The sequence below is a fragment of the Gymnoscopelus microlampas genome (genome assembly GCF_963454915.1).
Source record: "Gymnoscopelus microlampas genome assembly, chromosome: 11".
Lineage (NCBI taxonomy): Eukaryota > Metazoa > Chordata > Actinopteri > Myctophiformes > Myctophidae > Gymnoscopelus > Gymnoscopelus microlampas.
Genome location: NC_139948.1, coordinates 25,921,428 through 26,065,606, shown reverse-complemented (window position 1 = coordinate 26,065,606; position 144,179 = coordinate 25,921,428). Strand labels below are relative to the sequence as shown.

The following is a 144,179-nucleotide window of genomic DNA, read 5'->3' as shown; positions in this document are numbered from 1 at the left end:
CATGTTTAGCTCCGGCATCCGAGCGAGGTGATGTTAAGGACTGTAAATGCGGCCTTGATCAAAAATAATACATTTGTTTAGGTTTAAATTAGGCTTTGAACTCCCTATACCCCATGATGTCCCGTTAGGTTGGCTGGGTGGACAGTTTATCCTCCCAGCAACGGCCCCGAGTTTAATTACGCCGGGTTCAAAGGAAAAGATAGCGTATAGCCTAAGCTCAAATTAGTACATTCGAATGTCATGTCTATTGTTGTTTTATGTATGTTGTTGTCATGTTTATTGTCGCTTTATGTATGTCGTTGTCATGTTTATTGTCGTTATATGTATGCTGTCGTCTTGTACATGAAGTCCAGTATTGTGCTTAAGTACAGCCCTGAGGTAGTTACCTTAAATAGCCCTTACAGCTGCCTGCAGTTTCACCTCAGCCCTGCTAAAACTGCCGATCTACAAGCTCACTAGCTATTCCATTACTAGCAATCCGAGCTGGTGGATCTGATATTTTCAAGGGAAAATTGTGCATGTCAGGTCTGAGAAATTGTGAGCGGAGACAGGCTGCTTGTTTTACATTTCTAACTATGGGTTTTCACTCCACTCTGATACCAGCGTTTGTTTTTGGTACTTTGACCCAAGTACATGTCAGTGAATAGTGTAGTCTGCTCTGTGAGCACTTTTGTTTAGTGATTTTGTCCTACTTAGGAATGCAAGCAAGGAAGATAACCACCTCAGTGGTGGAAGGTCACAAAGTACTTTTACTCAAGTGTCTTACTTGAGTACATTTTGAGGTTCTCCATTTGTACTGCACTAGAGTAGTTCCAGTTGTCAATACTTTTACTTCTACTCGACTACATTTCAAAGGCCAATGTAGTATATCTACTTCAGCATTATTGCTGGAACCCTTGAATATTTAGGCTAGTTCGAAAGTGACTCATTGCAAATTTAGAATGCTGGACCTGTGCCTCCACATGGCAACGTTGATGCTCTTGATTGGGTGAAACAGATAACTAGGGAATGTAACCCTTAAGATTAGAAAATTGGAGTCAGTTATATAAAAAAAAAAAAAAAAGGCGAGGTGAGGAGAGAAATATGAAGTGCAAATAAATTACTTTCTTTAGAGCATATAGTGTGCACCAAGTAACATTTTATTTTCTTAGAAGTACCAGTCGAGAAACTATATGCAATGCACTAAGGTGCCGTTTAAATGTAAACATAATGTACAGAGTCTGTATTATTAACTAAAAAATGTCAGTGTATTATGCTTAACAGCACAAGAACAATCCGGAGTACCAGCCTCTACAGCAAGGACGTTCCACACAAAAAAAGGAAAAGAAAAGGGTACACTGTCTCTCTGTATTCTATGATCCTATAGTCTACTGAGACACTACCCTGTCTCTCTGTACTCTATGATCCTATAGTCTACTGAGACACTACCCTGTCTCTCTGTACTCTATGATCCTATAGTTTACTGAGACAATACACTGTCTCTCTGTATTCTATACTCCTATAGACACCATTCTGTACTTCTATGAGACACTACACTAGCTGCCTTTGCACGGCTCTCTAAATCGCAAACCACGCCGGGTTCATGGGAAGAGATAGCACCTAGCCTAAATGTGTCTTGTATGTTTCGTCTTGTATGTTTCGTCTTGTATGTTCCGACGTCCGACCGAGAAGGTTTAGACTGGTAGTGCAGTCTTGACAAAAACTAAACACTTAGACTGACAGTGCGGTCTTGACAAAAACGATACACTGTCTTGTATGTAGCGACGTCCGACCGAGAAGGTCTAGACTGACAGTGACAGTCTTGAAAAAAACGAACACTGCGACCGGTTTAGACTATTAGTGCAGTCTTGAAAAAAAAATATATACACTATGACCGAAAGGTCTAGACTGACAGTGCAGTCTTGACAAAAACTATACACTGTGCTTCAACGTCCGACCGAGAAGGTTTAGACTGGTAGTGCAGTCTTGACAAAAACTAAACACTTAGACTGACAGTGCGGTCTTGACAAAAACGATACACTGTGTCTTGACGTTGAAAGGCTGTCTCGGCAGCCTAGGGAAGACCCCTAAATGGTACCACAGTGTGTCATATATGTTGTCTTTATATGTATGTCATCCGAATGAATGAAGGCCTCTGTAAGTCCTGTTTGTTTTTTTGTTTTTTTAAGGAGTTGGTCTTTATATGTATGTTTTGACGTCAGAGACGTGTAGGCTGAAGGTGCGGAATTGGTCAAGAACAGATACCTTCTGTCATTGTTAAGTGTACATGTTTGTATCTACTGTAAGCAGGAAGTGTGCTGCTGTAGAACGCCTGACCAGTGTGACTGACCGTGTGACTGCTGCAGCTGAATGTGTGTCCCACTTCGGGGTAAGTGTTAGAGGTGAATGCATTAGGAATTGTGAGAGTATGAATGACAGGCGCACCCACTCTATTTATTAGGACCGTGGTTCAACTTATTTCATATATGCCCCTCGATCGCGTGCCGTTCCTGGGTCCATATATGTAATTGGGTTGGACACAAATCATATAGTTCTGCTTAAGTGAATTTCTAGAGCAAATTTTAAATGAGTGCTGAGACTCAAATATAAGAATAAGCGAATTTAAGGACATATATTAATGAATAACGTTGTCACTAAGTGAAAGATGCTACAGTTAAGAGGAGGCCCTTACCAGTTCTAAAAATGCAAGGCCAGAGGCCTGTTATTTTTTTGTTTTGTTTTTAAAGCTGAAACTATGAGAGCACTGAGATTAAGTGATTATATTTTTGCAGAAATTAAGTTTGTGGTCACTAAAATAGCCCTTAATATACTCATTTGAGGTCATAACATAAATAATCTAGCTTAGGTTGGTTTTAGTGGCGAGCAGCTCAAACTTTTCCATTTCGACACTGTGCAGTAAGTGGTCCTTTCTTATCAAGATGTTTTATACCATAAACAATAGTGATCATACCTACTGGGGACATTTAGGCTCTTACAAGATACCAAAAGATCTTAAATGGTTATCTAAATTAGCTACGTGAATTGAAAGGTAGCACTTGAGTTAGGCTGTGTTGTCGAGAAGTGCACGAGCACGTTGGGTGATGCTTGGCAGAACATTTATGACTACAGACAGTAGCTGCACGGTCCACGGCCTCTGAAGGGTGCACACTTCGGGGTGGTGTACTTGGTGGCTTCTGTCATGCTATTTTGATGTGACAAACCGAAAGCGAAACTATATGTTTGTTTGTAGTGGCTCAGAATATCTCCCTGTTATGTCAATGGTCAGTGCGTTTGGTGTACAGTATAAGAACATGCCGGGTTTTGGTTGCAGAGTGGATGTCAAGTGAGTTCATACAGTGGACATTTGCTTTGCAGTTTGTTGCCAGTTGCGGTGGACTGGCTGAAACCTACACTATCTTCAAAAGAGGTCATACTTAAGTGCATCGATTGTGGCGCAAAATGTATCCAATTACTTTGCTGATCATTGACCTAACTTTTATTCCTATTGCCATGATAACACTGATGAGGTTAGGGGGTAGGCTCTCCAATCCCTTGTCAGTAACAGGCGGCAGCGGGGTCGCGAGGCTCCCAGAGCACGTTAAAGACGTATCTATAGTGCTGGGGAGAAGTACTGAAGGGCCCCCGTGTTCTGTCAAGGATGAATCAACATCCTGCTGTGGAACCGTCTAGTCGATGTGCCGACTGCCGCTCTCTCCTAGGGTTGGCAGCACATGGTGCGTGGATGACAGTCCACACCTAACCGGAAGGGAGCTGCGTGACTCACCGGTTACAGGCAAGGCGGGTGAAAACGGTTAATATTCTGGTTCCCGTAGCCAAGCGGGGCCAGGACAAGACCGTCGGTTTCCTGCCTGGGGCGCCAACCACGCCAACGGGTAAGGGATCGCTATCGACTGGGTCACCCGCCGGTCGGATCGCAAAAAGCATTAAAACCATGGCGTGCTCCCCGACAGGACACGTGTGGTCGCTGCTTCCGGCTCAATGTACAGTCAGGCCATCACAAGCTCAAAGCGACCGCCGTAGTGCAACAGTCATGTAAGCGAGTGATGCTCCTGTGATCGGTGGGCTTTGAAAAGAAGACGCCGGGAAGCAGGAGGCTTGAACTCTCTATCCAGGGTGACCTGGGTGTAGACCTCAAGTGGAAAGGGGTCTAGCCTGTGACTGCGCCCTGGTGCAGGAGGCACAGGAGTGGGGAGGTCCGAAAGACTTAAGCGTGACCAAGGTGTGATTAAGGTTGGTTATGTTGTGGTTAACCTTCCATTTCTCTAAAGCAGGTCGACTGCTTGCAGGAGAGACTTATACACTTCTGCTGTCAATAACCTTCCATTTCTCTGAAACAGGTCATTGGTTGCAGAAGAGAATTGTACAATTTTGTACAGCCCGAGAATGAGGTCAATTGACCTGTGCAAAAGGCACAGGAAAGGTGTTTTGTTGTGTTTCCGATTCCATTTTGTCAAGGTAAAGGAGGGTGGCATCCTGGCCTCTGCACATTCCTATGCTGTGTGCCCTGCCGGGTGGCAGGTCAAGGAGGGTTATAGTATGTTTACATTTTTTATATATAAATATTTATGTTATGTATCGCCATGCATAGATATCTATATAGATATATGGTTTACATTTTTACATTTTTTTATATATAAATATTTATGTTATGTATCGCCATGCATAGATATCTATATAGATATATGGTTTACATTTTTTATATATATATACTTATGTGATGTCTCGCCATGCATGGGTATGTATATAAATATATGGCCCTCTCCCCAATCAACAACTACACACACTCTCACAATCACACCACATAAACATTATATTGCCACCTGGGCCCCCATGCTGAACTTGACGAAGAACACCCCTGCACGATAGCTACGCCCCGACTTTTGACCTCAAGGAGGGTACGGATCTGACTGGCGCTTGGAGTTTGAGCCCCTGTGTATAATACGGGGGGGCTAGTCTTGGACTCTGTCGGAACCTCCTCCTCCGGGCTCGGAAAAGTGACTACCTCAACCGGAGGAATTGGAGAAGAAGAAACCAAAATGCACAAATAATAAAAAAATAAATAAGCACTCCCACTGAGGGAACCTAAGTTTAGCTATACACTTGTTGGTATCAAATGATGTACTGTAATTGTCCCCAATAAGAGCTCATGTCCAGATGGTAGGTTTGGGACTGCCCCAGCCTAGTTCAGAGTTTCCCCTTCAAAGAAAAGGGTTTTCCTCGGCTCACATGACTCAAAAAGAAAAAAAAAATGGGACCAGATTTTTTAAACATGCAATATGTTATGCTATAAAGTAATCGCTATAAAATACTGTTCACATTTAGGTGTTGTGGGTACTAAATTCGTACCCAAGGAGGGGTTGATGGTCCATTGTGGAACCTTGGGCCGTCAACCTTTACTTTATAGAGTGTGGAGCACAGAAGCTGTACTCCAATTAGAAGGCCGAACGTGCCATCCACTGTTTTTGATATACTGAATGCTAAAGATAAGAACCTTAGAATTCTCCAGGCGCTCAACCGAGCGCCTGTTTGCATGCAGACCTAGATGTGGAGCGAATTGCCTTCGTGATATATCAGGTCGTATTGTTTTAATATCATTAATTTGCTGTTCTTTTATTCACATAGTATAAAGGGAGTCTCCCTTGTTTGTCAATAAAGATGCCTTGCGCATGTGACCGGTAATTTCTGTGTATGTCGTCTATAAACTGGACTTTAGGGTTTTATTGAACCAAGAGTGACAGGTCAGCCACGGCACATCACTACATAGATCATAATGAACATTCTTAACTATTCTTTAAAGCACACACTTCATTGCCCTGATTATTGTGCTCTGTGGACAATCTTTGGTCTGGCAATACATAACATTTATTGGATGTTGACATCTAGAGAGAGCAAGCGTTGTGTTGGACGTGATTCCTGTCACCTGCGGGAGCAAAAAGGGAACCCTGGATGTTAAACAGCTTGCCAGGGGTAAGTGGGCATTGAATACTTTTTCTTCTTTAACAAATGGCCATAAAGTTCAAACAAAAAAGTGCTCTCAGTGATTACGGTTATTCTTAACAAATTTACTAATGTGCTCATGTCTGCACCAACATCTGCATTCGATACATCTGAACTTCTGAAGTTGCGTTGGGAACCATTTGGCCCATATGTTACATCTAAGATGTAGGCTAATCCATTGTTTGTTTATCTATAGATTTTAAATTGTTCCTTCATATTAGGATTGAAAGTTCAGCAGCTATCTTCTCTTTCATTTGTGTTCCTGTATCTTTGCGCTATACCCTGTTTAGGTGAGGTGTGTATCGAGTGTGAGGGGTGCTGGTTTTCACCAACTGCCTTTGAGAACTTTGGAGGAAAAGGAAACAATAAGAAATGGAAACAATCTATCTATTATGACGACCAACCCTTGGAGTTGTTGTTTAAAGTAAGAACTCAACTGTATAGCACAGCACAAAATATTATGCTATATATACACTGATACAATGTAGTGTACACTATTCATCAGTATTGCTTTTAATGTTTATTATAAAAGCTGCACTGGAGTTTTCACACTATGTTGGTGGCCCCAAGTGGCAGCAAGAGGTAACTATTTTGATTCTCCCTCTATAAAAAAAAACATCACGTGGATGCAACAGGGACGTACATTATAATCAGTGTTGTAGCCTGGGGTCGACGGGTGTAGGGGCAAGACAGGGCCACTCAATCCGCTTCTCCGGAACTACTCTGCCGGGGCTGGGGGAGAGGAGAGGCTCTGGCACGTGGAGGGACTAGGCTCTGTGGATGGCCTCCTGGCCGGGCTCCTCCTTCGTCTCACCAGGTCCAGGACCTGAGCGTTGACCTCCACTGGTCTTACCCAATTAAAAGTATAGCATTTTAATCAGGGGGATGAGGAGATTGTTATTTCGTTTTTAGTTTTTTACTGGAAATTAAATATTTCCTCGTGAGAGAATGAAGAATGCTACTAAATGTCTTTTAGTAGGTTTAATTGATACAACAGATGACAATAATATAATGATTGCACACACAAATGAGAGAGAGAGTGATGAATGGAAAGTGGTGAAAATCGCCTCAAATGGTTCGGGAGTCTGACACTGATCTCAAAGTTAGAAATAACTAGATACAAAGTTCCAGGAGGATGCAAAGTCACTCTCATGGGTACAAATGCGATATAGACGACCCTGATGCAGTATTTTGGCTGAACAGTCTCCTTCCTCAGTAAACATCATCCATGTGCCCCCCTTATCCGCCTTAGCCGAGCCTATGTTTACATTCTCTACAAGGACACTCCAACCAGACATGATCATAACACTGTGCACTAATAATGAACTGATTGAGCTTACAGTCATACAGAACAAGTTATGAAATAGGAATAGAAAGAATCATTAATCAATCAATAATCAACAATCAACAGGAATAAAAGGTAATTTCTGTTACATTTATGTGATTTAGAGAATTATGCAACATTTATGTTTGTTTTAAAATCTTGCATAGTGCAGCTTTACTACTACTACAATAGCCTGCCTAGCATATCTGCTGCTAATGATTGTCACCACCAATGAAGTGTATAGTAGGCTACTCACTTCATTAAATGTGGCTCAACTTTGATTGACTGTACATATTGTTGATACACATAACTGTTCGTTATCTGCACATACTGTATATTCCTAATGTATGCACATATTACTGGTCATACACTATAATGTACATATCTGTTGATATACATGACAGTTGATTCTCTGAACACATTTAGCTCTATGCAGATATTACTGGTGATACAGTGGCAGGGCACACCCGACACTTACGTATACTGTATATAGTATTTACAGTTCAGTTACACATAGATAAATGTACATACTATACCACACAATGTGCTATTGTTATTGTATATATTTTGTTTATTTTAAATGTTACTATTGTTACTTTATTGCTATGTATTTGCTATTTGTTGGCACAATGTTGAGGAACTGAACAGTCTCCATTCTCTGTCTTTACCCTCTAACTGTCACCATCACAGCAGGGTCGTTTGACGACTCCTGGGTTTAAGAAGAGAAACACAGAGGATAAAAAGGTGATCTTATATGGGCAATAACTTAAACAGGTTTTTGAACATTCCATAGCCCTCCGCTGAGGCACAGAGCGAGTAGAGAGAAATGGTACAATCTTATAATGAGCATTAGTGAAGAGTGGACCTATTATATGAAGGTAGGTTGAAAATGTGTAATGTCTGATCTTTCTCTCTTACTCGAGTCAGATGAATAATTGCAGGAAGATGAAGAATGGAGGCCACACGATACCTGTGCAGCAGAGGAATGAAAAAGAACATGATGAGGTAGACGAAGGAGTGGAGGATGAAGACTCGGAGGGTGAAAGACGAACAGAAAGCAAGGGAAATGATTCTGAAATGAAAGAAGGTGAAGATGATGAATACTTATCAACTAATTATAGAATAAACACAGAGGCTAAACTGATTAGGGAATGACTGTTTTTTTTCTTCTTCCAGGAGAGAAGAGGTCCTGGTTCATCCTTAAAGGGTATGAAGATATTGGCGAACAATTTTTAAGCAGGACCTGCTTAAAAATCCCTCTCAAGAGATTGTCTGCGGTAAGATGCCAATGATAGGTAGCTGTTTCCATCTTCCCTTTGTGCCTGGCTTTGCCTAGTGCACCTCTGCAATATCTCACAAAACTCACAAAGTAAAGAAGTAATTATTTTAAAAAGTTGTTACCTCACTGTCCAATCTTTAGCTAAGTTACTATGTGTGAAGAAAAAAACACACAAATCACAATGTGGTGTTCAGTAGTGAAGACGCTTCCATGTAGCCTCGTCATACGACATACATTTCATCATCAGCTCGTCCGCAGGGACATTCGTGTGCATCCTAAATATGATGAGCGTGCTTTTATGCACAGAAGACAAGTACACTTAAAGGTACAATTTGTTCCCACTTGGTCTGTGTCTCATAGGAGGGCTGTTCACAGTTCAGAAATCCGCCTACCAGTGACATCATCGTTAGGCAGTTTTTTTCCCCCCAAACTAGATTTGTATTAACGCGAAAACAATGGCTTCCATTATAGCATGCTACCTTTCCAGGAATGGAAAGCCTGCCATTTCTATTAGCTTGGATTCTCCATCGATGATGTCACTGGTCATCAGACCTCCTCTGAGACACAGACGGAGTAGACAAAATTGATACCATATTATCATGTGCATTAGTGAGGACCAATTATATGAATATAGGTTGAAAATGGGGGAAGTCATCCGCTAATGCACATGCACTATAAAAGAAAAACAGATGCTCTGTTTGAGGAGAGGTTTAAAGGAGGTCTGTCACTAGCTCAGCTGTATTATATTATGTGACAATAAAGGACTTGAAATGTAAGTGATGTTCATGGGCAGGTTTGTTAAATGGAATACAATAAAGAGTAGAATTAAAAACCTGAATATAAAAATACATTCTCAAAGCTTTGCTAAGAGAATAACAGGAATGAAATAATTGATGCAAGATTAGAACTAAAACAGACTGTAGACCACTTCTCACAATGGCCTTTTTGTTCAATGTTTTTTGTTGATGATAATGATACCTATGAAATCACGATTGGCTGCATTATAATTACAGCACGTATAAATGAAATGAATTTATTTTTTGTCTTAGACCAAAAGAAGTATCCTTTCATCCAACAGTAAAGAAGATTTGGAATCAGGTTGGTACATAATTGTTGCATCTCATAATGTCAACAGTATCTTGTTATAGAGCAATGTAATGAATGAATGAATAAGCAATCAGCTTGAATTGACAGCTTTACCACCATGCACCAACAGCGTTGTATGGGGGTTATGTTTCTGCCCCTGTCTGTCTGTCTGTCTGTCTGTCTGTCTGTCTGTCTGTGTCTTTTAGCAAAATAACTTTAGAACAGATGACCAGTTTTCATAAAGGTTGGTGGGAATGATCAGTAGGCTGCTCCGAAGAGATGATAAGAAGAAATATTAAAACTATTACATTCACCTTTTTCATTCAATCAATCACAATCAGCCACAAAGTACCAATCATTAGATAACTTTGTTGTTCTGAAGTAATAATCTAGCCCTGTTTGTGAACAGAGAATTGGTGTATGCCACTAGAAGACTGCGCTGCTGCTGATGATGATGATGATGATGAGACGCAGCATAGTGAAGAGCCTAGAGAGGACAGCACTGGGACAGAAACACAGGACATGACGACAACAGAGATGCCCTTACTAACCAGATCAGATTTACCCCTCAATTCCTGTCAATGTGCTGAAGAAGTTAACGCAGAAGAGAGTTCTGCCAATGAAACCTGTAGAAGAGCCTTGCCCAAAAGCCGTCAAATGACTAAGGCCTCACACTGCATAGACAGGCAGGCTGCAACAACCTGCAACCTGTCTGAAATCCCTCCCTTCCCAATCTTCTCAATTAGTAACGAGCAGGATGATGCTGTTGTGTCACATAGAACCATGACCACAGGTATGTGTTGTATTTATGTGAATATTAAAAAGGGTAGAATTTTGTTACTAACTTTGCAAATAAATGTATTTGTGTTTCTTGAGTGAGATATAGGTTGTGTTGGATTCCAGTATTTCAGAGCTTGATTCTTATGTTAAATCAAGCATTTGAGTGAACTGACTTTAATATAACATTTTAATACCATTGCACTGTTTGTCACCCACAGAGTATCAAGAGGTTATTATTAAGAGACAGGAAAAAGATGGACCAATAAAAACACAGCTCTGTGAGGAACAGGTGGGAGAAGTGAATATTAAAGAGGAGCAGATAAAGACAGAAAATGACGGACAAAGTATCTCTCATGGTGATGGGCGTCTTCACACATCAGGTTCTGAAAACAACACTCAACCTGTCACTACTGGAAATACCAATGATGAAACAACAGTTCAGCAGCAATCCATCCAATCAGAGCCAGCCACAAGTACTCTACTGTCACAGAATCACCACCTGCCTTCCTCAGTCCCAAACGCTCATGACCAGAACATCAAAAGAAAGACTTATGGCTTCAAAAGAAAGAGGCCATCAAGTCTCACCTGGAAACAAGGCTGCTGTGGCCAAGACAAGGCTCTGGAGAAGAGACGTGAGAGGAGGGAGATGGTTATGTTGACCACTCTGCGAAACATCTGTGACTCACAGCACAGAATGTGCCAAGCACTGGAGCGACTCTGCTCCAAACAAGATACAGTCATAGAGCTGCTGAAGAAACTCACAGACCAGGACTGCAACCACACTGCATGAGTCAGTGTGTGTGTGTGTGTGTGTGTGTGTGTGTGCGCCCTTTAGGTAGAGACTGTATCTGTGTGACAGACAGACAGGGGGGGGGGGGGGGGGGGTAGATCGGGTTGCAGTGTGTGTGTGTGTGTGTGTGTGTGTGTGTGTGTGTGTGTGTGTGTGTGTGTGTGTGTGTGCGACTGTGCGGGTGGGTGGGTGTGGGGTATAGGGATATACAGGAAAGAGAATAGCATTTTCTTAATGTTACTTTGCATAGTGGGATAAGTATCCCGTCCTGAAAATGTATTTTCTGTTAATTTAAGAGCTAGAGAGATTGGGTCGGGGAGACCCCTCTTACTGAACAAACCATATCAGTGATTACTATCAGAATATAGAGCTTTAACTTTTTAACAAAAGCCATCACTTACACCACCTATAAAACTGCCAATAAGCCTATTGGCTTCTTGCATTGTAACCAATTCTTCTAAATTATATGTTTCAATGGAAACAAGTCCCTGGGCCATTGGAAAAGCTTAAAAGTGGGTGGTGCAGTGATAGTGAATGTGAATCAATTCTGAATCAGGTTATTTGCAGGGGAGATGAAGGCTGTTCTGTACAGGGTCCCCACGGTCATGAAATTCCTGGAAATATTTTGAAATAAAAAAAAAAAAAATCCAGTACTGGAAAAGGTTTGAAATTGATCAAACATCATCAAAGGTCCTGGAATTTATCAAGGGTCCTGGAAAAATATTTGGCTATGCATTGTTTTTGGCTATTGATTTTGTTAAAACAAAACATTTTCATAAACATGAATAATATTACACGAAATATGTAACATAAGTAGTTTTTCGCCGAACGGGCTGTGTGACGGCAGCCTAATGTATGTCTCAAACTTTATTTTTGCTACACTGCCTATCTTTGGGCATTCTACATAGGAGTAAGAGACACATTATTGCGCCGAATGATTGTTATATAGGCCTGGAAATTGGGCTAAACATTCTGGAAAAGTTTTGGAAAAGTTTTGGAAATTCGTTGCTAAAAATGTGTGGGGACCCTGTCTGTATTGGTTCTTCTTGATGCAAGTGCAGCATTCGATACAACTGACCATAACATCCTCATAAATTGCCTTGAGAGCTGGGTTGGCCTCAGAATGTGTTTGGCTACGAATTTACGAAATACATTACCGGAAGGACTTTAGGGGGTTTATCATTCTAATCTACGAGATGTATAATTTTGTTTTCGAGGGGGTCCTTAGCATAAATGTGCAGAATCATAAAATACACAAGACAATAGACAATACAACACAAATACATCCGTCCAGACAGAAGAAATATTTCCCAAAACTAGCCACTCCCACGGTAATAAGTATTCATTACATTTAGAAAAATTGTGCATTTGCTTTTTTTCTTTTTATATTTGCATGTGCAGAAGAAATAATATATATAATATAATAACATAAATGGACTGAGCTCAGGTCCAGACCTCAGCGTTGCAAGAGAACTGTATAATCTCAGAAATATGTATTTTTAAATCTAATAACGCAAAATGCTGTTTTTTTATTTTTTAAATAAATGTTGATTATTCTAAATTGCCTATGCACCATTTCATAGTTATACTGATAATGTGTCGTTTCTCTCTTCCATAGGCTGTCTGCAGAGCATTACCCTAAACTGGCAGAGTATTATGCCCTGGTGAAGGACAGACCCAGCGTCAAAGCTAGCTGGCCTCCTCACTGGCTGGAGAACCCCCAGGGACAAGACACCCTTAAAGACCTCTGACATTCATCCACTGAAACTCACACACTTAAGGGCCGTAGCCTGATTTATAGCTTGTTGCTTGCTGAAAATGGCCAATCTTCAAGCTCACAACGCATAGTGTTGTGACGTGTTGTGTGCTTGTACGTAGATCTATTTTCTTCATTTAACTCCATTAACTCTATTGCATTCCACTGTTGTAGCTTACCAAGGTATACATTTCTCTTCATTTCTCTTTGTGATTTCTGTCAGATGTCATTGGTTTTCCACTGCTGCAAAAAAATAAAATAAACAATACATAAGTAAGAAATACCGCTTTTTCAATGGAATTAAGATACTATACTATAATCAGAGCCACACTTTGTGTTGCTGTTATCTTTTACAGCCATAAGGTGGCGATGCACACATGTACTGTAGGCACCAAGCAAGTTTCACACTCACAGGCTTGAATTTTAACACATAGCTTGAGTACATTATCATTATTATCATGTCAAGGACCATCGGAAAATACAAGATTTGTTGTTAAATGTTTCACAAATATTCCACCATTTTTCAAGAATTTATTTGAAAGTAAAAAATAGGGTAGAAGTTTTTTAAACAGATTTTATACTATATTAACTCATTTTGCTGGGGCCCCCCTGGAACCTCTTCAATGACCCTTGGGGGTCCACAGATCCCATTTTGAGAACCACTGCATTATGATACCAGCAGCTTGGGGGGAGGAAAGAAACACTGCAAACAATATGTTATTTGTAGAGTAAAGTAAATGTCAAAGCGCTACAGAGGTTATGAGGTGAATAAAAACAAAAGTAGGTAATTTAAAAGTAGGTTAAGTGATTTGTGTGTGCATTCAAATTAGTGTTAACTAGCTCTATTTATTCTTATAGTAATCATTGTGATTGTTCAGTAACAGGGAGCTCCCTCCAGAATTTTCAGGTCGGAATACAAATTTTATACAACCAGTAGAGAATTCATACAAGATACAGAAATTGGAAGTGATGACAAATGTGCAGACATTTTTTAAACTGGAACACACAGATTTAAGCTGATATATAGAGCGTGCCAACGACTCGTCACCACGGGGGGGCGTGGCATAGTAGCTGCAGACATACTTGAGGGGGGCAATGTTAAGTCAACCTGGTTTTTACCCCTCAAAGATGTCCGCCCCTACCAAAAGACACTTGTTGACGCCCCCTTCAGGATTTTTGGCACGCTCTATAGACAGGTTTCCTGTTAGTAAACATGAGAGGAATATGACCGCGCAGAGGAGGGGGAAGCCTATGGGTGCGTTTGGAAATTACGCACCGGAGCACACTCGCCTATTAGTTTGTATTGGCCAGTGCGCTCACTGCCGCTCAGGGCTGTATTTTCGAACGCGCCTTTCACCCGGGCATGCGCAGATTGCGCATTCTGCTCTGTGATGACGTCGCGCGGAAATCCGTCTATACTAGGTACTCTCACCTGATTGGCAGATATTGGCAACCCACCTGAAAATGTATTTTCTGATAGATGAGAGATCGGGAGCTCCCTCCCTCCTATTGAAAACAATAACTCAATAGTACATTAGCAATTATTACTAACAAAATATTGAGCTTAACCTTTTTAACAAAAAAAAACATTTTGTTATATAATGATATAATAGTGATATAATAAAATATCACTAACTTAACTTAAATCGTGAGATTTGCGTATAACAAATCATAAGGCCTTGTAGAGGTATTATTTCAACACTAGGGCCAGGGCACGGTGATGTTGAACGTGAGCTCACACATCACATTTCAGGCCATCAGGTACTTGTGCACTCTTTTTTCCTAGCCCGCAAGCCCTGGCCAGACCCTTGTAGCGATACTAGAGGTGCGGGTCGCTACGCGACCCTTCCGTCTAGTCGCTGGCGCGAGGCTTTCGTGTAGTAGGCTGTAGACGTTTTCGACACGCAAACCAAAAGCGAGAGCAACAGCAGTGTTTGTTTCAAGACGCAAACCGAAAACGAAAGCAAACTGAGAGACGGACACATTTCACCCGTTCATCTATCTATCACAGGCTCTTGCAGGAGCAGAATGTGCGGCACAGATTGATGAAGCAGCCCGTCAGGCCAGCGAGACGGCGTTGGCTGCGTTCAAGCCTCCCAAAGAGTCAGACAGACAGTAGTTGGATGGGGGGCGGGGTTGCCGGGGTTGCCATGTCCAGGAGTTGTAAGCGTGAAGTGGCGTGTAATTGGTTAGGGAACGTCCACGCATGCGCAGTGCACAGCGCGGACAGTGGTCTCGTACAAACATTCTCGCGCATGACTGTAGATTCCAATTGTAAGGTAGATATGTAAGTGCACGGTGTTTGGGGAGCCTCGCCCCGAAGGGGCGAGGCACTTACATATATCGCACCGTGCACTGTCACCTGAATAATCATTTGCTCTGAACCAACACACTGAGTACAGCTGAGCTGAAGCAAGTTGGCTGGTTTCAGGTGAACTTCAGCAGAAATCAGGATGGAGGCTTACTGGGTTCTAGTGGGTCTGCTCTGTTTGAGTGGACTCTCCCTCAGTCAAGGTAATAACTGTTTGTTTCTCTATTCATGCCAAATGTACACCTTAAAAGCGGAGTGCCAATACTTACGTGTGTGTGTGTGTGTGTGTGTGTGTGTGTGTGTGTGTGCGCGCGCGCAAGCAAATAAAATATTAGTTACAGTACCTTAAATTGTAACATAATAATCCGAACTAAATGTTCTATTTGGTTTAAGTATCAGGAACATTGATGGAAGATTTACACCTGGTGTGTTGATCATTTAGAATCTCTGAGTAATGAATGAATGAGTGATTCCAAAAACAAACTGGGATTAAAGACATCAGGATGAGACTGTGTTTTGCAAGGTCCCTTTGTTTATAACCATAATAATGAACCTCAAGACGTTTATGCATTGAAGAAGAAGAAGAAGCATTCGGCCACGGACGCCCATGTGATACAATTGTGTTTATCTCTGGTACCCCAACCTAAACTGTAAAATCCTCAGTGTTAATTTAACTCTAACAGTGTAAAAATGAACCCAAACGTTTAGAAACAGTGTATACAGCACCTCTGTCCCCTCTGCCCTGATGAACAAAACAAATGATGTGCTATACATTATTTAAATTTGTCATTTTAATAGCTTGTTTCCATTTCTTTTTTCGGGGACTCACTCACAATTACAGTAGATGGTAAGTAAACCTTTATTGTATTGTTTCTTTTACCTGGCTAAAGAGCAATAATTCCCTGCTAAGGCTGCTCATTTAGTCTAACCTAGCCAATTGACCCATATTTAGGTTCAGACTCAATAAGGTTACGAACATTTACTGTATGTAAAACCCCAGTCTAAGTCCTAAAACAGAACACAGATATTTAGTCTTCAGTGACACATCTTTTACCTTTACTTACATGGTGAACATGTGCTGCATATACAGCCTATGCTATTTCCCCATTCATTCAGTTGTACAAATTCACACATGTGAGCTACAAAGCATTGTAGATTGGCTATTTTCAGCAAGAGATTTGTTGTAGAAGAACTGTAGAATCTAGTATAGAGTCCTGTTGAAGTGGTTAAGCCTGATTTACACTTCATCGTATGACAGCACATGAATTAAGCATTACTCTATTGGTTTTGCCACCCATATCTATTGACAGTTGTGTTTCTCTCAGTGTGTGGCCAGTCACCTCTGAACACCAGGATAGTTGGAGGTGAAGACGCTCCAGCTGGGAGCTGGCCCTGGCAGGCCTATATACGTATAAGTATACCACCACACACTTTTCAATGTGGAGGATCTCTTATTAACAAGGAATGGGTGCTGTCAGCTGCTCACTGCTTCAACAGGTGGGGTATTATTACCAGCAAGAGATCCGCTACTCTCACAAGACTAGTTCATTAATACTTGCAAAAAGAAAAGTGAATATTGTGCTCATTTTGTCTTTTTTCTTTACTCCTAGTAATCATGCACATGACACATCTGGTGTCACTGTTTATCTGGGTCTGCAGAGTCTAGAACAAGCCAACCCCAAGGTCTCTCTGTCGGTTAGCCACGTCATCCGCCACAACAACTACAACAGTGTAACTAGTGATAATGACATCGCTCTTCTGAAACTTTCATCACCGGTGACGTTTACCGACTATATCCGACCAGTCTGCCTGGCAGCATCGGGGAGCACCTTCTACAGTGGCATCGACAGCTGGATCACTGGCTGGGGCACCATTGGAACTGATGGTGAGTATAGTGAATCAAAACGAAGCCCATTTTGTTTGTAGCATTTCATACCGGGTGAATTAATTTGTCCCTGGTCGTCGTCAATAATTAAATGAAGAAATAAACACACATTGATTAAGATAGATTTCTATGTTTACCTCATTGCCTGATGATCTGGTTTGGTTTACAGGTAGTGAGTAGGTCAGAGTAGTACATTTAAAGCCATTTATCTTATAAATGGTGCAGTACAGAAAGAGAGGATGGGAGATATGTTCATATCAGGTAGTCATCACCGTTATGCAGCAGGTCAGTTGACTGATTAAAGAAAACAAAACATTTGATATGGTCATTTGCTCATGAAACTAACTTTGTGTCTCCCTAGTTGCCCTCTCTTCCCCCCAAAACCTACAGGAAGTGGAGGTTCCAGTGGTGGGGAACAGACAGTGTAACTGCAACTATGGAGTGGGCAGAATCACTGACAATATGATCTGTGCTGGAGGGAAGGACTCATGTCAGGTGATCATTTGAATGGTTGTGTTCATTGTTTCTTCCTGGAAATATCTCATTGTTTTAATGCAGTATGTGTTTCCCTACAGGGAGATTCAGGAGGCCCAATGGTGAGCAAAGAAGGTGCCCGCTGGATTCAGTCTGGAGTAGTGAGCTTCGGTGTGGGTTGCGCCCGGCCTAATAAACCTGGAGTCTACACCAGAGTGTCTCAGTACCAGTCTTGGATCAACAGTCAGATAACCAGCGACCAGCCAGGATTCATCACCTTCACCTCCTCTGGGACTAACAGTGACTTGAAAGTCACCTGTGCTGGCCTGCCACCAACTACAGGTTAGGGTTTCATCTTTCAATATATCTTGTTTTCAATTATAAAAATATTAAATTTCACTCATTATATTTCCTATAATGAAGACAATGGATAATTATGTTATCTAGCTGTAATAGACTAAAATTAGAGCACACTTCCAAAAAAGAATACTACAAAAAATACTTGTTTTAGTTTTTTAACTTTAAAATGTTTTGATATTATTAAAAATAGTGACACTTTACCCAGGGGGCAAAGGGGGGTATGCTGCATTTGCTCTGCTATAAAAGGTTGGCCACCAGAAATAATATCTATGACCCCGTAGGATCACAACCTATATGGACAACCCGGTCAATTTTTTGCTGGAAATCCAATATGGCCGCCTCAATATTGGCCCCTATCAGTACCCAGAGGCAAAGGGGGGTATGCTGCATTTGCCCTGCCATAAAAGGTTGGCCACCAGAAATAATATCTATGACCCAGTAGGATCACAACCTATATGGACAACCCGGTCAACTTGCTGCTGGAAATCCAATATGGCCGCCTCAATATTGGCCCCTATCCGAAAATAGCTTTGGCAATAACTTTTGAACCAGATGGGCTAGAAATATAAACTTGGTGCCTATTTCATGGTTTCAGAGCATGGGAAACTCAATGGAATACTTATCTTTATGATTGGGTGTGTCTGGACCTTTAATTTGCATAATTCCAAGATGGACGCCACGCGAAAATGATTTTTACTATGACTTTTACAGTGACAGTTATGGCAAAAAGTCTGCTTTTTAAGCAATATGAACACATTTGGTCAGTTTGAGCTTTCATTTCTATTTTGTCAATATGGCTGCAGTCATAAATAATGTATGGTATTACATTTCCCCCCAGATTTATTGATTTATAGATCTATAGTTGTGGGGATGATTGCAGAGAAAAATCGGAGAAAAAGCGCACAATGTATCTTATGTATCATTTTAATTAACTAAATGCAATATAAACATACACATGCACACTCCAAGACTTGCCAAAAACTTCAACTTTAGGGCTATACAAATTAACATAGTGGTATGCATTCTAGTACCATAATATAAAATATAGACTACTTAGTGACAAATAGAGTAAAGGCAGAGTTGAGGTGGCCTACAAAAGGTTCATTTTGACCTCTATGGTGCTGTCTTGCCTGCTTCTAAAGCTAATGATACTATGGTACAATGCTATTCACTGTCACTGTTGTCATGTGTTGCACTGATCCTGCTGCATCGTGTCTCCAGTACCTGGCAACGGCATCCTAAGTAGCATGGAATTGCCTTCTTTGCACAGGAACAGAGGCATGATATTGCCTTGTTCATTGACAAAGGCAAGGCTGGCTCGGTAGATGCAAGGGGGACTGCATTGCTAGCACTGAGAGACCATCCATACTCTGTGAAAGAAGGAATATCCGGCTTGGCGATATGTGCACATTTATCTATTATGGTTGCTAGAACAGCTCTTTTCAGGTGCAGGTCAAAGGCATTCTCTGTCGGGGGCAGCAGCTTTAAGAGGGTTGATCTATTATTGAGGAACTTGTACACTCTAAGCTTACTCAGGTCAAAATCCTCCGGGTGGTCCGCTTTGGATGTATATACAGCAATTGTGAGGTCTCGTGCCTGATTGATGACGTCATATGAGAGGGAATCAGAAGAGTTTTCACCAAACTCCTCAAGTGCAGGGAGATCCAGACGCATGCTGGCCCTGAACCATGCCTTCTTCCCAGTGAAGAAGGGATAGCTGGTGGTATCTCTGCCACTTAAACTATGGATAAAGGGCAGGGCACGACACTGTGCAAGCCCCAGTGCTGATACAATTTGATGGATAGGAAGGTATGAATTTTGCTCTGTTCTCACCCACAGCTCTGGAAGGCATCTGAGATGGGTTGCTGCATAGTAAAGGCACATGATGATGATGTCTGTGTCATTGGCATGGATGACAACTCTGTCAACTTTGTCATTCTGGACACTGTACAGGGTGTGGAGTATTATTCTTGTATCAGCTTTCTGTTGTGTGGATTCTAGTGCAGGGACATCTTCAATAGACCCCTCCTTGATCACCACACTCCTTGTCTCTTCTTTAAACCACCCACCCAGGTAAAGATGTGTTGGACCAAGGGCCGACTTAAGTTTCTCATTTTCACACCATTCGTCACAGAGGAAACTCAAACTGGAGCTGTGTAACGCATACTGACTTCATATTCTTTGGTAGGTTTTGGTCGAGCATATCTGTGTTCTTGCTCAGCTGTCTTAAGACTAGATCCACTGTACCGGTCACAACAGAAGTGAATGATCTCTGTGCCAGCAGGCACATCATTCAACAGCAGACGTTGGTATCGTTCAGCGATTATTCCAAATGCTTCACCTTTCAGGAACGACCAATGGCGTATGGGATACATGGCATCAATAACTACTGCTGTTTTTCTGTCTTCTGTAGGCAGGTCAGGGATGCATGCAACTTTGGTCTCCTCTTTCAGGACCTTCACAAGGCTTGCCTTGGTACCTGTTTTCATCCTGCCATCTTCCTGGAAGAGGGAAGGGGGGAAGCCACTGCACTCGTGGTTGCCTATAAAGTCAACAAGGTTGAGTTCTCCACCACTGGCTATGATTTGGGTCATGCGCAGGAGGGCAGTAATTTCATTGCTCTTGCCAGGTGCTGAGGTTTTCCCCTGAGATTTTGTGTTTTGAGTGTGGGAAGTGTTAAGCTTCATTATGCTTGTCTTCTTCTGTTTACTGGACAATGACTCACACAGTGCCTTCAGACCCAGTTCTTTCACACTCATCAAGTGGTCCTTGACTGTGGAATCAGCACACTGTCCTGTAGATATGTTGATAATGGATGATGTGCTCACTGTAAATGGGTTAGTCTCCACTGCTGCCATGACCTTGACTACCATCTCTGCATCCCGGATTACACGACTCTGACCAGACTCATGGTGTGGGTTGGAGGAGTGGAGGTGGAGCATAGACTTGAGCTCTGCAGAGACAGCTGCAGTGAGTGGTTTTGTGTAGACCCATTTTGTCCTGGCAGCAGGGCTGAGTGTAATGCCATCCAGACTGCTTGCTTCCTTGGCATCGGCATTATAGGTCTGCTCCAGTAGCATGTCAAGAGAAACACTGTTGTGGCTGCCATCTGCTCGTCTGCCAACAAATACACCTGCCATCAGTGCTTCATGTACCTCTGAAGCTGTTTCTGGTAGTTTCTTCATCTCAGCCAAATACAGAGGTAAAGATTGCTGCCCGTATTTGTAGTGGCCTGCTGCAGTGAGGTAGGGTAGCATTCTTGCTGATTCACAGAGATGTCCTGTCCAGTCACCTTCCCGATCGTAGTAGATAAACCTTTGGAGAAGATCTGACATCTCCAGGAAGGTTGCCCAGAGGACTGCAGTTGGTTGCCCATTCAATGATTCCTGAAAAAGCAGCAGCTGCTCTCTTAGGACTGCCATCTCTGTTGCCATAAGAGTCAGCTGTCACTGTTAAAGCCATAGTAAAACAAATTTTCGCGTGGCGTCCATCTTGGTAATATGCAAATTAAAGGTCCGGACGCACCCAATCATAAAGATAAGTATTCCATTGAGTTTCTCATGCTCTGAAACCATGAAATAGACACCAAGTTTTTATTTCTAGCCAATCTGGTTCAAAAGTTATTGCCAAAGCTATTTTCTGAAAGGGGCCAATATTGAGGCGGCCATATTGGATATCCAGCAGCAGCAAGTTGACCGGGTTGTCCATATAGGTTGTGATCCTACTGGGTCATAGATATTATTTCTGGTGGCCAACCTTTTAGGGCAGGGAAAATGCAGCATACCCCCATTTGCCCCTGGGTACTGATAGGGGCCAATATTGAGGCGGCCATATTGGATTTCCAGCAAAAAATTGACCGGGTTGTCCATATAGGTTGTGATCCTACGGGGTCATAGATATTATTTCTGGTGGCCAACCTTTTATAGCAGGGCAAATGCAGCATTCAAAAAAAAAGGGGGTTTTGCCCCCTGGGTACACACTTCTCTGCCGGGTCATTTCGGACCCTAACACCACAAGTGTCACTTTTTTTTATAGAGACCGTCAGAATTAATGAAAATTCTGATAAATAATTTTGTTCCGTTAAAATGGCTATTTCTGAGGATATCATGAAGCCTCGTTCCAATAAAGAAATGTAAAGGGTATTTTTTACCTATTTAAACTTGATAAGAAAAAAAAAAGTGTGTGTGTGTGTGTGTGTGTGTGTGTGTGTGTGTGTGTGTGTGTGTGTGTGTGTGTGTGTGTGTGTGTGTGTGTGTGTGTGTGTGTGTGTGTGTGTGTGTGTGTGTGTGTGTGTGTGTGTGTGTGTGTGTGTGTGTGTGTGTGCGTGTGTGTGCATGCGGGCGCACATGTTTCCCCATTTGTCCAGAATGTGAGCTACATGTAAACCTCCATGAGAACACTGACTTCCCAGGAGCAGATATAACACATGTGTATTCTCCTGATGTGGAACATTGCCAGATGATGTGCACTCAGCATCCAACCTGCCTCTTCTTCACTTTCATACGACCTGACTGGACCAGAGACCTACTACAGTATATAGTATTTTATTCTGTGTAGAATGACTGTTATTATTATTATTATTATTAGGTTCTGATTTAATAGACCAGCACCGCTTGCTGAAAGGTTTGTAAAAGGTGGTGTTAAAAGGTGGAATTATCCACTGCAGTCTGCCCCTGTCCTTGGCAGTGAAGGCAATAAACCAGATGGTGATTGGATGCAAACCACTAGTGATGAGTGGAGCAACGCTGCTATGGAGTTTTAAAGGGCTGTCCTGAATCATCTGCCACCCATATAAAAAATAGTTTAGTTTTGGGATATTCTGCTTACAGTTGGATCCAATCCTGTCCTTGGTGACACATATAGATGTTCTCAGCTTTCTTGTCATTCCTTGGCTGTCTCATCAGGTGTTTTAAAGCTTATTTCTTAATTTCTAAAGTTACTAAAATGAGTTTAATGAGAAAAACTTAAAATGAAACCAGAGGGTAATCAAAGCGTACATATTTACTGCAGGCCAGTTATACATAAAATTTACTGTAGATGTGCAAATCTACTGTAGAAGGTGTTGCACAATAGGTCATTAATGTTTGCGATGCAGTCTGTTCTATTTACTCAGCCTTGGAGACTTTGATATCTGATTTGCAATTGCCCCAATGTTTTCATGCTCTAGGCATTTCTTCTGCTACCTGAAGTACACTGCCACTGGACAGCCTAAAACACAGACGCCACTGCATGGTGTGACCTCTGGCTACTCTCTCAAACCTTGCAGTCCTAAACCTGGTATGTGGTCAGCTACCAGTTCGCCCCATCTTAACCACATATTATACAGTGGTGGAAAGTAACTAAGTACATTTGCACACTTTTTTTTTTTTTTTTTTTTTTTTTTACAGCTTTAGATAGTTAATTGGTGGATAAGCTATTAGAATTGATACCTGCTGTTTAGACTACCGTGTGTGTTCTGCAGGATCCAATTCTGTGTGTGTACTTTGTCAACAATTCTGTATCATATATTAGGTTGACACTGTACCTCATCATGCATGCTGAAGTCAATCCTTAAATGCCAATGTAAAATTTGTGAATATTGATAATTTTGGGGGAATTGAGCCACACTTCTCTGCCAGGTCATTTCAGACCCTAACACCACAAGTGTCACTTTTTGGACAGAGAAGTATTCTCTGTCCTTACATCTCCTCCTTGGAGTTATGCCAGGAATTCGGCTGTTAGCTCCGCCCACCTATAAAACATTTTGCCGAGTGCCCGCCCACAATTCAACGTCAGACATTCCACACACACAGAATGGCCATTTGAGTTGCAGACACTGAGAGAAGCAGAGCTCAGCAGAGCTCTGTGTAACAGCTACGGCCTAGTCCCACCCCTTTCCACACACACACACACACACACACACACACACACACACACACACACACACACACACACACACAGGCAGAGCAAGTGAGGCTGTTCTATTGGTGGCGTTGTATAACTAGTGTAGTGTTTAAGTAAATGAAATACATCCTACTTATAAACTACCAAAAGTAATGCACCTATAAGTGGCTACACCAGGCAAACTAAATGGGGGTGGGGGGTATGTGGATAGCCGCGGTATGAATGACATGACCGAGGTCGTCAAAACGCAACATGTACTTGCCAGTCAAAACGATCTCCAAACTACAAAGCATCCATCCCCAGTTAAATCATATCAAGATCTTAACCCGACACCCAAGTGCTGGGCTCAGCTATAGGACTTAGGAGTGTGTCGGTGTCGTGCGCAGTAAATAGCAGATCTACAAGCTCACAACTTGTCATGAATAGGAGGCGTTGTGAGCTTGTAGATCTGCTATTTACAGCACGCAACACCATTGTGCAATTAAGTATGTTGTGCTCAGTGTTGAACGCGTTACTGTAACGCCGTTATTTTTTTCAGTAACTAGCACTCTAACACATTCTTTTTTTAATTCAGCAACTCAGTTACCGTTATTACATGGTGCGTTACTCCGGTATTTTTTATATAGTATGTATATATACAGCGAGGCGAAAAGTGACTGTGAATTGTACTTAAGTACAGTACTCGAGTAAATGTACGCATCGTATCGTAGCGTATACCTTCCGAAAAAAACTAGAACACAACACTGACTTTACACCAGTCTGTGTTGCGGAGACGCGCTGTGCTCGGCTTTGGAAGCTCTCTCTCTCTCTCTCGCTCGCTCTTTCTTTCTCTCTCTCTTAATAGCGTGTGTGTGTTTCTGTCGTCAGGAAAGTTACACGAGTCGACTCACTCGCCCAGGTGGTGTTAATAATAGGCTACTAATCACCGTAATCGTAACAAAATTCAGAATCACAGCGCTGCCTGTTTCGGATTCCGCACGTTTAAGTAATGAATTAATTTGTTCGTCTATTTATTAACTGCGTCTGCTACTGCAGTCTGTAGCCTGTGGTACATGAAAACTCCTGTTACAGTCAAGGATCACCTTCAACCTGGTGTTTGCACTTTCTCCATTTACGGTCCGTACATCTATATAAACGTTCAGATTTCAAATATAAAGTGCTTATCCCATGGCCACGGATGTTACAATTATGCACGGGACTCTCAAAAGTACCCGTATATTCTGTATTGTTCAATGAAAAGCATTTTAATCCGATCAGTGGCCATTTTTTCATAATGTATCGGAGGGCAATACACCTACCAACCGAAAGGGTCACTCAGCTGAAAGCATGTGGAGAAAATGGCCACCGATCAGATTAAAATGGTTTTTATTGAACAATACGAATGATACAGGTACTTGAGAGTCCGTATACATGTAACATCCGTCACCATGGGATAAGTTTTATATTTGAAATATGAACGTTTATGTAGATGTACGGGCCATAAATGGAGAAAGTGTAAACACCAGGTTGAAGTTCATCCATGACGGTCGTGACAGTCGACCACGTTGTGTATCCATTACTCCCTCTTAACATTTCCCATGTTTTTAGTTTATTGAAATAATGTCATGCACATTTGTCCAGTGCATAGCCTACTGCAGGCCTTGTTGACTAGATTTAGAAGAGATTTTGAAGCTCTTGCTCCTGAAATTATCGATTATTTTTAAGGGAAAAGGCCATCATTTAACATGCAAGTCAATGGGTGAGAAGCAGAGATTGCCAGGCGCAAATGGTAACCACTAGATTGATGGTGGGTTACTCCAGTTGGGTACGAGACCCGGTCAGACCGGGTGTAGTACATTTGGATTAACCTCGGATCGTTTCAGAACGGGTCCAGTTTTCCTCGGTCCCGTTTCGGGCCGGGTCCAGTATTTTAGAATGTTTTGTCTGTTCCGTTCGGACCGCTCTCCCTCGCGATTGAGATCCCCCCCCCCCCACACACACACACACACACACACACACACACACACACACATACCACAATGGCGTTTCTGGGTGTACTGCTTGCGTTTAAAACAAATTCTGCTTCACAACTTTTCACTGTTAATGCAGCTATTTGTCTGCTGCCGACAGAAGGGCTATAGCTTACTTGATTCCTAAAATAGACTGCGGTCTCTCTGAAGAGCGGCCAGCGTGACCGCAGTTAAAATAGCAGACCTACAAGCTGACAACGCGTCGTGGATGCGACGCATTGTGAGCTTGTAGGTCTGCTATGTTTTTAAAACATAATAAATACATAAAAATAGCATACTGGATTAAATGTATAATGATACAATCCAGGACCCAGGTCCAGGGTCTTCAACGTTTTTCAGCTCAAGGACCCCTTAGCTGAGAGAGAGATCAAGCAGGGACCCCCAGTAGACTACATAGGCTTGTATAAAACTGTGTTGCAGACTTTCTTTCGTTTAGGCTGTTTCTGTAACCTCAAGAGGACACATATGGAACCAAATGGACCCCGACGTGAAATAGGGCGCTAAATTCGCCTATAATAACTTCAGAAAAGATCAGCATTCATTTTATGTTCTACTCCTATTGTTGGTGTCAATATAAAAAAATATGGTTTATAGGGGGGGGCATGCATTTTCCTCCAGTCACTCGGGGCGGGGGGTACAGACAAGTATTTGGAGGTCGGGGGGGAGGGGGCAAGGAAATAAAAAGAAATACATTACATCTGGAACCCCCCCACCCCCCCCCACCCCCCACCCCCCCCAACTGAATAACAAACAGTCCCTAACAGCATACATGCTGCGCGCGCACATGTTTCCCCATTCGTCCAGAATGTGAGCTACATGTAAACCTCCATGAGAACACTGACTTCCCAGGAGCAGATATAGCACATGTGTATTCTCCTGATGTGGAACATTGCCAGATGATGTGCACTCAGCATCCAACCTGCCTCTTCTTCACTTTCATACGACCTGACTGGACCAGAGACGACAGGTAGTTACAGGAATGTAAAAAGTAATGTCCTGCCTCCTATAGTATTTTATTCTGTGTAGAATGACTGTTATTATTATTATTGTTAGGTTCTGATTTAATAGACCAGCACCGCTTGCTGAAAGGTTTGTAAAAGGTGGTGTTAAAAGGTGGAATTATCCACTGCAGTCTGCCCCTGTCCTTGTGAAGGCAATAAACCAGATGGTGATTGGATGCAAACCACTAGTGATGAGTGGAGCAACGCTGCTATGGAGTTTTAAAGGGCTGTCCTGAATCATCTGCCACCCATATAAAAAATAGTTTAGTTTTGGGATATTCTGCTTACAGTTGGATCCAACCCTGTCCTTGGTGACACATATAGATGTTCTCAACTTTCTTGTCATTCCTTGGCTGTCTCATCAGGTGTTTTAAAGCTTATTTTTTAATTTCTAAAGTTACTAAAATGAGTTTAATGAGAAAAACTTAAAATGAAACCAGAGGGTAATCAAAGCGTACATATTTACTGCAGGCCAGTTATACATTCAATTTACTGTAGATGTGCAAATCTACTGTAGAAGGTATTGCACAATAGGTCATTAATGTTTGCGATGCAGTCTGTTCTATTTACTCAGCCTTGGAGACTTTGATATCTGATTTGCAATTGCCCCAATGTTTTCATGCTCTAGGCATTTCTTCTGCTACCTGAAGTACACTGCCACTGGACAGCCTAAAACACAGACGCCACTGCATGGTGTGACCTCTGGCTACTCTCTCAAACCTTGCAGTCCTAAACCTGGTATGTGGTCAGCTACCAGTTCGCCCCATCTTAACCACATATACTATACAGTGGTGGAAAGTAACTAAGTACATTTGCACACTTTTTTTTTTTACAGCTTTAGATAGTTAATTGGTGGATAAGCTATTAGAATTGATACCTGCTGTTTAGACTACCGTGTGTGTTCTGCAGGATCCAATTCTGTGTGTGTACTTTGTCAACAATTCTGTATCATATATTAGGTTGACACTGTACCTCATCATGCATGCTGAAGTCAATCCTTAAATGCCAATGTAAAATTAGTGAATATTGATAATTTTGGGGGAATTGAGCCACACTTCTCTGCCGGGTCATTTCGGACCCTAACACCACAAGTGTCACTTTTTTTTATGGAGACCATCAGAATTAATGAAAATTCTGATAAATAATTTTGTTCCGTTAAAATGGCTATTTCTGAGGATATCATGAAGCCTCGTTCCAATAAAGAAATGTAAAGGGTATTTTTTACCTATTTAAACTTGATAAGAAAAAAAATGTGTGTGCGTGCGTGCGTGCGTGCGTGCGTGCGTGCGTGCGTGCGTGCGTGCGTGTGTGTGTGTGTGTGTGTGTGTGTGTGTGTGTGTGTGTGTGTGTGTGCATGCGGGCGCACGCACATGTTTCCCCATTTGTCCAGAATGTGAGCTACATGTAAACCTCCATGAGAACACTGACTTCCCAGGAGCAGATATAGCACATGTGTATTCTCCTGATGTGGAACATTGCCAGATGATGTGCACTCAGCATCCAACCTGCCTCTTCTTCACTTTCATACGACCTGACTGGACCAGAGACGACAGGTAGTTACAGGAATGTAAAAAGTAATGTCCTGCCTCCTATAGTATTTTATTCTGTGTAGAATGACTGTTATTATTATTATTGTTAGGTTCTGATTTAATAGACCAGCACCGCTTGCTGAAAGGTTTGTAAAAGGTGGTGTTAAAAGGTGGAATTATCCACTGCAGTCTGCCCCTGTCCTTGGCAGTGAAGGCAATAAACCAGATGGTGATTGGATGCAAACCACTAGTGATGAGTGGAGCAACGCTGCTATGGAGTTTTAAAGGGCTGTCCTGAATCATCTGCCACCCATATAAAAAATAGTTTAGTTTTGGGATATTCTGCTTACAGTTGGATCCAACCCTGTCTTTGGTGACACATATAGATGTTCTCAACTTTCTTGTCATTCCTTGGCTGTCTCATCAGGTGTTTTAAAGCTTATTTTTTAATTTCTAAAGTTACTAAAATGAGTTTAATGAGAAAAACTTAAAATGAAACCAGAGGGTAATCAAAGCGTACATATTTACTGCAGGCCAGTTATACATTAAATTTACTGTAGATGTGCAAATCTACTATAGAAGGTATTGCACAATAGGTCATTAATGTTTGCGATGCAGTCTGTTCTATTTACTCAGCCTTGGAGACTTTGATATCTGATTTGCAATTGCCCCAATGTTTTCATGCTCTAGGCATTTCTTCTGCTACCTGAAGTACACTGCCACTGGACAGCCTAAAACACAGACGCCACTGCATGGTGTGACCTCTGGCTACTCTCTCAAACCTTGCAGTCCTAAACCTGGTATGTGGTCAGCTACCAGTTCACCCCATCTTAACCACATATACTATACAGTGGTGGAAAGTAACTAAGTACATTTGCACACTTTTTTTTTTTACAGCTTTAGATAGTTAATTGGTGGATAAGCTATTAGAATTGATACCTGCTGTTTAGACTACCGTGTATGTTCTGCAGGATCCAATTCTGTGTGTGTACTTTGTCAACAATTCTGTATCATATATTAGGTTGACACTGTACCTCATCATGCATGCAAGTCAATCCTTAAATGCCAATGTAAAATTAGTGAAACTCCCCTCTCTCTGGTTGAGTTACTGTCTGCCAGATGTCTGTCTGTTTCCGGCGTATGAGAATATCGACTTCTATGGGGCAGACTACCGCACCCTGTTCACAGCAGACTATGAGCAGTGCCAGAGATCCTGCACCCAAGACCCTGGCTGTGAGTTCTTCACATTTGTCAGTGGACTCTTCAGAAGAAAGGATATCAGGTAAATTATTATAGTGTAGGCACACATGCACTTTTCTTAAATCTTGTAGACCTAGGATACAACTCCATCATCCATTGAGAGGTCTCCATGGAATTATAATAATTAATAATGTGTTTGGTTCAATGGCTTTTAGCGAGGATCAAATGATTGCGATCTGTAAATCTATCCATCTATCCACAACTTTGGTCCCAACGAACCACTTACTAGATTCACATGGAATTTGCTGTGCACCTTCAATGAACCTGAACTGATTTATGTGACCCCATGTCCTTTCCTATAGCCCCCCTCCCCTTAGTTCAACATTCCCACTTGTCTTGCACACAAGATGTTAAAATTGAATAGCTGGTTATATGATACGGTAACTGTAAAAAACGGAATGGTCTGTATTAAAAAAACGTTCTTGCTGAAGATTGTGGAAATTCTGTTTGTAGATACAAGTGTCATCTAAAATTCAGCTGGACAGTACCCAAGCTTCCAATGGTAAACGCAAAAGATGGTGTGGTCTCAGGATTCTCCCACAAATTGCACCAAGCCAACCAGAATATGCGTATGTTGACACTCACATACACGACTACATACACAAACAGCTATTGCTTCACTATTGATCAAACAAGTATGTAATTGTTAAAACATTGAGTAGATTCATGTTAATGTAGATACACACTGTGTGTGTATGTATGTATGTGTGTCGGTCTGTTTGTGTGTGTTTGTGGGCATGTATGTACAGCAGCATGTCAGACCAAGATGTTTCCAAACACTGAGATTCCAGGACATGACCTCGACATGCTGCTTGCAGCCTCACCTGATCACTGTCTGAGCCTGTGTTCTAAGCATCCACTCTGCACCTACTTCACCTACTTCAATGGCAATGACAAAAGGTGAGTGTTATCCAAAGCAGAAGCCCTGTGTGTCCATATTTTTCTTTTTTCTTTTTTTCACGAATGAATGCCGCATGACGGCATCACCCAAAAGTAGTGAAAATAGCCAATATACAAGCTCACAACTGCTGACCTTGAGTTATTACTATTAGATTTTACACATAATATCATCAATGTTGGATGGAAGCCTTGTAGGTAACCGTTACCTTTCAGGAAATGGAAAAAATGTGTTCCAGTGGTTCCAATGTAGTTATTATTTAGTCACAAGCTCTTGTTAATACTTTTCATAGGTTGAATATGTATAAACCCCACAGAGATACTTAACCCCCTTCACCCTGGCGTCCCTATTCTGGGCATATTATCAGAGGCGAAATCTTTCAGAACGAACATCTTATAGACAGACATGACTTCAAGGATTAATGATCCTTTTAATCCAGACAGTTTTGCTCCATGGACCCTTCTGTAAGTAACATTTGTCCTCCTCATCTTCTTATATTTCAGCTTTCTCCTCTTCCACTTTTTTCTCCTTCATCCTAAAATTGCCTGACCCAACCTTATGCTGTGCAGCAGCTAAAAGTCCCACTTGTCAATATATGATTCCAGGTTCCGTTGCTACCTGAAGAACAATGCAAATCAAATGGTGACTAAAGCAAATGAAGCAGCCATCTCTGGAATACCAACTCACGTCTGTCAGCCTGATAACAGTATGTACTTGTCAAACTGCAAAAAGAAAACAACTGAATAATTCATTCCAATAGACTAGATGGAATTGGAATCTGCTGATAAGTATAAATACATGGTGTATCCGCAAAAATGAAAAAAAAAGGTGTGTTCATATTTCCGTCCGTCTGTCCATTCATATGTCCGTACATCTGTCCGTCTGTCGGTCGGTCTGTCCATACGTACGTCCCTATGTCCATCCCAACGTTGTTAGTGCGATATCTCAGAAACATCATGAATAGGGAATTTCATGACATTTGGCATAAACGTCCACTTGGACTCACAGATTAACTGATTAGAAGTAGGTGGTCAAAGGTCAAAGTTCTAGATCCCTGTGGCCTCACAAAACATGTTTATTAAATTCCCTCAAAGTCTTCGATCACTAATATGCAAGTCTGGGTAGACACACGCAGCATCGCAGTTCCGCCACTTCCTGGTGCCGGAAGTAAATACTCGATGCATTTTTCCCATTGACTTTTCCAAAAATATTCATATCAATCAATTTAAGCCTAGAATCAAGCTATCCAGGATAGCGGTGAATCATGACCTTTTTTCTGTGATTTTTTTAAATTTTATATTTAATGATATGATATACTATATTTAATAAATATCCTTTGTTTTGCCGTTTTCAATTTTTTTTTTTCACAGAATCAAACGTTTTATGGTCATGATTCACCGCTATCCTGGATAGCTTGATTCTAGGCTTAAATTAATTTATATAAATATTTTTGTAAAAGTCAATGGGAAAAATGCATTGAGTATTTACTTCCGGCACCAGGAAGTGGGCGGGAACTGCGACGCTCTATAGTATAGGGCATAGCAGTGGCGGCCATTTTGTGGTGCCACCAATCGAAACCCCATTCCTTTTTTTCCATAGAGATTTCCCCGAAAATATTTATATTCATTATTTTAAGCCTGGAACCAAGCCATCCAGGCTCCTGCGTCAAATTTGAAAATTCCTACGCGCAAAAAAGGGTAAATTATTATAGTATATAATATCATTCAATATTCAAATATTTCTTTGACACAGAATCAAATGGTTTCCAAGCCAGCTTGATGACAGTACATTAATGGAGCAGCTGTGCAGTGTGTGCTAGTGATGTCCAGTTGTACACTGTGGAGTCCTTAGTGTCTCTATGCCGTGACACATACATTTTCCTATTTCATGTTTAGTTGTTTTAACAACCCAAGCAACATAATGTTGTCACTGTCATGTTCCACTTCTAGGTTGGGTGAAGGCGGTGTATGAAGATGTAGATTTCCAGGGATCTGATATGCGTTATGTGTTACTGGACGATCCAGACACCTGCCAGAGAAACTGTACTGAAGATCACAACTGTCAGTTCTACACCTATGTCAATGAGGCCTTCTTTGACTCAAGCTATTGGTATGTTTCAAGGACAAACTCACGCACGCACGCACGCACGCACACACACACACACACACACACACACACACACACACACACACACACACACACACACACACACACACACACACACACACACACACACACACACACACACACACACACACACACACACACACACACATAGACACACATAGACACACATAGACACACATAGACAGACAGACATTCCAAATGGTGTGTGATAGACACACAACTAGTGTTGTGTAGTGGTGACTAACTATAGTGTTGGCGTGGCTTGGTTTGTGGCCTCAGGGCTCCATTCAGACCAGATGGAACCGGTCCTGACAACAATTACCACTGATCTCAGTGTCACTTAATCGTTCATCCCCTGCACCTGTATTATTAACAATAAACCCATTATTAACACAATAAACCTGTATTATAACAGCTTTTCAATGTGTCTCTGTCAGGTGGAAATGTACTGACACACTACACTGTCTCTCTACATTCTATGTATGTGTTTACCTTGTTTACTATAAGTCACTCTGGATAAAGAGTCTGATAAATGCCTACATTGTAAATTGTAACCACTTTCACATAAAACTAAATCAAAAGTAGCTGAAATAGCCAATCTACAAGAGCTTGTAGATTCGCTATTTTTGCTACTTTTGTGTGACACTGTAGTATGATGAAGTGTAGGACATATAAAATATGGAGATAAAAGGTTTCTGACTGACAGCAACGATTGTTTCCTTTTTAGAACAGATGTGTACAATACAAGCTTTTCATTGGACACTGAGGCTTCGTCTCATTTCAGTCCTCAGGTCATGTTCTGCTTCTGTTTCTATCATGCGAACGTTAAACGCTGTCATCGCTTTGTTGTGTGTGAGTTCTTTATCATATGCATTGTTTCAGTAGCGTCTGGCGGTGATTTTGGGTGGGGCGGCTAAAAGACATCCATTATACTATATGATACCCATAGTTCACCCTGCAGCAACAGCATCACATTCCAGATACCAAGTTACAGCAATGACACTACTGTAGGGTGTAGGCTATCTATACTTTGTTATAGGAAATGCTCCACAACAATACAAGTACCCACAACAAAACAGGGGTTCCAAAAAATGCAGGGCAAAGGTTTTTCATTGGCCTCTATAGGGAGTGTGCGTGCAAAGTTTCACACAGATCGGTGCAGTTATTGGTAAAAACGCGACACGGACATGTTATAGCACCACCATGAAGCTGATTTGAAAATGTTCAAGTGGCATTTCTTCCCCGACCTAGTGGGAATGTACGCGCAATATTTCACGGATATTGCATGCTGCGTTCATGATTTGTGGCATTTTGTTCAAAACGAACGAAGCCTGCAAACTTTGGAAGCCAATCTTAAGCAATCAGGATGGAATATGGGAAATTGGGATCCTTGTTGCTCACATGACTATAGAGATACTGTGTACCGATTTGTGTGATGTTTGGACAAAATCTGTTGGGGTGATATCCAAACATGTTTTGCACAAGTCGGCCTCCTGGTGGCGCTATAACAGACCAATCTGAAAAAAAGAGGTTCTGAATTGGCATCCAGGGAGTGGGCGTGCACAGTTTCGCAGTGACCGGGCCAACGGTGCCGGAGATTAGCTGCTGACAGACAGACGGACGGACACAGGGAAAAAAATACAAATTCAATAGACGAGAGCTGGACGGGGGGCTCTCTATGTGGGGGCCTATTTAGTTTTAATTTAATTAAGGTCAGCCCATTATTCTAGAGGGCCGCCCCTGGCCCTGGGGCCACTAAGCCCGCTCGTACCACTGCCTCTGTATGATGTCACAGTTATTAACTTTGCATTTGTTGTCACTAACAGGCTGAGACGCGACCTGTAGTGCTACAGCTTTGATCAGGCTGAAGTTGTCTGTTGAAGATCATAAACTTTTGCCTTCTGTCATGAACCAAGCCCCTGTTTCACTAACACTAAGATCACTCGTTCACAAACCATTTACCAATGGATAAATTGTACGTCTCCTCGGAACCAAAACTAGTGAAAGTATCTACAAGCTCAGAAACATATTGCTATCTGAAAAGTTGTGAGATTGTAGATCGGCTATTTTCAGAATGAAGTATGTCATACATTGAAAAAACATACTCTCAAATAAGCATTTCAGGTTATCTTTAACAATTGCACATGCAATTGTTAAGGATCCGCTGCATCGTTTTATCGGCATAGGTCCAAAGTTCATGTGTAAAAAGTTTTGTGCAGATTGCTCAGAAATCCCAGGAGGAGATAGATTTTAACAGCTTTTCATGTAATTCAAAATGGTGGGAGATCTAAAGGTCAGAGGTCAAAAGTCAGAGTGTGAAAGTTGTTCATCATGAGGAGACGCATATGTGTATTGAAGTTTTATGGCTGTATGTCAAACAGGTCATGAGTTGTACCTGTTCAAAGTTGGCATTTTCCACTGAGAGCTATAGCGCCACCTTTTGACGAAAGATTGTGAGATTTATTTCTTGATAGTTTTTCATGACCATCTATCATATGGCCGAGTTTCGTAAAAAGCGTATGCACGATTCAGCCAGAACTGCGAAAAGTGGCAGAAGAAGAAGAAATGGAATAATGCCAATAACAAAACGGGTCCATGCTGGAAGCCTGGCCCCGTAATAATAATGAAAGCCAAGAGATGCAATAAGGCTTCGAGAGCCTGATAGGCCTCGAAACCTTAAAAATCATTCTGCCTAGGGGCTGGGCAATATAGACAAAATCACAATATTGTTTAACAAATACCTTTATCGGTATTGTAACGCTAATATAACATTGTGAGTGATAACAAAAAGTGAATTATTTTGAAAAAAGCTCACAACCCATCACATTGTGACGTGTGTGTAGATCGGCATAAAATAGGGCTATAGTGATTTCAACAGACAACACTTAAGCCATACTGTATCACGATATTACGATATCCAAAGTACCAGACAATATTATCTATATCATGATATTGAAATAATATCAATATTCCCCATTCCTGTGTATGCCCTTCCTTGTGTATGCTAACATTACACACCCATATGCACATAGATATCAAATGGATCTAATATTATTGTCAGTTGTTTATGCATTATTTAAAACTGTGTTTGATGTTGTATTTCAGGCGTCGCTGCTACCTGAAGCGGGTCATTACCATGCCCGCTCCTCCCAAAATTACCAAACTGCGTAATGTTATGTCTGGATTCTCCCAGAAGAATTGTCAGACTTCTCCCTGAAGAAACATCAGGCCCAATTCCCACTTCTACCTGCCAGTGTATTTCTACACACATTAGATTTAATGCACACTTTGTGTAGGCACACAGCAAACTTCACATCTGTAATAATCACGGCAGGCATGAATCCTGTGATAATAAAACCTGTTTACATGTACCTCTAATAGCTAGCCTGAGCATACTGGACAAATGACCTTCTTCTACTTTCTTGTTAAATGATCACAGAGGATTTGACTGTCTATCTGACTATGTATCAAGGTACATTAGGTGTTAAAAGGTATCAGGGTGGTACAAGGGTTCATTTTCTTTTCTTTTTCAAACATTGATGCTCAAGTCACACTGAGGTTCCCTCATTTACAGAACAATGTAAAAACAACAACCATCGCGAAAAACACAGACATATGTAGGAATACATAAAAAACTAATACAAGCAGATACTAAAATATGTAAAAGTGAAATACTAAGTGCCTTCTTCAGGGTATACGCCAACAACCTGAAGAAGGCAATCTGTATCTGTCCAAAATGTTTGTCTTTTATCTCTCTGCAAATAAACTTTGGCACTTGGGCTATGTGTGTGCGTCCACTTTGTTGTTTTTAGTGATCTTGTGGCATGGTTTGGCACCAAAAGAGGGCTGGTGTGCTGTGTATTGAAGCTGCCGTGCTAACAAAAAATTGTTCAGATGGTAGAACATGATCTCCTCCTGTCCTCAAGTGACATTGTCTGCAAAACCAGACAAATCAGATAAACGTTATTTTTTACGGAGGAGCCATGCTGTAAGTTTAGCAGTCTTTATGAGTTGGTACACGCGGTAAACAAGTACAGAGACTGTAGGCTATTTAGAAACAGACTCAAACTCTTGCCCATTCAGGGTTAAAAAGGTCATTATGAACAGCCTGTTGCTACATGCTTGTAGTTGTAATCATCAAGAAATGTATTAGAAGTTTGATGTAATCAGTTTTAAGTAGGCTACCTAAATACATAAACTAAATAAAACTTAATGATGTACATCTGAATAGCGTGTACTGTATGACTACATTAATCTTTGATTAACCATTATCTGTTTGGTCAAATATCTAGTTTCAGTATACACTTTACTTTATCAGTTAAGCATAATTAGCAAGAATGCTAATTTCCATCTGTAGTCCCCCAGACATAAACAAGCAACACAATGTCAAAACATTACAAGAAACACAGTAGTGTACGAAAGGCACATTCTTTGATTAACTACGTTTGGTTTAGTTTATAATCAAGTAATGAGTTTAGAGTGTCATTATTATATTCCAGTTTAATTTCTGTAAACCAATATTGGCCAAGTAAAAGCAATCAATATCATAAATCAATCAGTTTTGAAGTAGAACAGTTCTTTGGAAAGCACATATTTTCCCAGTAAGTTTTGAGATATAACTGGGTGTTAGGAGCAGGCACGTGCAGAGAGGGGGGGCTTTTGGTGCTTGAGCTCCTGCCCTTTTGCCTCAAATTGCCCTTTTCCCAAAAGACCCATTTAATTTTTTTTTTTTTTTTTTAATGGCTTGCCAAACATCTGTGGCCCTTATCAAGACAAACATTTGACAAATAATTATAATTTCACAATCATAATTATTATCCATAATTACATTTTAAATGAGCTGGCTGCCATCAGTCAGTTTTAGTCTCACTTTTCACCTGATGCAGTGATGTCAAGTGCCCTCCCAGGGGTCATCAACATGTCCGTACATGGACAAACATGTCCGTGGCAAGACAAGTCTATGTCTGAGGCAATTTTAGATATATTCTATATATTTTCTTCATTATGTAGAACTATATAAAAAGGCCTAGCCCTAAATATATAACAATGGACTAGCCACTTCAAACAAATAAATAAAATATTATTTGGGGGGAAACCAGATCTACAAGCTCACAACACATCACAACATGTTGTGAGCTTGTAGATCAGTAATTTTCTTATCTTTTTAGCCTATAATGACATGCCCAAAATTGGGATGTCAGGGTTAAAGTGGTAGCTATACTTTCTAAAACCTGGAGACTGGGAAGTTATCCACTGTATACTAGTGGTGTAAAAAATAATCGAATAATCGATTAATCGCAATGCGGACATGGACAATTATGAATCGATTCACAAATGTCAATAATCGATTAATCGAATAATCGATTTTGAAAAAGAAAATATGTTTTTTTAATTTATTTTTTTAAATATATATATTTTTTTTAATCATGTTGCTAATTGCACAGAGAAGCAGGCAGATTTATATGTCGTTCAGTATATCTGACTGCTTGTATTGACTGATGAAAAAGTTTCCATGTTGTACAATAATATAGAAAACTGTGATGCATCGCGATGCATCGTCGAATCGAATCGGATCGGATCGAATTATTACAAGGTTAATTGTAATCGAATCGAATCGTTGCCTGGTGAATCGTAATCGAATTGAATCGTGAGGGCAGTGCCAATGCACAAGCCAATGCACAAACCGGGTCTTCATTCACTTATGCGAGTCTGGGTAGACACGTACAGTATTGGCAGAGGCCTATGAGATCATATATTTTATTAGACTCATTCATTTTCCTATTTCCTGTTTTGTTGTTTTAACGTCCCAAGCAACGTAATGTTGTCACTGTCATGTTCCACTCCTAGGTTGGGTGAAGGTGGTGTATGAAGGTGTAGATTTCCAGGGATCTGATATGCGTTATGTGTTACTGGACGATCCAGACACCTGCCAGAGAAACTGTACTGAAGATCACAACTGTCAGTTCTACACCTACGTCAATGAGGCCTTCTTTGACTCAAGCTATTGGTATGTTTTATGGACACACACACACACGCACGCACGCACGCACGCACGCACGCACGCACGCACGCACGCACGCACGCACGCACGCACACACACACACACACACACACACACACACACACACACACACACACACACACACGAACACTTTGTGCACCTGTCTAAAGGGGTGGTATGCTCAAGAATCCGTTCAAACCGTTCAACCACTGATTTAAGCAATTTAAGGCAATAAAAACAGGCTATTAAGGCAGTGGTTCTCAAACACTCACGTACACTATATCACGCTATTATGATATCCCAAATCCCCAGTTTCATATCATGATCAGTATTGCCCATCCTATGCCCAGTATGCTAACATTCCACACCCATATATCAAATGGATCTAAATTAATATTATTGTCAGTTGTTTATGCATAATTTAAAACTGTGTTTGATGTTGTATTTCAGGCGTCGCTGCTACCTGAAGCGGGTCATTACCATGCCTGCTCCTCCCAAAATTACCAAACTGCATAATGTTATGTCTGGATTCTCCCAGAAGAATTGTCAGACCTCCCCCTGAAGAAACATCAGGCCCAATTCTAAATCAATGCACACTCTGTGTAGGCACCAAGCAAGCTTCACATCTGTCACTAGAATAAGTGCTCCTCGGAGCACAGGTCTATGCCAGGTCACGAACGTTATTGTGGCCTCCTGGTGGCGCTATAATAGGCCAATGTGAAAAGGTGGCGTTTCTTCTTAGGCCTTTCATAGCAATCGGACACTGCATGCATGATTTGAGGCATATTTTGTTCCAAAAAAATGTTTTGCTAATTAGACCTGCTGGTAGCGCTATAACAGGCCAATGTGAAAAGGGTGCCATTTCTTCCTCGGCCTAGTGGGCGATATTTTGGTTTTAAACCCAATGCTGATAGGGAACCTGAGAATGTCAATGAGGTTATCTGTAAACTGTGTCTGGGTAAGGTGCAAGCATCTGGAAGCAACACCTCTAATCTACAGACTCACCTGCTATCGAAACACAAGAGTGAGGCTGCAAAATTGCAGTCTTATGATTCTCACACACACACACGCACACGCACACGCACACACACACACACACACACACACACACACACACACACACACACACACACACACACACACACACACACACACACACACACACACACACACACACACACACACACTGGTGGATAAGAGAAGGAAACTGGCAACAGTAAATAAGTCTGTTGGAGTTTTGCCTAAAGGAAATTGGAACCCACCGCCGTCTTGTTCCACCTGTGGAAATTAAGTTTAATATCTAGTTTGGGTATCTAGTCAACCTATAATGCTCTCATTGTAGGTTGATAAAGTCATGCTGTTGCAATACTTTCCTCAAATTTCCGCATTGTCATTTATTGTGCATAAATTATAGCTACTCTTTATTGATCCCTGTGTGTCATCACAGCCCGCAGTAAGTGTGAAAAATACGACAGGAACAGCTAAATAACTAAATAACAATAGAAGTACAAAAATGCAGTGGTGTAAAGTGACTAAGAACATTTACTCAAGTAGGCCTACTGTACTTAGTATTTCCAGTTTTCAGTACTTTTACTTCTACTCCACTACATCTCAGAGGCAAATATTGTACTTTTACTCCACTACAATTATTTGAAAACTTTAATTACTTGTTACTTACAGTAGATTTTGATTTTGATTACAAAACATACATTAACAACTTCAGCCCTATATACATTTTGGCCATTTGAAAATGGCCGGTCTAAAAGCTCACAATGCGTCACATCGTGACGCATTGTGATCTTGTAGATCAGCTATTTTCAAAAGATTTTTATACATTTGAAAACTTGCATAATGAGTACTTTTCACTTTTGGTACTTTAAGTACATTTTGATACCAATACTTTTGTAGTTTACTCAAGTCAATTTAGAATTCCAGAATTTTACTTATAACAGACTATTTTTTCTACATTGCAGTATTGATACTTTTACTTAAGCAAAACATTTGAATACTTTTTCCACCACTGCAAAAATGGAATAAAGACAAAAATAAGAATAAAACAGGTAGTTAGTTGAAGCAGAACATATGTTTATGTGTGTGTATATTTATTTTTATATATATATATATATATATATATATATATATATATATATATATATATATATATATATAGTTAGGGTTAGATAAAAGCTCTCTCTCTCTCTCTCTCTCTCTGTGTGTGTGTGTGTGTGTGTGTGTGTGTGTGTGTGTGTGTGTGTGTGTGTGTGTGTGTGTGTGTGTGTGTGTGTGTGTGTGTGTGTGTGTGTGTCTGTCTGTCTTCCTTTTAAGGACCCCAATTGAAACAAGCCTATAAGCTTTCTTGTGCAGTGTTTATCCTTTTAGTTGACCTTGTACCAGTGAATTGTACCTTTTCCTATGCAAACTGATAATAAAAACCTCATTCAATCAATCAAACTGCCTCACATAACAGGTGGTGATCAGTTAAGGCGTTTATTCTCAAAGAAAAACTGTACATTTTCCTATGCAAACTGCAATCAATCAAACAGTAGAACAAGTTGTAAACGGAGCTATGCAAATAGGGAAATAGTTAAAGAGAAATTCCCCTCTTAAATAAAGCCATTTATAATGAATCTCGCACAACTGATTGATTATATAATTGCAGTGCAGTGGTAAAGTAGGTAATTTCAATAGAATGTATCTAAGCAGCTCAAAGTGAGCATGCTGCCCCCCTCTCCCTCTCTCATTCTCTCACACAAACGGTGGGTGAAAGCTCTGGGCGAAAAGTATGGTGGTGGGCGAAAGTTATGGGCGAAAGGTCTGCGGGTGGGCGAACGTTCCGCTCAAAACACGGGCGAAAGGGATTTGGGGCGAAACTAGGTCTGGTTACCAAGCCTGAGAGCCTACTATAATAATATTTGTTTTATTCATTAGAGAGAATAGACTCAGAGCAATATCGAATTGATTACAATTTTTTTTCCCGGTATAATGGATTATGACCTCGTTGGGGAGGTAGCCTATGTTCCACAGATTCGGGCATGTAGCTCTGGTCCAGAGCGTTAGTGAGTTCAATGGTATTTTATATTGACCAGATCTGTAGACAGGGCGCAAGTGAGCTGTGTTCCGTGAGCAGAAATAATAAGACTTCGGGTTGACGATCTCTTCAGAATAAGAGTACCCTCTGGAGTAAAAAGAAACCATTGAAAACCATTTAAAAACGGTTCATTTGCACATTAAAACTATAAATTAAGCATTTAAACGAAGCTATACAACACATATTATGTTTCTGTGTGACAAAAACGTTTTTTTAAAGATTAAAAATGTATCTAAATGGATAAATGCTGTTCAAAGGAGTGCTAGCTAGCCTATAGAAATTGGACACTGGACCGGAGACGGACACGTGTGCCAACACTTGTGACATACTCACACGTTGTAATGTATTTTTAAAATAGATTTGTGTCTTTTAAAAAACATAAAAAAATCTCGATCTTATTTTTCTTATTAAGGCAACCGGAAACCTTATTTCTGCTAGATCGAAAACCGGATGTCCTATTTCTGCTCATGGAACGGAGCTGCGCAAGTGGAGTAAATAAAATAATTTCCGTATCGCGGACATTTTTATTTTCTGCCCAAAAAGTGTATTTTACAGAGAAGGTGGGGTGCTGAGAGGCTTCCCACCTCCGAGAATAGACTTTCAACAACACACAACAGCCTTTGTTTCGGTGAGTAATATTGAACATAGAGTTATAACTGTAGTATACAACCCTCGTAGACCTATTTATGATTCTGACGTTTTCAATCTACGAGAGTTGTAGGGTTCACGCCCCATGGAGACATGGACTTTCTGCACTATGCCCTGCAGATACTCCAAACGTGTACAAGTTGAAAATAGGTGCTTACCCCCAAGCCCCAAATGTTAACTGTCTCTACGCGTTAGTAGTTTAATGTAATAATCCATATATTTTAATAAAGAAGTATTTTAATGACGTCTGTGGCCGATTCTGTCGGAAGTTCCCAATGGGCGGTAGTGACGGGGCGCATCCGATGAAACCCGGAATTACACTAAATGTAAACAGGAAGTAAACGAGGGTGAAAAAATGGCGTTCAGCCACAGACGGCATTAAAAGACTTCTTTATTTAAAGATATGGATTATTACATTAAACTACTACCGCGTAGAGACAGTTAAAGGTAGGGTAAGTGATTTTCTTTGGTTAAAATAAGTGTTAAATAGCTCTATATTCTGATAGTACTCATTGCTAGAGTGTGTGTTCAGTAAAAGGAGTCTCCTTGTCTCTCCAGCTCTTTATAAAACAGAAAATGCATTTTCTTTTCAGTTTCAGTTTCATTTCCAATTTTATCCAATAAGGATAGAGAATTCAGTCAGGATACAGATTAAACAAGTGAAATTGGAAGTGATGACACTAAGAAATGAGCTGACAAAATGGGAACTAGAACACTCTAAAAATTAAGCTGATAAATGGGTACTCTCTTCTGATTGGCTGAAATATTGTCACCTACCAAAAAAATGTATTTTCTGTTTATTAAAGAGCTGGAGAGACGAGGAGGCCCCTGCTACTGAACAAACACTCTATACCAATGATTACTATCACAATATAGTGCTTTAACCTTTTAACAAAATACTTTTAGTTTTAACCAAAAATATCACTTACCCTACGTTTAACATTTGGGGCTTATGGGTAAGCACCTTTATTTTCAATTTGTACACGTTTGGAGTATCTGCGGGGCATTGTGCAGAAAGTCCATGTCTCCATGGGGCGTGAACCCTACAACTCTCGTAGATTGAAAACGTCAGAATCATAAATACGTCTACGAGGGTTGTATACTACAGCTAAGTTATAATATATCTAGAGGGCACAAGTGCCCCCAGCTATTCATTTCTATTAAAGTGCACAGTGGCGTTTTGAAGCACCCGGAAGTAAGAATAGGAACCAAATCAACCATTATGGAACCAATATGAACCAAGCCCCCAGAGTTGCTGAGAAACATTGAAGCCACCACCCCAGTGGCCAAAGCTGGAACTGCAGGTGGGGAGAAATACATGCACGAGCAAAACATACTGAGAGATATTTATATATATAGAGATATAAATATGTAAACATATTATACATAAATATATATGCATTTACATATAAGTATGCATCTCGAGTGTATTTAATAAATATCTTGCGTTCAATCCTTGACACACGGGCTGCCGTAGAACGCAAAAAGGACAATAGTGCGCATGCTCATAACTCTATGGTGTGTCCAAAAACGACTCAATAATTCTACTTCCGGCAGGCTTCCGGGTGCTTCAAAACGCCACTGAGCACATTCATTGAAATGATAGCTGGGGGCGGGCGGGGCAATCCTCCCTCTAGTTATATTATACCTCTATGATATGAACCAATGGAATGGATCCATGGGTCGTGACGCGTTGTGAGCATGCGCACAAAACGGGAGACGCACGCGCAGTAGCATTTTAAGTGTATTCTCAGATTTTTAGCTCGAGACCCAAAATACAAAAAATATTTTTAAATAATCATACTTAAATCAAAATACAGGAAACAAAACATAAACGAATATTTACTTGTGACCCATAAAAATGTGTCCGCGACCCACTAATGTGTCCCGACCACTGTAACAGGGGGCTAGACTACCAAACCAGAAACGTAGCCTATTCTTCTGTGCCCTTTCCCTTCATAAAGAATTACAGGCCTATACAGTGTGCACATCGAAAAACAAGATTTTGTTTTTATGCATATAAGCCTTTGTCCGCTGTTCACCTGGCGCTATGACTTATATGCATATCAAACTTCTGGGCTTGAAGTTAAACTTGTATACTTTCAGTTTCCTTTCTGCGTAAAGAAAAGTGTTTCAAATAGCCAATGGTTCAAATTCTGCTACAAGTTAAGTTGCTGCTGTATATTTACGGAGCATGTATCCGCCATAAACAAATTTATTTTGTAACATTTTGTAAAAAATATACACGTTTTACTGAATGTCAGGCAGATTTGTTTCGGATGCACTACTGCAGTAAGTGCTATGTTGTGTATTAGGTACTGTACGTGTAGAGGGTTCAGAAAATGGCTCTATTTATAGTTTTGCACAAAAACATACACCCCCCATTTTTTAAGATTATCAGAACTACTCTATCAGTATTTGACACTTTGTATGTGATTTCACATCTTATTAGACTTCCAAGTCAGTAGATGGCGCTCCTGTGAATCATAGAGGAAACACTATATAGTCTTGGCCCCACGCATGCGCGGCTCAGTAATAAACCCCTGCTGGCTGAGGAAGGCAAGAGATAGTAACGTGTCCTGTTCCTCATTTTTCACAGATTCACAGTGCACCCTTGCCTGTGTATCACTTGTACCGACCCAGATTCCCCTAGGTCTGAGGCCGGTAACAATTGGGGGCTCGTCCGGGATTCAGCGCCACCTAGCTGGGAACCAAGCCACTACGTCGCCAGCCAGATCTATCAACAGTGCCGGTGGTGCCCCTCCTGGCCGTGCCAGTCCGTCCTCCAGTATGGGTGAGCAGGTGGTGAGATTTACTGATGTAGCTGCTCTGTTTCCACGCAGAGAGTTTAAACTTGATGGTGCTCAGATTTCTGACACAGGGTCTGTACGTGTACATATGTCGTACATTACATTACATTACATTACATTACATTACATTACATTGCAGTCATTTAGCAGAGCCTTTTATCCAAAGCGACTTACAATATGTGCATTCAACATAGGTGGGGAACGAAACTACTAATCACCAGAAGCATTAAGTGCATTCTCTTCTAAAACAAGCAACCAAGAGTATACCTAGCACTAAAGTAAAAGTGCAATATATCAGCTACCTACTTTCATAAACAGATGAGACAAAGTAGGAAAATCAAATGAGCAAGAGCTAAAACAAATAAGTGTAACGAATAAACAAGATCCAATAAAACAAGAGTTCTTACTAGTTAACTAGTTAACAACAAGTAGGCAAGGCGAAGAGGAAGGGTAGTGTTTCCTGAAGAGGTGGGTTTTCAGCCTGAGGCGAAAGATGGGCAGTGACTCTGCTGTCCTGACATCAGTGGGGAGTTCATTCCACCACTGTGGGGCCAGAACAGAAAAAAGTCGTGACCGTGTAGATCGGCCAGAGGGACCCTTGAGCGACGAGGCAATCAGTCGCCCCGAGGTGGCCGACCGAAGTGGTCGGGCAGGGGTGTAAGCATCGACCATAGCCCGTACAGTAGCCTTTGTAAACAAATGGATGAATGGTTAAATGAAGGGTTTAGTGAGTCAGAGGTTATCCACACTGTGCTTAAGATAACTAAACCTGGTGCATTCAGGGAGATGTTAACTAACAAAGATGACCTTAATATGAGTGAGTTTTCTCCGCTCCCACATTAGAGACAAAAACAGCACTGAGCTCTTTCAGGAGCTTAGTACTGCCAGACAGCAAGACAAAGAGGGCCCACAGCAATTTTTGTGTTAAACAGAGAGTTGTTTTTGAGTCACAACAGCCAGGTGCAGATTTTAGACCCCTTTCCCTCTTTAGTAGATGTCCCCAGTGGCTCATCAAAAAATTGCCAAAATCCCTTTTCAGAATTTCACTAAACATGTATCTATCTGTCACAGAGAACAATTCTGGGCACACTTTACTGAGGCCAAACCCATTAACCATTCTCCCAACAACCCAAAGCCCATAAACCGTCCCACTGCTCAAACCTGCTCCGCTCTGACTCGAGATAAATGGCACCCACCAATTCATCTTATTAGACTTCCAAGTCAGTAGATGGCGCTCCTGTGAATCATAGAGGAAACACTATAGTCTTGGCCCCACACATGAGAAACTTAGTATTACTTGCATGGTTCTTTTAAGCAGACGCGTCGCTAGGTCTCTACTAGATCGGGGCAGGCAACGGGCACGCGCGCGTGCATGTGCCTTTTTTTCCCCGCGGATTTGGGTACTTCCCCCCCCGTTTTTTGTTACTTTATTTCGGTTTTAGGGTTAGGGGTAGGGTTAGGTTAGGGTGATAGATATATAATTTTTTTTTTTTAAATATATATATATATATATATATATAGGCCTATATATTTTTTTTTTGTCTAAATCATTCATACAGATACAGATGTATTATGATTGGGTTTATTCTGAAGCAAATAAAATGTTATACAATAATGTCGCTAGACGTAGTAAGAATGGCTGTGATATTACATGCATTTACATAATGTAATACGAAATGTAACATCACAGCTAGGGCTGCATGGTGCATCTGTCAGTAAGTGTGTCAACTGTCAACCGTTCAAATGTTTCCGGTTCGGCGGTTGACACTATGCTCAGATAATTTAAGGAAGTCAACAACACAGAATATAAGCACCGTAAAAGACAATGTCATCAAGGTTGAACTTGCTACGTTGCAGGAAGATTATAAAGTAGGCTAAAAGGCTAAAGCCAAGATCATTGATAGCCTAGGTTAAACATTATACACATTTTATTCATGTTTTAAAAGTAGGCTTACTTTTTTCATTTGAAATTCAGACCGGATATCTGAAATGGAGAGCACCAGAGATGATTCTAATGAGGAGAAGCAGGAGGAAGAGACAATTCTAGGGGAAGAGAGGGGGTTGAATGATCGAAGGAGCAGTAAGCGACTGAGGTTTCCAGAGGATAAAAGGAGGAGCAGTCTGCGGAGAGGAAAGAGAGTGAGGTATCATTGTGAGGAGAATGAAGAGGGACAGGGGCATGATGAAGAGGAGGAGGACGACGGTGTAGAGGGACAGGGGCATGATGAAGAGGAGGAGGACGACGGTGAAGTTCAATATTTTTGTTCAATTACCTTGCCTTTGTTACCTACATAGATCATAATGAACGTTCTTAACTCTTAAAGTACACACTTCATTGCCCTGATTATTGTGCTCTGTGGACAATCTTGGTCTGGCAATAACATTTATTGGATGTTGACATCTAGAGAGAGCAAGCTTTGAATTGGACGTGATTCCTGTCACCTGCGGGAGCAAATGCGGGACCAAATGCGGGAGCAAATGCGAGAGCAAATGCGAGAGCAAAAAGGGAACCCTGGATGTAGAACAGCTTGCCAGGGGTAAGTGGGCATCTGCTCTCAGTAATTACGGTTATTCTTAACAAATGTACTAATGTGCTCTTGTCTGCACCAACATCTGCATTCAGATACATCTGAACTTCTGAAGTGTTCCTGTATCTTTGGGCTGTACCCTGTTTAGGTGAGAAGTGTATCGAGTGTGAGGGGCGCTGGTATTCACCCAATGAGTTTGAGATCTTTGGAGGAAAAGGTTGCTCTAAGAAATGGAAACATTCTATCTGTTATGATGACCAACCCTTGGAGGTTTTGTTTGAAGTAAGAACGCAACTGTATAAGCACAGCACAAAATATTATGCTATATATACACTGATACAATTTAGTGTACACTATTAATCAGTATTGCTTTTAATGTTTATTATAAAAGCTGCACTGCAGTTTTCACAATATGTTGGTGGCCCCAAGTGGCAGCAAGAGGTAACTATTTTGATTCTCCCTCCACTGGTCTTACCCAATTAAAGGTATAGCATTTTTTTTTTTTTACTGGAAATTAAATATTTCCTCGTGAGAGAATGAAGAATGCTACTAAATGTCTTTTAGTAGGTTTATTTGATACAACAGATGACAATAATATAATGATTGGACACACAAATATGAGAGAGAGAGAGAGAGAGAGAGTGATGAATGGAAAGTGGTGAAAATCGCCTCAAATGGTTCGGGAGTCTGACACTGATCTCAAAGTTAGAAATAACTAGATACAAAGTTCCAGGAGGATGCACTCTCACGGGTACAAATGCGATATAGACGACCCTGATGCAGTATTTTGGCTGAACGGTCTCCTTCCTCAGTTATTTTTTATTTAGCGAATGCAAAGTCCTTAAGCCAAGCAGTTGCCTCCTGGTCTGCTGTATGGAGGGTGACTAATCCTCCTTTCAGTCTTTGGAGAGGACAAACTTCTATGATGTGCTCCATAGTTTGTTCCTCTCCACAAGCACACAGTGGGCTTGGGCTACTGTCCCACTTGTGAAGGCTGGCCAAGCAGGGGCCATGTCCAGTCCTTCCTCAGTATCATCCATGTGCCCCCCTTATCCGCCTTAGCCTAGCCTATGTTTACATTCTCTACAAGGACACTCCAACCAGACATGATCATAACACTCTGCACTAATAATGAACTGATTTAGCTTGCAGTCATACAGAACAAGTTATGAAATAGGAATAGAAAGAATCATTAATCAATCAATAATCAACAGGAATAAAAGGTAATTTCCGTTACAATTACGTGATTTAGAGAATTATGCAACATTTATGTTTGTTTAAAAATCTTGCATAGTGCAGCTTTACTACTACTACTACTACTACTACTAGTCTACTACTGGATGTACACAATTCAGAGGCCTGCTTAAGCCTGCCTAGCATATCTGCTGCTAATGATTGTCACCACCACTGAAGTGTATAGTAGGCTACTCACTTCATTAAATGTGGCTCAACTTGGATTGACTGGACATATTGTTGATGCACATTACAGTACTGTTCGTTATCTGCACATATATTCCTAATGTATGCACATGTCACTGGTGATACACTATACTGTACATATCTGTTGATATACATGACAGTTGATTTTCTGAACACATTTTGCTCTATGCACATATTACTGGTGATACAGTGGTAGGGCACACCCGACACTTATACTGTATATAGTATTTACTATTTAAAGTTCACTTACACATAGATAAAGGTACATATTATACTTCACAACGTGCTATTGTTATTGTATATATTTGTTTATTTTTGTATTCTTTATCTTTTACTATTGTTACTTTATTGCTATTTATTTGCTATTTGTTGGTACAATGTTGAGGAACTGAACTGTCTATCCATTCTCTGTCTTTACCCTCTAACTGTCACTCATCACAGCAGGGTCATTTGAAGACTGCTGGGTTTAAGAAGAGAAACACAGAGGATAAAAAGGTGATCTTATATGGGCAATAACTTAGGCAGGTTTCTGAACATTCCATAGCCCTCCTCTGAGACACAGAGCGAGTAGAGAGAAATGATACAATCTTATAATTAGCATTAGTGAAGATTGAACCAATTATATGAAGATAGGTTGAAAATGTGGTCCTTTAATCTCTGATCTTTCTCTCTTACTCGAGTCAGATGAATAATTGCAGGAAGATGAAGCTTGGAGGCCACACGATACCTGTGCAGCAGAGGAATGAAAAAGAACATGATGAGGTAGAGGAAGGAGGGGAGGATGAAGACTCAGAGGGTGAAAGACGAACAGAAAACAAGGGAAGTTATTCTGAAATGAAAGAAGGTGAAGATGATGAATTCTTATCAACTAATTATAGAATAAACACAGAGGCCAAACTGATTAGGGATTGACTGTTTTTATTTCCTTCCAGGAGAGAAGAGGTCTATCCTCAAAGGCTTAAATATCCCCCTCAGGAGATTGTCTGCGGTAAGATGCCAATGATAGGAAGCTGTTTCCATCTTCCCTTTGTGCCTGGCTTTGCCTAGTGCACCGCTGAAATATATCACAAAACTCACAAAGTAAAGATAATTCTTTAAAAACGTATTGAGCACCGTATTCCAAAAAGAAAAAAAAAAAGTTTTGACCTTACTGTCCAATCTTTAGCGATTGAAAGTAAGTTACTATATGTGTAGAAAAAAACGCACAAATCACAATGTGGTGTTCAGTAGTGAAGACGCGTCCATGTAGCCTCGTCATACAACATACATTTCATCATCAGCTCATGTCCGCAGGGACATTTGTGTGCATCCTAGATATGATGACCACGCTTTTATGCACAGACAAGTACACTTAAAGGTACAATTAGTTTCTACTTGCTCTGTGTCTCATAGGAGGGCGGCTGTTCACAGTACATAAATCCGCCTACCAGTGACATTATCGTTAGGCAGGTGTTTTTTCTCCAAAAAAGATTAAAAAAATTGTGTTTAGATTTTTATTAACACGAAAACAATGGCTTCCATTATAGCATGCTAACCTTCCAGGAATAGAATGTCTGCCGTTTCTATTAGCTTGGATTCCCCATCGATGATGTCACTGGGTTTCTGAACTGTCCACAGTCCTCTGAGACACAGAGTGAGTAGTCAAAAATGGTATATTATCATGTGCATTAGTCCTCTAATGCACATGCACAATTTAAGTGATGTTCATAGGCAGGTTTTGTTAATGGATAAATGAGAATAAATACATTCTCAAAGCTTTGTTAAGAGAATAACAGGAATTAAATAATTGATGCAAGATAGAGTAGAACTAAAACAGACTGTAGACCACTGGACCTCTTCTCACAATGGCCTCTTGCCATGGCACAAGCCCTTCAGTAAAAAACAGAATCAGCCATCAACACACATGTTTTTGTTGATGATAATGATGCCTATGAAATCACGATTGACTGCATTATAATTACAGCATGTATAAATTAAATTAATGTTTTTTTTTTGTCTTAGACCAAAATAAGTATTCTTTCATCCAACAGTAAAGACGATCTGGAATCAGGTTTGTACATAATTGTTGCATCTCATAATGTCAACAGTATCTTGTTATAGAGCAATGTAATGAATGAATGAATAAGCAATCAGCTTGAATTGACAGCTTTACCACCATGCACCAACAGCGTTGTATGGGGGAATGTTTCTGCCCCTGTCTGTCTGTCTGTCTGTATGTCTGTCTGTCTGTCTGTCTGTCTTTTAGCAAAACAACTTTAGAACAGATGATTTTCATGAAATTTGGTGGGAATGATCAGTAGGCTTCTCCGAAGAGATGATAAGAAGGGTGAATTGTCTTTGCTCACCCTGCTGAAAAATGTGAAAAATATTAAAACTATTATATTCATCTTTTTTCATTCAATCAACCACAATCGGCACTATTATATTCACCTTTTTCATTCAATCAACCACAATCGGCCACAAAGTACCAATCATTAGATAACTTCCTGTATATACTGGGTCATTTTGTTGTTCTGAAGTAATAATCCAGCCCTGTGAACAGAGAATTGCTCTATGCCACTAGAAGACTGCGCTGAGGATGATGAGACGCAACATAGTGAAGAGCCTAGAGAGGACAGCACTGGGACAGAAACAGAGGACATGACGACAACAAAGATGCCCTTACTAAGTTCCAGATCAGATCACAATTCCTTTCAATGTGCTGAAGAAGTTAACGCAGAAGAGATTAGGTGCAGGGACAGAGAAATATGCGGCAATCGGGTACAAGAGGGGACAGAAATCAAGAAGGGAGGTTCTGCCAATGAAACCTGTGGAAGAGCCTTGCCCATGACGAATCAAATGACTAACACCTCACCGCCCGATGTCAAGCCCCACGTCAGCGGCATAGACAGGCAGGCTGCAACAACCTGCAAGCTGTCTGAAATCCCTGCCGTCCCTATCTTAATTAGTAACATAGTGTCACATAGCACCATGACCACAGGTATGTGTTGTATTTCTTTTTATATATTAAAAAAGGTAGCATTTTGTTACTAGCTGCTAATAAATGTCTGTGTTTCTTGAAAGAGTGAGATATAGGCTGTAATGCATTCCAATATTTCAGAGCTTGATTCTTGTGTTAAATCAAGCATTTGAGTGAACTGACTTATGTAGTTAATATAACATTTTAATACCATTGCACTGTTTGTCACCCACAGAGCATCAAGAGGTTATTATTAAGAGACAGGAAAAAGATGGACCAATAAAAACACAGCTCTGTGAGGAACAGGTGGGAGAAGTGAATATTAAAGATGAGCAGATAAAGACAGAAAGTGGCGGACAAAGTAGCTCTCATGGTGATGGGCGTCTTCACACATCAGGTTCTGAAAACAACACTCAACCCGGCGCTACTGGACAGACTAATGATGAAACAACAGTTCAACCGCAATCCATCCACTCAGAGCCAGCCACAAGTACTCTACTGTCACAGAATCACCGCCTGCCTTCCTCAGTTCCAAACGCTCATGACCAGAACACCAAAAGAAAGACTTATGGCTTCAAAAGAAAGAGGCCATTAAGTCTCACCTGGAAACAAGGCTACAGTGGCCAAGACAAGGCTCGGGAGAAGAGACGTGAGAGGAGGGAGCACAGAATGTGCCAAGCACTGGAGCAACTCTGCTCCAAACAAGATACAGTCATAGAGCTGCTGAAGAGACTCACAGACCAGGGCTGCAGGAAAGAAGAAAGAGAATAGCATTTTCTTAAAGGTATTGTAGGGAACATTAAGCCTAAATTTAAAAAATATTTATATATATTTTGCATTTTTTCCCCTCTATCAGCCACTATATAATGATGCTGGGGTGTTTTCCTGCATTGAAACACAGGCCTCTTTCTGAAATCCGTATTTTCCCTATTGTTGTTGTTGTTGTTATGTTTGTCCGGGACGTAAGGAAGTCTATGGAAGTCTATGGAGGCATCACCCCCTGGTGGCCAGGAAACGAACTGCACAAACATAAACAATTCAGGGAAAATACGTTTTTCAGAAAGAGGCCTGTGTTTCAATGCTTTTCCCAGCATCATTATATAGTGGCTGATAGAGGGGAAAAAATACAAAATATATATATATACATATTTTTTAAATTTAGGCTTAATGTTGCCTACAATGCCTTTAATGTTACTTTGCATAGTGGGATAAGTGTCCCGACCTGAAAATGTATTTTCTGTTAATTTAAGAGCTGGAGAGATTGGGTCGGGGAGACACCTCTTACTGAACAAACCATATCAGTGATTACTATCAGAATATAGAGCTTTAAGTTTTGAACAAAATGTATCACTTACACCACCTATAAAAAAAAACGACTGCCAATAAGCCATTGGCTTCTTGCATTGTAACCAATTCTTCTAAATTACTGTATATGTTTCAATGGAAACAAGTCCCCGGGACTTTTCTGTGTTATCCTTTTAGCCTTAATGTCTGACTGTACCTCCTGTTTACATTTCTGATTAATAAAGTATTCAATCAATCAATGTACTGTGCTACGTTTGATATTGTGTTAATAAATGTACCGGGGGTATACAATAGATATTACTATGTAATAGAAAGAAAACACAAAACACATTTGACTACCATTAGAAAAGCTTAAAAGTGGGTGCAGTAGCAGTGATACTGAATGTGAATCAATTCTGAATCAGGTTGTTTGCAGGGGAGATGAAGGCTGTTCTGTTTTAGTTCTACTTGATTCAAGTGCAGCATTCGATACAACTGACCATAACATCCTCATAAATTGCCTTGAGAGCTGGGTTGGCCTCAGAATGTGTTTGGTTACGAACTTATAGAATAGCATTTCAATCACAATATATTATTATTACAAATACAGTAGTTGTTGAAGTTGTATTATTATGATAATAATACAAATAATTTGTTTTTAAAAACAAAACAATCTTCCGTCAACTTTACACATGATATCCAGCATGTTGATTTATACTCACCTATCTGTAGACATTGTTGCCTGTCATCTATATTATACACTTCGTCAAGTACTTGAGTTCAATAAAAACCAGGACGGCGTAACTTTCCAGTTTAACATGATGACGATCAATTTAATGAATGCTTTAAAAAAAACTATAAATACTCCAACTGCATACTTATTATCTATGTAAGTAGCTATGTCTTCTATCTTAATATCTTCTTCTATTAATTGAATGTAGGCCTATGTTGATCTGTTCGATCTGAATCCGTATTGACTGTCCGTCAACAATTCATGCTATTCAATGAAATTGTCCAATATTTCCAATATTTTGAGAACTATAATTAGTAAATTGATGTCTATCTACAGCTTTATATTGTGGATAAACCATAAACTGTCTCCATTTTACTTTTAATCAATGGCTTAGCTATATGTTTTGGCTTCCTGTTGTATTGCTTTAGTGGGCAAGGTTTGCCAATCATTATATTACAACAATTTGAATATTTTCATTTTTAATAGACCACCAGTATCATCTTCTTCATACACTGTTTTCCAGTGTTGTGCTGGTAGTTCATTTCTGAATGTATTCATAGATTATTCCATTATCACTCCTGTAATTTATCATGCTATTTTACATTATCACAGGCAAATCACACAAACCGGCAAATGGTCATGTCATTAACTAATAGCCAAATCACTATGTTGTTTTCCACATTATGTATATTATGATAATAATTAGATAGATAATAGATACTATTATTATCTATTAGACTGGCACAGTGTAGTGCAATTCTAATTGGCTTGGTGATTGTTGGATATTGATTGATTGATTGTTTGATTGATTGTTTGTTTGATTGATTGATTGATTGATTGATTTAATACTTTATTAACAGTTTGCAAAAAAACACAGAGATACAGTTCCATACAAAAGAATGCTAAAAGGATTAACCCAAGAAAGCACTATGGCTTGTTTCATTTGGGGTCCTGTGTATTTAATTAATTGAAACATTTAAAGACAAACAATAATACGATAACGAGAATAGGAGAATACTATTGCCTATAAACAATGCATTATTATTATTATTATTACATTTATTTTTGTATTATTATTATTATCATTATTATTATTATTATTATTATTATTATTATTATTTACTACTGTCATGGGTTGTTGCTTAAATTGTATGTAAATTGACACTCAGAAATAGACGAGAAAATAGAAATCGTTTTTCAGCGGAACCATTGGCAAGTCACTCACGAGGAGGGGGAACAATAACAAGACCGGACCAATATGGCGGCGTTTTGGCATTTATTCCGAGTGATGCTCTCGTAAAAAAAAAACATTCAACTCACTAAACATACGTAATGAATTAACTTTTTCGACAACATGTTGACTTTAACATTGTGTCGTTAGAAGATTAGAATTGTTAACATTAGGTACAGTGGTTAACTATCAGCTTCCCAGTATGTGGGGTGAGATCGAGCCTCCAGCTACACCGCCTAGTTCACATGAGAGCAGTGACAGGCCCACAATGACCGTCGTTGAACCAGTAGACTCGAACACACGGCCTCTAGGATGCGACTTTACATACATCAGAGCACCACAGCAGAACAAGCAGGTGAGATGGGTGTGAGTCTACCGTTATTAACGATTATTTATTCGCATTTGTATGCGTTTGAGCCACGGACCACCATTTGATGAGATTTAGACTCTCAGACCCAACACTTTTTATATTTTGTTATCGTTGGATAAGATTTTGTCCACAGTTCCATGCTGTATTGATGTGGTACCATAGGAGTTCCCTTGCCCATAGGGATACATTTTCACAGGTCAAGATACTTTGACAAGAGCATGACTATTTCACCCATTTTCTTCCATTGATTTCCCACTCAATTTTGCTTCATTGTGTTCCCTTCTATCCAAGCATACCTCAGATGGTGTCCTTCAGGCTGTCTCCAGCAGTGCGAGCGCTATGTTGGAGGCAGTGGCTGTTAGTGGGTGCATGGTGAAGAGCCAGCAGATAGGGGATGCTGAGCTGACAATAGAGGAGCGCAGAGAGGAGCTGCTGAAGCAATATCAGAGCAGACCCCTGGTGTTCCTGGAGAGGTATCAGGTAGGGCTCAATTATATGTGTGCAACACAGTATATGAACTCGTGTGTTTGTGAGAGTGAAAGAGTATTTCTGTGTATCTGAGTGAGATGAAAAGAGAGATTGAGGAGTAGTGTAGATCTGTTTTTGTGTGCAAGCAAACTTAAGTTTAGTAAGTAGTAGGCACCTGACAGATGGACATAAAACTAAAGAAATAACATTCATGCTGAGCTTATTCTGAAACAGAGCGTGACCCAAATTTCTGCTTCTAAATTTCTGCAGTCTTGTTAAAAAATCCTCAATCACAAAAGTTGTGTCCAATAGTTCTGCTCTTCCATTTTTCCAGGCTCACCTGAAGCCCAAGAATCTGGAGGCATTCTCTCATCTCCGGTCTGATTCGCGGGCCCAGCACTACTGCAGAGTGATACAGAGACGGGCTGTTGGACACGCAGACAAGACCAGGGTCCGAAACCAGCGCTATGCTGCACTCAGGGCCCTCCAGAGGGGTAAGGGTTCCTGAGAATATGTTCATATTTATTATTATTATTCTAATAGGATCAAAAGAATGATAGCCTAAGTGTCATTCATTCATTCGAATAGCTTCTCTGATGGTCCAGTGGCGAAGCCCGAGGATCCTCAACATGATGTTTGTGTGTCCACAATTTTAGATCCTCAGTACATGCAATGTCCTTAATAACAGGAAAATCCAGACAATATATACAGACAGACAGACAGACAGACAGACAGACCCTGTTCTAGGTGTCTTGACCTTAAGCCACACTGTAAAAATAATCAACTCTGGGGGGCAAGATCACCTGATAAGACCACATATACCACATAAATGAGTACTTCTTGCAGCCGGCCTGGGTTTGAGTTTGATCCTAGGCACTTTACTTCATTTCATATCCCCTCTCTCTCCCACCATTCCTGTCTCTCTCACTATCACTATAAAAAAGTAAGCAGAAATGGCAAAACAAAAGATCAGATAATAATACACTCAACCAACCATGTATAGTGTCATCTTTCTATGTTTTTCTGCCTTTGTCTCTCCCTCCTTTCCCAGAGGGTCAGTATTTTAGTGAGGAGCAGATGCGCACAAGGGAGCCCCTACTGTATGAGCAGTACATTGGCCAGTATCTGACAGATGATGAGGTGGGATGACTTTGTTCTACACAATTTCTAATCAGTTCTATTTGTGTTACTTGTGTTGAGTTGTTTTCTTTTGTTTTTGTGAATTGCCTGAATTGGAAATGCTTCATTTTCTACCTAATATACAAGCACAGGATTTTTTTTCAACATTGCATTGGTGCATAATCATAAAAGGACACGACATGCTACTTTACTTTAGTATTATGCTCACACATATATTACGTGGTGTTGTTTTTTACAACTGGTAGTGTTTGTATTGATAAATATTAGCCGGCACAAGTCTGAATCAATTATCAATTATGACAGAATTAGAATTATTAGTTATTGCATTGTTGTGAAAAAGGTATATTTCTTTACAAAACAAGACCGTCTAACACTGGCATAACCTTGAACATTTTTCAACTGTGACATTAAAATCAAAAGTCAAATCAAACCGTCTATTTGGAGAATTAACACGCCTAAATAAAGGCTTGCAGTACTTAATGTCACAATATGCTAATTCTGCCTTGTCATTTACCTTTCACAACAGTTACTGGTACGCTCTCAGGAGGCTATGCAGGGAGGTGCAGAAGGACAAGTGGGGGGCCCAGGCGAAGGCAATGCAGGGCTGGCCCACCTCCTCCTCAACTCCTACCAGGAGAGGCTGATACAGAATCAATTGCAGGAGGAGCAGGAGAGAGAGGAGGCCACACAGGAGGAAGATGAAGATGATGATGGTGAGAGCAGAACACTCTGCAGAGCTGTCGAGACTTTTTGTGGTCACTAAGATGCACTTATAGTCATTTGAACTTTGGTGCAATGGAGTGGTCCGAAGGCATGTTGAGTGGAAAACTTTTCTCTCTCTGTCTCAAAGTGTACCTCTCTCCTCTCAATTTGTCTCACTTACTCGCTTGTACCATCCCTCTCTCTTTCCATCAGTAAGAGCATGGATCATCCTCTGTGAACTTAGATGATGGATTGGGTGGCCAAACTCTTCTTCCCTTTCTCTCCCTTCTCACACTCTACTCCTCTTCCATTGGATCAGTCGGGGATAATGTCTATTTGTTCCCAGGCGATGTTTCAGGAAAAGAGGAGTGGGAGCCAACCGCACAGGAGAAGACCATGCTCAAGGAGGAGTTTGTCAGCCAGATGCACCAGCGTTTCCTGGACGGCAAAGACAAGGATTTCAACTACAGGTTACCAATCATTGACATTTACACCTTATACTTCAAGCAAAGGGGTGCTCTGTGGATTAGTGGCGGGTAATACACCACACAAATCCTTTGTTTAAAGGAAAGGATTGTGTGTAAATTAGCTTTAAGTTACTTAACAGCAGATGTTTTCACAACACGTGAGCAGCCTCTGAACTGAGGCAAAGCAAAACTGAGTGAAGGATTATGGAGGTTATTGCAAAATACCATGACAATTACCACCACACATTTTGCAGAAATCCTGCACTTTCACATAGTTTGGTATATTGGCCCTGACTGGCTACTTTGTCAAGATGTTTTTACAGTGTGTACTGAATGATAATATACATATATTTATTTTGTGTGCGTATGTCTGGGTGGCTGTGTGTGTGCATGTATATTGCAGTGAGGTTGATGAGAACCCTGATTATGACAACTTGGACATAGTGAGCAGAGATGCAGAGGATAAGTACTTTGATGATGATGATGAGGAAGAGGAAGAAGATGAAGAGGAAAATGAACAGGAAGATGATGAAGATGATAAAATGGCAGAATAGTATATATTGTTTCACACACACTGCTGTGATTTAACTGTAAATACCACTGTCTACACAATAAAGGAAGTGTGTTTTTCTATTTTTAACTATTGTCTAAATATATGAATGGCTATTAATAACAATTCTGTGTGATACTCATTCACAACAGCCTCAACAAAACAGATATTAAACACAGGTGTGTTCATTCAGCCAGTTAGGCTAAACATCGAACCACACTAGGCTTAGAACCAAATTCCCTGGTAGTTTACATTGCACATTTAATTATTGGAATGTTGTTGTATGTGGAATGTCTCGCAGTTGTCCAGCAGATGGTGCTGTTTTGTCTCATTAGTAATTGTCCAATTCTGAAGCTCGTGTGAAAAGTGGAGATATTTTGCTAAACAAACACATGGTTTCTTCCAGAAATTTCAAATGGATATTAAACTAGATTACAATAGCTGACCCCAAGTCGCAGCAAATAATTATTGGGTTAGTATCACATCATGCAGCGCTGCAACTTTTATTGCCACCGCGATTAAATGTAGCCTATATGTATTATGTAATATCAGCCATTCTAGGGAATGAGAAATCCTCAGCATTAGCAGCACGATTCGGGTTTGTAGCGCTAGTACCCTATTGCTCGAAGGGATGATCGCACTGTGAGTGGCTAGTTGATAACCAGTTTGGTGGAATACAGAGTGTTTTGGTGCCGACCTTTCCGTCTGGAATAATCATCTGGTGATATCTTAAAAGAATCCATGGTCATGGATAGTACAATACTCTGGTGATAACTTTTATATAAATTAAGATTGTTACAGCGGCAGCTTGATGAGACAGTATTTTCTGCATAAAATATGCAGGAATAAAAACTCCAGTTTTTATTTAGCTGCGACTGCGAGTTCAGCCCAAACTTATACACTGTCAACACTCTTATCTGCTCAAAATAATTTGTTGCCGGACAACCAGGTAACCAATCACAACACGACCGCGGCCCGCCTGTCCTGCCAGGAATGGGATCTTGTCTTGACTCCAGCAGCAGCGCGCACGTAGATTCGGGTCGTGCCATCAGTGCGTGTAGATCAGTGTTGCCATGTCCGCTTATTATAAGCGACGTTGGGCTTGTTTTTCTGTGAAGTTTGAAAATATTGGTATTTGTGGGCTGCGGTTTTTGGGGGCTTGTTTCTAAAGTGTAGTTGCTTATTTGGGCTTGTTTTAGAAATACTGGTTTAAACAACACAAAATGTTGTTTAAACAACTTAAAATGTTGTTTAAACCACTGTTTCTCAAACATTTTCATGTCAAGGACCCCCAAAGTATTACATATTTTTGGATGCAGACCCCCCCCCCCCCCATCTGAAAATACGTTGTGCCACAGAACAGGATTTGTGTTGTTAACATTTTTCAAAAAAAATCCAAAATTACTAGATTTCATTGGAAAATAGCAGATCTACAAGCTTGTTGTAGGCTATTTTTAAATTGCCATATGGCCAGTTGCTTCTTTTGGGCTTGTTTTCATAGACCAGTTTGCTCGTTTCTCTCGCAAAATCTGGCAACACTGGTGTAGATCTATTTTTAGGAATTTAGACAGCTACCCAGCGAAACTTTCGGTCGCTCGGTTGAATAGGTATATATATATATATATATATTATCAACATAAAGAAAGACCAAATACAATCTTTCCCCCCCCTTTCTTTTAAATCATTGCTGACTTCTGTCTGACTGTCTGTCACCATGGATAGTATTTAGTAACAAAACGTTTTAATTCGCAGCCCAAGTTCAGCGGGTGCATATACTGCCTCCGTACTGAAGAGGCGTGACTGCTGTCTGCCGAGGGGAACACACAGTCAAGACTATTTAGTTGACAGTTAGCTTTAGCTTCTCTACAGCGCGTCAAGACCATAATGGGCGTCAAGATAATACCAAGGTACGTTTTTGCATTATAACAACCTCCAGCTGACCTGCTAGCTGTCAAAACGGCACGTGCACTGTAGCAAACACACAAGTAACAAGAGGCTATGAGAGCACCTTGCACTCGCATCTATGCGAGTGCAAGGTGCTCTCATAGCCTCTTGTGTTTGCTGAAGTGCCGTTTTGACAGCTACTTCTATACTGCACCAGAGCTTAGCAGTTTCATACACAAACGCAATGTAGGTTATAGGACTACAAGGCATATATAAAGCTATGCAGTAGTAGGATTATAGGGACTCCCAAGTTATCATTCTGCCCAGAAGTGGGTTTTATGGACTCATTTTATTTTTAAATCCCTGCCCCCGGATCATCATCATCACTCACTCAGGCATCAGAGTTGTTGGCAAAGCATCCGGATTGGATCAGTTTTTCTTTGAGCACGTAACTTTGTGTGTGTGTGTGTACTTATTACGTGAGGGCCAAATGTCCCCACAAACACAATAGTATATTTAGAGGAATAGACATTGAAATAATCATTTTCATGGTCCTCTCCTCACAAGAGAAATTGTTGTTTAATTTGTTTAATTGAAATATTTGTTATGACCCCAACCTAAATGTTTCATAATTAATTAATTAGCAAGTAGGAAAAATGTAGGTTGGGGTTAGGAATTGGATTAGAACTTTAGAGGTTAGATTTAGGGGTTAAGTGTTGGGTTGGGTTGGTTGATTTATACTTAGTTGTGCACCTGCACAAAAATAGCAGATCTACAAGCTCACTGTGGCTGTGATGCATTGTGAGCTATGCTTGAATATCTGCTATCCATTTATCAAACTCTTAATATGTCTGTCCATAGACGAACCATGGACAGGTTAAAAGCCTGGTAAAGAACTACAGCTGAAAGTGTCTATAGGTTGGGATGTATGTACTTCCCCAGAGGTACAGTGGGCCCTGGCTGAGACCTCTGGGGACCATTAAATGTGTGTGTGTGTGTGTGTGTGTGTGTGTGTGTGTGTGTGTGTGTGTGTGTGTGTGTGTGTAAACAGATTTGCCCAGCATCAACATTTTCCTTGGGTGGTAATTCCTGTATCTCTGTTTAGACACTTTCAGCAGCATATCTTGGACATCATATAGACTAACCTGACCATAGACTAACTTGTCTTGTCTAAATTGTCTAACCCAAAGGCCAAACTATGGGGGGGATATGTGCAGATATTTTTGTTGCTGCCAAGGTATTGGCCAATTGTTATGAACATCGGTATCAGCCCAGAATCTCCCAATCGGTGCATCCCTACTACAGCTTGACTGACTAGTAGGCGTTTACAGCAGACATCCGACATTAGCACTAGTTCTTTACACACTCTGTGTCTTTACAGTCTAAGAGTTAAAGTAACACTGACTGAACATACTGTTACCAACTTACCAGGAATATAATAATTATAACGTAAGCCCATATGTATGCCGTGTCAAATCAAACCAATAATTTCTTGAACACCAGGCAGCCTTATGTTCTGTCATCTGGTGTGTGTACTACACATGTACTGTATGTTTTCAATTGGTGTGAGGTAAGCCAGAGACACTACCACTACACTACTACAGTGCTACTACATGAAGGCAGGATGGGCCACTACTATGTTTCTAGGAGATGAGAGGACAGCTGGAGCCAAGGGCATCGGATCAGTTCTCATGGCAGCGAACATATGATGTACTTTCTCTTGATGTACATTCACGCTGTCCTTGAGAGGCACTGGGCATTGTTAATTAGCCTCCCTGCCTCAGGGGGGGGGAAATAAAAAACTATATATAACTATATTCACGTGTCACAAGGATATTGCCCCCAGGAATTTGAATGACTTTACAGTCCACAGTGAGGAGTGACAGGATGAGAGGGGCGGTGTTGGGGTTGCGCTCTTCCTGAAGTCCACCAGCATCGAGCAGTGAGTTCCAAGTTGTTCTGGCTACACCAGGAAGCCACATGCTCAACCTCCCACTTTAGGCAGACTTGTATCCATTTGAGATTAGACCAGTGTGGGTTGTGTCGTCCTCGAACCAGGAGCTTAACTCATAACTGATAATCTGGCCCTCAGTTGGAAAACCTCGGACAATAATGAATGCCGGTGTAAAAAATCTCTTATTTGACATGGATGGAGTTCAGATTGACAGAACAGATGGGCAGAGAAGAGGAGAAGGGCTGAATCTCTGTATGTGCTATGATTTTGATTTCTGTATTAAATCTCAGGTTGCTGCCACCACGTGACCACACACATACTTTGGACTGGAGAGACATCTCGCTTGCCCTAAATGTAATTCCTGGGAACGCCACTGTTCTATTGTTCTATGTTCTATGTTCTATTGGAGCTGCTCACCGCGAAACAGTTACTGTAAGAGAACCTCTATATCCACGTTTGCATAAAATAAATGTCCTGAGAAGCTGTTAGAGAAGTGAAATGGAAGTCCAACCCAATACAGTGTCAGTAGTCATTCTGCAAACGAGGAGGGAGGGGTAGGCCTATATGCCAAATATTATTCGTATTGTGAATGCTTCATAATATACTTTTATATATTACACTGAAAAGCAACAGTATTAAGGAATATTTCAACAGTAATTTATGAAAATATATAGATAGATGAGAAAGATATAAACTATATATATACAATATAGGCTAAGACTACATCTAGGGCAATTCGCTTTGTAGAAGGAACTGATAATGCAGTCTTTCACAAAATCATTACTTGAGGTGAAAGTATCATTACCATATCATGTAGGAAGCACCGTAATCTTAGTTATTTTTGTTGTTGTTGTTGTTAATAAAACATCAACTGGTGCACACACTTGGACACATCATCAGTGTTGTTACCTGGAGTCATTGGGTGTTTCAGGTCTTGCAACAGACACCCTACTCCAGGCGACCCGACCGAGGCCCCCGCTGTGTCTTGGGGGTAGTTAGAGACATTGCTAATTAGGGGTTAGGGTTTGCCTGGCACTAGCCAAACCGACAATGCGGATCCACTCACACGTGTGTGAATGGTATACGTGAATCCACGCCATCAGTCCGCCCGATACCAGGCCAGGTTAGTTTAGATGTTGCTCTATACTGTATCAGTGCCTCCACATCATAATAGTAAATGCTATAGGTGCAGACTATTTATTTTTATATTTGGTAGCCTAGGGCATACCCACAGACTGGTTGTTAGAGGGTGTCAACAACTTGGGATGCCCAAAAAGGAGGCAAAAAGGCTGGCAAAGTATTGTGCTGTCTCTGCTATAATTGGCAGCCACTACATATGGACGGAGTCGCTGTTACTTATACCCATGCCATGATTTTGTGAATGTACACTTAACTGTACCTTTAATATTTGTGTATATTGTATGCTCTCCTTTATGTGGACATGAATAAATTGTTCGTGGGTGTGGGTGTGGGTGTGGGTGTGGGCGTGCGCGTGCGTGTGCGTGCCTCTGTGTATGTGATGGTTTGTGAAAGCGTGCCCACAACTTTCTTCCCTGGGAAGCCAGGAGTTATGCAACAAGTTGCCACGGCGATGCCTGCATTGCATTGCATTCTGTGCACAGTGGTGCTATAAGAACTCTCCCGTTTTGAGGTGAGTTGCCGTGCCGACAGAGCTGCGGGGGCCTTTACTGTGGGTTAGAGACACCGCAGTAGTGTCCGTTACCTCCGTTATGTCTTCGCCGTTAACTACAGGCTCACATAACAAGCAATGGGTCATTCAAGACAGAGCGAGATGCAGGGAGAGATAGCATGGCAGTAGGAAGGATGTGTGTAACTGGGGATTGTATTGTTCAGTGTAGAGGGGATGATAGAGGGATGAAGATTGTGTGGAATGAGTAGGAAAAAGAACACACTTGTAATGGTGCACCTCATCTTAACCTCCCTTCTAATCTCCCAGTGAACCAAATGTAAACATATATTTTGTTTTGTTTAAATGGAATGGATGACTTTATATTGGCTAACAGTAAAAGTGTGTGATTGCATGTATCTCTCACATCACATCTGTATGCTCTACTATATGGTACACAGATGGTGTGCATCTGACTATGAGAGATTTATATGAGAGATTGAGGTAGAGACAGAAACAGAATGGTAATTTTATGAAATATCAAGATATGGAACATTTTCTCATTTGATTGTATCCTTCAACTGTGCAAGGGAACATAATTTACTTGTAACAAATTAGGCTAATCATAAATCTGGTTTCAGGCAAGAAATATAATGTATATACAGTATATAACACATGAAGGCACTACATTGTGTAGTCATGATAACGCATTGATCATCAGATGATCTTTTGATGTAAGATTTCATATGAAATAAAAATGAATCATCCTCCTATTATGAACTTTGGCATTACAATACATAATCTTCTGTGTTCGCGTGGGTGTGTATCTTGCATTGTGTCTATATTATGTGTCTGGGTTTGGTGTATGCATGGACTCTTTGAACGCAAAAAATTAAAGATGAAGATAAAGTCAAAAAATAAAAGTTTGAAGAAATACAAACTTATGTATGTGTTTGTTCATTTCCTAGGTCTGTCCATTAGTGTCGCTCTCTCCCCCTGGTAACCATGGAGACCCAGTCAGGGGACGGATCAGGATCAGATGACTCCGCCCCCAGCCCTCAGAGTGAGGCTGTGGCCTATGAGCTGCAAGAGCTGTCCCTGCAGCCAGCCCCTAGCCTGGTGCCAATCACAGAGAGGAAGAATGGTGAGTGACCACTAATCATCTGGCCTTCACTGCATAGAGAACTTATTAGAACTTATAGAACATAGATACCTTATTGGCCGCTGCAGTTCATTGGAGCGATGCGTTATCGTGGCCGCCATATTTTGTGGGGAAGCCGTTCCTCCTACTGCATGTATGCCCCATGTATGTCTACTGACGCAGGAGGTCTCTCCACAACTCGCCAAATCCTCAGCTGATTTTTGGGTTTGTTATAAATGACAGACATGTATGATATACGATACTTTGGTAAATCAAAACGTGGGTTTTCATACCAAAACACCTTATCGTACATAGATAAGTAACAGTAATGGTTATAAAGCAGAAAAAAAGTTTTCGTCTCAGGTACTTATATCCAACTCAGGCTTATTTCTTGCAGTTGAGGTATGGCAAGCAATTCCCCACATAATATGGGGGCGGTGTTGGCGTTATAAAACAGTATAAATTGACATTTGAGACAATGCAGTCTCAAATGTCAGAACCCACAGGCTCTGCTGACAGGCAGACTAGGCATGATCTGGATGATCTATTGAAACTTCACAGAGTTTAAATGACAGTACATTGATGCAAAATACACAGGACAGCATGAAAATGGCAGACAGACAGACATTTGGAAAAAACAGAATGGCAAATAAACAGAAAAAGGGCAATATATTGGATTGCATAACATTACATTCTGATTTGTCTTTCTGTCATTTTGTCGGTGTAGATTCAGATACTGTGCTGTTCTATCATTTTAGGGTCACACAAAGATGGCAGCAGCACTGACACAGAACTATCACTGTGCCATCTAGCGGTGATGCCAACTTAAGAGTTTAGTCTCTTGGTGTGGAACCTCTTTGATAGAGCGCTACAGTCCCATGGGACGGAAAATAAGCATTTGTAGGCATTTTTGCCCTTTTCCCTGCATTTTTGTGATCCTGCCCCCAGCCCTTAACCCATTTTGGGACGGGAACCCCTATTTGTAACTATACCTTTCAGGACGTGAACCCGTTGGGGGTCTTGTTGCTTTGTACAGTATATAGCAACATACATTTGTTGTAATTTTTGAATAAATATTTGAAGTTTTTCAGAAAACTTAGGTCAGGATTTAGAAGGCGTTTTTAGAATCGGCCTCAGGTCTAAATGGGTTAAGTTGAGAATCATTGCACACATCATCACACTAACATCGGCCTGTACCATCTAGCCTCATGGGAACAATCTATCTTCTATTTGTGGATCTTTACATCCATGTAATGCACCTTTGCACATCTTCTCTAGACTAGTGTTCTCTAGACTATCTCTATCACCTGCTGACAATAAGTCTTTTGTGAAAACAAATATTTGTTGGCACCAGGTGTGAACTGACAGTCAGCCAAATGAGAACAAAACAAACGATAAAAAACAACTCTGAAACAGTGTGTCTTACTTGCAATTAAATTAGTTTAATAAAATACATGATAACTCCCAGTTTGATGGTGCATCCTACTGCTCTTAAATTGCATCCACTTTTCCTTTTCCTTATACGTCTTAGTCCCTCCCACCTATAGGTAAGACACAAGAAAACGGATATAGGAAATGTGGAAATATGTTTTCAGAGAAATGAGACTTCCTTTCCTTCCAGATGATCTGGCTGCCGTATGGTAGTATACCTGCATAAGTAGTATTGGCATTTGTAGAATCTGGTGACTGCTGAGGTGTATCCCACTCTTTTGTGATGCTTTTGCGGATAGCCTCCTGAATTTGTTTGAAAGGGCATGGGATAATGCCTCTTCATTATGTTCAGTAATGTTAGAAACGTTTTTCTGGCGAAAAAAAGATGAGACTAATTTAGTTATTTTGTTTGCTAGCTTTCGCTATCTCTCATACAATCTGACATATATTACAGTGCATTCAACAATTCACTGAAGTAATTTAAACAGCATTGTTGAATAGTTTCTAACTATATCTTCTGTTTTGGGTACTTCCTGTTTTTCTGACTGGCTACCACCACAAAAGTCAAACGTTTTCACTGCATGTGGCATGAGAAATGCAGCACACCTGACCCAAAACAGATCTGGCACTTTTTCTGCATTGGTACCCAGTTGTGGAAAAAGTAACAATATTTTTTTTTTACCTAAGTGAAAGTATCAGTACTGCAATGGAGAAATACTCCGGAATGTCTGGAATTCAAAATTACGAAAGTATTGGCATCAAATAAACTTAAAGTACCAAAAGTAGAAAGTACTCATTATTCAGATGGTCCAATTTCACAAGTTTTCAAATGTATAAATCGTGACGCATTGTGAGCTTGTAGATCAGCTATTTTCAAATGGCGGAAATGTGTATAGGGCTGAAGTGGTTAAAGTTTTGTAATAAAAAATACTTCAGTAAAGTAAAAAATACCTCAGAATTGTACTTAAGTACAGTATTTGAGTAAATGTACTTAGTTACTTTACACCACTGTTGGTAGACTCTCTCCATTGAAATGAATGACCTCTGCCACATGGACCGCAACTAGACCATGGTCTAGTTGCAATTCCTGTGTGTAAGATAGAATCAAGACGCAAGGCCCATGCAAATGTGGTCAACGGTGCAGCACTGGCAACGGAGATGAGTTGAATTAGGATGAATATAGTATCAGTGGTTGTGGTAGCGGCTGGTGTTGAAATAACCAATCACATATCCTCTTCTCCATCCCTTTAAAAGAAGTGTGCTCTTGCTATGACTCTCTGCCAATTTGTGGTGGCTGGCAGTAGCGTAAATTATTTGGGAGCATCTAAGTCTTATATTAGTACCATGTGAATGTGCATACTATCAGCAACCTTTCTTTGAACAATACATTTTCAATAAATATTCAGTCACGGGTTTGCACGTAACACAATTGGTGCTTTTATTCAGACACATGAAGACAAGCATTTACCTATTTTCTCAATACTTCCGTTATCATCCATTTTACATTTTGTTTCCTTGTCAACACTCCAAGCTTTGCGCAGCATTATTGGCTTATAAGCCAATATGTTGTGCAGAGTTTGCTCAGCCCTGGGCTATCAGGCAGAGATGGTTTCTTTTCTCCATTCCTTTGGGCATTTCAATTGCACAATTATGCCCAGTTTTACAGTAGGCCTACATTTCAGCCCATAAACAACTTTGGAAATCAGATCTATTAGACACTTTGCAATCCACTTGTTTCAGCTGTGCAAATCAGCCTCACTTTTGTACATTCCATTAAACAAAGAGTGCACTCTGCAGCTACAGTTCTGTTCATCTGTAAATTCTGTATAAAACACATACACACAAGAGGTGTAGATAGCCTAGTTTAAGCAAATATGTGATTGAAGTTGCGTAGCCGACTCTAGCCTACAAAACAGCCTAAATATATGACAAGTTTTCAAAGCATTTGTTTATAAAGAGTGAGGATATGCCTTCAGTATTCTGATTATCCAACAAAACTGTTGTGCATCATGACACACAACAGTTTTGTTGGGTACAATGAATTAACCATTGCCATTTGTGGGTTAGAATGCATAATATGCATTAATGCATAGTTGGTTCCTTTTCTTTTATGTAAAACGACTTTGGGTGTCTGTCTGCTATATAAATCTGAGCTACTATAATACTTTGTTATTACAAAAAATATTACTTAAACATTTCTTTTTCCAGCTTGAGGGATTCATATAAAGGTTAAACAGACAAGCATAACATACCGTACATTAGTGTGATTTTGGAGAGGTCTATTTGGGTGCACCTCTGCTATCTACAGTAAATGATGGAAAAAACACAAAACACTATTACACACTATGCTACAGTATATATGCCATTTGACAAGTCAGATGGTGCAAATCATTTTGACACATCCCCTACTGTGCCTCTCCTACATCAGGTCACAGCAAGTCACTAAAACCCCAAACACATGCAGGTGAGGGGAAAAAAATAAACTGTGCCTCACGAAACTAGTCCGCACGATGGCACGCTTCACACCAATGTGCCTGTTCCAAAATATGGCCCTGGGATTAGAGAGAGATTAGGGAGTGGTGATAGAGACAACATTTTAATTTGAGAGTGGAATATGTAGAGATTTTGAAGCAACATATGTGTTGAGCAGGATAAACAATGAGAGTATATCATATGCAGTTGGTGGATAGATGGATGCCACTCATGAATGATTGCAAGGATGGAGGGGCCTCGGATTCTTTCCCCAGAGACATGAGAGACGATGAGTGTGAAAGATGGAGAGACATGAAGACAACTGTGTGTGTGTCAACTTTTTCCCTTGTGTTCTCAGAAATAGTCTACAGAGATGGGTCATTTGTAATACAGTCGAGAGAGAAAGAAATGAAGCGGATATGAGAGAGAGAGAGAGAGAGAGAGAGAGAGAGAGAGAGAGAGAGAGAGAGAGAGAGAGAGAGAGAGAGAGAGAGAGAGAGAGAGATTTGACTTTTGTCTTCATATTTTGTGAAACAGTAAGTCCGTAACTCTGTTGCACTGCTTGCTGGGAGTGTTTACATAGCTGACATATCGGGGCTGCCCCTCACATTACCTCATTCTCAACAGCAACGGCTCTTCACATGCACAAACACTCCCAGTCTCTCTCTCTCTCTCACACACACACACACACACACACACACACACACACACACACACACACACACACACACACACACACACACACACACACACACACACACACACACACACACACACACACACACACACACTGTACAACATGCTGTACAAAAACTCACAGCATGACAAGCTGAAAGGAATGCACGCACGGCACACACACAGACACACAGGCACGCACACACACACACACACACACACACACACACACACACACACACACACACACACACACACACACACACACACACACACACACACACACACACACAAAACACAAACACACTTAATTCACTCAGAGTAAATTGTATTGTACACTCAGCTCTTGAAAGCTGGCCCTCAGCCTGACCCAAACACTTTGCTGCAGACGCCAAGGCTCAAGTGTGTGTACGTGTGTGTGTGCGCGCGCAGTGTCCATGACATGTTGTATGGCTACTGCGTTAGCAGAGCTGATGTATTGATACCATGTCAATTGGGCTTTACAGCTTTCTGTTACCATTTGCATAATGTTAAAACACAAGTAGCCTACCTGTGTGTTTATATACAGTACATCTAATGTATATAGTACATGAGTGAAAGACTGTGTGCGTGCATGAGTGTGTGTGCATGCGTGCGCGCGCATGTGTTTCTGTATGAAGCTGACAACATAATTAAAGTAACACTGAACTCTTTAGATGTTGAGGGACCAGTACTGAATCAGTACAGACATACATACAGTATTATAGCTATGTCTTCTCTTACATGAGATATGCTCCCACCTTCTGGTCAAACTGAGCACTACACCCAGCCTCTCTTAATAATATCCCTCAAATAACTATGCCTGAATATTTGTTTTTAGTTTTCACCAATAAATGATCTAGCATAATGTATATTACATGAATGTTTCAGGAGTGGCTGCCCACAAACTAATAGTGTATGAACTCAATGGGCGATCTGTTGGACTTCAGTTTCAGTTCCCTTCAACTTGGATCAGTTTCAGTTCCCTTCAATAATATGAAATGAATTGTTTCTTTATTGGAATTTATATTTTTGTATGAAGTAGTTTGTATAAAAGAGTTTGAAGAGATGTCTCAAACAGACTGTGGGAGACATTAACACAGAATATCTGACTAGTCAGGTTATGTATATAGTAACTAGCTGTGTATAATGCGCTGGCGTGCCTTTCTGTTGGTAACCCTAGCACCAGTGTGCACAGGTGAAGTGTGTCTGGATATAGCCCTGAGGCCAGCTGCCCCTGCTATTTAAACCAATGACGGGGTACAGGGGTTAAGAGGAGAGGGGGTTGGTGATAATGGAGGAGGGAGAGGCCGTCAGCATTTCTTGGTTCGCCTGGAAAAAGGTGCTGGGTAAGGAAAATGGGCCACGGGTGGCCGGATAAGCAGGAGCACAAGCAAAAAGGCAGTGTAGGGGGGCTACCACTACAAAGTAGGGGTGAGGGGAAATATATTGCAAAAGAGGATATTTTGTGCAAATTAAGAAAGAAAACATTTTGGCCAGGATCTTTAAGTGGAGCAGATGGGGGACAGTGTAGGGGAGGGTCATAGAGTAGAGGGTAGGGAAGTATATTAAGGGTCAAATAAGTTGTCCTTTTGAAGTCAGGAGAAGTTAGTTGATGAGGAAATAGGGTCAAGGCTAGATGGGACCTGATTTGTCAACACATTCTCACAAAGGTTAAGGTTAGGTACTGTTAGTATGGTTAAGATTAGGCATGGGTTTAGTGAGGTTAAGGATCTAGGGAGAGAGAATGACATCAGCTTGGATGAAAGTCAGCTCCCATCTAGCCATGGCCAGGAAATATGGTATGTTATGAGTACAGAAGGAGGTTAAAGATCAAGATGTGGTGGCTTGCATCTTGTCCCATGGAGCCAGTAACCACTGGCAACCCGGTGTCACGACGTGTTGTGATTCCACAGGTTGAGCTTGTAGACTATTTTCACTATCACTATTTCTACGCAACACCGTTGTACGACAAAGTGTAACATAGGGCTTAAGTGGTTAATAGATTGGCGGTTCAGAAATCAGGCCACAGGCATTAACATGCCCTCCGTATTACAAGTATAGATCCAAAGACATCAGCTCGGTTGCTTTTAAGAGAGGACAACTGTGTGTTTTATATGCTAGAGCTATAACTGAACTTCCTGTGATGTGGGACAGCAAGGTTGTTGCTGGGGTGCTTTCTTCAGGGTTGAGACAGGTTTTTGACCAACACACACACACACACACACACACACACTCGTGCACATCCAGTGCTTAATTTGTAAATGATTAGGTGCCGGAGCTCATGAACCCGTTAGTCCTAATGTCCCTTTCCTTTGCAGGAAGGGAGGGGAAATGTGAACGGTAAATTAATAATAAATAGCCTAAATAAAAACATATTGTATTGTATGTGCATTTGAGGTGACGGTACGCCTTCTTTGATTGATTGATTGATTATTTTATTAGACAGAAATGTAAAAACAGCACGAGTACAGTCAAACACTTTGTCTAAAAGGTCAAGGTCTTAACAAAAAAAATCCTTGCGGTCTTGTTTTCATTGGGGTCCTAGGTATTCAATTCATCAACATATAAAATAGCACCAAACAATTCAATATCATCACATTATAAACTAGAAAAAGTGCTCCTCGGAGCACAGGTCTCCGCCAGGTCAGGTAGGCTATTGTGGCCTCCTGGTGGCGCTATAATAGGCCAACGTGAAAAGGGTGCCATTTCTTCTTAGGCCTTGCACGACAATCGGACACTGACTGCATTCATGATTTGAGGCATTTTGTTAAAAACATGTGTTTCGCTAAATTCGACCTGTTGGTGGCGCTATAGCAGGCCAGTGTTAAAAGGGTGGCATTTGTTCCTCAACATAGTGTGAATGTGCGTGCAAAGTTTGAGCGCAATTGGGCGGTGCGTTCATGATTTGCAGAATTTTGTTCAAAACAAGCCAATAATGCAAACTTTAGATGTCAATCTTAGCCAATCAGTATGGAATATGAAAAATCAAACACATCCGTCGTGATCACATGACTATAGAGATCATGTGTACCGATTTGCGTGAAATTTGGATAACATTGGAGGGAGTAGTATAAAAAAATGTGTTTTACACAGGTCGGCCTCCTGGTGGCGCTATAAAAGGCAGATGTGAAAAATGCAGGGCAAAGGTTTTTCCTTGACCTATAGGGAGTGTGCATACAAAGTTTTACACAGATCGGTGCAATTATAGGTAAAAACACGAATCGGCCTGTTATAGCGCCGCCATGAGGCTGATTTGAACATTTTCAAATGGTAGTTCTTCCTCGGCCTAATGGGAATGTGCGTGCAAAATTTCACGGAAATTGCATGCTGTGTTCATGATTTGAGGCATTTTGTTGAAAACGGTGCACTCCTGCAAACTTTGGAAGACATTTTTAGCCAATCAGGATGGAATATGAGAAATCTGAAAGACCTGTTTCGTTTAATGACTATAGAGATACTGTGTACCGATTTGTGGGATTTTTGGACAAAATCTGTAGGAGTACTGTCAAAAAATGTGTTTTGCACAAATCGGCCTCCTGGTGGCGCTATAACAGGCCCATGTGAAAAATTTGAGGCAGAGGTTCTGCTCTGGTATCCAGGGACTGTGTGTGCACAGTTTGGCTGCGAGCAAGCCAACGGTGCCGGAGATTAGCTGTACACAGACAGATCGAATGACGGACGGACACACGGACACACGGACACACGGACGGACGGACAGGGGGTAAAACATACTCTCTCGCCATGCCTTTCGGCCTGGCGGAGACAAAAAGAACAGTAGGGAAAAAGGGGGGGGGGGGGGTGAGGGTAAAGAAAGGGGGGGGATGTCGTCTGTCTAAAGAAGAAGTGATAACTACCTCCCCCTTTGGCCTCCTGAAAGGTGAATTTTCAGGGCTGTTTTAAAGGAAGCCAGCGATCTACATTCTAGAGGTAGCGGAGCGCGGGATGCAGGTTCCGGAGCCGAGCTCCGGCCAGCTCTGGCATTAATTAAGCCCTGTTTACACCATAACATATTAGTAGTAGTACTATACATCGACACACTAGTATACACAGCAGCTGCTTTTGCAGGGACCTCTGACCTTATCATTATCTTATAATTTCCTTCAGTGGCATCACAGCCATTCCTTTTGAAAGAATCCTTGAATACCTCCCTATCATCTTCTATAGGGGTAACTAAATAGGATCGGTCATGTGACTCAGAAAGGAGGACTAGCGAAAGAGGAGACTGTTATAGAAATGTAGTGACACACTTGGCTAAGACCTAAACAAAATGAGTACAAGGGGAAAGTTCATTAACCACCCTGAGCAAGATTCTGGTGCTAGTTATTATATAATTGAATGTAATGAAATATAATAAAACATGATGATGTCACTGACATCTCCTGTACCACTTCTCCTAGGCAGTGCATTCGGTGAAGGGTCATGGTCATGTGACAGGCATCTGTGTTCCTGTCTTTCTACCTGGAGGTGTTTCGCAGAAAAAAGGGTCAAAGGTCACAAACGTGTGACCATGTGTTAGCAAAGTTCATAGGGTGACTCTGGAGCAGCTACAGCTCACAACAGTGTGTTTTTCTATCTCAGCTATATGGGTCAAGACCCAAAATGACTAAATCACACAGTGAAGTAAGTTGTCGTGGAATTGACTTTGGATGAATGAATTGAACATGAATAGAATGTACAACTACAACTAAGCCTTATAAGATACAGATACAATGTGCTTCCCATTCGCATACATAAAGTGAAAGGCAAGAAAATGCTAAAATGTAAGAGCCGTTTGTTTATATCTTACATCATAAAGACATGTAGTTAAAAACTAAAACAAAACAAAATACTTGTGAGTTAGCAGCGGTGGCCTAAAGCTAACCTAACCTTTTCCACGCCAAGGACCCCCACATAGCCTTAGCCTCTGGCTGCGGCCCCCCTATTGCAAAGTGGCTTTAAAAAACAAAGCTTACAATCTGTTTCTTTGCTATGCGTTGTGAGCCTGTAGATCAGCTATTTCCACTATTTAGAATTGTCTTTATATCTGTTGAAAGATTTGGAAGATTTTTTTTACAGTAATGACATTCCTAAAATAGGGATGCAAGGTTCTTCGTTTTTTACCCTCCTTTCCAACATTCCCCCCGGCAGCCCCCCTGGGTGCAACAGCCACCACTTTTGAAAGCCTGTGACCCAAAGGTTAGATGAGCATGGTTATGGCAAAAAGAGGTTAAATCGGAACGGGGGAGGTGATTGAATGAGCAACACTGCCGTCTCCCTCAATACCCACCATTGAGCAAGGCACTTAGACATGAACGGCTCTAGTGGAGCTGCACAGTGAACAACATCATAAAACTGTGGTTGCACTGGGCAGCTCGCAGACGTGAACGTGAACATGTCTAACTGTACAAGTGATTCAGGGCGTTGCTTAAAGAGTCATGTTAGGCAAACCTACCTTGGGTAAAAAAAAAGGATAAAAAACAGAAAAAATTACCCTTACATGAGACTGAAAATAACATAAATGAAGCTTTTAGTGCCCAGGGTACAAGGACATGATTAAGCCCTAATATCTTTTGGGGGGGAATAGCTGACATGCCCCAAAGTAGGAGCGGCAGGTAGAAAGTGGTTAAATCTGTCTCAGTGGCTAATGATATTATTATGCCTCCACGGGTGACGTATTGTTTCTGGCTGTCTTTCCGCCCGTACTGTACTTCCGTCCGTGCGTCCTTATGTACGTCCCATTCTCGTGAACACGATATTCTCAGGAACACATCCAGTTGGACTGAAGGATGAACTGATTAGATTTTGGTGTTCAAAGGTCAAGGTCTCTGTGACCTCAGGGCCATCCCATTCTCTTGCATCTAGCAGAAATGTCCACTTGGCCTCAAATAAATTCTTATCAATTCTAATAATTAGACTTTTATGGTCAAACAACAATGTCACTGCGACCTCACAAAACATGTTTCAGACATCTCAGTATACATAGCTCACGTCGTGATATGTCAGAACGCCTGGAGTTGATATTCTTTACACAAAAATGTCCATTTAGACTCAAGGATGAACTGATTAAAATGTTATGGTCAAGCTCAAGGTCACTGTGAGCTCACAAAACATATTTCATACATTTCAGTATGTATAGTGATAACTTTTATTGCATTCCTTCAACGTCTTCTCTACAACATACAGTATATCATAATGGTCTGGACACTGTGGACTGACATGATGGGTGTAAACCGCAACTGGTTGGCAGAGGCATACAACCTTCAAGGGATATTTGTAGTTGTAACCATGAGTGTAGGTTGAGCTGTTTACTGATACACTCTAATAGCTGCATGCATATGTGTGTGTGTGTGTGTGTGTGTGTGTGTGTGTGTGTGTGTGTGTGTGTGTGTGTGTGTGTGTGTGTGTGTGTGTGTGTGTGTGTGTGTGTGTGTGTGTGTGTGTGTGTGTGTGTGTGTATGTGTGTGTGTTTGTGTGTGGTTGCTGCACGTGCATGTTTATCATCTGCGTACCGTATGTGCAAGGTTGTGTGTGTGTGTGTGTGTGTGTGTGTGTGTGTGTGTGTGTGTGTGTGTGTGTGTGTGTGTGTGTGTGTGTGTGTGTGTATATGTGATTCAGCAAATATTTTAAACCCTTAGCATCCCTTACGTTTCCCAACCGTATTGGCTGACATGAGCCTATGCTTTTGCAGTTAATTGTTATATACACATCCATGCTCCAATGCTTTTGCAGATACACACATACTCAACAAGCGCACACATACTCACACATGCACAAGAACGCAGGATTATCCTTTCCAGCGCATGGTTGGGGGCCTTATCTTTAGCAAAGTTGGAATCATAATTCTGGTTCGCATTTACCCATCTTGGCAAAGTGAGCAGCGCTTTGCCTGGGGACATTCCACATTTATCTCACACACACATACAAGCATTTTCTGGCAAACACTCCTTGAATTCTTTTGTGTGTGTCAGTCAGTCTGTCTCTGAATTGTTTTATGTCCAGCAGCCTGTGGGAATGCTTACTCATAGACTCTTTCTCTGTAGTGGAGGAAAAGGACAACATTTCCCTTAAAATAGCAGGAAAATATTCAAGTAAAGAAAATGTACCTCAAAATTGTTCTTAAGTTCAGTACTTGTACTACTTAGTAAATGTACTTAATTAGTAATTACTTTCAACCTCTGTACATCACCCCCTCTACGCAAAGTTGAAGATGAGAGAGGCCGCCTGTTCATGTTAATGCTAACTGACAGATGAGAAAAGGACGCTTACTGCTTTCACCTTGAAAGGGTTCCTCTTCCCCCTGTTAATGCCAAGTCATATTATTCGATGTCGCCTCCTGACAGACCCTTTAGTAATGGGGATGAATGAAACTGTCAACAAAACGGAGCTGGGTGTATTTTATGCTGACAAGCAGGCAAGACGGATGGGGGGAAAAGACAGACACGTCTCGTCAGACAAAGAAGGGGAAAATTGGGCAGCGGGTAGGCATACAAAGAGGGCAGAAAGACAGACAGGTACTGTGTACTGGTATATGGACAGACTGTCCAACAGACAAAGACATGCAATAACATAAACTCATAAAGCCTGATTTATACTTAGTTTCACGCCGGTGTTGTGCACCGAAAATAGCTACACTGACAGAAACATTGTGACAGAAACAAGTATTTGTTCATGTTGGGAGTTTGGATTTCCTGTCTGCACTACAAGTTTAACTTCATGGACAATGGAGTTGACCTTGACTTTGATCAAGAATATACAGGAAGGCAGTGAGGCTGCGTGACAGGCAGGCGGCTAAACAAATGGGTAGTCCACTATTAGACTCTTTGACAGACAGACAGACAAACAGACAAATGGGTAGTCCACTAGACTATATGACAGACAGACAAATGGGGAGTCCACAATACTGTTTGACAGACAGACAGATAAATGGGTGGTCAGCAAGACAGACTGATTGAAACATTGTCAAATAAATAGTTACAAAAGAGACAAATGCAGTCAAAGAGTGAGAAGAACGACTGCAGCATGTCTTGGTGTGTGTGTGTGTGTGTGTGTGTGTGTGTGTGTGTGTGTGTGTGTGTGTGTGTGTGTGTGTGTGTGTGTGTGTGTGTGTGTGTGTGTGTGTGTGTGTGTGTGTGTGTGTGTGTGTGTGTGTGTGTGTGTGTGTGTGTGTGTAGTAAAAGTAAAGTAAATGGTGCATTTATATAGCGCCTTTTAACCAACGCACTTTACATAGATTGTGCATTATATTCACACACACATTCATACACCGATGGCAGAGGAAACCATCCAAGGCACCAACCTGCTCATCAGGAGCAATTAGGGGTTCAGCGTCTTGCTCAAAGACACTTCGACACTAACTCTGCGTGTGTATTTGTGCGTGCGTGGGCGCGCACGTCTGTATGTGTTAACTAGTGGGATTCTAGGCCTGATAGTTTTGTCTCCAGAGACCAAGACTCACACAGGTGCTCCGTCAACAATGTTGACACCACTGAGCCTAGATCAGAGGTGCAAAGTGAGAGGAATTTGGTTAGAAGGAAAAGGGGGCTCCGGCCCAGTGAGCGGGCGCGTGCGTGAATGGTGTACTACAAGCACTGGCGTGCGTTGCTGTGCGCCTGCCCTCGTCTGTCAGCGGCAGGATGACGGAGTTGAGCAACAGCTGTGACAGACTGCCTGATCACGGTTTCGCAGACATCTAACACACAGACACACACACGCACACACACACACACACACACACACACACACACACACACACACACACACACACACACACACACACACACACACACACACACACACACACACACACTTCCAACACACATACACATACGCACACCTCCTGCTCTGTCCGTCTCCTCCTTGCAGTAGATACAGTAGCAGCTCTTTAGAAGGTGTAACCTTCTGTATGGAGCTGTCATAGCTTGTTCTCCATTCAAACTAGTTACTAGTTACTGTTTTCTCTGACCACTTTTGGCCTTTATTTCACACAGAGGACTCATTTTTTATTCATTCATTTTCTAAGAAGAAATTCCAAACAGAAGAAATCTGCTCAGATGTTCTTTGAAGGAAGACCACTCACATGTTTTGGTGTTGTGAGGACAACTGCATTTTGGGCCCACAAAATTACTTAAAAAAATGTACGTTTATCCTAAAAGGCAACCACCTCCATTCCTCAACTGCTTCAGTATCCAGCAGCTTTTTCTTTTTTCTTTTTTCTTCTTTTTTTTGGGGCACTGACATTTTGGGACTGGACATTTTTGTGACTTTTTAATATTTGCTTTAAAGTTTCTCAATTCAATTCAAAGACCAGTCCAGCACCTCGAGTTCACTTGAACGCAGCCCTACCAGGAAATCTTGCAGCTTTTGGATGTTACATTTATTGTATGTCTTGGTAAGTTTTTGGATCAAAGCTGCTGCATCTCATTGAGAATAATTTATCATTCTGGACTGAGTCGCCATGCTGGACCGCATCGACACAACCCCTTTCAGACCTCAGCCAATAAGGAGCGCCATGGATAAGAAAGCCATACGGTTTGAGCTGGAGCGCCAGGCCTGTCAAAGCCTACGACAAGGTGGGGTACCTGTTGTGTGTCGTACCTCCCATGCACATGTTGCAAGCTCTCACACATAAACACTTTTGCACATTTTAATTCTTATAATGTGAATGGCCTCGGTGTGTATTTTGTGGTCAAGGTATGTTTGGCTGCACCTTTGTCTTTTCTGAGAGTTCATTTTTATAACACATCTCTTGCACAGAAATGGTCACACATTTCATAAATGGAGTGCCATTGCCACAGTTATTCTACCATTAGCCAAGATGTGAGGGTTTCATTTTGATTCTCTACTTTGCTTTGTTTTGATAACACTATTATTAAACAATTTCCAGTCAATTTTAAATGCACAGTTATTAGAGTTGGAATCAGAATCGTGTTTATTCCCAAGTAGACCTACGTGCACCTGCAATTTGACTACCACAATCAATGGTGCAAATGATTCTTTCAGTTCACAGGGTTGGTTGGTTGAGGATGCCACGTTTTGTTGGGGTTCGCATTTTAAGTGACTCCGGTAAAAGTTAAAGTCACCCATAAGAAAACTACTAAGTACTGTAGCCACTAGCTAACATTAATTGTAATTCTATCAAAAGTATAGTGTGTTAAAATGTGATTAAGTATAAAAAAGTAAGTGCTGTTCATAGTGCAAAAAAAAAACAACTGCCAGAAATCGTTTCTCTCTCCAAGCTTAACTTTGATTTATTTAAATTTTTTCACTTGAAATACGCTTGAAATAAAGCCATAAATGCGCAATGTTCTAATGATGATTTCACAATGTCTACTGTCCACTGAAAGCTACTTGTAGTATTCTAAGATGGAAAGAAAATCCCAAAGATTTACACCTGAACTGTGTAAAAACTAGAAAGAGGCACACAAATCTCTGCGAGGAGGAGCACCACTGCTGTCTTCATGGTCCATGTGATGACATTGTTGCACGTGTATGAAAAGCCACAGGGCAATGGGGGAAAGGCTATGATGCTGATCGTTAATGCCTTGTGTCAATGATGTTTTTTTTTAAACAAAAAAATGTATTGAGTTTTTCCCATTTTAAAATACAAGACATACAGTAGCACGCAAGGAAGGCCGTACAAAAAACACAAAACAGAATACAACAAAACAAAACAAACCCTAATATCGACCCACCCGCCCTCGCGCTAGCCCTGAGGGGAGAAGAACAGACTTGTAGGCAAAAAATGTAACGTATCTAAATGTAACGTATCTAAAAAAATGCATGGTGTAGCCATTTTTAGATTTGAGCTAAAAAGCATTATTTTACACTTTAGGCTATTTTTTGAAAAATCATGAAAATGTGTGCAAATCTTTGAACATAATATATTTTTAAAGCGAACATTTTTAACTCAAATCTTTGCTTTTGGGGGTCCCTGGAACAAAATATTTTGAGATGGGGGTCTGCGGCCAAATACATATAATTTTGGGGGTCCTTGACATGAAAAAGATTGAGCACCACTGATATAGAAACATACGTTATTCAGAATACTGTTGGGATTTAGGAGACGTGTAGAATCGGCTTCAGGTCTCAATGGGTTAAGAGAATGTTGTCAATGAGGTTTGTAAATGAGAGTGGCCATATCCATATCTGTGCAAATTGACATACAAATACTAAAGTACGTATAGCAGCTGGGGAAAGCACAGCTGATTAGTCACTCAATGAAAGAAATACAAACGAGGCAATTTAGAGAAATGGCAAAGTGTGGTTGGCCAGATGCCATTCCTGGGTTTCAGTCATCAGGACACCGAGGAATGTGTGGGGAAAAAAATGCCGTTTTCGCAGTGTATGGCTCAACTTCATGCATTTGTAGTGCCTCCTATTGTCAGAACTGAAAGTGCTTTTAGATTTGCGCTCTACAGTATATAGAATGAGCGACCCCGGACAGGTGGCGCCATCTTGTGAGGTTTTCAGCTATTGATTTCAATGGCATGACGTCACATTCTCTTTCTTCTATGTAATGCAAATTTGGGGCTGATTGGACGTTGTGCTGTTCATAAATAAATAAATAATATCACATATTTATGTATATATGTATATGTATATATACACGTCAATTTCCTTACAATCTTTCTTCAAACCAGAGTAAGTCCAGAAATTGTTCGAAATTCACGTGTTAGTAATAGATGTCAGTACTGAGAAAATATAAACATATTCACGAATTGGAGATACGGTCCAGGCCTTGCTTTCACCGGGTGTCATCCAGATCTATTTTCTGGGTGGAGGTGTTAAGTGGATCTCTCTGTTATGTGGCTGGGCTACAGCAGGAGCTGAGCCAGCACAGACATAGCACACCACGAGGACGTGAACTCAAGAACCTGGCCCTTTGGCTGCAAGAGGCAGAGGCCTTGAACCATAGAACCTGGAGAGAGAGTTCATTACTGTGGGGACCGATTTAGTAATGGGTGACACAAGGGCTGGCTTAACCCATTAAGACCTGAGGCCGATTCTACAAAATGCCTTCTAAATCAGTAGTTCTCACACTTTCAAGATTTCTCAAAGATGTTCCAAAGTAGCAGATGTACAAGCTGTGAGCTTGTATATCTGCTATTTTTGAATAGCCAGCACAAAAATCTGAAATGACACACGGTTTCCCGGTTTTAATGAGTCTTAAAAGTTCTACTTAAAATGTCTAAATTAGTATTTGAATAAAGTTAGAAGTCTATAGCCCTAACAGCACAGTAAGAATGTATCTAGGAAGAGACAAACTCTTAAGACAGGACTCACTGTAGAATAAAGTTTTTTTGTTGTTGTCTCTGGCTGGTGAAAGGGTAAAAGGCTGAAGTCCTGTCTCTGTAACTGAGCTCTATCTACTTGGCCAGTTGGTTTGTTGGGTTAGGTTTGAGATGTTTGGAACAGGTGCACTTGCATACTGTAGGCCTGAATGTTTACTAGTGCATCCAGAGTGTCACTCAGAGATGGTTTTCCCACGACACCAAAGCCGTGGGCATAGAGCACAATGCCAAATTCAGGACACTCGTGCACTATCAACTGAGAATATGTTGGGACGCCGAGAGAGAAATTCAACGGTGAAGATCTGAGGATAATATTTCAGAGTATTTAACCTGAGAGACAAACACAGAGATTCAGACAGAGATAGCAAAACAGAGAGTGTGGTTTTCCGGTTTGGCCCGAGACGTATATTCTTAGATCTTTGAGAGACTCAACTACTGACACATAGATCCATTCTGGCTGCTATATCCTTTCTCTGTCTCTCCTTTTCCCCAAACATCACTTAATTTGACTGCTTTTCTATGTCTCTCTCTTCCTCTCTCCATCTCCATGTCTGTCTAATAAATTCTCTTTACGGGACTTGCCAGGCACATGTCTCCTCGTGCTAATCCTCATCCAAAAACCCACCTCCACACATGTCCTGTGTGTGTGTGTGTGTGTGTGTGTGTGTGTGTGTGTGTGTGTGTGTGTGTGTGTGTGTGTGTGTGTGTGTGTGTGTGTGTGTGTGTGTGTGTGTGTGTGTGTGTGTGTGTGTGTGTGTGTGTGTGTGTGTGTGTGTGTGTGTGTGTGTGTGTGTACACTTACACTATATCAGGGTGTACTGCAGGTGCACATGTGCGTGTGTGTGTTTAGTGATTTACAGTAATATTCCCCATAACTCAACAGCCTGTCAAGGGGTATTGGGTTCCACACTGTTGCAGCATGGACACAAATAGAACGCTGGACTGCTGAGAGAGAGCAGAATCTGAATCAGAATTATTTTTATTGCCAGGTATGTTTGCACGTACCGTATGAGAAATTTGTCGCAGTGACGTTGATGCATTAAACAGTGTAAAAACATACATATGCAGCGCCTCAGCTGGCCATCACACCGATATGACCAAATATGGACAACACAAGTAAAACACACTATTAGTCTCCCAGCCTACAGCTCCCCCATCTCACCCACTTTCACGGTATTACATACTCTTTTATTAGGCTTTGATGTCAACTCGACAGATCTGGAACAATAATACAGAAAAGCCTATGCAATAAATCACAGAATAACAGTTTATACATTAACAATCCATCCTGCCCTCCCAAGCACAAGTCATGACGCCCTGTGTCCAGTCATGCGTACACACATTTTGACAGTAGGAATTAGACTCAAATGTTGTAATGACTTTTCTCACACAATGAATTTCAATCCATATCAAATTACACTGCCTTCTAATATCTTGTCAAGGAACCGCAGGCCAGGAACAGTGCTTTTCTTTTTTCTTTTTTCCCAGCAGTTAGCACCAGTTCAGAAATGCATATTATAAAACAACCACATGAGAGCTACAATTGTAGAATTGTAGGCAATTAAGGGAATATTACAGTATAAAATCCAACCAGAACAAACATTACTGAATACACAATACAGTCACACCGCCTGTGTGCACAGTGCTGTGAATGATGCTTAAATAAGACTCAGCACCAAAGCGACTGTGGACAGCGACAATGTTGACAATTGAAAGCAGATGTGGGCAGTATTCAAATTAATATGCAACAAATGTTGAGTTTGATTCATGCATGGCGTCAAGTGGCCATGAATGTACTCAGGACAATATTCTTCCGCTCATTAGTGCACTTGCAGATGAGATTTGTCTTGCAGGCCAGCTGCACTTACTGGGTCTTGTGTCCACCTCTCCATTTAAAATGATATCTCATTTAGGGACTAATAAACATTAACACATTAGGTTTCCTTACACTAGGGTTGAACAGGCCAACATCAAAATACAATTTGCAGTGGTTTCCAAAAGAAATCGGCACAATTGATTGATTCTGCAATTTATATTGCAACTCAGGCCACTCAGATTTCTTTCTACATCTCTATCTGTGTACATTTGTGTGACATTAGTGCAATGAAGAAAATTTCAGAATAGTGTGACAAGTATGCACATTGCATCAGTTGTCTGTCCCCTCTGTTTACAACTTGTGAATCAGCTCCCCTGTAAATATTTGGTTGTGTGCGTGTGATTTGTTTGAGAATCCGTTATTTTAGTTTGGGCTGAGACATGCTGAGAGACTCTGTGTGTGTGTGTGTGTGTGTGTGTGTGTGTGTGCGTGTGTGTGTGCGTGCGTGCGTGCGTGCGTGCGTGCGTGCGTGCGTGCGTGCGTGCGTGCGTGCGTGCGTGCGTGCGTGCGTGTGAATACGTGTATACTTTGGCAAGTCTCTGTTTTAGTGTGGCTGTTTTATACAGTGAGACATGAATATATGAGGGACAAAAGCAACAGTATTATCAGGCACAGCCACAGAGAATATTCTTATTAAAGCGAGAGAACGAGAGATGTTTTCTTCACATGCATTCGTGATTTAAGGCCTGAGCGTGAGAGAATGAGCGTTTAAAAAACGAAACGGTCATGAAATCTTGTTTCAGTTCATCATTGTTTGTTATCACCTTTCCCTCTAAGTAACACCTTGGGCCTTAGCTGTGAAGAGCTCAGATGCTGATCTAAACATGCATTAAGATTGCACGCAGCTCACAGGAAGGTGATGAAACGGAGTGCAGTAACTTTGAAACGGTACACATTATGAATGTGACAGGCCCACTCTGTTCACAGAGAATGTTGAAAGGGAGCCTTTTCACTTAATATTGTAGCATACATGCCTCAGCTCGATGCAAGTCACAAGAGGGTGTTGAAAAGGAGCCTTGTTGGTCCTAAACATAACAAATATGTCTTAAGTGTCATGCCAAATGTGTTAAAAGTGTTAGTTTCCTCATTTGGACCCTGATGCATGCAGATCCACAGATGTGTCAGGTGAAGCATGTCATCGTTGTTAACACATTTAGACTGGGAATCCCTATACACAACTACTGTATACCTTTCAATCCGGGAACCCCTTTTGGGGTAGTTGTTGCTACAGTATGTACAGTATGTAGCAACATATTTTTGGGGGAATTTTCAAATAAATAGTTGACGTTTTTCAGAAAACTTAGGTCAGGATTTAGAAGGCTCTCAGGTCAAAATGGGTTAAGTAAAGGTTGTGCATAGTTCTGCAAATTTGGTGTGTTTTTACCGGAATGGGAAGTTGTTGTTAAAAAGGAAGTGGTGGTCAGTGTCACTTTCTTCGCTAAGTACAATTACTGTCATTGAATTGCAGTTGCTTGGTATTGGTTGACAGTACATTCTGAAGGCATGCACCGCTAGCTGACTGGATAGTGTGTCGACCAGACAATCACATCGTTCCCTGATCGATTCCAACTCGAGAGCTGTGTTTCCCTCTATGTCCTCAGTTTTGTCTCTACAATGTCAATGTCCTGCAAATAAAGCCCCCCCCCCCCAAAAAAAAAGTTCTTAAAATTAAAAATGAATAGATAAACATTGAAAACAACAGACCCCCCCATACACCGCAAATTCAAGACACGTACAGTACAAGTTTAAAAGGGGGGTTTAAATGGAGATACTACTACTGAAGATTCTAATTCGCCAAATGCTACTGGAAGCTCCCCTGCAGAACAGGTTAAGGCTGTGACAGTGAAACTTATGTGCCAGTATAGTATTCACTTTAAGATTCATATGCAGAAGTCTCTATATGCTGTATTCACTGCTGAATGCTGACAAGAGAAGTCTTGCGGAGGGTAGGATTTGCTCTGGAAGAAGAGTTGCTCTGTCTCATCGAGATTGAAATTGAGCCTGTGGGTTGAAACTCAACTGGAGATGTCAGCTAGACGAATAGATATTCTCCTTAACCTGAGTTTCAGAGAAAGGGAAAGAGTAGACTGTCATCAAGATACAGTAGCCTAATAGCTGGAGGAAGTGATGCCAGCGCTTAGAGATATAGCTATATTGTTCATAATCAATAAACTGTCAATTATATTTTTTCTTCCCTTTGCATTTCTGTTTCTGGTTGCCATGTGTCAGAATGGTGCAGTAATGGAGTATTTTGTGACTGATTCTATTTTATGATAACTAAGAAACAGGAAGTGGTGTGTGTGTGTGTGTGTGTGTGCGTGCGTGCGTGCGTGCGTGCGTGCGTGCGTGCGTGCGTGCGTGCGTGCGTGCGTGCGTGCGTGCGTGTTTCCCCTTCCCGTGTTGCGTGTGTGACTTTCACTATGTCAATATCACAACCTTCTCTCTGTTTAGAGGAACCATCAGACATGATAGACACAGACATTTCTCCTCTAGTGTGTTTTAGATTTGCTAATGTAGCTTTATTATCATCGTCTGTTCTTTTCAGTCCTATGCAAAGAGCCTTACAGTTGTAGTGTATAAAATATGAAAAAGAAGGGCTTACCTACAAGTGAGTTGACAGTGGCGTTGTCTCTGTCTCTGTCTCTGTCTCCGGCTGTTGAAATATGTTTTAGCGAGGTTTAGTTTTCCTGTTTCTTTTAAGTGGATATAGGCCTATATGTAATGTTGTCATCTACTACAAGGGTTTACACTTGTGCTTTATAAGCAGAAAGAGAAAGGAGGACAGGCAACACGGCGGCATTTACATTTTATTTAGCTGTTCGATGACGTGTCTTGTTAGTCATTCTTCTTCAGCAGTCAGCGCTCACTGATGTTTCTCTCTGTCTCTCTGTCTCTCTGTGATGTCCTGCAAAGTTCTTCAGTTGAAGCTGCAGCAGAGAAGGACCAGAGAGGAGCTGGTCAGCCAGGGGATCATGCCACGTAAGTACATATCTGCATTAAACTGTAGAGGAACCGTTTACTGTAGTGGTTTCCCCATTCTCTGAAAACACAAATAACGTTGCTTTATAGTAGCACTAATAGCACATATTGCTAGTGTGCTGTAAAATAACTTGTCTCCTAAACATACGCCTCTCTATGGAAAAAAAGAATTGATTTCTTACATCCACCCATCCCACTGGTATTTTCACAATCTTTATTTGATCTATGGTAAGCAGAACATTTTCTAAATATGAGGGGTATGTCCACTTGCTAAAAAGTGTAAAACTAGAGATGCATAGATTGAATTGCTGGATATGGAAAACATATTGTGTTCAAAGTTGATACAAAACTTTGGGACATTGCTATAGATGAGTGATTATTGAGAGAATTGGGGCAAATGAATTTGAACAAATTAAAGTCTCAAGGTATATAAGATTTAATTGATCAGTTTCTATGAGCCCCAGAGTTAATTAAAGAACCATACGGAAGTCAACTTTTTAAAGTATTGGGATTTGAAATATGGTATACGTTAAAATGTATTATAGCGTGTTTATTTTTGCTGAATTGACTTTCTTTGCTGCTGAGGTGGCTCATTCAAACAGCCTAGTTAGGCCAATGAGAAGCAGACATCTGGGCCGTTTTTTTCCCATGCTACGTCTCACACAGTAGATAGCTCCTCAAGTCATTTGGGTTGTGGTTAAAACGGTGCCGTCTATCTCACAATAAATGCCGTTTGCAAGGTGACAGTCTGTCTATGCCACTGAGGACAGCTAATGGTCTCGTTCCCAGACTGGTTTAGTATCCAAATTGAAAACAAAAAGGTTGGGATGTTTTTTTAAAAACGTATGTTTAAAGTTGTTATGTTTCTTTAAAAATGTTGGACTCAGTCAGTGACAAAGACTTGAACTTGGTGTTTGATTTTAACATTGTTTTCCTGCTAAATTGAGGTCCAATGAAAGGATTATCCGCACTCTCTTCAATGAATTTCTTAATTATTTTTTTTAGATTAGATTCACAGCAGCAGCAATCTATCTAGAGAAATGGACGCGTTTCGGCACGTCGGCCGCCCTCAGCGTTTCAAACTCAATGTTTGAAACGCTGAGGAAGGCCGACGTGCAGAGAATCAAGAATCTGCACCCAGTTAAATTACAAGAGACTTAGACTTATTCTTCAAGACTCCCCCTGAGTAGAGCACGCCTTCTCCTGACGGTATTATCCGGTAGGAGAGCTGTCCTCATAAAATTGAAGCCCAACTCATGGGCTATTGGTTATGGTTATACAGACAGGAAAACGAATGGGTTATGATCAGTAAACACAATGTGACAGTGAGAGAACCAGAGCCAACGTGTACTTCAAGGTGCTGGAGAGGCAATAGAATTGCTGAGACCTCAATTTCTATTGTGGATATTTTAATTAATGCTTGTCAAATTTGCATTAAAAATAACAAATCTGACTATCTATTCCTACCTGATCTATCTGCAATAACGTAGCTCTTTCTTTTTTCTTCACCATATCTCCTCACCCCCAAAGCTGAATCACCAGTCTAGGTGCTAGTTATTCTTTATAGCCTATTAGCAGTTCTCACAATGCTATTACAGGAATAAACTATTGTACACCACAGATGTGGTCTGTCACACAGATACAGTCTCTACCTAAAGGGCACACACACACACACACACACACACACACACACACACACACACACACACACACACACACACACACACACACACACACACACACACACACCCACATGCACACACACACACACACACACACACACACACACACACACACACACACACACACACACACACACACACACACACACACACACACACACACACACACACACACACACACACACACACACACACACACACACACACACACACACACACACACACACACACACACACAGTTTCTCACTCATTCAGACATTATAGTACGTGGACGTGCATTCTCACTTTCATTTTTGCTCTCTCTGTCTCTCTGTTAAAGACACACAATTTTTCTCTCACTCTCTCTTTCGCACGCCGCAGTGTGTCTACGTAGTAGAGCCCGACCGATGCCAGATTTTTGGGTCTGATGCCGATACCGATTTTGGAGTCCTAGACCATCAATACCGTATGTTTTGACAGATATATTTTGTCAGATTTTTTCCAAATCCATTTGAAAAAAGATTTGTATTAAAGTTGATAACATTTAAACAAAAGGCAAGCAAATGAATACAAATAGATATACATAATATTTTGATTGATAAATGCAAAAGATTAAATCATATATAGTATATCATCGCTGTCAGGCAGAAACCTTGTATCTCTAGTCCATATTTAAACTTTTTATGTTTTTTTCACTTTTTTTTTCACTTCATCATACAAAAGTGTTGCACTAAAGTAGTGAAAATAGCAGATCTACAAGATCACAAAGCGTTGAGATACGATGCATTGTGAGCTTGTAGATCGGCTATTTTCATTAAAAATAGCAGATTTACAAACTCACAGATCTACCTGTACAAACGTTGTGAGCTTGTAGATCTGCTATTTTCTGCAAATTGGGGATGCTAGGGTTCAAGTGGTTAATGTAAAAAAAAAGAGTATATCACACAAAGATTTGGCGGCCCCCCTGTAGTAACTCTGAGGACCCCTTAGGGGTCCCTGACCACCTGTTGAAGACCCCACACATTTTAGCCCAGAAGATGCCCTGTCTCCACTCACAACGAAGAAATGAATGACGAAAACATATACTAGAGATTATGGAGGACCTATCAAATGACTTCTCCTTACAGAAGTATTAAGTGCTTCTGATGTCTTTTTTCTGTTTCTGGCAAACAAGTACCACCGATGCAAAGTGGAGCGAGCGAGCATGAAGAAATGCCAGTCAGTGAGAGAGAGAGATACTGTATGTAGATAAAGTTCCATCTCTTTGGTTAAAGACAATATACTGCATATTTTAACATTTTGCCCGTCTCCTCAGTGGTCTCGGTTCATGAACAAGCCTGCACAACGTTAACAGCCAAACACAATAGAGAGCAGTGGTGGAAAAAGTACTACAATTCTTTACTTAAGTAAAAGTACCAATACTGCAAAATAAAAATACTCTGTTACAAGTAGAGTCCAGAATTCAAAATTGACTTGAGTAAAAGTACAAAAGTATTGGCATCAAAATGTACTTAAAGTACCAAAAGTAAAAGTACTTAATGTTTGAAAATAGCAGATCTACAAGCTCACAACGCGTCACAAAGCGACGCGTTATGAGCTTGTAGATCGGCTATTTTCAAATAGCCTTTGTATAAAATAGGGCTAAAGTGGTTAATGTATGTTTCATAATATCATAATTTATATCTGAAAAGTAACTAGTAATTAAAGTTCTCAAATAATTGTAGTGGAGTAAAAGTACAATATTTGCCTCTGAGATGTAGTGGAGTAGAAGTAAAAGTATTGGAAATTGGAAATACTCAAGTCAAGTACAAATACCTCAAAATTGTTACTTAAGTACGGTACTTAAGTAAATGTACTTTGTTACTTTCCACCACTGATAGAGAGTTATTAGTTAGTTAGAGGAACACAACTACAGAAGGACAGAGCAGTCAGAGGACGGACGTCCTTCACTGCCAGCCCACCAGCTGGTAGCAGGGACACCACATGGCACTAACCTTTTTTACGCCCTCCACCTCTTCAGGTCTGCTTTCCGACATTTTCTCTCTCCCCCCCTTTCAGTGACAACTCACCTTTCTTATCACCTCCTCCAGTTTTACCCCATAACCCCCTCCTCCCTCTTCCTCCCCTCCCAGCTCTGATTTCTTTTACACGCATCAGTTCTTCATATCTCCTCTTTCATATACTCCTCCACCTGATGATAATCTCTTGTTTTCTTTTTACCCTGCTTGCATGCACGTGTGGCACGGTATTGTAATCCGTGTGTGTGTGTGTGTGTGTGTGTGTGTGTGTGTGTGTGTGTGTGTGTGTGTGTGTGTGTGTGTGTGTGTGTGTGTGTGTGTGCACTTGTGCATCTGTCAGTCTGTCTGCAAACAAAACAACTTGAGGTGCGGATTTTCATGAGACTTGGTGGGAATTATCAGTGGGTTGCCATAAAGAGGCTAGGTGGTTAAAGAGGTGGATAAAAAAGGGGTCCGAAAAATCTAAGGCTAGAATCAGAATCAGAGTCATGGTAAAAATCCAGAATATGGACAGATTTTTCAAAAACCTTGGTGGGAATGTTCAGTAGGCTGCCCGGAAGAGATGGCTAACGGTTGGGCCAAAAAGGTCAAAGGTTGAGGTCACCATCAAGGACACAATATATCATGTCATAATAACATAATCGACAATATCTCATTATCTCAATGAATGAATGGAGAGACGTAGAACTAGAAATGTTGGTTTAGGTAGAGTTTGTACCTCCAGATACACTTCTAGTTCACACCATCACTTCCTTCCTCTTAACATCCATATTCACTCCCCTTTTAATGCCAAGCTCAGACTATACAATTGTGGCCACAATTTGGCCACAATCATGGCATGGTCGACAAACACGCTTGTGCACTGTGCACGATTATCAAAAACAGAAATTTAAATTCTCTGTGTAATGTAGATAGAATGCATTGATAGAACTTTCTTTAATTGCATTATCAAACACGTTTCATGTTAAAGATTTTTGTTTTTACATCTCCCAACATCATTTGAGGAAATCATGATTTGTGTTGTTTATATGTTCTTATTTGCTGGCATTATATTAGAATTTGACATTAACCCCAGTTCACTACAGTGTATTAATGCATAATACCTATATAATGAATAAAGCATTTTTTATTGGCTAGTGTTATGCAGTCCTACTATAGAGTAGCCCTACAGCCCTCTTACAGAGGCTAACTCTAAATGTCATCGGTGCAAAGGCTAGATAGTTCATATGCAATAGTTAATGCTAGATTTGTAGAGATGCTACAGTATGTTGGTCACTAGCTGAGGCTATGCCATTTCTTTCAGTCCAAAGCTAGAGGCTAGCACCTGTCACTTGATGTTAGCCAAGTGAGCTAACCGTGTGCTTCAAGCACAAATAATAAGCTTATAATACAGTCGCTAGGGTGTTGTTAAATCATAATGTTGGGCCAGATGCCCTTACTCAGAGTTAGCCATGGCTAAACCCTTCTAGCTTAGCCCCCATCACCACTAACCCTGTCTAGTCTACGAACAGCATCTGATCTGATCAGAAGCTTTAGAACATTTCTGTGACATTTGCTCCCAGCTGTTGTACACTGCTTGTGGATATGGAGAATGCAAATAATGCTATCCTGTGTTATAGTAAGTTACGCATTCTGTTATGTACTGGGAACAGGCTCCTCTGACCTGCAAACACTTTAGCCTCAGGTGAGTTTCTGATGTTGACACCAAGGAATGTGAAATGGCTGACCCTCTCCACTGCGGTGCATTCTATGTAGATGGGGGTGGGTGTGCTCTCTGCCTGACTTCCTGTAGTCCACAATTAACTCTTTGGTGTTGAAGACACCAAGAGCCAGGTTGTTTTCCTGACACAATTGTGTCATCTGTATTGAGGCGTATCACTGTTGCGTCATCAGCGAACTTGACCACTAAGTTGGATCTCCGTGTGGTAGAGAAAGGGGGCTGAGGACACAGCCCGTGTTGAGGGTTGGGGGGGGGGGGGGCAGAGGCTTTAGAGATTTAATTTGACTCGGTGTTGCAAGGCGGTGTGAGCTTGTAGATCGGCTATTTTCTATTTTTCTTTTTTTTCTATTTTGCCTCTTTCTTATATTATTTGAGAATTTGGCCAATGTTTGGCCAGTTTTTATGTATAGTTTGTTGATTACGTGCCCCCTCTGCCCCTCGGGGGGCTCTTTTATATGCTTCACATAGGGCGAATTGTTCCACTTCGGGGGGGGATTGTAAGTATATTTTTCAGTATGCGGTTCATGATTTCATCGCTTTATACCGGAAACCTGATATGGTAGCAATAGTGCACGACAGTCTTTTTTACAGTCTATATTACTACAGCAGAGTGGGCTCATTGCAGCGTGGGGGGGGGGGGGGGGGGGGGGCACATCATGGAGGACAGTCCAGAAAGATGCAGTGTTTACGTCTAGTAGTCATTGTGCATTCAAGTTGGCCAATTATATTAATAACATTGCGGTACATATGTGCGGGACTTTCCCACATTATGAGTGCTACATTTGCAGGAATCAATAAAAGTAGTGTGTGTGTGTGTGTGTGTGTGTGTGTGTGTGTGTGTGTGTGTGTGTGTGTGTGTGTGTGTGTGTGTGTGTGTGTGTGTGTGTGTGTGTGTGTGTGTGTGTGTGTGTGTGTGTGTGTGTGAGGGCTGAAAGGGACCCAGTGTGAGAACGCCCTCAGTATTCCACAGTGTGACACATAGTGCTATAATAAACCTCCACAGTGACACCCTACCTAGCATGTTATTTATACCCCTCTGAGACTCTGTGCCTGCTCACATTTACTTAAGCAACATCATTTATATCATATTACCCCATACACAGCATGTGTGACTGACTGTGTACAGTGTGTAGGTGTGTATGTTTATCTCTTATTAACTCTTTAAGACGGTGAACGCATCTGTGTGTCATTTTTAGATTTCTTTGGCTATTCCAAAATAGCAGATCTACAAGCTTGTAGATCTGCTATTTTTGAAAAATCATGATAAGTTGTGCAAATATTTGAATTTTCTTCTTTTTTTTTTTGTGGACATTTGTAACTCAAATCTTTGCCTCTGGGGGTTCCTGGAACTAAATATTTTACAAATGTTGTCTTTAAAAAATATATAATCCAAGATTTTGGATTATATGAGCTTGTATATCTGCTATTTTTGAATAGCCATAGAAATCTAAAAATGACACACAGATGCGTTCCATGTCTTAATGGGTTAAGAGAATGAGAGAGTAAAGAGAATGAGTGAGAGAGAGAGAGAGAGAGCCTCTGTTGTTTATCAGGTGAATGTTTGTGATCTAAGCCTGTGATAGAGGCCATCCCACGGTTATTCCTGTCCACAGACGGGGCACGAGGACAATCCTCGCCGCCCACCCCCGTACAGCTGGGGAGGATGATGTAGCATTTGAGGCCTATACTGTAGTTGTTTGTAGAAACGCCACTATGCCTCAGACCAGTTGCTGTGTAATCTTTGCATTGTACTTGTCTATTCAAAAGAATGCAACCTTGCTTGACTGTGAGGATATTTGATATTTACCCTGCCTGCCTGCATTCATGTTATGGCAGGGTATTTTAATCTGTCCTGTCTGTGAACAAGATATTTCTTGTAGAACTTAACTGAAAATGTTCTGTAGGCCAGTGGTTCTCAAACTTTTTCATGTCAAGGACCCCCAAATTGACACTTTTTAGCCCACGGACCCCCATGTAAAAAGATATGCCTCAGGGACCCCCATAAGAGAAGATTTTTACGTCTCTACAGTGATTCGCAAACCATTTTAATTTCAAGGACCCCCAATTTGACATGCATTAGGCTACGGACCCCCATTTAATGACATTTCTATCTCTGGGACCCCAATTTATAATGTAAAATCAATGTTAATTTAACTCTGAGAGTGTACAAATGGAACCAAATGGACCCTAACGGGTCCATTTGGTTCCATTTGTACACTCTCAGAGTTACAGACCCATAAGGTTCCATTTGGTTCCTATCCATCATTTAGCTGGGGACCCCCTGGAACCCCCTCAAGTACCCCTGGGGGTCCCCGGACCCCACTTTGAGAACCATTGCTGTAGGCTGCCCCTGAAGACATGATTCAGTTCAAAAAGGTCGAGATCACGAACATGGTCACGGTCAAATTTACACAATCAATCGTTTGACCTGACAGTGAGGAGTGAAACACGGAGGTACACACTATCCCACCCAGTTTCGCTTTCTAATGAACAAACTCTCTGACCACCCAGTAGGAGTCGCCATAGTGCAGTGATAAGGACACTGTTGGCGTCCAACCCGTAAACACGGCCAATTATGTACTCTAGCAAACACCACACATGGAACACGCATGATGCAGTGCCCCTCAGGGGAAGTAAGGGTGCTTGGGTGGTCTGCAGTGTTAAAGACATCTGCCACCACAGAGTGGTGTGGCTGCAGCAGGAAGACCGTTCTGCAGCCTCTCATGCATATAAAGGGGTCTTTTCTTTCTGACCTCATCCCACCAATCTCCACTTCTCCTTCGCTCTCTCTCTGCCTCTCATGCCGTTGGTCCATATCTCTCCATCCCTGCCCTGTTGCCCTCCCTCCATCTCTCTCTCTCTCTCTCTCTCTCTCTCTCTCTCTCTCTCTCTCTCTCTCTCTCCTTCTCCCTTCTCTCTCCCTTTTTCCTTTTCTTCTCCACCCATTAAACCGTTCAATCCGGGAACGCATCTGTGTCATTTTAGATTTCTTTGGCTATTCAGAAATAGCAGATATACAAGCTCATAGCGCGGCACTCTGTTTTTTATCAAATTAACATTTTTGCAAATCTTTGAATATATATTTTTAAAGCAAACATTTATAACTCAAATCTGCTTCTGAGGGGTCTCTGGAACAAATTATTTTGAGATGGGGGTCCACGGCCAAATACATATCATTTTGGTGGTCCTTGACATGAAAAAGTTTCTATAAATTCTATGATTCTACAATGTCTTCTAAATGCTAACAGCTTCTTTTTTTTTGATATGTCAGTGGTTCTCAAACTTTTTCATGATTTTTCACGATTTTCAAACCTTTTCACGCTTTTTCAAAAATAGCCAAAGAAATCTAAAATAAACGACAGAGATGCGTACCCCGGACTGAAAGGGTTAATTTCCTCTCCCCTCCATCCCTGATACTGCATCTCTCCCCCATGGTTTTGGCCGTCCATCCATCCATTCCCTCATCTCCCCTCCAGCTGAGTGGCAGGAAGGTTCATAGCCCCCGCAGCGGTACACATGACCCCCTTATCGATGGGTGAGAGGTCAAAGAGAGGCGCTGTCCCTGGGGGATGGCGGGGGGCACACATTAACATCTACAGGTTCTTGTGCATGCCCCTGTGTGTATTATTAATCCTCATGTATATTTATGTATGTACTGTATGTATGTATGTGATTTGCAAGGATGACTGTGTGCACGTGCACACGCGCATGCGTCTGCGTGTGCGTGTGTGTGTGTGTGTGTGTGTGTGTGTGTGTGTGTGTGTGTGTGTGTGTATGTAAGAGATGTGACAGTGCTCAGTGGCGTGAACTGAGGCTTGAGCCAGCACCAGTAGTCTTGCCAGAGGGCAGCTGACCCATTGGGTCACAGCGTGTGCGTGAGTGCGCGCTTTGTGTGTTGTGCATGTTTGCACTTGTGCATACAGAAGTGTGTGTGCATGTGTATAGTCACTTGGAAAATTATTTGTAGGAACCTACTAGGAAACTGGATGGTAATTATACATTTAGGTCTTAGCAAAGTGTCCATAAGAAATGGATAGGAGGTACTTAATTTTTTCCATCTAGTTCCGTAGTGGTCTTCCTTTTATTATGGGTACTAGTAACTATATTTGATTACCATCTACTTTTAGTTAATTAGGGGACTGTAAAGTAATGATGTTAGAGGATACAGGATACTGTTACAGGATAGATCCCGGGTTGAAAGACATTTAAAACTGAACACTGTAGTGTGAATAACTGAGGCACTTACTTTCAAAATGGCAAAGTCAGTGTAGAAACAGTATCTGAAAGCCACACTTGAGTAAAACCAGTATACTAGAAAGTCAGCGATTACATTAGCAGTGGTGGACAGAAATTAAGTACATTTAGTACTTTACTAAACTTATTACGCTACTTAAGCACTTTTTTTCCTTGCCAGGCTTTGCTTGGTTTTGAATGAATACAATCTTTATGAGTTTGTTCTCCAAAATGAAATAATAGATAATAAATAATAAAAAATGACACTGGCTGTTGTCTTTAGTGATTTGATTACATTTCTATGCTGAATATAGGCATTTGTATATCTCTTCTGTCCGGCAGGAACCAGCCAACTCCAAAATGTTCATTTTCAGGAAATGATAAGAAGTGGAGTTAGGAGGTTTTGTTCATTATTCATTATTGATAAGAACAGCTGAATGGACCTCCAAGCTCACAATAAGGTTGGAGATCAAAAGGGGGTGGAGCCTGGAGTCAGCAAAACCACCTAACTCTGGTGGACTTAGCTGGTTTAGCAGAAAGTTTGAGGATCCAATGGAGTTAGCTGGTTTTGTCAGAAGCGCTTTTTAATGCTTTTCATTGGTTCGATATTTTTTTTACCAACACACAGATGTAAAGGGTGTTCAATGGCCCTGATTTATGGAAAAAAAATGCAAAAGCGTCAAAATGGAGTTAGCTGGTTTCTGCCGGACAGCAACGATATGTATATACATATATATATATATATACTGTATGTGTATAGGAATTTATTTTGGCTTTGTGTAGCATAGTGGTTCTAGCAATCAGTGCTGTACTTAATACTGAACTGTACTGAAATATCAAAAGTGAAACCACCTGATCTTAGATGTTTCTAAAGTCACAGTAAATCCTGTTATGCCAACAAACCGAATCAGTCAGATTTATGTTTCTTTCTCTCTCCCTCTGTCTCCCTCTGATCTTTGTAAAGTTTATTCTGTATGGTACAGTCTTTCAGATGAAAGTGTCCAATTGAACACAAATGCGCAGCTTTGTTTTGATGGGCCATTTACCTCAAATTAGAGGGTGACATTTTGTATGCTGAAATTTCATTCACCCGCAGCAGACAAAGACATTTCAGCTGATAAGAATCTCCCCTCACTTGAACGGAGTTGAACATTAGTCCTTTAGATATGGCCATGGATGATGATCCTTGCTGGCAGGGAAAAGCTGCATCTGTTGCTGGCATATTTCCCGGTAGCAATAATACTCTTACCAGACTAAATATGCTGGCAGCATTACAATTCTCCTCCAGACACAGTATATTTAAATATTCCTGCTATGATTAATATTTTGTTTAAGATGGATTTCCCACATCAAAAAAAACTGAAAAGGGTCTGGAAACACATCTACTCCTTCTTCGTCACTGAGAAATTCTGGATCTATGACTATTATTAAAATATGTTAATAGCAGGTATTGTGGCGGAAAAGCAAAGTGGTTTCAGGTTTGAGGAAGCTACTGATGTGACCACTGGAGAGTATTAATTTAACTCAGAAAGTGTAAATATGGTACATTTTTACCCTCTCGGTTAAATGAACACTCTGGATTTGACTGTGTATCGCGAAGTAATTTTTACTATGTCATGGCTTATCAGCAGTCTGACATGACTGTTGCTTTCAATTAGAAGTCCAAATATTAAAAGTGACTTTCACTTTAGGAGTGTAATCACCTTCCTTGTCCACTTTTCGTTCTTCTTTCTTTTTAATGAATTGAAATTGAACAAAAAAGAGAGACATTCAGAGACATTTTGCACTGTCCCGGAGGGCATGCACTCACTGCCATACTAATCTCTCTCTCTCTCTCTCTCTCTCTCTCTCTCTCTCTCTCTCTCTCTCTCTCTCTCTCTCTCTCTCTTTTTCCAGCATTGAAAAGTTCAGCAAACTTCCACGAACAGAGACGGAGTTTAGAACGGGCACGGGTCAGTATCCTCCTCTATTACCCATCACTGCTCTCCATTGGTGTAAGGCAGACACCTGCCTTACAGGGTGTGCATGGGGGAACTTTTGATCGGTAGTGTAAAGGGATGAATAGAAGAAATAAAAAAATAAAGGATGACGAGGCATGGGCATCAAGAACCAGAAGACTCAACATTTTATACCTCCAAGCTTATCAATTCCTTTCATCAATTCCGGCATGTGTTGCTCATGGCAAAACAATGACATCATCAGACTGGAACAGAAAAGATAATCATAGTCATTCATTTTAACGGAAATGTTATTAGGCAGACACATGCCTTTTTTTACTACTGTATCTACAGTACACCGTGTACAGACTCAGGGGTAATAAAACAGTTGAAAACCTGTGTTGAGAGAGGAGAGGAGAGTTACAAGATGCTGAGTAAGAAATTAACGTGTTGAGCTGATGGGATGGAGGAAGTGTCAGCGAAGGTCAAATGTGTGCGTGTGTGCATGCCATGTGCGTGCGTGTGTGTGTCTCTGCGTGGGGGGTGAATAATCGTTGCCAGAGCTTATCTAATTGAGGAAGGCGCATTATCCCAAATAAATGCTGGGATCATTTGCTTATTACATTCTGTGAAATATCAAAGGTCTGTTTTGATTCAGCTACAGTATATGAATTCTACCAAATCATCTGCAGCTTGCACTGATTGGTTGCAATCTGTTGTTGAGGAAGGACGGAGCAAGAGGAGTTGATAGTAAGGCTGAAGTGTCAGCAGGAGTGAGGGAGAGCAGACCTAAAGAGGTAAAGAGCGTAGAAAGTTCCTTGTGGTGTCTGGCAGTGGAGGACGTCCATCTCTTACTGCTATGTCCTTCTGTTGTCCTCCCCTCTACCCACCACCTTTCTCTACATTCCCTGTTTGTCTCTTACTGTGTTTCTCTCATGTACTTAATCTCAATTGCCTCCACTGTCTCTCTCGCTCTCTCTCTTTCTCTCTCTCTCTCTCGCTCTCTCTCGCTGTCTCTCTCTCTCTGTCCCTCTCTCTCTCTCTCTCTCTCTCTCTCTCTCTCTCTCTCTCTCTCTCTCTCTCTCTCTCTCTCTCTCTCTCTCTTCCCCTCTCCCTCCCTCCCTCTGTCCCCAGACGGAGGATTATCTGAAGAGGAAGATCAAAGCTCGACCGCAGCGTGCAGAACTGATCAGGATGCACATCCTTGAAGGTGTGTTTTTGTTGTTTTGTTTTTTGTTGTTCTTTTAAATAATACAAGGCTTCAAGGGATCCTGGTTGGGATCCACTAGGGCAGTGTTTATCAACCTTTTTGGTGCCAAGGCACACCTGGCATAGCCAAAATATCCCAGGGCACACCTAGAATTTAGCGTCTTCTGGCCCTGGGTGCATCTCTTCTTTGCTGGTGGAGCTCTCATCATCTTGTAGTAATAATACTGAGTGCCAAAGCATGTACCCTGTGCCCCTTTTATACAGTACCAGGTAGGAGAACATATTTGCATTCCTATGGGTGATGGTCGCTACACTGAATGGACTCGGGCGTGGCTGTGCGTGAAACGGATGATGGCCGTATCGCTTGACGGACGATCACCGCTATTGTTCTCGAGGGGCTGGGTTCACACTTTCTTCAAACGGCGCGGCACACCTCAGCAGTACTCGCGGCCCAAAATTGGGCCCTTTGCCAGGGTTGATAAACACTGCACTAGGGTACTGCAACAAATCCACTGACTAGGAACAGAGTGGACTGAGGGAGTGGGTTAGATGCATTTTTGTCATCTGTTATCCAGGTCATAACGTGGGCCACATACAGTACTGTGTACACCGTCCTCCCCCCTTTCCTTTCATTCTTCACTGCACAGTCTAGTAAAAGCAGAAACATGAAATAAAGGGACTGTACCCGTCTCTAACAACTGATCTCATTTCCTGGCAGGCTGTTTAAAATTCCATTGTGTCTGGTTTCATGTGCTTGCAGAGACATCAGCTGAGCCGTCTCTGCAGGCCAGGCAGCTGCAGCTGAAGAGAGCCCGTCTGACTGATGAACTGAACGATAAGATCTCCCACCGGCCTGGACCCATGGAACTGATCCACAAGAACATCCTGGCCGTTCACTCCAGCATCAAACAGGCCATCATAGGTAACAGCTCCCTCAGTTTGCATCTCTGATCGCCTTACGCCTGCTCAGACGTATACAGGGTGAAGTGATACTCATCCCAGCCCTAATGTACAGTAGGGTAGTACTGAGAGGTTAGCGTGTTGGTTACGACTGGCCTTATCCAAGACTTCTCAAAGCCCTGTGAGGTGGATACCGCTACAACTGGTCTGTGTGTGTTGGAAATACAGACCATTCTTTAGTGTGGAGTGTAAAACCTCATCTTTCCACTGTGTGTGAGCTCAAATATCCATTGTCAATCCGTTGTCAATTGTCAATTCCTTAAAAAATATTTCATTTATTTAGACATTTTTATGGTTTTTATTTACGTAGCTTGGAGAGTGTAAGACCTATTTCTTCAGCGAATCCTCAACAGAGGCACGTAATTCGCCTAGTCTCAGTTTAAGGATCTTTACACGAATGATACACACCAGGTGCAAGAGCTCAGTCAGGACAAAGAACATGAGATATTTGTGTTTAGTTTGTCTCTTTGTCATCTCTGTCTTTCTTGTGCCTTGGGTCTACAGACAGAGTCCACCAGGGACCTGGTATTGGAGAGGCATCTAAGAATAGAAGGCCTGTACTTAGGAATAGGGCTCAGGTGCTCAGCCGCCATGAGAAGTGGATATCATGAACAAGCAACAAGACTTCACTGTGTGATCAAAGTCATTACATGTACTGCAGCCCTGGGAAGCTAGTCCATACACAATATGCTCCCTTCACCACCTGCTACTATTCATATTCATCCACATTCATATTCATATTCATATTCATATTGTGTGTGCGTGTGTGCGAGAGAGTGACACACGCACATGCACACGCACGCGCACACGCACACACACGCGCGCACACACACACACACACACACACACACACACACACACACATACAGTATGCACACATAAGAGCACACACGCTCACATCTCATGCCTCGCTCACATACCTCCCTGGGTGAGTGTTTTTGCTGCTTCAAACATCCACAGCTATGGGTGTGGAATGGTTCAACTACGATATGCTGCATCATGTATGCTGTCTCATCTGTCTGAAAAGAGGGAACGTCACTCATCTTTTACAACTCAAAGGCACTGGTGTGCAGAGGCTGTACAGTACTGTACTGTACTGTACTGTACTGTACTGTACTGTACTGTACTGTACTGTACTGTACTGTACTGTACTGTACTGTACTGTACTGTACTGTACTGTACTGTACTGTACTGCGGACACTCACAAGGCCTGCTGATAGAACACACTGATTGTGAATACTAGGATTCCATAACCCTCAGCTCTGATGCACAGTCGGTGTGTGTGTGTGTGTGTGTGTGTGTGTGTGTGTGTGTGTGTGTGTGTGTGTGTGTGTGTGTGTGTGTGTGTGTGTGTGTGTGTGTGTGTGTGTGTGTGTGTGTGTGTGTGTGTGTGTGTGTGTGTGTGTGTGTGTGTGTGTGCCTGCCTGCGTCTGTGTGTTCATGGTGTCTAAAACCCCTACTATGGCAAAAGACAGGTTGTGTGAGTTGCATATCACTCAGTTGTAGGTTTCATGGCAACTCCCCCCCCCCTTCTATAGGGGAGGGAAGGGGAGAGAAGGGAGTGAGAGAGAGACTATTTCACCCACACAATAACCTCGTCAGCGCATTAACCCTGGCAACACCAGGCAAATATAGTATATTACACACACACACACACACACACACACACACACACACACACACACACACACACACACACACACACACACACACACACACACACACACACACACACACACACACACACACACACACACACACACACAAGCCTATTGTCCCTGTCAGTCTTGCCAGTTGTTGTTTGTAGCTAGTGTGAGCACCTTCTTGACATGAGAATACGGAGCAGCTGGCTGATTGATGTGTGCAGGACCCAACACTGAGATTCAATCAACTCTGCCAGTAGATTATCTGTCTCCAGAGGTAGAACACAATAACAACAATCACATTACGGCCACCGAGGTCCATGGAGAACACAGGACTTACATAGAGCAGGCATGCTCAGGCATGCCCACGGGTGTGTGTACACACACACACACACACACACACACACACACACACACACACACACACACACACACACACACACACACACACACACACACACACACACACACACACACACATACACATACAGAGAGAAACACAGGATGCAAGTTGAACACGTGCAGATCATGTGTCGCATACTCACAGGAATACTACTCACATGTAAACACTCTCATTGTGAGCTTGTACATCATCTATTTGTATCATCTAAGACACACAGACATTACATCCCAGCAGTAGGGAAGTCATCCCATTATTGGTTGGGAGGGCATCTAACCCACTTGAACCCCAGCATCCCTATTCCGTTGTGAGCTTGTAGATCTGCAATTTTTGGCGAAGAGACTTGGTGCAGACTAGAGGGGAAAAAGGAGCGTACCAAGTACACTTGCAACTCAGGTCCATTTTACAAAGAACAGAGGGTTTAAGTGGTTAATCAGACCCAGGTTGTCTCTTCATCGCCCCCTGCTGTTGATGATTTCTGCAGTGTGTTCCATCTACAGCTTCTGTTACTGAATAACACACAACAATCTTCATCATATGTCCATAATGATGCAACAGTCTTCATCTTCATGTCGCAAAAACTATATTCTGTTTCTTTTGCAAAGTCTTGCTGTGCAGTCCTTCCTCAGATGGAAATGCACACACACACACACACACACACACACACACACACACACACACACACACTCACACTCACACTCACACTCACACTCACACTCACACTCACACTCACACATCACATACAGACACACTGCAGTTTTTGGCAGGCAGGTATGTTATATCTCTGCAGCAGCCATCATCACACAGACTGTTTGTCTGCAGACAGGTAGCTGAGCAGACACAGGTGAACCTGTGTCTGCCGCTGGTCTTATCTGTCGACTGTATATGTTCTGACACCTGTAGAGAGGGAAGCAGTGATAGCGCTGGCTGACATGGAAGGGAGGAACACAGTCACACTGGCAGGTGGCTAATTGGCACTGCGGCATGCAGGCAGATTAACTTCAGGGAGGAACGCGTTGGCTTAACACTCATCAACACAGGCGACAAAGCTCATGGTGTGATGTCATCCCAGGGAGTCTGGGATGCACACAGGCTGACAGGGACTGCCCCCCCCCCCACACACACACACACACACACACACACACACACACACACAGAGGTCAGTTGCACTGTAAACAGTTTAGACTGGGTGTTGAATGTGGATTGATTGTTTTATTTTTTGTACCTTATTTTTTATTATTTTCCAGGTAGAAAATCCAACAAACAAAAGAACAAATACGAGAAAGGCACACAGTTACACAGAAAGGAAAAAGTAAAGGAAAATAAAAAAGTAAAGACATACAAATGAACATTAAAAATTGTGTTGAGGTGGGTGTTATATCACAAGGATTAACATATTACTGAATTACATTTTTTCTTTTTTTCTCTCCAATCATTCAAGCAATGAGTTACATTTCCCAACAAACAGTAATACGTCCATTTCTTCCAGTTCTTCACATATTGTTCCGCTCTCAGCCTAAGAGAGAGGGTCAGATTCTCCATAGAGTCTTATCTCGTTGACTTCTGTATCCAAGCTTCCTTGGTAGGTGGTGTGACCTTTAGCCATTTCCGAGTGATGGCTTTCTTACAAGCAACCAAAATGATTTTATACAGATTTAAGTCCTGGCTCATGAGTTTGACAGGGATTTTCCCCAGATACACTGTAACAAAAGAACATTCAATTTATTTTTCAAAAATAGCTGATTTCTTTGATAACCTTGCCAGTAGGGCTGAATTGAAGGACAGCCCCAAAATATGTGAAAATGATCAGCCATAATTTCACCACATTTACTCCAGCTTTGAACCTGTCCCTGACAGTAAAAAAAGTAATGTATAGTATTCTTCCAGGTGATTTCCCGCCAAGCTCTTGAGTTAGTAGTTCTTGTTTGACCTTCGCAAATACCATTCCAATCCTTCTCAGATATCCCCAGGCCCGATTCCTTCTCCCACTTCTGTTTGGGATTAATTGTTTTCTAACTACATGTTTTATTCTATTGTATTCACTTTTGCCTCCATTATCCAATCCTTCTTTTCTCATCCCTCTCATCCCCCATCTCTCTCTCTCATCCCCCATCTCTCTCTCTCTCTCTCTCTCTCTCTCTCTCTCTCTCTCTCCCCCCCCCTCTCTCTCTCTCACTCAGAGACAGAGACAGACTTCCCAAAGGGTTCAGGTGAAAATTCATCATTTGACGAGGACAGTAACGACAGCTTGTCCCCGGAGCAGCCTCTGTGCCAGGAGTCTCCTCTGGACCTGGGCTCTCTGCCCTCCCCTACAGACACACAGGCAGGGAACAGTGTCCCCTCCCCTACCCAGGTAGTACTGTGCCGGCAAGGGTTAACAGATCGAGTCACACATGTGTTTTATAAATGAAGCATGATTTCGAGATGGCATTTGAATACGTCCCTCCTGACAGTGTACATTGCAAAATCCTGAACACTCTGTCCTTCTGTCTCTCTGCATCTATTTTTCTCCTCAATGGGTTGATCAGAAATTGCACATGGACATTGAGCATTGGCAGCCATAGGCTGTTGTTGAATTGTCGAGCGCACATCCCTGTAAGTCTGCACATAGTTGGGGCGCACTCATCCAAAAGTGGACCCACTTTCAGCACTCAGGATTTTACTGTGCAGAATGAATGCCACATATTCTTCGACCCCAAGAAATGTACTCTTGTATACTTATAGCAACAAAGAATCTTGAATCTTTTTTGGTCTTGGTCTAAATTTGCCCTTTTGCTTCAGTAGGTTCACCAAACTGTTTAACATTCTAGAGTGTAGACCCAGGGTCCTCAACTCAGTTTGTTTACATTTATATAATTAACCAATGGGGCATGAAATTGACTTGGATTGAAAACAACAATAATATTGTAATTATTTAAACTTCCACAGTACTTCCCAGTAAGATATAAACCTGGTGAGACCTCAGAGTGCCAGAGGACCAGTGTTGTAGAGTCCTCTTTTCTAGTCTCTCTCTAGTGTCTTCATGGTTCTAGTTCTGGATCAGTACCACTTATAACATTTGGGACCAGTAATCACTACTCACCAAAATGCTCTCTCTTTACCAGTTTCTCAATCAGGTGCCACCCCCGGCTCCTCCTCTCCCACCTGTCTCTGGATCCTCCCCCTCCCAGAAGCTGACCAATGGGACGGTTGCGCCAGGTAGTCAGAGGACTGCCACTTCGGCGACAGTGAAGGTGAGTGACATCAGCCAAAACCAAACAATGGACATAATTCTAATTAAGAAGCTGAGGTTGATGATCACTGTCATTGTACTTCCTCTCTTCTCTCCAGTCCCAGCCCAAGACAAACTCTGACCGCTCAGCCCAAAGACCTAAAAAACCTAAAGACAGCAAGCCTAAGGTGAGCATTTCTTGTCAGTGTGACGATAGTTAGTATGAAGTGTACCTGTTGGCTAGTGCCAGGGTGTCTGCATTTTATTGTATTTAAACTTAACAGAGACTTCACTAGTTTGGATGCAAACATAAATGTTTATTCCAAAGAGAATACAAAATTACTAATGGTAAATAGCCCCGATGGGGCTCTAAAGCCCACCCCAAACATCAACTGATGACAAGGACCTGCTAAAGGCGGGAGAGAACCCTAGGGCAGGAAAGGGAACAAGAAATTACCAACTTAATAGATAAAGACATGACATACAGTACTGTATGGAGGAAACTCACACTCACTGTCTGGTAGCACTATACAGTATGACTTGCCAGGCTTGCTGGTATCGGAGCAACCATTTTATAGGACAGCTATAAGCGGTGATATGGCTATCAAAATGTATGAATTACAGTATTGGAGCTACCTGCAATCTGGATGAATGTCACATAAAATGTCTCTGAAAATTACAAATGCTGCGACAAATTCACAGATACCCAGATGACGTGCAGGCGAGGATCAGAGAAGTGTAACATGTCAGAAAATATATCATTGCCTATCACAATTTTTTTCTATCATATTCAGAGTTGGGCAGGAGCAGACAGTGAAGCCGAATCAATATAGGATTTGAGATCGAATGTGGGGAGACAGTGACACTGGGCGACATGAATGGTTTACCAGAGGGAGGAGCTGGCTGAGCTATTGTCAGATACTGGGATAGTAGGAGAATCAGGCTCAGGTACCCGGGTTGAGCCTTCAAGCTGCTGCAGATGGGAGTCCATGTCCGACAGAGTTGACACGGGTGGTCGTCACAGCGAGGAGGAGGGCAGCGGTGCTAGGGTTGTCACGGGTGCTCGAACACGGGGGCAGTTGATATTTCCTGGTGCAAACTTCCTCGGGCATAAGAAGTAGTAGGTTGGTCAGGTGCTGAGGAAAGATGCTCTCCTGAAGAATCACAGCCTCTTGTACTGGACTGCACTTCTTATAATAATAAACTCTATTTACTGTATAAGGCGCTTTTCGAAAACAGTGTTACAAAGAGCTTTACAATGCCAAGATAAAAAACATCCATAGGGATAAACAGCAACAGTCAATTAAAATTCACAGATAAAATAAAACCAAAACATACACATAAACGTACTTACAGTACAATGTATACATATATTGAAAAGTAACACAATTGAGGCAAGGGTACTAAAATCGACGGAAAGGCCGTAAAAGATGAGGACTTATATATCTCTTGGATCTAGCCTTGCCCTTGCCTTTTCCTCACTGAGACTGTTGGAAGTCTGCAACTTGATCTTTTGTAACTTGATCATATGAAGTGATGAGTAGACCCACCATTGGGATGGGACAAATTTGGGTCTGGCGAAACACAGAGCTCTGCTGCTCTCTCTACTTGTATATGTTGGATAAAGTCGTGCCAGATTGTATGAGAATGATTAGGGGTGAATGAGTGGGATGAGAGAGTTCATTCTTCTACCATAAACTCACTGCTTATTATGTTATATATGTTGCGTTGTGATGTATTGTGTTGTGTTGTACATCATGGTGTGTATGCCGTACCCTGCCGTGCCATGTACCACATCTATCTATTGTGTTGTCTGTATAGATAAAGAAGTTGAAGTACCACCAGTACATACCTCCAGACCAGAAGGGGGATAAGGAGCCTCCTCCTCCGTTGGACTCCTCCTATGCTAAGATCCTTCAACAACAGCAGCTCTTCCTGCAGCTCCAGATCCTCAACCAGCAGAAGCAGCACTACAACTACCACACCATCCTGCCTGCGCCATCCAAGTGAGTCTCTCACTTCCACTTTGACTGACCAGTCAAAAGTCTGTGTTCAACCCCAGAAAGGGGTCAAATACGGGAGAATCCAAGGGGAAATGTATGTACGTGTTTATGTGTTGTCTGTAGAGCAACTGGTTTGTTTGGGTTTGACTTGCAGTGTGTGTGTGTGTGTGTGTGTGTGTGTGTGTGTGTGTGTGTGTGTGTGTGTGTGTGTGTGTGTGTGTGTGTGTGTGTGTGTGTGTGCGTGCGTGCGTGCGTGCGTGCGTGCGTGCGTGCGTGCGTGCGTGCGTGCGTGCGTGCGTGCTTATTGTGTGTCTATTGAGTGTCAGCAAACAGCACACAACTCGTTTCTCCTCACCAAAGTCAAAGAATTATTAGTCAATATTTTCCCATGCAGTGGAGGCAGTGTTATTACAGCTAGTCAGAACTGCAAGTCTCAGCTGTCTTCTGTTTCCACTTCACTTTGGTGAGAAAGGTCTGTCATGAAGCAAGCAAACATGAAGAGACTAAACAGAATGCACAAAACAAATACATCTCTGAAGCTGATAACATTTTAAAATAGTGTTAACTAGAAAAGTGTGCTGTATCTGACAGATATGTCTTTGATCTCATGACTACAGACACAGACACACCGAATTGTGTGATCTGTAGGAATAGTAGGAAATCTGTGGGAATAGAAAATGTGTTTGGCAGAAACCGGCCTAATGGTGGCGCTATAACAGGACGATTTGAAAAAATTGGGGTGGAGGTTCTTCTTTGGCCTACTGGGAGTGTGGCCACAGCGGTGCTTGTGGCATTTCCCACAAACTTTGAAAGCCAATCGTAGTCATTCGGAATGGAATCCGAAAAATCTGGCAGATACATCTTGATCACATGATATGGTGTACCAATTTGGGTGAGGTTTGGACAAAGATCTCGCCACAAGATGGCACTAAAGGATTGGAGCGTCACATTCTGATGCGTCAAAGGTGAAGGTTCAAGCCAAAAGTTAGAAGTCGGGGCAGTTATACCTTTTTGTTGATTGTTGATATTAACGTAACGTTTTGGTTAATGGTTCAAAATTGTAAAACAATTGATTTTTCATAGCGTGTTGTTATCGGAATGCTCTGCAAAGCACAATAGAAATTCCAAACCCGATTATAATGATAAACAAGTGTCCGACATCTCTCGTTACTGCTCGGGTCCGGACCTCAGATTTCTAATAATAGCTCGGGTCCAGTCGGCTCCAGGTTGATTAATTGCTTACACTTAATTATGCACTGTGTATGGTGGTGTACATGGCCACCTCTCGTTCATCTACCTTTCATTCTCTCATTCTCTCTCTCTTTCCCACAGATCCCAGACAGATCAGCAGCGACCTGCCTCATCCTCTTCCATCTCCACCTCTGACCCTTCCCCACCCAAGCCCACTACCGCCCCGTCCACAGCAACCTCCAATCAGAGCGCTCAGAGCCGCCAGAGCTCCGCCCCCACAGCAGGGACCAAACCGACCTCTCTGCCACCCAACCTGGATGAAATGAAGGTTGGTTGACCTTTACAGTGGGCAGATCCGAAACCAAATTGCATGGTTTGTTATCACCTTGATGTAAACCTGACTCTTTGGCCTCTGGTCTGAGGGCGGTATATTGGCGCGATTTCCGTAGATAACTACCCAGCAGTGTGCCTAAGTACTTTGAGCCTAAAACCGTCATCATGGATTTGACGTTCCTGATAGGGGGGTGTCAGCAATAGTCCCTTGACAGTGTGTAAATTTGATTAACTAGGCCGATGCTCCTTGGGAACAAATTTGGCCGTTGGGAACGCATGCCACTCCGGTTATGCAATATCCATTGTACCCGTTGTCCAAGTATTTAGTAAGTAGTATGCAGTATCCATTATCATAGTACTTGGAGGTCAGTTGGTAGCACTTGCTATGCATCCTACGTGTATAACGCATCATGAACACTTATAAGGCATTATAATCTGCTCATAACCCTGTATAATCAGATGTATAAGAGCTCATAAATACTCATAATGCCTTATAACCATAACCATAACACATTATAAGGCATTTTATAATGACTTATAAGTATCAAGTGTATAATCAACTGATAATGCTTTATTATCACTGTTATAATGTGTCATAATTATTATAGTGCATTATTATAATGCATTATACTACGATTATAAGTTATTATAAGTGGTCATTTGTTACTTTATGATCATTTGATGAGGCTTTATTATCATGTTTATAATGCCTTATTATCACTTATAATGCATGATAGCAGTGATAATAAAGAATTATCAATTGATTATAATGGATTATAACTATGAGAATTCATTTTGGGTTGCATAGCAAGTGTTACAAAGTGGGGAGCAATTATGAAGTATTATAATACTTGACATTATAAGTCATTATAACATGCTGTATAATGTGTTATGATTGCATTATACGTTGTTATAAATATTCATAATTTTAATCATCACGTGTTATAAGCATAATACAATGCATTTATACTTGAAGTCATTATAATACGCTTTATAATGTGTTATGGTTATGGTTATAAAGCATTATGAGTATTTATAAGCTTTTATAAATATGATTATAAAGGATTATGATCAGCATTACAATGCCTTATAAGTATGTGTATAATGCGTATATGTATATGACTAGAAGTTCGGGCCGCTACGCGGCCCGAACGTCTAGCGTGACGCGTCGTTCACTTTGCAGTGCCACCTTACAGGCACCTCACAGTGTGAGAGAGAGTTTTGTGCTCTCCTAAATCCACGGCAGGCTTTGAAAGTACCCACTTCAGAAAGAGGTGACGTGCATCACCTCTCCAATAGTCTGGGAGGCATTGCCTCGGAGTTTGGACAGCGGGGGCGCGGCCACTGCGTTGTGATTCAAATCAACAGCCAATGAAGAATAGGGGGCGGGATCCACATGCAGTGGGTGTTGCATCTAAATAGGATCGACGGGAAGCAATTTCCCCTTGAGAAATTTCGACCGCCATTGTTGTGTACTGCTGTTTGCCTCTCGTCGGACTTTTTAGACGAGTTGCAACCGGTAAGAGGCGTGTCCGCTCAGATTCAGAGCGTGACGTACATCCCGCCCACAAATACAGGGGGTTTGGCCCAGAAGTTCCTCGCCGAGCCGGCGAAAACTTCTGGGAACTCAGATTACCTCTCCAATGACCAAAACCCACTATGGAAGCCGTCGAACTGGTGCGATCTGACGGCATCCTAGAATTTATAGGTAGGATGTGATGTCATGCGTGATGTCATGCTGTCGTGAGATTACGTCACACTGGCGTTGTGTCCATATTCGGAGTGATGCAACGTACATACAACATACTGACAAACATACTGACAACCGACATGGCGCAGGATTCAAATTGTATATATAGATGTCGTATTGATAACATCAGGGATCTCCATATATGGGCATGAAAGGGACACAGACAGATACAGAGATCTCCATATAATATATAATAATAATAGTAATAATAACTAGAAAAAGTGCTCCTCGGAGCACAAGTCTCCGCCAGAAGACTTGTGTTGGGAATGTTGGGAATGTTCTGTCTGTATAAGTGTCCTATCCGTCCTGTCTGTATAAGTGTCCTATCCCTCCTGTCTGTATAAGTGTCCTATCCGTCCTGTCTATGTAAGTGTCCTATCTGTCCTGTCTGTGTAAGTGTCCTATCCGTCCTGTCTGTGTAAGTGTCCTATCTGTCCTGTCTGTGTAAGTGTCCTATCCAATTGTTACAGTGTGTCGTATCCTTCCTGTCTGTATAAGTGTCCTATCCGTCTTGTCTGTATAAGTGTCCTATCCCTCCTGTCTATGTAAGTGTCCTATCCCTCCTGTCTGTGTAAGTGTCCTATCTGTCCATTTCTCAGCCATGTCAACTCGAAATCATGCTCGCTGGCTTGGGCGCTTAGCTGTTAACTAAGCATTTGTAGGATCGAGGCCTTCCCATCTAGAGAGGCTTTCGCTTAATTAAAGTATCTGCTTTGCGTGTCACGTGAGGCTTGACCAATGTTAGTCCCAGTTTCAGAAAGTGAAGACAAACTCTCCTGGCGGAGAGAATAACTTGAATTTATATAGCACCTTTCATGAAACGCAAGGACGCTTTACATGAACAATGTATGGGCATAAAAGGGACACAGACAGACAGAGGGACAGATAGATTCTTCCAGACAAGTTCACTCCATCGGGTCCATGGTGATACACATACCGATACGCACACCAAGTTTCTCGATTTATGCGGTGGACACACACACACACACACACACACACACACACACACACACACACACACACACACACACACACACACACACACACACACACACACACACACCCCTCACTCACTCTCACTCACACAGATTTTGTGCATTTATAGATAGATGACAGCTAGCAATTATTACTGTACATTCCTCTTCCTGTTTATTTGGAGAACCACGTTGACTGGATAGGACACACAGACCAAGTTGGCAACATAAAATGCAATAAAAGCCAGTGTTCTTATGGAGGGTTATTCTTTTTAATTAGGGCCACCTCTTTAATCCATTAGCACCAGCTGTACTGATGCTGCGACTGTGTGTCAAACTGTCAAACGTACAAATCCACCAATTGTGCTGCCTGTTAAACATTAAAATGTACTACCCTCAAACAAGAGGCCTAAGTGACAACGTCACATTGCTGTCTTTGGTTTCCTTGTTTGTTCTTAACAAACCTTTCACATATTGTTATTTAATCAGTATGGTGCAGACAACAGACACTCTCTGCTGACTATAAGCTGTTGAGTTTATATGAAGTAATTGGTGGATAGGACTTGACTTTTGCAAGAAAAAAATAATAACACCACTACCAAAATGTTGACACTGAAAAATGGCTGGTGTACTCAGACCTGACAGAGTGATGGATTACTCTGTCATTATGCCTCCCCATTCTCTCTTTTCCTCTCCAATTTTCCTCTTATATTTATCCTCCTCTATTGTTGTCCATTTGTCTTGACTTTCTCTGTTTTTAATCTTTCCCCTTTCTCTCTCTCTCTCTCTCTCTCTCTCTCTCTCTCTCTCTCTCTCTCTCTCTCTCTCTCTCTCTCTCTCTCTCTCACACACACACTCTCTCCCTCTTTCTCTCCTGTCAGGTGGCTGAGCTGAAGGCGGAGTTAAAGTTGCGCAGTTTGCCTGTGTCTGGCACCAAGAACAACCTCATCGAGAGACTCACGACCTACCAGGAGCTGAACGGAGGGGGAGGAGGTGCAGGAGGAGGAGGCGGCGTTGGTATTTCCTCTCCAACAGCAGGGGGCGCCACAGGGCCAGGGGCTGGAGGCGCAGGAGGTGTCTCCAAAACCCATGATAACAATAACAACACATCACAACAACACCATCAGCACCACACCTCTCTGGCTCTCCTGTCAGGTGAATGGAAACGGTTGTTTGAATGGATGACTAAGGCTTGGTTTATGGTTGAGAGTATAATTGCACAATAGTACGACAAAACGGAAACATGATAAAACTATTGAAATACTGAGAAGTGAGAGAAAAATCAGTAATGTGTGCAGGTGGAATTTGGTTAATAGAATTAGGTGGAATTTGGTTTATAGAAACATCCCAGTTATTAATATTATTACACCATGCAGGTAAAAGACACATTTTATGAATGTAATTCAATTAAATCCCTCCATTATCTGTTTCTCCTACTGAGAACAGCCTATTATAGCACGGTGAGACATTCTGTCACAATTGAGCAATTTTAACAGATTAGGCTGTCTGCAGAAAACAATTGCTTTTTAAAGTATGTGATTATATGCAATCATCCAATTATATATTCATGAAAATATGTCGCTCCTTTAATAATCTTTTTCTTTTACTTTTCTTTTTTCAACTGAGCCTTGCCTAGGTGAAATGGAGTAAATGTTCTATTAGAGAATTTTATCTAATATTTCGTCTCTGTCTTTATGAACCGCCATATCACCAGATGATGCAGGTGGCAGTGTCACAGTGACATCATTTGTCACCCCTGCAGCTCCACCACAGCAGCTCCTGACCTTTGGTAGCACCCCGCCAGGCTCTCCCACACCCTCGGACCACTCTGTACCGGCTGCCTTGAGCCCACAAAACACAGGCTACGATGGGAACACGTTTGGAGAAATGGTCCGTAATATAGAACGTTAATCACTTTCATTATCGATTAATCTGTTGATTGCTTTTTAACATCGTTTGATGAATCTATTATGGTGAAATTGAAATTGATTGTGATTGACTTTTCAATTTATAACGTAGAACACAGACAAGCATTCACACTATGATGAATTTGCATATAACGCATTTACACAGTTACATGCGACTAAACCAAGTATTCAGTTACTTAAATTGTATTTGATTAATTTTCTGTCAATCAGTTAATCGATTGTTCAATTAACACCAACTGTGATTTCTACTGGTGGTCTGGTGAAGCTTATTCAAGTTAGTAGTAGTGGGGTTGGTGAAAGGGCCTCTCTGTGTGGAGTTTGCATGTTCCCCCCGTGTCCCCAAGGGTAGGTACCCTCACAAAAACATGCAGTAATCCTGGTCACTATACTGCCTCCCCCTGGCCAGCCGCGGCGCCTGATGGAGGGGAAAGGAACTGGTTTGAATAACGTGTTCCTTCCACGCGCTACGTCCAACCAGGGAAACTCTCCCCTGTTAGGCGATAAGAAGGTCAGTTGGCTCTCATGCATTGAAGGAGGTATGAGCTCGGCCCTTGCCTCCCTAGGTTGGCAGAGGGAAGGTAGTGCCCAGGATTACATAGACAATTGGCACTGGTTGTAAAAAAAAATGGGGTTACAAAATCGGGGATAAAGAAAATCGAAAAAAGTTATTCTGAGTAAAGGCATTGGCAAATGCCCAAACTGTAAAATATAATTTCTTCCAGTTAAATCCCCCAGTGACATAACCCTACCCTACTTTCCATTTAACATTGGAGCAGGGTGTGTGAGCGTAAAGGCTTATCCACTTAGCAACCATCAAGTTGTAATTTAGGGGATTTAAAAAACAGATTCAGCATGTTTGAGCGTGTTGGAATTAAAGACAAATTCTGACCTATATTTTGTGTTTCACTTTTTTCTTTTGCTGATGCGATGATCCATTTGTGGATGCCTCTCGAGCTTCGAGCTTCATCAGATATCTATTTCATGTTTGTGTATTGTCGATGTTTTTGTTTTTTTTCAATGTTCAGCATCAAAGCATGCATACAGTACTTCTTTTTTTTATTCTTTGTTCTGTTCACCTTTTTGGAGGCCTCTTCGACACCACTTCATCTGCAGTCATCATTTTACTTCTTTATTAAACTAAGAAACTTTTTAATAACCCTCTCTCTCCATTCCCCACTGCCCAATTTCTGTCCCTCTCACTTCCTCTTCCTCTCTCTCTCTCTCTCTCTCTCTCTCTCTCTCTCTCTCTTCATCATCCTATCCTCTCACACACGTCCACTCCTTTAAAACCTTTCTCCTGTTTCTCCATTTACCTGTCCCTTTTGTCCTCTCTCACGCAACCCCGCTCCAGGTGACTTCACCTCTGACCCAGCTGAGTCTCCACCCATCTTCAACCCCACGGCCCTCCGTCATCCCCGCCACCATTAAAGATGAGCCTCATTCCTCCACCCCTGGCATGCAGCCATGTGAGTTCTCCAGCAGAAAGGCCTCCTCTCTGCACAAACACAGCCAGGCTCTTCTGACTGCATCCTCCTTCTTCTGCACCGCTGTGGACAAAGACAGGATGCTGCAGGAGAAAGACAAGCAGATAGAGGAGCTGACCCGGCTGCTGAGGCAGAAACAGAGGCTGGTGGAGGCCCTCCGCCTACAGCTGGAGCATGGGAAGAAAGGGGGAAAAGGAGCAATCAATGGAGGAGGAGGAGCGTTGGTCGCTGAGCCTGTGGTTCTGCTGAAAATAAAGGAAGAACCTCCCGACATCTCCCAAGCCCCTCCATCCTCACCCTCATTTTTCTCATCCGCCCGTCCTCCCTCCTCTCTTCCTACCCCTCCACCTCCTCCTGCTGCTGCTACTCCTGCCCTCCCGCCGGCCTCCCTCACCTTGCCGATGGACGTCATCAAGGTAACCATCAAACAGGAAGCGGTGGAGATGGAGGGGGAGGACGAGGAGGAGGAGCTGCTGACGTCGCGTGACTCCCAAACACAGGGTACAGGGCAAGAGCAGATTCAGCTGCAGACCGTGACAGGACACACAAGTGGACAAACACAACTGCAGCAGCAGCAGCAGCTACGGCTGCAGCAGACAGCCTTGCAGTTGGCCCAGCAACGCGCCATCGAGACGCTGTTGCTACAGCAGCAGCTGAACCTTCAAAACCGCCAGCAGAAACTGCAGAACCACAACCAGACGTTTCACAACCTGCAGAACCAGCACCAGACCCTTCAGAAACGCTCCCAGCAGAGGAAGAAGAAATCCCACAAGCAGCAGCTCAAGCAGCAGCAGCAGCTGTTGCAGTCACAGCAGCAGTCCAAGCAGCAACACCAGCAGCAGCAACAGTTGCAGCTGAAGCAGCAGATTCTGCTGAAGCAGCAGCAGTTGCTGTTGCAGCAACAAGTGAAACAACTACAGCAGCAGCAACAACAGCCCAGACAGCAACAGCCAAAGCAACCACAGCAACAAGTCCACATGCAGACAAAGGTGCAGCTGAAGCAGCAGCAGTTGTTGCAGGTGAAACAGCAGCTGCTGATGCAACAGAAACTGCAAGCCCAGCAACAGCAACACTCACAACAACAGGTCAGTGTTGACCCCTGGCCTCATCATGCCACCTGAGATAGAAACATATTACAGTAGTGCAGAGGGAAAGAAAATATTTAACCCGATCAATGTCAAAGGCTAAAGAGGCATAGTTTTTCCCACTGGTTTTCCTATAGTAAGATCATGTTTTGTGCAATAGGGAGAGAGAGAGCAAACTTCTGGATTTTTCTAGTCACCACATGTCACATGCAGAATAAGTGGAAAATATGGGGAAATTAATTAGTGCATTATTACTGGATATTGTTTTGAAGCCACCCCAGAGGCATTTGCACAAGCCCCAAGACTGTAGCAGGTTAACACATTTTGTTTGATTTACAATATAGGATGCTTTGACCACACTGTCTCATTTTGAGCTGTGAATCAAATTATCCCTTGAAAATGATCGCTGGTCTTCTACAGGTTTCTCAGCTGATCCTCAACCAACAGTCAGGCTTCAACCCTTCCTTCCCACTGGATCTGCTCAAGACAGGCTCAACCCCAACCTTGGTCACCGATAGTAATGGCAATCACTTCCTGATTGCACTGACCAATCACATGTCTGAGAACCAAGCAAGCGAAACACCTGAGAACAAAGTAACCAATCACATTACACTGCAGGTATGTGGCTCATATACTGTTGATCCATTTTTATGCCGTGGCCCCTCCGAGAGCCCATGTGTCTATCTATGTGTCTGTGTGCCTGCAAATCTAGTAAACCGATCAGTACCAACTTTCTTGTGCACACTGCCAGTAGGCAGAGAGACTATGTTTTGGATTCGCAACTGATAGGCCCTATTCGTGTCAGATTACATTTACTGCCATTTTTGTGTTTTCTTGAAAACACACATTTTGCTGCTATTTTGTCCAAAACTCACACAAATCGGTACACATCATCTCTAGGGTCATGTGATCAAGATGTATGAGTCAGCTGGGTAGGCAACCCAGCCTGGCAGAGACCTGTGCTCCGAGGAGCACACTTTTCTAGTTCACATATGTTTTATACTTGTTTTGAAATATTTAACTTACATTTTCTAATGGAAGTGATTTGGGCTCTGAACGGGCTGAAACTTTGGCCAAAATTTGGAGTCACATTTCATAGATATGTCATAGACGACATAAATTCAATTTCTTTACAGTGTGGCTCTGCAAGAGGTCTGTGTCCGGAACTAATCTAGCAAACCGCTCGACCGATCAGTGCCAAACTTTGTATGCATGTCCCAGTAGTCTGCAGAATTACATCCAATATTCCTTTCACAAAAGTTTAAATTGTTAAATTATGTGTCAGTCTCCAACTTCCCTATTTTCATTTTTGATGCATGATTTTTAGCGACTGCAGTCTACTCCGACCAAGCTGCCAAGCCAATGCTCTCCTCAGTTGCCGGGTGCTGATACCCATTCAAAACTGGGGACGCCAACCAGGACTCAGAAAGTGCAAAACAGAAAGGTGAGTTGAATCATTAAGACTTGATGGGTCAATGTTTATTGACAGAATCCATTCCAGACATGCAGACCTGTCAAGAAGAACTAATCCAAAAGTCTTTGTGAAAGCTGTAAAAGTTCCTATTGTAATTTACCCCTGCAGTGGCACTCTCTGCTTCTAAAAACGTAATGTTCTATGCCTTTTTCTTTTTACATATTCATATGTTCGTATAATTTGATATATAGTTCAAAGCCCATGTGATGATGCATAGATGAATGAAACACATTTCTATAGAAGGCACATATAGTTCTTGAACCAAGTGTTGGAGTTCAGCCCATGATGTCTTTTACCTCTCATTACGTAGTTCATGGAACCTCGTCAGACTACCATAAAGAACCCAAACTAACTAACTTTTTCCTACTAGTCAATGAGCCCTTCTTACTGTCCCCTTGGTGATAACAGAACAGCGTCTTAATGTTCCATAAATTGAGGATAAAAATTCGAGGAGAACTGCTCCAGTGAGTGCAATAACAGTGGAAATTAATGATGTCTGCCGTGTAAGACACTGACAGCAATCCTTGATAAGAGCAGTTGACAGTAGGCTAATGTATTGTGATGTGAATATTATTACTCTGCTAATTACTCGGGTGGCATCTTCCATTACCATGATTTATGTCTTTCACACAGCAGGAACAAAGACCATGTTGTATCGCTCCTAATTGAGATGTACTCTGTTCTGCAGTGCAGGTGTGCTAGGGTGAACGGCCCTTTCAGCAAAGACTGAGAGTGCCAGGTTTTGATTTTGATTAAGAACAGAGAGAGAGAGAGAGAGTTGCTCATGCACATTGTTTCTGTTGTTTGTCTTCATTTGCCAGTTTTAGTCGCGGCAATAGAAAAAAGGTTGGTTTGGTGAGAATGTCACAGAGGATTTTATGCCACCTAAGTCTATTCAAATACAATTTAGACATTTTAGCAGACATACATAGTTGGAAGGTCGACTATACTCCCCCCTCTCTCTTAAAACCTTGTTTTTTATGTCCTTTTGACCTTTGAGCACCAAAAACAAACATTTAACATGTAACATTTAAGTATTTATGTGTTTGAATGTCTAACAGGACATTGCTGTAAGATACAATGTGTGATCAATAATAACAACAAAACAACAAATCATCTTAATGTTATAATTTCAGAAAATGTACTTTTGGGGATTTTGTTGTTGTTGTTGTACTTTTGTGTTATATTCTCCAAATACTGTTCCCTTGCTACAGTATGATCTCTTACAGTTAGTTGTTATGTTGCTTGATTGAAGGTGCAGAAGGCGGGACTTGAAGTGCCAACAGAACAATCCCAACAGGAAGTCAGTCAGTCGTTCTCAGCTCCGCCCAGTCTGCAACCTTTCTTCCTGGATGAGGAGACGGATACCTCTGGGAAAGACATCTTGTCGCCTACCTCTCAAACGGTAAGCTGTCCAAAGATAACGCTGTTTGTTTCTCTTCAGTGTGAGTTTGACATTATCAACCTGTCGCACAACAGTAATAGGCTCTATGCACAGCAGCCATATTGGAAAGAAATTGGGCCTCTTCTTACTTCTTTCACAGGTGTTACCAATGATACTAATGAAGGCTCTGTTCCATTCTGGTCAGGGTGCTGATATTGTGCATGTTGGCTCACTAAAAACACTCCATTTTGGTTCCCAAATGGCCCCTTATGGTGGGTGTGTAACTCTGAGAGTGTACAAATGGAACCAAATGGACCCGTAAGGGTCCATTTGGTTCCATTTGTACACTCTCAGAGTTATGGGGGTCCTTGAAAATAAGACAACCACTATGCCACACTAAATGGAACAGAGCCTTAATTAGTATCATTGGTAACACCTGTGAAGGAAGTAAGGAAGGGGCCCAATTCATTCCCAATATGGCTGCTGTGCATAGAGCCTATTGACAGGCATAGATGCATAGTCATTAGATGTTACTGTGTAAATAGGGCTAGTTGAGATCTATTTACACAATGTAGTAAATAGTTTTTTAACGCAATCTTTATTATCAGTTATCCAGAGTGTACTGTACGTGAAAGGACATTTTACATGGTTGTACTAATTTTTTGAAAAAAGGATTAGGATATGCACATCCCCACAGTTCTGTCAGTCATCCATTCAACTCATGAATGGATAAAGACAACTTATGATATTTTTATTGAATATAAAATTAGCAATATATTTATTTTTATTTCTCTTTTTCACGTAGTGTTTCTGTTCTCATTCACTTCCTTTCTACCTGTCCTTCTTTTACATTTCCTTTTGTTTCCTTAACCATTCCTTTCCTCCAGGAGGAGTTGTGTCCTGGTCTGGACCACGAGGAGTTGTTCAGTCCTCTTCAGTCTCCAGCTTCTATCAAGACAGCTGTCTCATCACCTGATGACAAGGTGTGGTTCTCTCACTGCTCACTGGCTTTGCTCTCCCATCGCTGTGTTCAAATATGATGTTACAGTACATTGCTTGTTGCATTGCAACACAGGTATGAGACCTGGCAAGATGTTAAGTTGCTTATACCAAGTTATATTGTGATATTAAGTTATGTACCATGACATTAAGTCATGCACCGTGATGCATCATGACATGATGTTACGGTGATATTAAGTCATGTATCGTGATGTACAGTACCGTGATTTTAAGTCATGGACAATGGCATTAAAGTACGTACAGTATGTTAGATTGGGTCACGTTGCTGTGTGATGTGAATGAGTGGAATACGTTTTAAACCTGTGTTGTTTGTGTTTCTACTTCAGGAGAACGCTGAGCATATGGATGACCTTTTTGACATCCTGGTTCAGACTGGAGGTAGGAGACATGTTGATCCTGTTCTGTTCTGTTCTGTTCTGTTCTGTTCTGTTCTGTTCTGTTCTGTTCTGTTCTGTAAAACCTGGTTTCTTAATGTATTAGTATACATTGTATAAGTAATGTATATACTGTAGTAATAAGGTCAAAATAATGAATCATGTCTCTTCTCTCAGAAATTTCCTCCTCCTTCAAGTCAGCTCCAGACCCCTCCCTGGCTTGCTTCCACCCCAGCTTCCGCTCCGCCTGCCACTCCTCCCCTCCACCCTCTCCGCTCCAGCTGGTGCTGTCTCCACCCTCCCCACCCACAGCTGACATCCCGCAGCCTCCGCCCCCGGCCCAGCAGGAGCCGCAGCCCCCGCCAACCACCACCACCACAGAAGAAGAAGAAGAAGAAGTAGTAGATCACTTCAGCAACTCAGGAAAGGGACGCCTGGAGGACTTCTTGGAAAGCACCACGGGCAAGCCTCTCCTGGGGGCGGAGCCTGGCTGCCCGATGACACTGATCGATGACCTCCACAGCCAGATGCTGAGCACCCCCAGCATCCTGGACCACCCGTCGTCCCCCATGGACACCTACGATCTGGGCTACGACGTGAGCGACCCTTCAGACGGAGTGGGGAGCTTTGGGGGACAGACGCTGGACAGCATGGACTGGCTGGACCTCACCATGGTAGGAAGAGGGGGTGAGGAGACCCCCACCTTGGCCCCATTGGGACCACCAACGCCTCCCAGTGTCTTCTCCGCAGACTTCCTGGACAGTTCTGACCTGCAGATCCACTGGGACTCCTGCTTATAGCCCACAATGCTCATTTTGCATTCACATGGACAGCACATGCATACGTACTTGTACGCACGTGCAAACAAATACTTTACTGCTGATCGCTTGATTTTGAAGCGCTGTTATAGTGTCTTCTGGCACACTGGCATGTTGAATGTCCACACGCTTCCTCATGTATGCACTGTATTGTATGTGCTGAGTTATTCGCAAACACGTATCAGGCGGGCACTATATCTATATTTGTTCATCATTTCGGCAACACAATGGGAATTTAGACACAGATGTTCACAACTTTTTAAATTAGCGTTTTAGCTGTTGCTTGCCTTTGGTCATTTGTTTATAAGGTCACAGCTAGCTATATAGCAGGATGGGTTAGCGCCCCATGCTGTGTCTTCCGTGAGGAAGAAGCCCAACAAACCCGCGGTGAGGCCTTTAGGAGGGCCATTCCAGCGTACCGCAAGCGGGGCTAATACCATTGGACGGCCCAATCTAGTGGTATCGGCCCAAGGAACAATCACGGCAGAAGGAAATGTTTGGATCGGGATGGTGCAGAGGATCTGGTACAGCGCTCAGGTCCTGGACCTGGTGAGACGAAGGAGGAGCCCGGCCAGGAGGCCAACCACAGAGCCTAGTCCCTCCACGTGCCAGAGCCTCCCCCGAGTCCCGGCAGAGTACTTCCGGAGAAGCGGACTGCCCTGTCTTGCCCTATAGGACTGACCGTGGGTGCTACTGGGACGTAAGTCGGGGCTTGATCAACCCTGGCTGGGTCACCTAGGCGAGGGTGTATGTTGTATGTTGCGAGACCCGAAACACCCTATGACCCCAGGCTACAACACTGATGATACGTCCCAGTTGCATCCATGTGATGTTTTTCTTTATCATATAATTAAAGAGTAAAGCAAATAGAACCTAGTTCAAACTAAAAAGAAATTAGGTAAACACTATAGCTAGTCAGACAGCCAAAGTCTAAGACAATGATTTTTAGCAGATGTAGTGTTTTGTCACCAGGTTCAGTAGATTGTGTCAGGGCTTTATTGATATATTCTGAACATGCACTGTTACTTTCAAATGCTAAAGCAATGTCAGTGTTTCTCCTGGAGATTGTTTTCTCTAGTCATGGTGACGAATGTAGTTGTAATTTGTTAACGCTACTGTAGGTATTTGTCATAGTTTTGCTCATAGTTTGGTTCCAGAGAAGGTTGAATAGCTGAATACTGTTTGTTCTCATTTGGAACACTTTGCAAAACAATAGGCATGTAACGATTCCCTCAACTCACGATACGATTCGAATCACGATACTAGGTTCACAATACGATTTTTCACGATTTTTCACAATTTCTTAAACACAAAATTATTTTACAGAAAAATATTTATTGTTTTTACAATACCGTGTTTTCTCTTATCCTCTTTTCAATACAGGAGCAAATGACTGAAAACTATTTTTTTATCAATTCTCTTACAAAGATCTGGTATTTTCTTCTCCTTTTTTTAAGCGCCCTCTGCTGTTTGCATCGTGATCCATTTTTTGTTAAATCAATTTAAATTGTCACCAGTTTGAATCGATTTTAATTGATTTATGATAAATCGTTACATGCCTACAAAACAATAATCTTTACAAGTACATTACATAAGGGATTTCATTTTTTTAGTGGCATAGTGCCTAAACTTAGTGTACCAGACTAAGACTTGTGTTTGGACCCGTGTCCCTTCATGTTTTATTCTATAAAAAGGGGCTAAAGATTAACTTACTGTTCCTTCTTTACGTGAGCATTTACATGTAGCCTACAGTATATCATCACAGCAGTCCCTAAAACCCAAGGTATTTATAATAGCTTTATTTAAGTTGAGAGAGAGAAAAATCGTTAGAAAATATTGCATTTACTGTCACAAGCCAAAGCATGTATTCTGAAATCTAAGCGGGTCTTCATTTAACAAACTGAAGAAGTGGTTTTGAGATGTTTTGCGCTGACCTGGTAACACATTCACAATACATTAGTTAATGAAAGATTAGACCATGAAAACAGTATGGGAAAGCTCAGGGACACCTTTAAAGTCCTTTCCACACCAGGAGTGTTCATTTCATGCGGTTAATTCACATTAATTTAAACTGCTGTTTGTGTCATGAGTACATCCACACACAATGCTAAATTACGCTGTAATAAAGCAACTTCATTTTTATCATATTTTTTCAAAACAAAGTTGATGTTTCACTGCAAATAAAAGCATCAACCTATATGAACACGCTCCAGGTGTGTGGACCTTTTAAGTTGAAAATACAGGTTCAAACGGTGATATTCCAGTATTTCACCTTTAACAATTTTTTGTTTTGCTTGGATATATAATTTGAGGACGTGACACTGTAAAACTTAAGGTCTTATTAATTTATTTTCATTTTGCTTGTCATGACATTTGTATTTCATGAGTGAATATGTTCTTTTTTAGAATATTCAGGCTTCTGAATGTATTCAAGAAATAATAATGCCCTTACTTTATCACATCATACACAGTTTGACGCATATAGTGTACATTTAAACTCATATTCACAATAATTGTAAGTTGCAATATAATAAGAATTGGATGTTGACATTTAAATTTCTTATTTATTTCTAGTATTGAAAACTACAATAATTTTCATACTCCTCCTCTGACTGTGCACTATTTACTGATGCGTGTGCACACAGCGCACACACACATACACACACAGAGACACAGGTTTCATATGTGCTTGATACACTATGTTAAAATTTGTGAGGATTGAATCTTTTTGATATTGTTACTGCTATTGTTATTTCATCGTCCTGTACTGTATCAGTACATTTGCCAATGGAGAAATAGATTATAATGGAATTGTTTCTCCTTAATACGTCTTGCAATGTTGTATGGATGCCAGTTTTGACACTGAGTGAGCATGTATTATAATGCAAATGTGTTAATGTAGTTTGGATTTTAATGCTTTTTTTTGGTCTTTTATTTATACAAATATTTGGCTATGGAACCTTAGGCAGTACAGGTTCATGTGTAGTGTGAGAAACTTAGTTTATGACATAATGTCTGTATTCTGCATATAAAGCCCTATTTTTGCACCCTCGGAAACTTGTACAGAACATTTACACACACACACACGCACGCACGCACGCACGCACGCACGCACGCACGCACGCACGCACGCACGCACGCACGCGCGCGCGCACACACACACACACACACACACACACACACACACACACACACACCTGCTTGTTTGAGGTTGACATTTTCAGCATTTGCTGCTTCTATCCCCATAAATGACACCTTAATAATAATAATAATAATAATAATAGTAATGATAAATGTAATAATACTGCAAATAATAATACATCAAACATACTGTATACTTGATAACCAAAGATGCTTTACATAAACAGAACAAATAACGTTATTAAAAAGTGTATTAATAATATTATACTTTGTTTGTATTACATGGTCAGAGACATGCACTCTGTGGCCTGAAATCTGGAGCATTTTAGAGCCACTAAAATGCTCCAGATAGCTACAATAATGATAGCAAAAATAGCTGATCTACATGCTCACAACACGTCGCAACACAATGAGCTGTGAGTTTGTAGATCTGTATTGCTTGCTGAATGTTCACATATTTTCACAGAATGTTAGCTGTTATGACATGCCCAGAATAGGGAGACTAGGGTTCATGCGGTTAAATTAACCCTCAAGAGTTTGCAATGTATTCATCGTTTATTAACAAGTTTCCTAATTAATGGGGGATGCAAACCAAAGGTTTCTGTAACATGTTTTCCATACAGCACACCTTGGTGTGATACTGTATATAATGGCTGGGGTGTTTATTACAATATCCTTGTTTGTCTGACTTTGCACTTAAGTTGTCTCGTTTAAGAAATACATTGGACTTTTGAGAAGTCATCATTTTGATTTGATATCATTCTGCAAGATTGCTAACAGTTTCACCACTGTGAAAGTCAATAGGGGAAAAAAGTGATTGTATTTCTGGTGTGATATAGAGGCATTATAAATATTAAGATATAAAGCTATAATTATAAGTTTGACAGTTTAAAATACAAACTTAGGTCCTTCAAATAGTTGAATAGAGAAAAGCTGAGATGTGTTTGATTTAATTTTGCCTCAACTGCAGGATATTCAAAGCCTGGCAAGAAACTTTCATCAAGCATGGCAACGTTTTGAACTTTGATATATTATCCTACAGTAGGCCTATGTCTGTTTCTCTGCTGTATTGGTTCCTAACCTGCTTCATGTAAATGACTGGCATTGTTATACATTGTGTTTTAATGTGTGGACTGAGATGAGGGGAAGTAGTATGAGTTTAATTAGTCATTTTAAAAATGTTTCTTTTTCTTAAAAAAGAGTTTATTAAAAAAATCAGTAATCATCATCAGCAAATGATTGGACTAATTTATAAAACATAAAAATATTTACACATCCACACATAAATGTTTCACAGTAACCAAAACCCACAGTGAATGGTTCAACACAAGAATCATCAACAGAGGTGACAATGTGATCTTAAAATGTACCAACTGAAATTAAATGTAATACTACACAGACAAAGCTTGCTACGACAAAACAAGCCTTTGCACACTCACACATATACATACATACTCAAATTGGTCAGTATCATGCCAGTATCATTGTCAGCATGATGTCAGTATCATGGTCAGTATCATGTCAGTATCGTGGTCAGTATCATGGTCAGTAACATGTCAGTGTCATAGTCAGTAACATGTCAGTGTCATGGTCAGTAACATGTCAGTGTCATGGTCAGTAACATGTCAGTGTCATGGTCAGTATCATGTCAGTATCATGGTCAGTAACATGTCAGTGTCATGGTCAGTAACATGTCAGTGTCATGGTCAGTAACATGTCAGTGTCATGTCAGTATCGTGGTCAGTATCATGGTCAGTAACATGTCAGTATCATAGACAGTATCATGTCAGTATCATGGTCACATGATGTCAGTATCATGGCCAGTATCATGGTCAGTATCATGTCCAGTATCATGTCAGCATCTTGGTGAGTAATACACCCAAAACATACAGTACATCAACAGGCAGGCATCCGCACAATAACATACTGTACCTACATAACTACATTATGCAAAATGCATAATACATTTTGCATGAGGGGGCACGGTGGCACAGTCGGTAGTGCTGTCGCCTCACAGCTAGAAGGTCCTGGGTTCGATTCCCGCAGGGGACGCTGTGGGCGCTGGTGGTGTGTTCTCTCCTCCGCGTCATCAGTGCCCATACCCATAGGTGGGGTCGGCGAAAGGGCCTTTCTGTGTGGAGTTTGCATGTTCTCCCCGTGTCTCCTAGGGTAGTTAATACCCTCACAAAAACATGCAGTAATCCTGGTCACTATACTGCCTCCCCCTGGCCAGCCGGGGCGCCTGATGGAGGGGAAGGGAACTGGTTGGAATAACGTGTTCCTTCCACGCGCTACGTCCAACCAGGGAAACTCTCCCCTGTCAGGTGACAAGAAGGTCAGTTGGCTCTCATGCACTGAAGGAGGCATGAGCTCGGCCCTGGCATCCCTAGGTTGGCAGAGGGAAGGTAGTGCCCAGGATTACATAGACAATTGGCACTGGGTGTAAAAAATAGGGTTACAAAATCGTGGGATAAAAATTAAAAAAAAAAAAAAAACATTTTGCATGCACCAACATTTGTGCTGTCAAAGCCATGTCCCCTGGATCATAGAAATGTTCCCATTCAAACATCCAGACTTTTCACAGCATGGCTCTGCAGGAATCTTGCTTCATGTAAATGACTGCCATTGTTAGCAACCCAAGCAACCAGACCAAAGACCAAAGTTCAAAAATGCATAATCAAATTCGCATGCACTCTGCACACAGACTACCAAAAGCCATGTCCCCTGGGTCATAGAAATGTTCCCATTCAAAATTCCAGACTCTGCAGGAGTCTTGCTATCTAGGTGTACTGGTGGTGCAATGGTGTAGTAACCTAGGTATGTGTAGTGGTAGACAGTGTTGAAGTTTCTCTAAAGTTAGGAGCTCACTAAGTCTGAGAGGTGACATATGTTACGTCTGATGCCATGACAACATCGAGGTTAGACAACACACTCCAACACACAACACACTCCATATTTGGGCGTAGCTGCATTGGGAACTCCTTATATGGTTATGGCTGAGTTATGGACATGGTTATGGCTGAGTCATGGTGACATGAGCGTGACGATGTGGTCCGCCGGCCCGGCCGGCATTTCGTATTATTCTGCATTTCCTGTGAAGAGTTGGTGAGAGGTGGAGAGTCAAGCCTTGATTACCAAATGGACTGACAGCTGCCTTCATGTTAGACTGTTGATCACTGGAGACTGCCAGCTGCTGTGGGGAATTGGTTCTCTCCACAGATCGGTCGGCTCTGATGAACCTCATGGCGTCTATGCAGTGGATTGGCTAGGGCCCACACCATCTACTATAAAGCTCACTCACTAACTTTACTGTGGAGAGGTCTGTCAACTTCGGCAGCGGAGAATCGATTCCTGCGTCCTCTCATTCAGACCAAACCAGCCCTGACTGTGACCAACTCTGTTGAGACCGTTGATTCCTCAGTTGTGATTACGGTATGTAGCTTTTGAATTTGTGTTGATTGTTCGTTTTGTTTTGTTTAGCTTAGTTGGATTTTTTAGATAAGGTACAGATTTGTGTACAGATTGTGCAACAGATTCGTAAATTACATTTTGTGTGTGCGTGCGTGCGTGCGTGCGTGCATGCGTGCGTACGTGCGTGCGTACACACGCACACACACACACACACACTCACACACACACACACACACACACACACACACACACACACACACACACACACACACACACACACACACACACACACACACACACACACACACACACACACACACACACACACACACAGCTTTATAGTAGATGGTGTGGGCCCTAGCCAATCCCACACAATGGTGTTAGGAGTCTAGGGCTCTGTTTTCCTCCGGGGGAAGACCAGCAATGTCACCCAAGCAAACACACCAAAGCTCATTTAATCAATAAAAACCCTTAGTTACAGGAAGAGGGATTTAAACCTCTATAATTAAAAAGGCCAGCAGAATAAAATACAATACAAGAATGCAGGCGCCTACAAAACCAATAAAATAAGGCCTAAAAATAGCCCTGACTAGATTAAGTGAACAATAAAACAACGGACATTAAAAAAAGGGCACCATAGTGGGGGAGTGGCTCTCCTCGGCTGGCTCGCAAACGCCAACATCTGTCGTTGTGTTGGCTCATTCCAGCAGGATCCCTGGGGAAATGAGACGTAGGCCAGTAACACACACACACCAGCTAATAGGCCTACCCTAGCGATACACACCTCTAGTTCAGAGTGCTACTTGATGTTCCAATACTCACAGGGCAGGCAGAGTTCTCCACTCTACGGCTGGGTCGCACTGTAGCAGGCTGGGCTCCCTCTGGGCTTCCTTTAACCCTGATACATTTTCTAACACATTGTCAGAATTCTCAAACTGAGTTCATACGCTGTTCATTTGAAATACATTCTAATATAAATAAACATGAATGAATTTATTTTACACATAAATACCATAATACTGTGCCTTCTCTCTTTTGGCCTCTGTAACAGGTAGGGGTGAATTGTTTTTATGTCATGGCAACACACTCTCACTCCCCAAACGGCCTGTCGTGACTTCTTGGGACAAAATGTGACCAAACGTTACCCTTCCAGTCATCTGGTGCCGTTCCGGGCACTCCTGGAATGCGGAAGTTAGTACCGCTAAAAAAACTGTTAAGACGACGGAGGCACGCCGTCTAAAGCGGACTTGAGCCATGAGGCACCACCGAGCGAGCCGTGAGGGGAGCGAGTTGCCGCGCCGAGCATTGCGAAGTCCGCTTCAGCCGACTCAGCGGCGCGTGCCATTCGAGTTATGGCCCGATAGGGACAGAATCGTAACTCATATCGCCCCTAGTCCATTGGTTCTCAAAGTGGGGTCAGGGCACCCCCAGGGGTCCTTGGGGGTGTTCCATGGGGTCCCCAGTAAAATGTGTTACTATAGCATCATTTTCACCATTTTAACCTTTTACACTTTGGTTATTCAAACAATAGCAGATATACAAGCTCATAGCTTGCAGATCTGCTATTTTTGAAAAATCTTGAACATTTGTACAAACCTTTGAAGATATATATATATATTCATATATATTTTTTAAAGCGAACATTTGTAACTCAAATACATTTTGGGGGTCCTTGACCCACCCAAAAAATGTACAATAAATATGTAGCCTACACACACGAACACACATGCACACTTGGGTGGTAAAACTGTGCAGCGAGTGGAAGGAAGATCGATCTATAGAGTTATGAAAAGTGAGTCAGAGGATGGTGGGGGACTGTTAGATAATGCTAAATTTATACTCCATCGCGTGATGGTGTCACCCACTGCAAATAGCATACTGTAGGCCTATCTACAAGCTCAAAACACATCACAACACACTGTGATCTAATATGTTCGGCTTAACTGTAGGCACTGACTCAAGCTCTGCAGGGAGAACACACTCACTCACACACACACACACACACACACACACATGCACACGCACACGCACACGCACACGCACGCACACACACACACACACACACACACACACACACACACACACACACACACACACACACACACACACACACACACACACACACACACACACACACACACACATGCTGTAAAAGTTGTCAAACATTATACAAATGAACACATACATAGGAAATACATGTCAGGAAGGTGTCAGGCCTACTGGTTGATTGGCTGACAATGGCTCTTTACACAGTAATGGGTGGGTGGGGGAGGCAGGCACCGGAAGCCAGGCTAAAACCAGTTCCCTCTTGAGGGCATACAAGGCCTTACAGGCTTCCACTGAAGGCTAGAACTATCAATCGATCTATTGCATGTTTATAAACAGCTCTCAAATCAACATTAGATAGGCAACGACCCCTGATGTAAGCATTGGTTGTGTAAATTCATACAGCCCTATAAATAACTTACTTTTTTCCTTGAGTGAAAACATAGACGTTCCTTTTGAGTTTAAGACTTTCAGGATAAAAAAAAACAAAATAATCTTATGTCTTTAAAAACGATACTTAGTACTGGCCAATAACTACATTTAAATAACAGTATTTTCACATTGACTACAGTCAGCCATATGGTGGTTATATTTATTCTAATACCCAGGAGGTTGTTCTTTAATGTAATAGTTATAGTTGCTCTCCGGTGAAAACCTTGTATGACCAAAACCATTACTTTTCAGGAAATGCAAAAAAACCCAACCTGTGTTCCCCTGGATCCAATGTAGTTATTATTTATTTAGTTTAGTCAAAAGCTCTTGTCAATACTTTTCATTGGTTAAATATTTATAAAACCCACAGACACACTTAACCACTTTCACTTTGAACAGTTTCAAAAATAGCGAACATAACAGATCTACAAGCTCACAACACGACACGATGTGATGTGTTGTGAGCTTGTAGATCGGATATTTTTCAATGCTGTACAATGATTATGTGGGGCATTAATGTATAACCTAAAAAAGTTGAAATATGGAGATATAAGGTTTCTGCCCGACGTTATGATCGTGACTTTGCTAGGTAAGAGGAACTGCCAAGTGCTGTTGGCAACACAATGAAGCACATATGAAAACTCTCCAGTGCATTATGGCTTTTACATACCGCTTTCCTCAATCACTGGGTGCATTTCCTAAAACTGTAACCTTATCTGCAATCCGCAAAACAGTAAAAACATTTCTCATAACACTATACAGTACCACCGGTGCCAAAGAACCTACAATCAAAATAATAACCACATGCGTCAACAGACACAAAGTCAGCAGGGCCAGAATTTAACTAGAGCGGCTATTTTTGCAATTTTTTAAATAAAATAGGACAGAAAAAGATGCATTATGGAGATTGGAGGTTTCTGTCCAAAAGCAACATATATATATATATATATATATATATATATATATATATATATATATATATATATATATATATATATATATATATATATATATATATATACATACATACATACAATGTTTTGTATTTCTTGCACGATGTGGCTCAACTAATAATGATCAGAAGTCATGCACTGTGCTCTCCCAGCATTAGATCCACTCTGCAGTGACAGCCCTACAGTTAACAAAGGACCTTCAATATTCAGCTCCCCTACAGCAGAACTCAGTCAGAATTCTGAGGTTTCTGTCATAATCCAGCATTCTCTCTCTCTCTCTCTCTCTCTCTCTCTCTCTCTCTCTCTCTCTCTCTCTCTCTCTCTCTCTGTGTCTCACCATTACTTTCATCACCCATACCATCTCTCTTGTGTCTTTTTTATTCTACCCATCACTGAATAATAAGCAACAGCCAGGAGCAATGTGTGTGTGTGTGTGTGTGTGTGTGTGTGTGTGTGTGTGTGTGTGTGTGTGTGTGTGTGTGTGTGTGTGTGTGTGTGTGTGTGTGTGTGTGTGTGTGTGTGTGTGTGTGTGTGTGTGTGTGTGTGTGTGTGTGTGCCCTCAGGCATGCTGTTGTGCAGACCATCAGCCTGGTTCTAGTTTTCTAGTGTGGTTAAATAGGGCTAAGCTTTGATTTACAGTGCCATGCACATAACCTCTCGCCACCAGGCCTTCCCACACGGCGGAAAGCCTGGTTTTCATTCTGAACTAGGGTTGCAGACCGTCCCTTGAAATACAGAATCCTTCCTTATTTGGAAACTAAAAGATGTGTTCCCTATTGAACTGCAGGGACTTTGTTCCTTATTTTTGGGAATCAATCAATGACACATTTTACAAGTTCAAACAGCTCACATAATACATGTTGTTAACCAATAAAACTTTTAGACTTTAGTAAACTGGACCTCAGTTGTCTCTGTACTCTTAGCCGATCTACAAGCTTGCGACACATTGTGAGCCAACACAGTATAACCAACAAAGTATAATACAGGGTTAAGTGAACAACAAAGTATAATACAGGGTTAAGTGACTAAATGACTTAGTCGATTATGAAAAGTCTATTAGAATTATTTTTTGTTGATATATATAAAAAAAACTGCTCCTCGATTATTCGATTAACCTACACGAGCAAGATGAAGTCGGTTATTGGTTCTAAATATCGGTTTAGGTGTATTTTTGGTTAACTGCCCAGCCCTCCACTCCATATTGAACACACATTGTTTCTACTAGCCCACAAATACATGGCAGATCATTTACCAAGCAATCAGGACTAGTAATACATACACCAATCATACCCAATTTGCCAGGAAACAAGCCAAAACAAACAAAACAGAAAAATGTCTGGTATAAATAAATAAAACAGTAATCCAGGTAGCGTTCTTCTGAAATCTAATCAGGCAGCTTGTCACTTCCATGTTGTTGCTGGCACTCTGGTGAGCACCTGACCTGTCCGGTCCACACTCTGCTTAGGATGGGATTCACCGTAGTTCCTCTTGATGAGGTCAGACATGCCACATCTGTGCTCTCTGTGGGCGGCTGGCGAGCACAACACTGGCAGCATCTTTTCGGTCTCTGGCTATTGGGACTTTACAGGATCCAACTTCTGCCCGCTGAATTGGACAAACAGAATACTCAGGCCAAACTCTCCCACGACAGGGCCAACAGATGCACTCACTACATTTTCCGATGGAAACATTTATTTTCTTTGCGGTGTTGTTTCCATTCAGCGGCTGTTGTTCGTGACTTTTTTCCTCATGCCCTTGTGTGGCATCTGCTCATTAAAAGTAGCTCTAAGCGCAAATTCAATAAAGAAAATCACTGAGTTGTCATTCACAGCTAAGTGTGCGTGCACTTCTAGCCAATCTGACAATCTGCAGTCAATCTGCCAATCTGCAGTCAGCCAATCAGGCAGTTGGACTCCGCCTTTAAATATCACTGCCTCTGACACTGGCCATTCTCTTTCCAGCATGCAACTTAAGCGGGCTCTCTCTCTGTGGCTTTCACCCACAGAGCTTGCAAACAAAGCGTGCGCTCTCCGTGCTCTGCGGCTTACACACACAGAGCTAGCAAGCGGCAGCTCATCAGCTTTTTCTCTCAATCGTTTTTCGGGGTTAGTGAAGTTCAGTTCTGATGTTTCGCGAAGAAGTTTTTACCTCACTCCTTCCATGACTAGGGCTGCTCTCATCAATCACCAGCTGGTGCTACAGCCCTATCCAACTTCATTCCAGCCCTGCTTTCAACAGTTGTGAGGCTATCACGAATGCTATAATGATTCAGCTAATGCTGACTTCTCTTGCTACTGCTGCTACAGCTAATGCTAACTCATGTCTGCAATGATCACAGCTAATGCTACCTCTACTCAAACTGCTGCTAAGTTAACTGCTAATCATCATGTCAACTGGGGCGGCCATGGCTGAGTGGTTAGTGATGCCGCCTAGGGAGCCAGAGGCCCTGGTTGCCGCAGGTTCGATTCCAGACCAGGTCAGCATATGCGTCCGATATGAAATTTGTCCCTGAGCAAGACTCTTAACCTCTAATTGCTCACAGGTTATCATTGGAAACAAGACCGCAAGGACTTTCATGAACGACCTGTTAAAAGGAATTATCCTTATAACTACACAATGTCAACTGCTGCAGTCATTAGTCAGCAAATTCTGCGTACAGCTAGAAAGAACAGCTTCAGCTAATGCTACTTTTAATCAGTCTGCTGCTATCATGTCCTAAACTTTACAGTTGCCGTTGCTACCAGGAGGTTAGTAATGGGTCTGCTCATGCTGCTGACTGCATTGCTACTTCAGCTTTAGGATGGATAGATAAGAGCGAACCATCTCCACGTGTTATGGAAAACTAAGCTACAGTATCATGTCCATGCTTCTAAATTGCTTGCTATTACTACTACAGTCAGCTAACACTATTTGTTCTATTACTGCAAACTCAAGGTTAGTCATGAGTCCACTAATGCTGCCAACTGCATCGCAACTACAGCTAATCATACTCAAACTGCTGCTATCATAAATCATTACAGCTAATGCTACTCATACTAAAACTGCTGATATCATGTCTGCTAAGCATTACAGCCATGCTACTTCAACAGCTGCTGCTATGAGCTAATGCAAATTTTACTCAGCCTGCTGCTATCATGTCGGCTATCATTACAGCTAATGCTACCTACACTGAAACTGCTGTTAACATGTATGCTAAGCATTACAGCTATGCTTTACAGCTATGCTATTTCATCTGCTGCTGCTATGAGCTAACACATTCTATGCTATTTCTAGTAGCTTTAGCCTTCCATTGCTGGCTAAATTTCATCTGACTTAAAGGGTCAGTCTATGAGCCTAGTTGCCATTTCAATGCTCTCGCATATCTGTAGCCTCCCATTGCCGGCTACATCTTTACTGACTCAACTTGTCATTCTATGAGTCTTCGATGGCCACTGTCATGTTCCTTTCAGAACTGAACTTTGTGTTTTGGCGCCCTCTAGTGGACACTAGGGTAATATTATGTATCGTTCCATTCTCAAGTGAAACACCATGACATGCGGTCACAGAGCAGCTGCTAAGCTACAGTGTACCTTCACCCTTTCTTATGTGCTTTGAAAAGTATCATCTGTGAGTACCTTAGTTGCAATGATTACTGATGTTTATTGTGCATTTTGTAGCCTTGTGGTTATCTTGATTTCCTCAAATGCAAGTTGTGTTTGTTTGGTGTTGGGCTAATGTTGCACCCTGCTGTTTGTTTATGCTAAGCTACAGCTAGCTTACATGTACCTCTGTATGCTAGTCTCTGTTGGTTAACGTTAGCTTTATGCAAGCTCTAGAGAAGCATTCTGACATGTAAATTCATGTGTGTGTTACAGTTCATAGCAATTCATAAGGACAGTAATATTTCATTATTGTATTTCATGGTTCAATTCATGTTTTCCAATTCATATCACAGTAATGTGCAGTGCTGTACAAATAGGTTAAAAACTATGTACAGAGTCAGAGATCTACAAGCTATTTACATTCTATTTACAGTAAAGTCATTTCATGTCATTTATGAGTAATGTAGGCTACTGTGTGGTACAAACACATTGCTTGTGACCTTATTGTAATGTTTTGTTTTTATTGAATGCATGTCTCATACAGTGAGCATTGTTAATCAGTGCTACCCTTTGTTGTTATGTCATTTCAGTTTTACAAATTTGCCTTGTCTTCCGGTTTGGAGAAGTAAAAACCCTCAAAACGTTACTCTGCCTCTGACCATCATTCAAGACTATTGTTAGCTGTCTGTCTATTTGTGTCCACACACACATTGAGGACAGAACAGTAAAAAGATGTCTTCACAGCGGGCACGCTGCATCAAAGGGAAAACAGGATACTAAAGCACCGCTCTGATCTGCATCATCACCTCACAACCACCCTAGAGAGACTTTCATCATGTCATCCAACGGAGAGGCAGTCGAAAAATCCTCAACTATTACAGTTGATGTTGAAGGAAAGTCCACCACTTCCAGTGGAAGTAAAGGCTCTACTTTCAGTGCAATAGCAGCCAGGGCGCGTGCTAAAGCGGAAGGAGCCAAAGCGCGTGCTGCCTTCGTTCAGAGAGAGAATGAATTAAAGTATCAAGAGGCACAAGCATCGGCTGACATAAAACTCAAAGAAGCTGACATAAAACTCAAAGAGGCTCGTATAGCTGCTCAGTTATCATCACTACAGTCTGAAAGAGACGTCGCAGTAGCTGTTGCAGAGGCTGAGGTTCTGGAGGCGGCAATGGACGCGGAAAGTGGAGCGGGCAGTCAGAGGGACAAGGAAGACACAACTCAAACTGCCAAACAACGGACACAAGATTATGTCGCACGTCACTCTCAGCTGGCTCATAGCACCACAGAACATCTTCAACAGCCTCCTGGTGAGAAGCGACCCCCTCAGCTCCAACCTTACACGCCATCACTACTGCCTCTCAGTCAGCTTAATATGGACCCCCAAGCAAAAAGAGAACAAGACTCTACATCTCTAAGCAGACAGAGACAACATGTCAACTACGGAGTTGCTCGTGACAGCAATGGTGTTCATGCGGCACAACAGCTGAACATGTCAACGCCTGCAGCTCACCAACAGGTCACCACGAGCAACATCCCGACAGATGTAAAGCAGTCCTTCCCTGATCTTCGCACCTCCCATTATACATATCACTTACCTACAGATGTGAACCAATCTAGTGGCTTCAAGCAAACTCAGAAGCATCCTTCTTCTGCTCAGGGCCCTTTCCCCGATTCACGTGCTTCCCATCAGACACCTATGGATGATAGGTCTGGTCTGAGTGACATTGCCAGGTACCTGGTACGCCGTGAGCTCGTGAACACAGGGCTCATCAAGTTCAACGATCACCCAGAAAACTATTGGGCGTGGAAGTCCTCATTCATCAACGCCACTGGAGGGTTGAACTTAACAGCAAGTGAGGAGCTCGATCTCTTATACAAATGGCTGGGGAGCCAATCTTCTGAACATGTCATGAGAATCCGTTCTGTGCATATAAACGACCCTTCCGCTGGGCTAGAAATGGCCTGGGATCGCCTTGAAGAGTGTTATGGCTCCTCTGAGGTGATTGAAAGGGCTCTCTTTGAGCGACTGGAGAAGATGCCTAAAATCAATCAAAAGGACCCGCAAAAGCTCAGGGAACTGGGAGATTTGCTCAGGGAGTTGCATTCAGCGAAAAATGATGGCTACCTGACTGGGCTTGCATGTCTGGACTCCGCCAGGGGCATCCAGCCCATCTTAGACAAATTACCCTACAACCTGCAGGAAAAATGGATGTCTCAAGGCTCACAGTATAAGGAGATGCACCATGTCCAATTTCCCCCATTTAGTTATTTCACAAACTTTGTTTGCAGTGAGGCACGCCGACGAAACGACCCAAGTTTCACCCCCTCAACAGCCTCTTCAGGTCCAAGCTGCTCATCAAAGCCAGAAGTAGTCAGTAGATCGGGAAATGTCAAAAGCTATGTCTCCAATTACAAAGCAGAGGTCGCAACCAACCACTCTGCTCTTGAGTCAAACAGACTAGAGCCCATAAACAGAGAGTGCCCCATACATAAGAAGTGTCATCCTCTGAAAAAGTGTAGGGGTTTCCGGATCATGCCACATGAAGAGCGCATCACCTTCCTCAAAGAGAATGGCGTCTGCTTTAGGTGTTGTGCCTCTACCACTCACATGGCAAAAGACTGTAAAGCAGAGGTGAAATGCAGGGAATGCAACAGCGACAGACACGTTGCAGCACTGCACCCTGGACCACCACCTTGGAACGCAGAAGGCCCTACAGAGAATGGCGGGGAGAGTGATGGAGAGACAAATCCACTAACAGTCGCCACGGCATGCACCAAAGTCTGTAGCGGAGGCCAGAGCGCCAAGTCCTGTTCTAAAGTTTGCCTGGTGAAGGTCTATCCCAAGGCTCACCCAGACAAAGCAACAAAGGTTTACGTTATTCTGGATGACCAGAGCAACAGGTCAATGGCCAGGTCAGAATTCTTCGACCTTTTCAAACTCACTGGGACAGACTCTCCATACACTCTCCGCACATGTTCTGGGGTTACGGAGACATCCGGTAGAAGAGCTACAGGGTTCACAGTGGAATCCTTGGATGGATCGGCACGGGTGATGCTCCCCACACTCATCGAGTGCAATCTCATGCCAGACGACCGGTCTGACATTCCAACCCCAAGGGCTGCACAGCATCACACTCACCTAAAACCCATAGCGCACAAAATACCACACCTGGATCCAGAGGCCCAGATACTCCTCCTCCTGGGACGTGACATCCTCCAAGTACATAAAGTCAGAGAGCAACGCAATGGTCCTCACAGCGCCCCCTACGCCCAACGATTAGACCTGGGATGGGTCGTAATAGGCGACGTTTGCACGGGTTCAGCTCACAGGCCAACTGTTGTTACCTCTTTCCACACTAATGTACAAGAAAACGGGTGTCCATCCTTCTTAACTCCATGCTCAAATCAGCTTCAAGTCAAGGAGACGTTCAGTGCCAAAGCACAAGTCAAGGACAAGACGGCCGCAACCTTCAGCTCCACAGCGGACAGACAACAGGCAGACGCCTCGTCGACCAGCATGACTTCCAGCCAGCGAAGCTACACAGCGGGCTTACCAGTCAACCCGGTCAGTAGCAACGTGGAACCAACGGTCACAACAGTCTGCAGCACGTCTGGATCACTGTCCACTCAATCAGTCACCCCTCCAAACGTGACTACCCATGTTCAGCCTCTCTGTAGCCCCTTGCCACACTCTGCGTCTGCCCTTCAAAACGACACTGAGTCATTCCTTGGACTACCGCCTACAACTCCCACACCGTTTCTCAAAAAGTCAACGTCAGTCTGCAACAACCCTTTGTCTAAGACAAGCTCTCAGGATGATGCCTCGACACAGAGAAGACCTGCTGGCAACACCACGCAGCCTTCTGATCATCTCTTCCACCCAACTCTCCCACCACCTGCAGACAAGAATCTCCTGCAGCTCTCCAGAAAGGTTACCAACCAGCCAGAGTATCTGTCTGCCGTTAGGACAGCATCTCCAACTCCCCCTTTAACTCCCCACTCATTACACGGTCCCTCACACCTCACTTATGAGCCCCAGGACACCCCCTTTCTCATGTCACCTGCTACACTCCTGACACACAAGCTGTGTGCCCCCTTGCCTCCTCCAGGAACATTCGATGGCGGAGGATACCACTGCCAGCGGTGGAGACAAGTACATCATCTCGCCAACGTCTACTAGAACAGACTGACGCAAGAGCACCTTTCAACGCTCTATCGCCCTGGTCAAAAAAACCTGTCTTGAGACAGCCCTCTTTGTGATAATCAAGAAACTGGACTACAATTAGTTCCCCCTATCTTTGGGAAAGTACAGCAATGTTCCTTATGTTTTGTTTAGTTAGTGGTATTTAATAACAATACCAGGCGAGGAGTGTCATGTTCCTTTCAGAACTGAACTTTGTGTTTTGGCGCCCTCTAGTGGACACTAGGGTAATATTATGTATCGTTCCATTCTCAAGTGAAACACCATGACATGCGGTCACAGAGCAGCTGCTAAGCTACAGTGTACCTTCACCCTTTCTTATGTGCTTTGAAAAGTATCATCTGTGAGTACCTTAGTTGCAATGATTACTGATGTTTATTGTGCATTTTGTAGCCTTGTGGTTATCTTGATTTCCTCAAATGCAAGTTGTGTTTGTTTGGTGTTGGGCTAATGTTGCACCCTGCTGTTTGTTTATGCTAAGCTACAGCTAGCTTACATGTACCTCTGTATGCTAGTCTCTGTTGGTTAACGTTAGCTTTATGCAAGCTCTAGAGAAGCATTCTGACATGTAAATTCATGTGTGTGTTACAGTTCATAGCAATTCATAAGGACAGTAATATTTCATTATTGTATTTCATGGTTCAATTCATGTTTTCCAATTCATATCACAGTAATGTGCAGTGCTGTACAAATAGGTTAAAAACTATGTACAGAGTCAGAGATCTACAAGCTATTTACATTCTATTTACAGTAAAGTCATTTCATGTCATTTATGAGTAATGTAGGCTACTGTGTGGTACAAACACATTGCTTGTGACCTTATTGTAATGTTTTGTTTTTATTGAATGCATGTCTCATACAGTGAGCATTGTTAATCAGTGCTACCCTTTGTTGTTATGTCATTTCAGTTTTACAAATTTGCCTTGTCTTCCGGTTTGGAGAAGTAAAAACCCTCAAAACGTTACTCTGCCTCTGACCATCATTCAAGACTATTGTTAGCTGTCTGTCTATTTGTGTCCACACACACATTGAGGACAGAACAGCCACGCATCTCCTTAGCCTTCCATTGCTGGCTAAATTTCCGCTGGCCTAATCGGCCATTCCATGCTATCTACCATATTTCTCTTTCATCGCTAATTGTCATCTCATGTCTCGCGCTCCGCTAGCCCCATCACTTGCTTATACGTTTTCTGGCTTCACAGTGTTTCCTCTCAACTTTCATTTTGGGGCTCTCTCTTATTCCTAATCCTGCACAATTAAATGCTACTGGCGTCTAACCGCCAAAACTCGTACACTTTATATAATCGTTTTTCTTTGTATCAAATTAGCGAGGTCTCTCTTCTATTGAGATGTAGCTCTAAGTGCAAATTCAATAAAGAAGATCTGACGCTTCATGCTCGTAGCGCCTTGCATAATCTACGTCACTCCCGTTCCCACGCTGTTAAGAACTTTCCATTCAAAAAGCTAAGCGAGTACCCCTAACCAATCGGGCTCTGCTTCCTATCTGCAGTCAGCGATTGGGTTTCATTTTATCAAATGGAAGGAAATTATAGTGCTGTTAGAATTATAATAAACTAGTCCATACCCGGTCGACATATCCGCGGGGGGATATGTGCACATGATCTGGCAATCCGGGAGGCAGTTCGTCCCATAGATGGGCAGCCCCGTAACCATGGCGACATATTTTACACAAACTCTAATAAACAGCCGAGAATTGGTGAAATCGAAAAACGGGCTTTGCAGTTCCACGCTCATGGTAATGGCCAATGGCTGCGTGCAACTTCAGATCAATTGCTCCAGCCACTGAGGAGAACCGGGCAGGTCCAAACTTGGCCTCACCTCGCACTACAGAGCTTTGTAGAATTATAGTAGGATGTGTTCAAAATATTTATTTGCATGTATTGTTGGATAAAGGTCATGTCAACAGATAAGTACGTTTTAAGTGGCAATGGTGCTAAAGACTTGCTAATCCCGAGACAGACGAGCCATGGGTGAAGATTCGCGTAATGCAAGTACTTTTCAACTGTGTGACATGAACTTTAGAAAACTGCATATCGGAGATTAGAAAGTAGAGAAGGAACCAATACTCAAATCTGCAAATATCACTGCATCTAACCTGTCAGATTAGCCTAATCTGATTTCTGAATGCATCTCAATCTGCATCTCAAGCCATGCCGTCCATCTACATGTGACAATTGGCATGTTATAGATATGCGTTTTGCAACCATATTAACCGTATTACCATCCCTATTTCGGGCTTGTCGTTATAGGCAAACTTTTTCAAACATTTGTTTGTTTTTACCCTATAGACAGGACACAGCTAGGAGTCATATGCCCCAGCTGTAATCAGCTGTCTTTCTGCTGAAGTGCTGTTGTTTCTAAACATTTTCTTTTTATACACAGAATATATAAAAAATAGCAGATCTACAAGCTTGTAGATCGGCTATTTATGCTATTCCTCATACACCGAAGTACTCTATATAGGGTTTAAGTAGTCATCACCACTAAATATATTCCATTTGTTGCAATAAATGGTTCAATCTATTATGAGACTGCTCCTGAGTGAAACATAATTAGAGCATACACAGTCTCAGGATAATTGTTCATAAGCCACTACAACACAGACACACACGTGCGCACACACATATACATGCGCGCACGCACATGACACCAACACACTTGCTAAAATCAGCAATGCAACAAAGAATGAGGAGGAGTTTTGCCACCAGGGAGCCTGAAGTGATTCTGCCAGTGCCTTGATGTGCCCCGGCAGGACGGCGGGGGTCTCAGACTGGCGAGGAAGCATGTCGCTGCTTGCAAATACACACACAAAAACAAAAACATAGTCAAAACAGAACAGCAAAGTTATAAAAACACAAGAGCATACACAAGCACAAAATGTGTAATATGCAATTACTTGCGGTAAACAAGAGTTTCATCATTGTAGGTGTATAATTACTGTATACTACCACAGCTGTGCACAGGACATCTACAAAGCGTGTATGAGTTGGCCTAGCCTAGTGCAACTGAGAGAAATAACTTGGCAAAGGGTTGCCTCCTGTCCGACCAAAAGTAATGGCAGCCAGGAAGTTGATAGTGAGGTGTTCTGTAACATGCAGTATGTGTATAACTTTGGTTGTGATAATCAGAGTTTCCAACTTTTCAGAAAATCTTTGAGTGAGATGTGATGGTATGAACGCTGCAAATAGTTTTGTGGCTTGTTCAGGGTCACCACCGCACTATGAAGACATTTATATTGATACATTTTTCTACATTTTGTACTTGAAGTAAAGATACATGTCTATGTACAGCCTTTTAACCAGTTTCATAAGTTCCAATCCTTACCTCAACCATTAAGAAATTAACATAGAAATCATTGAACTGACGGGGATCATTTACCTTGTGGCCAATGACTGCAACCACAGGGCATGTGAGCCCGGAGCTCATAACTTATCATCCAAGGACTGTACATTTGTTAGAAACATTTTATGTACGGGAGGTTTATTTCCATACCTTCTTACGCTCCCTACCAAAACACCCACCCTTCTACCACGACAGTGACTGTGTCTCCATCTTCTTTTCTTTGTTGTTGATGTTGGCGCAGAGATGACTGTATTTTTTTGTGATGTCACCAGCACTTACAACTACATTTATGTCGCTCTGCACACACACACAAACGCACACACACACGCATGCATTTTGCATTTGATCTTCTCTGCTCTTGTGATGATCCTAGATGATCCAAAGGCATTTCTCCTTGCACTTGTTTGACAAACAAACTTGGACAATCCTCTCAAGCTGCTCTTTTTTTTTCTGTTGTAGCCCAGTGATCTACCCAGTGGTGGACAGTAACAAATTACATTTACTTGAGTACAGTACTTAAGTATTTGTTTTGAGTATCTGCACTTTATACTCAGCAGTTTTGTGAGGCTGGTTTAGAGACAATTTCCAGCCAAGAACACACAAACGCACGCACGCACGCACGCACGCACACACACACACATTAGGCTTAGAAATGGCACCGATATGAGTCTTCATATTGTATGCCATGAGATGACAATGACAGCTGTGCAATTTCCTCTCACAGCTCTTGTTATTTCTAAATTC

At 41.8% G+C, this 144,179-nt stretch overlaps 6 protein-coding genes across 16 annotated transcripts in view; all 6 read left to right on the top strand.

Moving 5' to 3' along the window:
- The window catches only part of LOC311056298 (uncharacterized protein), a 15,061-nt gene extending 2,062 nt beyond the window's left edge, over positions 1-12,999 (top strand). The window contains exons 3-11 of the mRNA XM_084072817.1: positions 5,884-5,967; positions 6,288-6,421; positions 8,012-8,065; positions 8,249-8,408; positions 8,498-8,598; positions 9,650-9,698; positions 10,096-10,479; positions 10,685-11,256; positions 12,875-12,999. Of these exons, the coding sequence (XP_083928943.1) occupies positions 5,884-5,967; positions 6,288-6,421; positions 8,012-8,065; positions 8,249-8,408; positions 8,498-8,598; positions 9,650-9,698; positions 10,096-10,479; positions 10,685-11,256 (1,538 nt within the window). The 3' untranslated portion in view covers positions 12,875-12,999. The remainder of the gene's footprint in view (positions 1-5,883; positions 5,968-6,287; positions 6,422-8,011; positions 8,066-8,248; positions 8,409-8,497; positions 8,599-9,649; positions 9,699-10,095; positions 10,480-10,684; positions 11,257-12,874) is intronic.
- A 2,466-nt stretch (positions 13,000-15,465) lies between these two features.
- Positions 15,466-18,029, top strand: LOC311055719 (mast cell tryptase-like; the record flags this gene model as incomplete). Its single annotated transcript, XM_084071989.1, has 5 exons — positions 15,466-15,526; positions 16,595-16,820; positions 16,934-17,208; positions 17,570-17,703; positions 17,784-18,029. 5 exons carry the CDS (start codon positions 15,466-15,468, stop codon positions 18,027-18,029), a joined length of 942 nt encoding a protein of 313 aa, XP_083928115.1.
- A 10,374-nt stretch (positions 18,030-28,403) lies between these two features.
- LOC311055623 (coagulation factor XI-like) lies at positions 28,404-36,011 on the top strand. Its single transcript, XM_084071873.1, has 8 exons — positions 28,404-28,488; positions 29,155-29,264; positions 29,584-29,746; positions 30,178-30,293; positions 30,474-30,624; positions 31,228-31,328; positions 32,572-32,731; positions 35,855-36,011. Exons 1-8 carry the CDS (start codon positions 28,418-28,420, stop codon positions 35,964-35,966), a joined length of 984 nt encoding a protein of 327 aa, XP_083927999.1. The 5' UTR covers positions 28,404-28,417; the 3' UTR covers positions 35,967-36,011.
- Positions 36,012-41,648: 5,637 nt separating this feature from the next.
- On the top strand, positions 41,649-53,832 carry LOC311056299 (uncharacterized protein). Of its 3 annotated transcripts, XM_084072820.1 has the most exons (13): positions 41,649-41,840; positions 42,317-42,466; positions 45,086-45,280; positions 47,272-47,499; positions 47,702-47,733; positions 47,782-47,833; positions 47,973-48,106; positions 49,706-49,759; positions 49,949-50,108; positions 50,197-50,252; positions 51,266-51,314; positions 51,807-52,244; positions 52,459-53,832. In XM_084072820.1, exons 3-13 carry the CDS (start codon positions 45,277-45,279, stop codon positions 52,992-52,994), a joined length of 1,743 nt encoding a protein of 580 aa, XP_083928946.1. In that variant the 5' UTR covers positions 41,649-41,840; positions 42,317-42,466; positions 45,086-45,276; the 3' UTR covers positions 52,995-53,832. The 3 variants fall into 3 exon arrangements, with proteins under 3 accessions (XP_083928946.1, XP_083928945.1, XP_083928944.1); XM_084072819.1 differs by having other exon boundaries at positions 47,702-47,833; XM_084072818.1 differs by having other exon boundaries at positions 47,272-47,541; positions 47,702-47,833.
- Positions 53,833-55,494: 1,662 nt separating this feature from the next.
- ccdc97 (coiled-coil domain containing 97) lies at positions 55,495-59,251 on the top strand. Of its 3 annotated transcripts, none has more exons than XM_084071590.1 (7): positions 55,495-55,826; positions 56,143-56,321; positions 56,644-56,803; positions 57,361-57,449; positions 57,976-58,162; positions 58,498-58,621; positions 59,022-59,251. In XM_084071590.1, exons 1-7 carry the CDS (start codon positions 55,784-55,786, stop codon positions 59,170-59,172), a joined length of 933 nt encoding a protein of 310 aa, XP_083927716.1. In that variant the 5' UTR covers positions 55,495-55,783; the 3' UTR covers positions 59,173-59,251. The 3 variants fall into 3 exon arrangements, with proteins under 3 accessions (XP_083927716.1, XP_083927715.1, XP_083927714.1); XM_084071589.1 differs by having other exon boundaries at positions 56,133-56,321; positions 57,976-58,159; XM_084071588.1 differs by having other exon boundaries at positions 56,133-56,321.
- Positions 59,252-60,751: 1,500 nt separating this feature from the next.
- On the top strand, positions 60,752-126,719 carry LOC311054890 (myocardin-related transcription factor A-like). Of its 7 annotated transcripts, none has more exons than XR_014601731.1 (21): positions 60,752-61,075; positions 65,602-65,777; positions 87,432-87,497; positions 99,026-99,081; positions 100,201-100,276; positions 101,036-101,197; positions 105,459-105,631; positions 106,383-106,511; positions 106,609-106,677; positions 108,311-108,495; positions 109,825-110,011; positions 113,622-113,895; positions 114,503-114,630; positions 116,020-117,237; positions 117,658-117,855; positions 118,565-118,681; positions 119,967-120,116; positions 120,983-121,078; positions 121,442-121,493; positions 121,667-122,642; positions 123,166-126,719. XR_014601731.1 is itself a non-coding variant. In XM_084070890.1 (20 exons), the coding sequence occupies exons 2-20, from the start codon at positions 65,639-65,641 to the stop codon at positions 122,287-122,289; spliced, it is 4,146 nt and encodes a 1,381-aa protein (XP_083927016.1). In that variant the 5' UTR covers positions 60,752-61,075; positions 65,602-65,638; the 3' UTR covers positions 122,290-126,719. The 7 variants fall into 7 exon arrangements, 1 of the variants encoding a protein (XP_083927016.1); XR_014601732.1 differs by having other exon boundaries at positions 114,455-114,630; positions 119,973-120,116; XR_014601733.1 differs by having other exon boundaries at positions 114,455-114,630.
- Positions 126,720-144,179: the final 17,460 nt, after the last annotated feature.

What these genes read in the sequence shown, in the direction of transcription:
- LOC311055623 (XM_084071873.1), top strand. Translation starts at nt 28,418, where the DNA reads ATGATGTGCACTCAGCATCCAACCTGCCTCTTCTTCACTTTCATACGA. An exon ending in ACCTTGCAGTCCTAAACCTG is followed by an intron (nt 29,265 to 29,583) that starts GTATGTGGTCAG and finishes ACTGTCTGCCAG; the next exon opens with ATGTCTGTCTGTTTCCGGCG. An exon ending in TTCAGAAGAAAGGATATCAG is followed by an intron (nt 29,747 to 30,177) that starts GTAAATTATTAT and finishes TTCTGTTTGTAG; the next exon opens with ATACAAGTGTCATCTAAAAT.
- LOC311054890 (XM_084070890.1), top strand. Translation starts at nt 65,639, where the DNA reads ATGGAGACCCAGTCAGGGGACGGATCAGGATCAGATGACTCCGCCCCC. An exon ending in AGCAACACTCACAACAACAG is followed by an intron (nt 117,238 to 117,657) that starts GTCAGTGTTGAC and finishes GGTCTTCTACAG; the next exon opens with GTTTCTCAGCTGATCCTCAA. An exon ending in CCAATCACATTACACTGCAG is followed by an intron (nt 117,856 to 118,564) that starts GTATGTGGCTCA and finishes CATGATTTTTAG; the next exon opens with CGACTGCAGTCTACTCCGAC.
- ccdc97 (XM_084071588.1), top strand. Translation starts at nt 55,674, where the DNA reads ATGTGGGGTGAGATCGAGCCTCCAGCTACACCGCCTAGTTCACATGAG. An exon ending in ACTCAGGGCCCTCCAGAGGG is followed by an intron (nt 56,804 to 57,360) that starts GTAAGGGTTCCT and finishes CTCCTTTCCCAG; the next exon opens with AGGGTCAGTATTTTAGTGAG. An exon ending in AGTATCTGACAGATGATGAG is followed by an intron (nt 57,450 to 57,975) that starts GTGGGATGACTT and finishes CTTTCACAACAG; the next exon opens with TTACTGGTACGCTCTCAGGA.
- LOC311056299 (XM_084072818.1), top strand. An exon ending in TGTAGAACAGCTTGCCAGGG is followed by an intron (nt 47,834 to 47,972) that starts GTAAGTGGGCAT and finishes TACCCTGTTTAG; the next exon opens with GTGAGAAGTGTATCGAGTGT. An exon ending in CCTTGGAGGTTTTGTTTGAA is followed by an intron (nt 48,107 to 49,705) that starts GTAAGAACGCAA and finishes CACTCATCACAG; the next exon opens with CAGGGTCATTTGAAGACTGC.